The sequence below is a fragment of the Lepidochelys kempii genome, chromosome 7, assembly GCF_965140265.1.
Source record: "Lepidochelys kempii isolate rLepKem1 chromosome 7, rLepKem1.hap2, whole genome shotgun sequence".
Taxonomy (NCBI): domain Eukaryota; kingdom Metazoa; phylum Chordata; order Testudines; family Cheloniidae; genus Lepidochelys; species Lepidochelys kempii.
Window position 1 is genome coordinate 48565572 of NC_133262.1, and position 141054 is coordinate 48706625.

At 54.6% G+C, this 141054-nt stretch overlaps 1 protein-coding gene and 1 long non-coding RNA gene across 4 annotated transcripts in view; one reads left to right on the forward strand and one right to left on the reverse strand.

Moving 5' to 3' along the window:
• The window catches only part of LOC140914552 (uncharacterized), an 18362-nt gene extending 9497 nt beyond the window's left edge, over positions 1–8865 (reverse strand). Inside the window, exon 1 of the long non-coding RNA XR_012159892.1 lies at positions 8713–8865. This is a non-coding gene — a long non-coding RNA (uncharacterized lncRNA). The remainder of the gene's footprint in view (positions 1–8712) is intronic.
• A 28887-nt stretch (positions 8866–37752) lies between these two features.
• Positions 37753–112359, forward strand: SLC38A3 (solute carrier family 38 member 3). 3 transcript variants are annotated; one of them, XM_073352598.1, is made up of 16 exons: positions 37753–37874; positions 80867–81018; positions 82160–82244; positions 84830–84945; positions 93279–93352; positions 94175–94267; positions 94551–94632; positions 98152–98234; positions 99031–99089; positions 100765–100941; positions 101547–101626; positions 102563–102663; positions 103209–103333; positions 103925–104069; positions 105269–105372; positions 108990–112359. In XM_073352598.1, the coding sequence occupies exons 2-16, from the start codon at positions 80915–80917 to the stop codon at positions 109092–109094; spliced, it is 1533 nt and encodes a 510-aa protein (XP_073208699.1). In that variant the 5' UTR covers positions 37753–37874; positions 80867–80914; the 3' UTR covers positions 109095–112359. The 3 variants fall into 3 exon arrangements, 2 of the variants coding, with proteins under 2 accessions (XP_073208699.1, XP_073208701.1); XR_012159893.1 differs by lacking the exons at positions 105269–105372; positions 108990–112359 and having other exon boundaries at positions 102411–102663; positions 103925–104014; XM_073352600.1 differs by lacking the exons at positions 37753–37874; positions 84830–84945 and having other exon boundaries at positions 80928–81018.
• Positions 112360–141054: the final 28695 nt, after the last annotated feature.

A 141054-nucleotide genomic window follows, 5' to 3' on the forward strand; every position in this document is an offset into this window, starting at 1 on the left:
GAGTAACTCCAACACAGTCAGTGGAAAGCTTTCAGTTTGACATGGGTGTAGCTGGGACCCGAATCTTGTCGCAGGCATGGACCTGTCATGTTTCAGTCCAGACTATTTTCCTCCTTTTAGCTGTTGATTATATTTTAAAATATCTATTTACTTAACACGATGAGATGAACAGCCCGTCTGGATCAAGGACAGTGTCCCCTGCTAGCGGATTGGTAGCCAATTGCTACCAAGTTCTTAGGGGAGGGAAGGGGGCAGAGTCCTGCAGCTTCCCATTGGTCAGTTACCAATGACGGGGGGTTTTCACAATGTATGGTGGCAGAGTAGGGGACACTCATTCTGATAAGGGGAAACTGGGATGTGGCTGGCCACTGCTCTATTCTTTCGCCCACTTGCCTGCTCGGAATGTGTATGCGTGTGTGTCCCAGCTCGAGGGCCGGATGTCAGAGCAGACCCTCGTGACGCGCTGTGTTCCCAGGTATAATAGTTTGCTGGATCACAGTTGTTTCTCTCTAGTGCAAAGTGTGTTGCCAAATCAGATGACAAAGGACATTCTGACTGGGCCCCCCACGGCTTTGCTTGCACAACTGCTTGGAAAGGGTCCTAGAAAGGAAGACAAGTCTGGCCCATGTTGATACACACTGCGAGGACTGAGTCGGGCAGGAAAGATCACCCCCCGCCCCCCATCAGTTCAGTCCTGGCCCCAGGGTGCACTGTAGGGTCTAGCAGATGGCCCCAAAGGGACCCCCACCCCACCATTGGCTGCAGCAGGAAACATGCTGAGCTTTTATAGTTTCACAGCCCAAAAGGGACCATCAGATCATCTCATCTGACCTCCTGTCACTAAGTTTCACCCAGACACTTGTATGCACCCAACTTGAGTGAGACTAAGTACTCGGAAGCAAGGTTTACAGAAACCTCTGCTAGCGTTGGGCAGGAGACACTAACATTGCCTGGCTAAGGAAAACAGATCACCTCCCTTGGGGGACTGGGTGGCTTCAGTGGACTGGCAAGCCCAGCCTCCCACTTCCATTGGAGGTCACTGGTTTGACTCCGACCCAGCAACACTAGCTACCTCAAGCATCCCCGCCCCGACTGGTTGTTTGGTGGCAAGCGTGGGCTGAGATGGTGACCTTGCCATGTCGGTCTCCATATCACAAAAGCTGCTGGTGTGGCTCTTGGTAAGTAGCCCCAGGCCTGGCTGGGCTGCGGATCCTGAGTGTCCGCTCCTGCTCAGAGGCAAATTGGTGACAGGGATGGTTGCCCTGCAACTGCCCGAGGTGTATGCGTCCTCAGAGTGCAGATGCCTCCCTTCTCCCGGGATGGCATTCTGGCCCTTCTCCGCCTCATGCCAGTCACTCACTTCCTTTTGTGTCCTTCCTGTTTAATTCATTTGACTTGGGAGGCATAATAGATGCTTTGTCCGTCCTCCACCCTGTGACTGGATCCCGACAGCTCGGTTTCTATGCCCCGTTCTGCTCCCAGGACTGCCAGTCACCCCAGCTGGAGGATGCGGCATGTGAAGGCAGATCACAGGACTCGTAGTACCACCATGGGCTGGAGCTGAGCTGTTACCACAGGGAGGTGATGCCACCGTGTAATTCTGGCCATAAAGCAAACCAGAGCCCAACCCTGGAGAGGCAGATTGAACAGCGTGGGTACAATGGCTCTTACTCACAAAGCGTGAGCGAGAGAGCCCTGACACTCTGATCTAGACCTGAATCTCCCCAAAATCTGGGTCAGAGCTGGGAGTTTGATCAGGGACCTTCTCTAGTATAGCTAGACTATAAGAAAGTCAGTCATGTGGCTACAGAACGGAGCTAGACAGTAGCAAGCTCTGCACACACATTGCAGAAGCTCTATGGCATGCAGGATGCCCAGATGAACAGTGTACTGCAGAGAGGAGCACAGTATAGATGCGTTGGAGGGGTGGGTGGGTGGATGGATGTGGTAGCTACTGATCTAGTTCAGATCCATAAATTCTATAGGTTTGAAAGGATCCGATTTTTATTAATAAACATCAGTAAACTTCAATGTCATGGTACACACACACAAACAATCAAAAAATATTTCCATTGATAATAACAGAAATTTACCAATAGGCAAAGTAAGAAAAACACTGCTTAAGAATGATTTGTGTTTTAATGGTTAAATAGCTTTATCTTTCTGAATCTCAGAATCTATTGTCAGTAACTAATTATTGTCTGACTCCGCTGTCGTCTGACCCCCATAATTTCCTGCCGCTGAAAATTTAAATTGATGAAAATAAAATTAAAAAATGCTTAAAACCTGTAATTTTGAGCAACTGTGAAAACGGAAGTAGATACAAATCTGAAAAAAATGTTTACAAATAAACACTGATATTATCAAGTGAAATTTTTTTAAAAAACTGAATTCTTCCAAGCCTATGTGTAATGTAGTATGATGGGGAAGTCTACCTCGCTAAAGATAGTGGAGCCTACCGGACAGCTCACCCTAGTCACATGGCATGGCCCTTTAAGATTTTGGGAGGTTTTGATATAGGCAAAAAAGTTAGGCAATATTGGTGGAGAGGAAGCAGTCCAGGGAATAAGTTGTGCTTGGGAGAAAGTCTGTTACTGTTTTTTCAAAGGTTTGGGACTGGGAGATTTGTAGAGTGGGCGGGGCAAGGCTCCCCCCTCACCCAACTAATTGGGAATGAGCTAGGAGAAGAGGCCTGTATATATTCTGCAGCTTCCCTCAGATCAGAGAGACATCAGCTGGAGAAGGCTGCCTGCTGAGGTTGGAGGATGGTTGGAGACAAGGAGCAGGTGAAGAAGGATCTGGCTGGAAGCTGCAGCTGGTCTGGGGTAGCGAGCACAGCCCAGCAAGGGGAGCTGTGGGCCTCAGGCCCCAAGGCGGGAGACCCAAACCCCAAGGAGGGTGTTAGGACCCCTGGGCCTAAAGAGGAGCCTTTTGGGGAAGCTGTATGAACTCAGTGAATTAGTGAATTAGGCCTCTAGAGAAGGGAAATAGTGGTTAGAGTCTCTGAACCCCAGTAGAAGGTGTGGAGGGAAGTGTGCCTGCAGGGCCTTTCCTGGTCAGCAGACGGTGCTACTGGCAGGCATGGCTGATGACATTGAGCTAGGCAGATGAAAGGACAGCTGTCCCTATAGTCAGGCCCCTCCATGGGATTGGCATTATCTAACAGAGAGACGCTGCCCCCTCTGCAGCCATAGGTCTCCGGATGGCTACATTCAACCTGGGTGAGGAGATTGCCAGCCACTAGGGCAGGTTGACAACGACAGAACTTTCACAGGAGCTGGACCCAGACTGTGAAACTCACTGCAACAAGAGAGAAGAGCTCATGGGCCTCACAGTGCTCAGAACTAAATGCAAAGCTCATTTCCTTCACAGCCCTGATTGAGGTCCCCTGCTGGAGACTCATCAGGCTGCTGTTTGGATGGGTGTGAAGAGTAACAAGAAGGGTTTCTACAGGGAAAGTGTGGGCCCCTTACTGAATGGGGGTGGTAACCTATTGACAGAGGTTGTGGAAAAAGCCAAAGTATTCAAGTCTTTTTTTGCCTCGGTCTTTACAGACAAGGTCAGCTCCCAGACTGCTGCACAGGGCAGCACAGTGTGGGGAGGAGGTGAGCAGCCCTCAGCGGTGAAAGAACAGGTTAAGGACTATTTAGAAAAGCTGGACATGCACAAGTGACTGGGGCTGGATCTAATGCATCTGAGGGTGCTGAGGAAGTTAGCTGATGTGACTGCAGAGCCATTGGCCATTATCTTTGAAAACTCGTGACAATTGGGGGAGGTCCCGAACGATTGGAAAAAGGCAAATATAGTGCCCACATTTAAAAAAGGGAAGAAGGAAAATCTGGGGAACTACAGACCGGTCAGCCTCACCTCAGTCCCTGGAAAAATCATGGAGCAGGTCCTCAAGGAAACCTGCTTTTGAAGTGCTTTTGAAGCACTTGGAGGAGCGGAAGGTGATCAGGAACAGTCAACATGGATTCACCAAGGGCAAGTCATGCCTGACCAACCTGATTGCCTTCTATGAGGAGATAAGTGGCTTTGTGGATATGGGGAAAGCAGTGGACAGGATATATCTTGACTTTAGGGAAGCTTTTGGTACTGTCTCCCGCGGTATTCTTGCCAGCAAGTTAAAAAAGTATGGATTAGATGTATGGACTATAAGGTGGATAGAAAGCTGCCAGATTGTCGGGCTCAGTGGGTAGTGATCTTGGCTTGATGTCTAGCTGGTATCATGCGGAGTGCCCCAAGGGTCGGTCCTGAGGCCAGTCTTGTTCAACATCTTCATTAATGATCTGGATGATGGGATAGTCTTGCACCCTCAGCAACTTTGCATATGACACTAAGCTGTGGGGAGAGGTAGATACACTGGAGGATAGGGAGAGGGTCCAGAGTGACCTAGACAAATTGGATGATTGGGCTAAAAGAAATCTGATGAGGGTCAACAAGGACAAGTGCAGACTCCTGCACTTAGGACGGAAGAATCCCATGCACCGCTACAGGCTGGGGACCGACGGGCTAAGCGGCAGTTCTGCAGAAAAGGACCTGGGGATTACAGTGGACGAGAAGCTTGATATGAGTCAACAGTGTGTCCTCATTGCCAAGAAGGCTAAGAGCATATTGGGCTGCATTAGTAGGAGCATTGCCAGCAGATCGAGGAATGTGATTATTCACCTCTATTCGGCACTGGTGAGGCCACATCTGGAGTATTGCATCCAGTTTAGGGCCCCCTCTACAGAAAGAATGTGGACAAATTGGAGACAGTCCAGTGAAGGGCAACGAAGATGTTTAGGGGGTTGGGGTACATGACTTATGAGGAGAGGCTGAGGGAACTGGGCTTATTTAGTCTGCAGAAGAGAAGAGCAGAGTGAGGGGGGATTTGATAGCAGCCTTCAGCTACCTGAAGGAGGGTTCCAAAGAGGATGGAGCATGGCTGTTTTCAGTGGTGGCAGATGACAGAACAAGGAGCAATGGTCTCAAGTTGCAGTGGGGGAGGTCTAGGTTGGATATAAGGAAACACTATTTCACCAGGAGGGTGGCGAAGCACTGGAACGGGTTACCTAGGGAGGTGGTGGAATCTCCTTCCTTAGAGGTTTTTAAGGTCAGGCTTGACAAAGCCCTGGCTGGGATGATTTAGTTGGGGATTGGTCCTGCTTTGGTTTGGACTAGATGACCTCCTGAGGTCTCTTCCAACAGTCATCTTCTATGATTCTATGATGCCGACATTGAATCTATGTGATTTTAGCTCCTCTTCTAGGTAAGCTCTAGGCACACTCTTTCTTTGGCCTTTAGGCTTACTCCCTGGGGATGGATTCTCTGGTACCCCTTTCAAAAGTGGGACCCTCAGTCCAGCTGCACAGGACCAGTGCTGAGCCCCCAGTAGTTTAAGCATGTCTGTTCACTGAGCTTTATCCAGGTGACCAGTCAGCTTATAGCTTAAATTTTCAGGGACACGTGACAGTTGAAGAAAATAATGTACAGACTTTGCAAAGGGATTTCTAAAACAATTGCTCTTTACTTTAAACTGCACAAGAGATCTACAGATCTAGGCAAAACAGTAAGCATCTATGTATGCCATCCCTGCCTCAGTTTCCTCACCACTCGTGAGCCTTCTTTGGGATTTGGATCAAGGTCCATTCAGGGTTCCAAGAACTGCTGTTACCCCAAACAGTTAGAGGTTTCCTTTAGCTCAGAGAGGCCTGTGTTGTAGGAGCCAAGCACCATGGTTCTGGTCCTGACCCCCATGTGCATGCAATTGCTATAATAACTGCATCTGCGCATGGAGTCACTACAAAGTGCAGCAGGGTTCTTAGCTGCCCCGGCCTTCTCTTCCCTTCCCTGCTGGTGCTCAGAGAAGCCTCTTGAATCTCAAAGGAAACTTTTAAAGCCTCTCAACTGACCAGAGCGATTCCCCACTCTCACCAGGAGGAAAACATTGCCACCGTGGGAATGCTGAGCATTACTCATCAGCTGAGATCAGGGTCCCATTGTACCAGGGGCTGAAAATGTGTGTGGAAAGAGTCAAAGGGCTTAACATTGAACACTACAGGACAGATGAAGGACAAGATTATTAGCCCCATTTTACAGATGGGAATTGAGGTGCAGGGACTGGCCTGAAGGGAGGCTGTGAAAGGGAGTGAACCCACATTCCCAGTCCAATGCCTTAGCCACTAGACCATCCTTCTCCTCTGCCATTGCATTTAGTGGAAAGGTTAATGTCTGCATATTCCCGTAAATCACCTCCCTGCCCCCAGGCATCAACCCAGCAGAACTGTCTATGAGCAGACCCTTCAGGAGGTTTTGCTTGGGATCAAGCCCCCCTCTCTCTGGCCCCGTTCTGCCATCTCTCTGTGAAGACAACCCCCACCGGGCACATGTATGATGCACAGTCTATTGGCTTGGGCATGCAGCGCCAGCCTGCAGATTGCACGGGGGCAGCGAGCACATGGCATGGGCTCTGACGTTTTTCCCCTCTGGTGCACACACAGCCCCAGCTCCCCCAGCCATCTGCAACCCCCTGGCAGACTGCCCTCCAGCTGGCGTTTGTCCTCCCCACCCCCTAGCACCTGGCCTGGGAGAATCTGGAAAAATTACACAGCCAAGGCTCTTGCGCAGGGGCAGCTTGTTCAGTCACAAGGTCTCCTCCTTTCCTGCACTCCCTGTCTGCCCATGCTCCAGCTCCATTGTCTAAACATTAACTATCTGTGTCTGTGGGTCATATCTGGGACCTGGCATCCCGGCCAGGCATTTGGCTGCAGGTCCAGTTTGGTGCATGACCTGTCCTGGCGAGGATCCTATCTTCATTGGGGGCCCTCCAAGGGCTCGCATTGCTCCCTCTCCCTATGTGTTTCAGAGGCAGTCATGCAGTGTCTCTGCATGGGGAGGCCATCTGATTGCATCACACTGGGAGGACAGGATGGCATCACCAGGCCCTATGGGTCACATGCAAATAGCACAGGCGGGAACATGTGTCCTCTTTCACCCTTCCTAGAGCCAGCTCCTGGCTTATGACTCTGCAGAGCCCCTCCCCTATCTCCAGACAACACCCATCAGTGTCCTAAAAGGAAGCAGACACAGCGGTTGCAAGGGTAGCTCCTCCAGTGCGGGTCTTTTCTCCTGCTCTAGAGGCTGGTCCATGGAAGATGATAAGAGTCTACTACAGCTGCCAGCTAACGGAGCTGCTCCTGTCGCTCATGCTTTTAGGGGTGTGGGTCTGGGGTTCAAACCCTATTCTCAGTGCCCAGGGGCGGCGAGTTATATCTCCACATGGTGCCTTAGCACCAGCAATATTCAGAGCCCAGGAGCCCAGCTCCACCAATATTTGGGGCCGGGTGTCCCCACCTGCTGCCCCCCCTCCCGCACCTCCCCCGGTCCCCTCTTGCTGCACCTGGCCTCCCATGCGCTTCCCCGGGCCCTGGAGCAGAGCGTCTCTGCCTCTTCCGTGCAGCAACTGCTGCCGCAGGGTCCAAGCACTCCCCCATCTCCACTGTCAGGGCACACTGACTGAGCCTGCTCTTCCACCTCAGACCCTTCCCTTTTCCGGCGGGACCCTCTACCATCACAGGGAGCCCCCCCACCCACAGTCACTGCTCCTGCCCCATGCTGGCCAAGGAGGCAGCCCCATCCCTCACCCTCAGTGAGGCTACAGTCAGGGGCAACAGCAGGGGAAGAGGCACACGCAGCACCCCCCGGCACCCACCACAGGGGAGGCGAGGGAGATTCCTGGACCTGAGAGGGCCCCAAGGAGCACATGCAGTGACAGTGGTGGGGGTGAGTGTGCTGCTGGGGGTGCGGGAAAGGGGGGCTCCTCCCCCAGAGCTTGCTGCTGCCGGCAGAGAAAGGGCTGGGGGGAGTCCTCTTCTCTGGCCCCTGTTTCGGAGCAGCCTGCCTGCACCCCAAATTCAGCCCCAGCTCTGCCCCACCCCAGAGCCCACACCCCCAGCCAGATCTTTCACCCCCCCACCACACCCTCAACCCTCTGCCCTAGCCCTGAGCCCCTCCAACACCCCAAACACCTTATCTCCAGTTCCAGCCAGAGCCCTCACCCCTCACACCCCAACCCTCTGCCCTAGCCCTGAGCCCCTCCAACATCACAAACCCCTCATCTCCAGCCCCAGCCAGAGCCCTCACCCCTCACACCCCAACCCTCTGCCCTAGCCCTGAGCCCCTCCAACATCACAAACCCCTCATCTCCAGCCCCAGCCAGAGCTCTCATCCCCCCACACCCCAACTCTCTGCCCCAGCCCTGAGCCTCTCTAACCCTGCAAGCCCCCCAGCCAGAGCCCTCACCCCTCACACTCCTAATCTCACCCTGAGCCCCTCCCACACCCCCAAACCCCACATTCCCAGCCCAAGACAGAGCCCTCACCCCCTACACCCCTACTCTTGTCCTGAGCCCCTCCCATATCCCAAACACCTCATCTGCAGCCACACCCCGCAGCCCTCACCCCTGCACCCCCTCCCTCTGCACCCCCTCCAATCCCCAAACTCCCTCCCATAACCTGCACCCCCTCCCACCGCACCCCTTCCCATCCCCAAACTCCCTCCCAGAGCCTGTACCCTGCACCCCAATCCCCTGCCCCAGCCTAGGACCTGCACCCCAGACTTCCTCCCCCACCCAAACTCCCTCCCAGAGCCTTGGGCAGGTAGGGGGTGGAGCTTGGGGAGGCGGAATTTGGACAGGGGCGGGTTCTGTGCACCACCAAAATTTCTACAAACCTGCCACCCCTGTCAGTGCCAGCTGGCTAAGTTGTCCAAAGCCAAGAGAAGCAGAATATTAGGGGAGATCAAGCTGGGATGAAATGCTGATGCTCCCTTCCAGTCCAGCATGTTGCAGATCTGCCCCCTGAGCAGCTCTCCTGTTTCAGTGGCTTTGCCTGTGGCTTTGCGGGGCAAGGGTCAGAGGAGTCAGTTTTCAGTTCCTGGAATCCTGCCTGTGTTATTTGCATGTGACCCATGGAGCCTGGTGATGCCACCCCCCCACACCGCCACCAGCGTGATGCAATCAGATGGGCTCCCCCTGCAGAGACACTGCATGGATGCCTCTGACACACACCGGGGGTGGGGGGGAGGGGGATAGGAGAGGCACTAGCCCTCCCTGGAGGGGCCCCCGGGGGCTTGCCAGACACCCCCATGAAGATGGGATCCTCGCCAGGACAGGCCATGCACCAAACTGGACAAAATGGGAGAAGACACAAGCTCTTTGGGGAGGGGGCCCAGCTGTGGGGTGTCTGTCATCCCACATTTCTCACACAGCCCTAGTCCCTTAGAAGCTCTACCCCAGTAACAAGCAGACTGATCCCACGCCCCGCAGGACAAAACCTGTCTCCCCTCCCCATCCCCCAGGGGTAACTAGCACCAGCTGCCTCCCCCAAGCTGCTGCTCCGCCCCCTCTTTAATACACTATGCCCCTCCCTGTTTCACCCTGCCTGGCCTGCACCATGAGAGAGCACAGAGTCTACAAGCAGAACTGTCCATTGGCTTGACAATCAGGCGTTTATCCTTGCATACACCAGGCCAGCACTGTAGCCACTAGTTTCAGAGTAACAGCTGTGTTAGTCTGTATTCGCAAAAAGAAAAGGAGTACCTGTGGCACCTTAGAGACTAACCAATTTATTTGAGCATAAGCTTTCGTGAGCTACAGCTCACTTCATCGGATGCATCCGAAGTGATGTGATCCGAAGCTGTAGCTCAAGAAAGCTTATGCTCAAATAAACCAACAGTATGACTGCTCGGAGCTCCGGTATGAAACTGCAGAAAAACCTGAGAGTCTCTGGATTAAGTTTAGAAGCGTGAGCAACAAGGGTGATGTCGTGGTGGGAGTCTGCTATAGACCACCGGACCAGGGGGATGAGGTGGACGAGGCTTTCTTCCGGCAACTAATGGAAGTTACTAGATCGCAGGCCCTGGTTCTCGTGGGGGACTTCAATCACCCTGATATCTGCTGGGAGAGCAATACAGCGGTGAACAGACAATCCAGGAAGTTTTTGAAAAGTGTAGGGGACAATTTCCTGGTGCAAGTTCCGTTGAAACCAACTAGGGGCAGAGCTCTTCTTGACCTGCTGCTCACAAACAGGGAAGAATTAGTAGGGGAAGCAAAAGTGGATGGGAACCTGGGAGGCAGTGACCATGAGATGGTCGAGTTCAGGATCCTGACACAGGGAAGAAAGGAGAGTAGCAGAATACGGACACTGGACTTCGGAAAAGCAGACTTTGACTCCCTCAGGGAGCTGATGGGCAGGATCCCCAACGAGAATAACATGAGGGGGAAAGGAGTCCAGGGGAGCTGGCTGTATTTTAAAGAATCCTTATTGAGGTTACAGGGACAAATCATCCCGATGTGTAGAAAGGATAGTAAATATGGACATTGTAGGGAGAGTGGTCACTTTGGATGAGCTATTACCAGCAGGATAGTGAGTTTGTGTGTGTGGTTTTTGGGAGGGGGGTGAGGGGGTGAGAGAACCTGGATTTGTGCAGGAAATGGCCCAACTTGATTATCATGCACATTGTGTAAAGAGTTGTCACTTTGGATGGGCTATCACCAGCAGGAGAGTGAATTTGTGTGGGGGGGTGGAGGGTGAGAAAACCTGGATTTGTGCTGGAAATGGCCCAACCTGATGATCACTTTAGATAAGCTATTACCAGCAGGACAGTGGGGTGGGAGGAGGTATTGTTTCATATTCTCTGTGTGTATATAAAGTCTGCTGCAGTTTCCACGGTATGCATCCGATGAAGTGAGCTGTAGCTCATGAAAGCTCATGCTCAAATAAATTGGTTAGTCTCTAAGGTGCCACAAGTACGCCTTTTCTTTTTGCGAATACAGACTAACACGGCTGCTACTCTGAAACCTGGAAAAATCATGGAGCAGGTCCTCAAGGAATCAATTCTGAAGCACTTAGAGGAGAGGAAAGTGATCAGGAACAGTCAGCATAGATTCACCAAGGGCAAGTCATGCCTGACTAATCTAATTGCCTTCTATGACGAGATAACTGGCTCTGTGGATGAGGGGAAAGCTGTGGACATGTTGTTCCTTGACTTTAGCAAAGCTTTTGACACGGTCTCCCACAGTATTCTTGCCAGCAAGTTAAAGAAGTATGGGCTGGATGAATGGACTATAAGGTGGATAGAAAGTTGGCTAGATTGTCGGGCTCAATAAGTAGTGATCAACGGCTCCATGTCTAGTTGGCAGCCAGTATCAAGTGGAGTGCCCCAAAGGTCAGTTCTCAGGCCAGTTTTGTTCAGTATCTTCATTAATGATCTGGAGGATGGTGTGGATTGCACCCTCAGCAAGTTTGCAGATGACACTAAACTGGGAGGAGAGGTAGATACGCTGAAGGGTAGGGATAGGAAATAGAGGGCCCTAGACAGATTATAGGATTGGGCCAAAAGAAATCTGGTGAGGTTCAACAAGGACCAGTGCAGAGTCCTGCACTTAGGACGGAAGAATCCCATGCACCGCTACAGACTAGGGACCGAAAGGCTAGGCAGCAGTTCTGCAGAAAAGGACCTAGGGGTTACAGTGGCCAAGAAGCTGGATATGAGTCAACAGTGTGCCGTTGTTGTCAAGAAGGGCAATGATATTTTGGGATGTATAAGTAGGGGCATTGCCAGTAGATCGAGGGAAGTGATTGTTCCCCTCCATTCGAGATTGGTGAGGCCTCATCTGGAGTACCGTGTCCAGTTTTGGGCCCCACACTACAAGAAGGATGTGGATAAATTGGAGAGAGTCCAGCGGAGGGCAACAAAAATGCTTAGGGGACTGGAACACATGACTTATGAGGAGAGGCTGAGGGAATTGGGATTGTTTAGTCTGCGGAAGAGAAGAATGAGGGGGGATTTGATAGCTGCTTTCAACTACCTGAAAGGGGGTTCCAAAGGGGATGGATCTAGACTGTTCTCAGTGGTAGCAGATGACAGAATGAGGAGTAATGATCTCAAGTGGCAGTGGGGGAGGTTTAGGTTGGATATTAGGAAAAACTTTTCCACAAGGAGGGTGGTGAAAAACTGGAATGCGTTACCTAGGGAGGTGGTGGAATCTCCTTCCTTTGAGATTTTTAAGGTCAGGCTTGACAAAGCCCTGGCTGGGATGATTTAGTTGGGGATTGGTCCTGCTTTGAGCAGGGAGTTGGACTAGATGACCTCCTGAGGTCCCTTCCAACCCTGATATTCTATGCTTCTAAATCCATCTATCCCAGCTTGGGATCTGGTCCCATGCGGCCAATCTCCTGAGGTGAAGATTTGGCCCTTCGATGCTGGATGCTGTAGATACAGGTGGATAGCTGATCCAAGCTGATTGCTCCGTTTTTTTATTAGCAGTATGGGTTATTTTTTGTTTTCCCCTCCCTAGGCGACTGTGACATGTCTCTGGAGAGAAAGCTGCAAAAAGCCAATTAACTCAGCCTTCCCTAGCTCCCCATCAGTTAACGATGCACCCTTGTTTAAGAGGCATGGGCTGGTAACCACTAGTAGAGGGGAGGAGTGGCTCTTCCCTATAACACTAGCTGAGACAGTGAAAGGGTGAAACCACCCCTATTAAGCAGGGAAAGAAGGGCTGGATTGACTGGTCGGAGCTGAGGGAGGGCTTCATGCTGCGGGGCTACAGACTGTGAGGCAACAGGACAGACTGGTAGGAAGGGCTGTGCCCAGCCAAAACCTGCAGTGGATGAGTGGACTTTGATTTAATGCTGGGGACTTTGATTTAAACCTGGAAGGGAGGAATTTTGTGGCTTAGCCAGAGGGTGATGACCCCTCCTATGAGACCTAGAGCTGCCTACAAGCCTGTGAACCCTGGCTCAGAGGAGAAACAGAGGCCCCACTGTAACGATGCTGCCTTTGGTTGGACACTTCTGAGAGTATCAATTCAGGACAAATTGCTTAGAGCAGGGCAGTTACAGCCCAAGGTTTATTTGTAAAAAGAAAGAAATATAGATGAGAGCTAGAATTGGTTAAATGGAATCAATTACATACAGTAATGGCAAAGTTCTTGGTTCAGGCTTGTAGCAGGATTGAAATAAACTGCAGGTTCAAATCACGTCTCTGGAGCATATTCACAGCTGGGATGGGTCATTCAGTCCTTTGTTCAGAACTTCAGTTTGTAGCAAGGTTCCTCCAGAGGACAGAAGCAGGATTGAAGACAAGATGGAGACTAGAGTAGCTGCTAGATCAACTGGAAGTAGCAGCTTTCCAAAGTAGCCAGGTGAGTCCTTAACAGGACGGCCTTCTCTTGGCTGCAGTGTGAAATCAAGGTATAACTTGAGTTTTGCCCGTAACCCAGCTTCTGTCCACACATGAAACCTCTAGTCTGAGTTAAATGGTGTTTTAAACTCAGGCTTGCTAGGCTTTCGGGGAGTGGGTTGAACTCATGTGCTGCTATACTAAAGCTCGTAATGCAGCGAAGCTGCAGCTACAGGCTACGGCTGGACTCACACAGCTCGTCAGTCCCTGATCCCACAGATGCTGACTTCTGGTTTTGCCTGTGGGTGCTTTTGAAGAGGTGGGGGGGCACACTCTGCCAGTTTGGGGGGAGGCTATTTTCAGCCTGTTTATAATTTTTCATATTCTAGTTTTTGAATATGTATCTGACATTGGTATCTTAATTTAATCATTATTCAAATAATAACAAATGACATAATTACATGATCATGAATTACAGTTTATTACAATCATTGCACTCACCCAAAAGCTGTCTTCACTAATGTCCCCGTTGAAAGATATTATATCTCACTGTGGCTTACTGGATGAAACTGTCAGCCATATTACTTACATCTAGTTCCCTGGTCTGGTCTTGATACACATTAAGGACAGCTACATAACTCAGTCGCATCTGTTCCGATGGTGGTATAAAGAAAAGGAGGACTTGTGGCACCTTAGAGACTGACAAATTTATTTGTTATAGTAGTCTAATAATTCCACCTTCCGGTTTCACTGTGCGCCATGTATGTGCTCTTGCCCCCTACTGGTGCCATTGTAAAATGTCCATTGGAAGTTACTTTGCCTTAAACCGACATCTTTAACAACACTTACCACATAAAAAAACCCACTGTGGCTTGTGGGTGCTGAGCACCCCTTATTTTTTTTCAGTGGATGGTTGAGCCCCACAGCACCCATGGAGTCAGCACCTACGGATCCCATCACTGTGTAGCTTCACAGTTGTGTCACTCTCGCTCGAGCCAGGCTAACTCGAGGGGTGTAACTCCGGCTGGCTGTTGGCAGAAGGAGATGTTGGCAAATGAGTCAGTTCTTGAATTTCCAGGGCAAAACTACCCTGTGTAAAGGCTGCCATGGCCACAGAGGGTCACCAACCCTCCGGGATTGTCCTGGAGTCTCCAGGAATTAAAGACTGTATCATGAAAAAACTTGCAGGAATACGTCCAACTGAAATTGGCAACCCTATTGTCACATGGCAGTTGGAGATGCTATTTCTGGTAAGTCAGATACCCTCTCCCAGGAGAATCTCCCTCTGATAAATTTGTCAGTTTCATGTTTTCTCTGACAAGCTTCTACTGTGCTGTACATACAGGGAATGTGGTGGTATTTTCCGTACCTTGGCCTTTAGGACCAGCCTCCTAATCCTTTCTGTAGTGTCGATCTAGACATCATGTTCTAGATGTCTCTTATTTTATGCTTTTCTCTGTGTTCTGTAAAATTGTCAATAAAATCTATTTGCTTTAAGTCCCTGGTTCTCATCCTTTCCCATAATGGGCCCCTGCCATTCCCATCAAGACAGAACCTCCCTTTCCCTGAGCAGTATGGGACAAACTGGCCGGTCATGGCCCAGACATGTCCTCCAACTCTGGACAAGCTCTACAGTGGCAGAGTTACTTTGTTTTTGCCTTTTGCCACTCTGGCACTTTTCTGAAGTTGAGGTGTTTTAAAAATCTACAGAGCTCAGAAGAAGGAAAGGAAGACAGGGATTAACAGATTCCTAGGTTCCAAGGCCAGGAGGGACCATTGTGATCATCTAGTTTGATCTCCTGGTGAACACAGGCCAGAGAAGAGCCTCCTCCCCCAGTACTTTAAAAAAAAATCTTGATTTTAAAAGTTGCCAGTGATGGAGAATCCACCACAAACCTTGGTAAAAGGTTCCAAGGGTTAATTACGCTTCCTGCTAAAAATTTACACCTTATTTCCAGTCTGAATTTGTCTAGCTTCAACTTCCAGCCATTGGATTGCGTTAGACTTTCCTCCACTCGACTGACAAGTTCATTATCCAATATTTGTTTTCCATGGGGGTGCTATAAACTGTGATCAAGTCACCCCTTAGCCTTCTCTTTGTTAAGCTAAATAGACTCAGGGAGCTCAGTCTATCACTATAAAACAGGTTTGCTGAATCCTTTAATCATTCTCATGGCTCTTCTCTGAACCCCCATCCAATTTATCAACATCCTTCTTGAATTGTGGGCACCAGAACTAGACACAGGATTTCAGCAGAGGACACACCCATGCCAAACACAGAGGTAACATAATCTCTCTGCTCCTACCTGAGATTCCCTTGTTAATGCGGCCCAGGATCACATTAGCTCTCTTGGCCATAGTGTCGCACTGGGAGCTCATGTGCAGCTGATTATCCTCCACAACCTCCAAGTCTTTTTCAGAGTCCCCTATCATGTAAGTATGGCCCACGTTCTTTGTTCTTAAATATATACATTTTACATTTTGCCGTATTAAAGCGCACACTGTTTGCTTGCACCCAGTTTACCACACAATCCAGATCACTCTGTATCTGATGACCTGTTCTCATCATTATTTTTGAGTCATCTGCAAACTTTAACAGTGATTCTAAGTTGAACACCTTATAGAAGCCTAAGTATTTTATGCCAACACTATTATCTTTATCAACCAAACTTGTACTCGGATTGAAAAAAGATAGTTAGTTTGACAGGATCTATTTTCCATAAACCCATGTTGATTGGCATTAATTATATTGCCCTCTTTTAATTCTTTGTCAATCAAGTCTCATATCAGCTGTTCCATTATCTTTCCTGGGAACAATGTCAGACTGACAGGCCTATAATTACCTGGGTCATCCTGTTTACTCTTTAACTATTGGCACAATTTTGTTCTTCCCACCTTCTGGACCTTCCCCAGTGTTCCAAGACTTACTGAAAATCAACATTAAAGGTCCAGTGAGCTCCTCTGGCAGCTATTTTAAAACTCTTGGTTGCAAAGTATTTGGAGCTGCTGATTTAAATGCTGATTAAAAATGTCTAACTTTAGTAGCAGCTGTTTTACATCCTCCTGATATCCTAGTGAAATGGAAAGAGTGTTATCCTATTATATGATTGCATCATCTGTTTTCCCCCAAATACAGAACAGAAATATTTATTGAAGACTTCTGTCTCTTCTGCATTATAATTTGATAATTCTACCATTGCTCAAGGTTAGGATTCTTTTTGCTCCTAATATATAGTGGCAGAGCTCTGACCTTGTCCCCTGGGTCCCGTGCTTCTAGGCAGTTTATGCTAGCCTCAGTGGCTCACTGCAACCCTCCACGTAGCCCTTCTCTCTCTAGGGCCAGGGTTACAGTCTACTGAGCCCTTTTCATCATAAGCCAGCAAGGAGCCTGCAGTTTATTCTATCATTGCTACAAGCCTGAACCAAGAACTTTGCCATTACTATATGTAATTGAATTCATTTAACCAATTCTAGTTCTCATCTATATCTTTTCCTTTTATGAATAAACCTTTAGATTTTAGATTCTAGAGGATTGGCAACAGCATAATTTGTGGGTAAGATCTAACTTGTATATTGACCTGGGTCTGGGGCTTGGTCCTTTGGGGTATTTTTTTCTTTTACTGGGGTATTGGTTTTCATTACCATTCGTCCCCATAACCAGTGGCACTGGTGGTGATACTAGGAAACTGGAGTATCTAAGGGAATTGCTTGTGTGACTTGTGGTTAGCCAGTGGGGTAAAACCAAAGTCTTTTCTGTTTGGTTGGTTTGGTTTGCCTTGGTGTGCAAAAGAACCCCAGCCTTAGGTGTAACTGCTCAGGTTTAAGCAATTTGTCCTGAATTGGCACTCTCAATTGGCTCCCACCAAAGCCAGCATCGTTACAGTAGCAGACATCAACTAATAGCCCATCTTCTGCTTTATCTGTAAAGACATTGATCCATAAGCATTCAAGATCATTTTCTGCTAAGTGATCAGCGACTCAGAAACAGGTCATGCCATTTTTGACATAATTCTGCTCTCTCACCCCTTTTGCCCACTTGATCCTTCCTAAATAGGCTGTAACCATGAATTGTAAAATTCCAGTCATGGGAATCATCCCACCAGGTTCCAATAATACCAACAAAAGCGAATTTATGCTCATAAATTCCAGTTCCTCTTGTTTGTCACCCAGGCTCCTACCATTCGTGTCTAAGCAACTAAAGAATTTCTTCTTTGCATGTCCTTTGGTGTCTCTATTTATTCTCAACATCACGATTTTGTGCTAAGTGTTCTTATCTTCCCTCTTTTTTTTTTACCCGTCCCCCTTTTGTTATTAGTTTAATGCCCTCCTGTCCCTAAGAAAATGGGTCCCCCTTCTACTGAGGTGGAGGCTGTCATAAATATAAAGGGAAGGGTAACCACCTTTCTATAAAAATCCCTATAAAATAGTACTATAAAATCCCTCCTGGCTGGAGGCAAAACCCTTTCACCTGTAAAGGGTTAAGAAGCTACGGTAACCTTGTTGGCACCTGACCCAAAATGACCAATGAGGGGACAAGATACTTTCAAATCTGGAGAGGGGTGGGGAACAAAGCGTCTGTCTGTCTGTGTGATGCTTTTGCCGGGAACAGATCAGAAATGCAAGCCTTCCAACTCCTGTTAAGTTAGTAAGTAATCTAGGTAGAAAATGCATTAATCTTATTTTGTTTAATGGCTGGTAAAATAAGCTGTTCTGGAGGGAATATATATTCCTGTTTTTGTGTCTTTTGGTAACTTAAAGTTTTGCCTAGAGGGATTCTCTATGTTTTGAATCTGATTACCCTGTAAGGTATTTACCATCCTGATTTTACAGAGGTGATTCTTTTACCTTTTCTTTAATTAAAATTTCTTCTTTTAAGAACCTGATTGATTTTTCATTGTTCTTACGATCCAAGGGTTTGGGTCTGTGTTCACCTGTACAAACTGTTGAGGATTATTATCAAGCCTTCCCCAGGAAAGGGGGTGTACGGCTTGGGGGGATATTTTGGTGGAAGACGTCTCCAAGTGTGCTCTTTCCCTGTTCTTTGTTTAAAATGCTTGGTGGTGGCAGTATACTGTTCAAGGACAAGGCAAAGTTTGTACCTTGTGGAAGTTTTTAACCTAAGCTGGTAAGAATAAGCTTAGGGGGTCTTTCATGCAGGTCCCCACATCTGTACTCTAGAGTTCAGAGTGGGGAAGGAAACTTGACAGAGGCCATTCAAACTATATGGCCCTCCCTCCCCACAGAAGTTGGACCAATGTTGTGCAAAACATAGGGTTACCGCCCGGGTCTCCTGGACAGAGCCTCTGAGCTTCCTTTCCCTGTCTGGGTGGATTTCTCAAATAACAGGCAACGTCTGGGGTTTTTACAGAGCAGACAAGCTGCAGCTCAGAAAGAGCCCCAATTGGTCCCTCTCCTGCACCCGCAGCTGATTGGTGCAATCCCCTGCAAACCACAGCTGCCTGATCGCACCCACCCCATGCCCCAGCTCTGAGCCCTGGGATGGGAGTCTCTCAGGGAGGCACTGACTGACGATGGTCGCTGTGTCCTGGGCTTTCACCAGCCACCCTGCCACCATGAGAGCGACACGGCCTCCCACCTCCAATTAGTACACCCTCTAGTTCCCCCAACTGTACCCTCCTTCCCTGCCCCCTCTAGCTCTCCCCTCCCCCACAATGTCCTCTTTTTGGAAATCTGAAATATGGTAAACCTCCACCTAGCCAGCGGTTCGCTTCCGAAATCTGCTGCATTCTGTCTTCCTTTGTTTAACCTGCTCTTTAACACCTCTGATGCTGGGGATTGCACCTCATTCATTGTATGCAGTGAACCTGCAGTGAATACTGCATTGTATTGCAGTGAAGAGAGGAACCAAAAATCCACTATTAAAAAAAATCTTTTTTCAATAACCGACATGAACATTTCAATTAGAACTGAAAATGTTCATTTTGTTTTGAAATTCCCCATTGATCAATTCAATCGCACTTGACACTGTCCCTGTGAAAATTTCCGTTTCTGATTAAATCTTTTTTTTTTTAAGGGAACACTTTTCAGACAACAAATTTGGAGCAGTTCTAGTGTGTTCCCTGGGGAAGGCTTCCAGATCTGTTTGAGGCCTGATTTATTTATTTATTTTTAATCAATTTCCTTTTGCTAACCTTCATGCCCTGTTACTCTGATTGCCTACAGATGAGGGGGAATTGCATGTGCCAAATGACCAGCTATGCGTCCAACTACTTGCATGTGATGTATCTGATATCTGAATGCAGTCACAGTAATTCCACATACACATTCACAACGGCATTGCTCTGTTGTTGCACTTGGGTAATACTAGAGCAATGTGGGAGTGGATCAGAACCTAGTTGTGCAATTGCATGGACATTTCTTTACACGCAATACAGAAAAACAGGTGCTCGGGGTCTAATCCTGCCCCCACCCAGGGGTCAAATTAGCAGTGAGGTCACAATTAGACTCCTTGTGTTACAGAAATACAGGAATCCTCATTGCAAAGAGACCGGTCTCCTTCCCTTTCCTTCCTCAAACTAGGAAGTGTTTCAAAATAGGGGGGAAATGCCAACATTAGGCCATTTTTTCCCCTTGTTCCTCAGATCCTACCTTCCCTGACCCCAAACCGGCCTCATTACCACTGCCCATGACATATGTGGGAGGTTAGTGATTTAGTGAAGAGATAAACCCAGAGCCTCCAGGGCCAGCGATCAGTGTTTGTTTCTGCCTTGTGTAAAGTTAATTGGTTTAGATTTTCCAGGAACAAATGAGAGAAACCCATTCCCAGCGTGCAAAGCTCATGGCTGCTTTCTGATTAATTATAATTGGAAATAACGTTTTGAAATTGCATTAACCAATTATTCATTGTTGTTGTTGAGCTTGCCCCATCATAGGATAGCTGGGAGCACACACAATGATATAAACAATACTCTAGGGCAAACAACATGGCTATAAAATAAACTGGTTTCTCACCCCCTCATGGCAGCCATTTCTGAAAGTAAATATCCTGTTGGCTTGAAAAACGCATGTCCTAGGATTTGACTATGAGTGAAGAGCTAAAGTGATCAAATACATCATCCACTAGGCAGTAAAGGCTGCCAGAGTTGGGATGTGGCAGATCTGAGCCATTGCAATGTATCCTAATGGAAAGGGCAGCGGACTAGACCTCGGGAGATCCAGGTTCACATCTTACCTTTGCCACTGGACTCCTGCATAACCTTGGGCAAGTCATTTCCCTTGCATTGTGCCTCAGTTTCCCCATCTGTAACATGGGGGTAACAATACTGACCTCCTTATGAAGTGTTTTGAGATTGACTGATGGTAAAAATTAGGTGTTATTGTTAACAATGAATCCCATAAAGAGAAACAATCTCACCGATTGTGCAAGCCTTTGACTTTTTTCCACCCCTAATTCAACCAGAACTTTCCACAACCCTTGTCCCATGATCCTTTCTGCAAGGACCATGAAATTAGAGTTGCAGCAAGCAAATGGAGCTGGTGTTTGGGTGGTGGGCAGGGAAGGCTGCCGATTCTCGGCTGGACAGTTGGATAACGTGAATCAGCATTAAACGGCATTTCCAAGACTCTACAACTGTGGGTCTCATGTCAGGAAAATGAAACTGATCATGTCCTTCGCAGCCTGGCCTCGTGGTGGTCATGCTTAATTCCAAATAAGCACTCACTCCACATGCGTGTAGATCTTCCAGACAGCAATAGATGATACTCGTAACACTCCCAAAAGTGACACAAGAGTGTGCGTGACAGCCTAGGACAGACTGTCAAAAACCAGGGCACAACCCCCAAATCAGCTGTGAGCTCTAAACGTAGATTTCACAAACAATGTGCAAACTCCTCAGGCACTTGAACAGCCTTAACATGGAGTCACCGCCAGCCCCTAGGGTTCTCTGGTCTGTCTTGCTGCCCAGGTGAATGTACCTCTCTGCTCAATGGCTCCCTACACCAAGAATCACAGCAATATTCATGGTACTTCTGATCCCAAAGGACCAGTCACTTACCCCAGATCAATTGCCCTTTAGGTCTCACACCGAAGATAACACTTGTAGCCAATCCTATAGTAAAGTACATGAAGATTTATTAAATAGGAAAAGGGAATATGAGCTTCTATAATCAGAAAGCTCTATTTGTCCTTTAGTGCTAACCCAGACTAGACATCCTGGGATTTCTTGCTCAAGCCTAGAAACACCTGGCCCTTCACTACACCCAAGTCCAAGCAGCATAGAGATACCTAGTACTTTTGTTTGGGGTTTTTATCCCACTCCTGCCTTGTGCTCTGAGCTGCAAACTCAGCTGATGGGAGTCCACTTTCATGACACATCTTCATGGGGAGCAGAACACAACAACAATAACAGGCTTTAGTCCTTTTATTGACAATTCCTAATCCCACAGTGGGGCGTTTCCCGTTGTAAGAACAGACGATGGCCCATCTGGTATCAGTGGGTCTCCTCTTTTTGGAAGGGGTAAATCAATGTTTGTAGAAGAACAGCTCTTCACACTAATTAATGTCGCTTTCCGGTATGATGATACAGAAGTTCACAATACAACCGCTCTGGTATTTGATTACAGTGTGAAGCACAGATATTACCAGCAAGATTAACACAAGCAGTAACTGAAAAGCATCCAACAGAGTCTAACCATAAAACACTTTCTTAGAATTCTTACACTTGCAGGTTGATGTTGATAAAATAACTAAATCTGTCCGTGAGACACGGGAACCTTGACACAAGCTGGCACTGGTCTGCCAGTGTCACTGTACTTTTCCTCCTTTTGAACATGTTTTGGTGGGCAGCAGAGCTGGTGGAAAGTTTTTCATCCAAACATAGCTATCGGTGGTCCAATGGCTCTTTGATCACAATGAACACGCTCTCTGCAAATTTTCACTTGGTCAAAAATGTCATTTTTGGTTACAAACAGAGAATTAAAGGGGGGCATTAATAAAAATTAATCAGAGGGCATTTGAGTTCCAGCAGAGCCAGGTCCCTCACTGCTATAGAAGGGATCTCTGGGCAGATCAAACAATCTAGTGTGTGTGGGGGGGACGGACGGACAGTTGTTTCTTTGTCACAATATGAATTTATTCCTGCATTGTAGCAATAAAAACTTTGTTTCTTTCACACACAGGGCTCCTGATTAAGTGATTTCCTGTCCCTGATGTGAGAGCGATTAGATTGTTGTGAGAACAAGGACACACACACACATACCCCACTCCTGTGGAAAGCCCCTGCGCATGCAGTTTGTGCAGGGGAAACAGAACCTGCCCCACCAACTGATGGACAGCCTGCCCATTCTGCTCTCAGCTGAAATAGGAGATCTTGGTTTGTCCCTGTACTGGGGCATGTCACCCTTTGCTCCGTGTGGGTGTGAATGCACCCCTGCACACGACTGTAATAATCTTTGTACAAAACATGTCTTGTAAAAACTAAGAACTCGCTGGTCAATCCTATCAAAGGATAAAAGGTGTGTAGCAACATTCTATGTAAAGTTATGAGCACAAGCTGAAATCCTGACTGAAGTATGTTTACCAGACAAGTGTGGGGGGAGGGGAGAGTAAATCTGTTTCTTGGGTGTCATCAAGTGGCCATTCTTTGGGAGGGAAGTGGGGCAGGAACAAACAGAGCTGCAGTTTAGGAAACAGCATGGAATCTCTTTCACCTAGAGATGCCTTGTCTCTGTCCTCCATGCTGCAATGAACTTTGTCTAGGGCTAACCCTCAGGAAACTTCATTGCAAAGGGTGACTGGACTACAAAAGTGAGGGGCAAAACACCCCAAGGTGTCTCTCCCTCTCCCTCTTTTACCTAAGACGACAAAAGAAACAGGTTTTGGACTTTGGGAGCAGATCCTGGCCTGAGAATGTTCCTGGGAACATGGGGTAAGGGATTCCACCTTGAACCAAGGCTAGCTTGTCAAGTTTTAGCACTAGGATGCTAAAACTTGCCCGTTCAAGGGTCCCTTCCCCAAAGCTGTGTTCACCAAGTCTTGCTCCAGCCCATTCCTGACTGCTTCCTACACTCCCCTGCAGCTTCAACTGGGTCCAGGCTTCTCCTTCCCTTTGCTGATCACTGCAAACTAGCTGACTGTTCACTGCCCAGAGGTGGCTGCATTTCAATGCTGGGTCGGCAATCCTGGTCTCCAGGAGCTATGGGCTCTTTGGCATGTGCCATGCCAGGCAGGTACTAGAGAAATGCAAGAGATAATCCTCACTGGCTGGTTCTATCCATAGCTAGGGCTCAGATGTCCCCCACAAAGCCCCTAATCCTGGATCTTGCCTGTAACCCAGCGGTGAGCCCAAGCCTTGCTCCTACCTCTGGTGTAGTCAATGGAAGTCTTCCTGTTGCTCTGGGGACAGCTGGCCCAAGCTCTGGTTCAGGCAAAGTCCAACTGGGCAGTATTATAAAGACTGATCATTGCCTTTGCTCTGTAAGGTTGTTCTCTGGACTGGGGGGAGTCACTGCTACCACAATCTCTGAGATTGGTTTAAACACCAGGAGATTTAAAGATATCATAGAATCATAGAATATCAGGGTTGAAAGGGACCTCAGCAGGACCAATCCCCAACTAAATCACCCCAGCCAGGGCTTTGTCAAGCCTGACCTTAAAAATCTTAAAGGAAGGAGAGTCCACCACCTCCCTAGGTAACCCATTCCAATGCTTCACCACCCTCCTTGTGGAAAAGTTTTTCCTAATATCCAACCTAAACCTCCCCCACTGCAACTTGAGACCATTAGTCCTTGTCCTTGTTTGCTACCACTGAGAACAGTCTAGATTCATCCTCTTTGGAACCCCCTTTCAGGTAGTTAAAAGCAGCTATCAATCCTCCCCCCTCATTTAATCCATTTTGGGTCCTTTCCAATCCCCCCCGCCCTTTAGGCGTCACGTTCTCTAGCTCATTTCCACAGCCATGAGGGCCAGAAGTTTATAAAAACACCAACTGAGATTGTGACCTAATCCCAGGACTCCAGGAGCTGGAGCTTTGAGAAAAATACCAAATATTGCAAGACACACCATAAAAATCATGGTCATATATGCTGTGAATTTGCCTGCTTGGACCCAACAAACACATTGATTCTGAGTTTGCTCCGGTCTGTGTCAGGAGTCACTGCAATGAAAGTCTTGTGGTGTAAACCAGTGCAAGATCAGGACAGAATCAGCAAGCTCCTACCTCAGGAGTTTCTCTGAGGAGAGTCAGAAAATCATTAGCTTTTGAGCCCATAGAAATTACCTCACCACAGATAGGGACTGAGCCCCCGTAGATTTGGGGACTGGCCCAAGGTCACCCAGGCAACCTGTGGAAGAACTGGGGACAGAACTCAGATCTCCTGAGTCCCTGTCCAGAGACCTGAGGAACAGGGTGTTCCTGGCATTCCTGGAGTGACTCCCTGCCTTTCCTCCATGGGCTGTCAGCAGTTCCTCATTAGCTTCTCCATCTACTCTAGATTGAATGCTCCGGGGCAGGGATCCTGGCCTTAATGGTTTTCACAGCAGAAGCAAAGACCCAGGAATGCCACCATCCCCAGGGGCCTCGGTTGGTTTAGATTCCAGAGTGAGTGTCCACAGAGTCAAATGTGCTGTCACATGCTGGGGCTGATGCTCCAACGTGCTTCCTGCAGCTGGGATGGTCCTGCGGTGTTTGCATTGAGCTCTGTTGCATGGCGTGGAGCTGACCGCCAGCCACTCACTGCTGCTCCAGACTCTGCCCTCTACTCATGCTGGACGGCTAGAAATACCACACTGCTCCCAGCCCTCAGTGATTGATTGCTGGGGGGTGAAGGGGCTCTGTCCTAATAGCAGGTGTGTAAGAAGCACAGCTGGCCTGATGCTGCCAGGACTGGGATGGGGGACCTGTTCCAGTTGCAAACAGCTGTTCAGTTCAGCCACGTTTGGGCCCCTGACTATTCATGGTAGGTGCAACTAGAGCTGGGCAAAATGTTTTGCCTGAAACCTATTTGGTGACGCCAAAACCACTTGCAGCTCTGGGTCAAATTGTTTATTTAGTGGGGGAAATCTGAATAAATTGAAATGTTTGGATTTCAGTTAGAAACGAGTTTTCCTTTCAAAATGTCCTTGCATTTTTTGCTTTAAATCCAAGAATGTTTAAAAAGTGGTGGAAATGGAAACAAAACACTACACGCGCCCCACAATGAAACTAGCAATTTTGAAACGTCAGAAACGAACCAGCTAGAATCACATGAGTCATAAAACCAACTCTCGCTCTCTGCAAAGGTCGTGTCCTGATGGCAGTTCAGAATAAACCATGGCACCTGCCCGCTCTTGGCTGGGCTTAAAGATTGTGTGCCTGCCCCGTGCAAGCGTGAGCATGAGTGTGTGTGTGTGTGTGTGTGTGAAAGGAAATAGAATACATGCAGGAAATTGTTCTGGACCATGTGCAGGACAAATTGCATTTCCAAGGGCAGATTTTTTCTTACCTTCCACTTAATTCCCCCCCCCCCCATTTTTTAACTTCTCTAAAAGATTAATGTTTCTTCCAACTCCCCTCCGAGATTTACTGGAAGGGGCGACGGTCCTGTGATACCAGAAACACTCTACTTTCTTTCCTCATTATGAAAAAGACCACTGCAGCTATATTTATATGTATTTATATCTGCCACATGCTCTACTTAATATGCAGACCCTGAATCTGCCCCCCCTTTTAACTTGTCGGTGCTGTGAAATACACAGACCCTGCAGGGAGATGGGAACTGGAACCAGATCTTACCCTGTCCCTGAAGTCAGATATCAATGGGAAACTCCCGCTGTGGGTACTGATCAACCTCCATGTGTCAGTGTCATTGATCTGCTTCCAGATGTTTCTGTCTTGATGGGAAGATGTAGAACTGCAGGTGCCTATGCACGCACTGTGCACCTCTCTGCAGGGAAGAACCTGTCAAACTGGGGAAATCCTCTGCTGACTAACTGCCCCTCTCCAATTTCCCACCTCCTGAGGAAGGGCAGTCAGTGAGTGCTGATGCATGCACTAAGGGGCAGTAGCTTCTCTCAGCACATGGAGCAGGCTCCTCTTCCCATTTTGCTCTGCAGCAAAGGGCAGGGAATGGGGCTAGGTAAATCGTGGGAAAACAATCTAGTGAAAATTTTTTGAGGTTTCCATTGTCAAATGGGACAACTTTTTGTGAAATATATTTTTCAAAAATTCCAATTTTGGGAAATGTCAGATTTGTATTTTTGAGATTGCAACTTTTCACTTCTTTCCTACTTTCCCTCTTTTTTACCAGAGTGCACCAGAATGCATGACAAAAAGGTGTCTTTTCCTTTTTCCAATCTCACTTCCCAAAACTGCCTCACCTTTGAGTCTGTTTCACGTTGGCTGTCCTATAACTCTTCCAACGTTGAGGAAGTTTTGGAAAGGGAGAGTGGCAAAGGGGGAAAGCATAAAACAAAACCCTTGACATCTTCTATTGTGTTCTGTGTCAAAAGAGCAAAAAGGGAAAGAAGAAAAGGGAAAAAATCAATTTCAAAATTAAATTTTGAATTTTTCATTTTGACCCCAAAAGGACAGTTTTGCAAACAGAGTATTTTGCAAAAGATGAAGGGTTTTTTAAAAAAGTTTCCAACTAAAAATGTTAACCAGCTCTAGGTGGATGTGATACATTAATACACAGCCCCTCAAATATATTGTAGGGGGTTGATATATCTGTAACTCACTGCCCTGGGGTTACTCTCAGAGCCAGCTGAGGTGCAGAGTTACTTTAGGGAGAAGCTAATGCTAATTAATTAACAATCAGGGACAATGTTCCCTCTAATTTTTGACAGGCCATGTGCGCAAAAAATTTCTTCTGTGCAAATTGTTGTGCGTGCGGTGTTTTGTTGTGTGCGCGGGGTTTAGGATCTGTGTGCACATGCACCCACGCACAGCTTAGAGGGAACAGTGATCAGGGAGTATTTATGCAACTTCCATGAAGGGGGCAGTGTTGCAGGATGTTGTCAAGACTGCTGCTCCTTAGCCCCTGGACTGCCCCCCAGAGACTCCCTCCTAGCCAAGCTAGCTAGCTGATCGCTCCTCTGTCTCTTCGTGTTTTGGCAGCTGCCACTCAAAAGGATTTACTTGTGTGACTCGGGCTCGCAGTGACACATAGACATGCATGGCTGTGCTGACTGTGCATGGCCATGGCTTGTAGCACAGCACTGGATGCGACTGCTGTCTTATTAAATGTCCCATGCTTCAGTGTGTTTGCTGGGAGGATTTGCTGATTGGGTGGCTGTTTTCAGGCCTCTCTCTTTTTTTAACCCCTTCCCTATGTCAGAATACATGGATTGCTGTATTCTCCTGACTCATGCACTGTTGATTTGTGCAACCCGGGTCCGGGCTGTGCTTGGAATTGTGGCATCAGAGGGGTTCAAAACCCTGGACTGGAGTCTTATCTCTTTCAAACTGGAACTTCCCACAAATGGCGCTTGTGGGGTGGCTCAGATCTGCCTTTGTAACCTGCCTTGAACTTCCAAAAGCTCAGGCAGGCCTGGCCTTTAGTCCTTCAGGGTATCAGCAGTTCAGGAGTTACCTCCACGTGCTGCTGTTAGGAATTAACAGTCAGTGTGGCTCTTCTGCCAAAAAGCAGCAAAACAAGGCCAGCAGGAACAGGAGAAGTGCTATTGTGGGGCACAAGGGCAGCTCATGTGACAGCAACTTACTGAATATTTAACATCTTACTATTTGGGTGTATTAGGAACAGGCCGGCTCAGTTGAGCTCAGCAACAGAGTAAAAAGGGATGCAGCAGGTGGCTGCTATTTGTAGGATCCCTGGGTTGGGACCCAGAGCAGTGGGTGGGCCTGGGTCCCCCCCACTAGACACTAGGGAAGTGGCTTAAGCCCTGAGCAAGGAAGTAGCTCTGGGAAGGGGCTGAAGACCCAGAAGAGGGTCAGCATTTGTTGGATACCCCACCGGAAAGGGAGTGAACTGAACTATAAAGAGTGACTCAGCTGGAGAGCTGGGGTCAGCTAAGGCTTGCCAGGAGGCGAAGAGTCTCCAGTCAGGAAGCCCTAGGGGCACTGCTCCTTCCAGAGCAGGGACCCTTTGAGAGCTAGCAGAGAAGGGGCTGAGGACTAAGCCTAGGAAGGGCTACAGGAAGAGACCAAGCGAAGGTACTTGTTTATTCACATACAGACTGTATGTGACTTGGCCAGCGGGCTGAGTTGCAAAGATCCACTTGACGAGGCTGGTAGCTGACGGGTGGCACTGAGAGCAACGCTAAACTGAAAAAGATCAGGTGCGTGTGTAAGGGGACTGTTGCCCCCTTATTAACATTCAGCGGGGGTGTTTTAGTTGCTAGCTCCCAGTACTCAAAGAGGAAGGGTCGATGGGGAATCAGGACCCTGAGTCTTACAGCCCCCAGGAACAATAGGGAGAGGCCAATGCTCCAGGTCAACCTGAATGACAGGGCGGGCAGGCTAATCAGGGAGTCAGGAGGCCAAGGAGGTCCTGTCCTCCGTGTGAGCTGGAATTGCCTGAGTCAGACAGAGTGGGGCCAAGCTAAGGAGAAAGCAGGGGCCCGAGCTAAGCTGGGGAGCAGAGCCGTGCCAGATCCAGAGGGGCCAGAAAAGCAGCCCAGAGAGAGCAGACCCTGTCCTGGGAGCAGAGCTGCAGCCCCAAAGCCAGAGGCACAGCCCAAAGAGAGCAGACTTGCCCTGGGAGGAGAGCTGCAGCAGCCAGAGCCAGAGGGGCCAGAAAAGCAGCCCAGGAAGCAGGTCAGTGCTGGGAGCAGAGTCACAGAAGCAGCCTGCAGAGCAGACCTGTCCTGGGAGCAGAGCTGCAGCAACCAGAGGCAGAGGGGCCAGAGAAGCAGCCCAGGGAGCTGGAGGCAGAGCAGCAGCAGCAGTGCAGAGACCGAGGGGTGGAGCTGGGGCTGGAGCAGTCTGGAGCTGGGTGCGGTGAGCAGCTGGGGAGAGCGAGGGGGACCCTGGGCAGCGGGCCCAGCACCGGGAGACGCCTCAGCCAAGAGGCTCTGCAGGCCAGGCTTGGATCATAATCCTGACAGGGCGGGGGCGACACTGGGAAGAAGGGTCCCACCATTAGAGCCTGAGAGCGTGTGGCCACCACCAGAGCAAGTGTCCAACCCACAGCATCCCTGCAGCACAGCCAGGGCCTGAGACGAAGGCCTGGGACTTACAAGGAACAGACTGTGAACGGCCCTGACATTCCAGAGAATATCCCTGACATCACTGTTTGTGATGTTCCCTGCCACAGAGCGGGGTGATGTGTTTTCTTTAACCTTTCCCATTTGCCCCTTATTCTTTTTAAAATTAATTGTTGATTAAACAACTTGCATTTGCTTTAACTTGTATGTAATGGTCAATGGGTCAGAGAAGTGCCCAGTGCAGAGAGAGTACCCTGGAGTGGGGACACTCTAGCCCCTGTCCTAGGTGACCACAGCAGGGTTGGGGGTCGAGCCCCCCAGGAATCCTGGGCCCAGCCTTGTTGGGGTTACGAGGACTCTGCCAGACAGGAGAGTGCAAGGGCAGTCCTCAAGGGCAGGGAGGACACTGGGTAAAGGAAGTGGGAGCGAGGACTCAGATCCTTTCGCTAGCCCACTTCACTGGGGTAGTACAGAAGCCAGGAAGGTTCCCCACAATAGCGGGACTATTCCCCCGCTTACACATGCACATATCCAATAGAGGTTTCAGCATAGCAGCCGTGTTAGTCTGTATTCGCAAAAAGAAAAGGAGTACTTGTGGCACTTTAGAGACTTACAAATTTATTTGAGCATAAGCTTTTGTGAGCTACAGGTCACTTCATTGGATGCATTCAATAGAGGGCACTCGTGAGAGGCAAGTGGGCCCAGCAGAGGGAGGAGGAAAATAAAAACAAATACATCTTTAAAAGGTCTAGAAATAGCATCTCTAATACGTAAGTGTAAGCAGAGTCAGGATGAGATCCACCCTTGACATCTGGTGGTGAGGTGTGACAAGTTGTGGAAAAGAACTTCAGGGGCCGATCTCATTTGCATAGGCACACCGACCCCACCTAGAATGAGGCCATAGCTGCCCAAATGGTCACTTTGGCTGCTGTGGGATCCCCAGTGTCTCTGTTATTGGGGCAGGAAGAATAAATTGTTATTACCCTGATTATGGGAATCAAGGACAGTGGAACTGTACTTGGCCTTTTGTTATGATGGAGGGACTCGCCATCAACTAAGTAGCAGTCGCTAGGAAAGGGACATGGGTTCCAAAACTCTGTGAATTGAGAGAGGTTGGGGATAGGTATTAATACTTGGTGGCATGGGCTTCCTGGTGAGGGCCTTACATGCTAATTGTACTTCCTCCTCTCTCCACTGTGGAATATCAGAGCTAATTTTGATTCTATTAGGAGTCTAGTTACAGGCTGCTGAGCTGGATTCACTTTGGGCCAATGGTGCACCAGCACTAAGGCTCCCCTACTACAAGCTGAAATCACAAAAGAGCTGAAATCACTGGGTGTTGTGTTAAGTAGTGGGGGAGCCTGAAGCTGTATGGTGGGGCAGTTTGCGGGACGGCGAGCGGAGCGGCTGCAGAGCATTGTAGTTTGCGGGATGGTGAGCAGAGCGGCTGGTGGAGCAGTGCATTGCAGATTCCGGGACAGCGAGCGGAGCGGAGCGGCTGGTGGAGCAGAGCAGTTTCTCAGATGCCTAAAGCAGCTCATGGGGCGGCTGGCAGAGCGGAGCCCCATGGAGAGGTGGGGCCAGCAGCTTTGGACCATGTAAAGCCCCCCCCCATCTTCACCCAGGTTGGGAGGTAAAACTCTGCAGATAAATTTTCGAACTCTGGGGCTGCCCTGACCAAGGACAGAGACTTTTGGGGCATTGGACTTTTGGGACTTTGGGTGATTTTTGGGTTGCTGGACTCAAGAACCAAAGGGAAAGGACATGCCCCAATTTGCTTGGGGTGGGTTTTGCTCATGGGCTGTGTTAGGAATCCTGTTGGTGGTGTTTCCCCAACATAATGCCACATTGTTTCTCTCTGTTATTAAAAGGCTTTTTTGCTTCACTCAGACTCTGTGCTTGCGAGAGGGGAAGTATTGCCTCTTGGAGGCGCCCAGCGGGGGTGGTGTATATTTGTCCCAGGTCACTGGGTGGGGGCTCGAGCTGGTTTGCATTGTGTAATTGGAATGGATCCCCTAGATATTGGACCCGGCCCTTGTTGCTGCCAACTCTGACAGGCAGAAGAACATAAGAACATCCCAAATTTAAAGCCCAAAATCCCAGGACTAGAATCAAATGTTAGAAGCCAAAGATTTCAGACGTGAAATCAGTTGCCAGCCCAGGGCTGGTGCAATTCTGGGTAAAACTATCATATCTGGGAAGGAAGGAAACGTCTCTCTAACAGGGTGATTAAAAAAACAAACCAACAACCCTCCCCACCCCCCAGCTCCTTGGGGCTGATCAAGGTCTTGGAATGTTAGAATAAATGCAGGGGAGGTGGGCAGAGTACAGACAAGGCTGAGGAGTGTATGATCTATGCAACATCTTGCATGGTGTGGGTAGCACATGCCAAATAATGACATTAAGGTTGCAAGGAAAAACTTTTTCACTAAGAGGGTGGTGAAACACTGGAATGCGTTACCTAGGGAGGTGGTAGAATCTCCTTCCTTAGAGGTTTTTAAGGTCAGGCTTGACAAAGCCCTGGCTGGGATGATTTAACTGGGAATTGGTCCTGCTTCGAGCTTCTGGACCTTCTGGGGTCCCTTCCAACCCTGATATTCTGTGATTCTGTGAGTGGGCAAATAGTGATTTTCAGACACTTATGGGCAAATCTGGGTGAATTTCACCAAGACCTCTTTGACACCAAGACCATCCTGCTGCCAAATGTGGAATTCCTGCCCCAAAGCTTGGGGATGCTACATCTCTTCGAGTTGGGGGGAAAATCTGTTGGCAAAACAACTTCATTTTCCCCCATGGCATTCTCAGAAATGGCTGGGCCATTTTTGCTGAAACATAAAGAACCTCTATATTTTTTCAGCCAGAAAAAGAGACCCGGCATGGAACATTTCAGCTCAAATACATCATTCTGGCAAATCTATAAGCAACTGAAAACAGGATCTTGTAATGAAAAATGTCAAGCAACCTTAACTACAGGGCACTTTGCTGTTAGCGGCTGTGTCGGGGGGCGGCTGCCCCACTCCCGCAGAACAGGGGTTAAAAGCAGCCCTGGAGAGGGCTGCGGCTGGGAAAAGCTAGGCTGACTGGGGAAGCAGCCACAGCTGTGGCCAGCTCAATCAGGGCCCAGCTGGCCCTGAGAAGAGGGCTGGGGACTAGGAGCTGGAGGAGTCTCACTCTAGCCCTGGAGTGGGAAGGGCTCACTGCCTGGCAGCAGGGTACCCGAAGTGGAGCAGTGCTGGGGAAGGGCAAAGGGAACTGGGGAGCTCCAGCCTGGTAAACCCCCAGGCTGCAGGCTTTGTTTAAGGGCAAAAGGTAGTGGGGCTGCAGAGGGGCAGCCCAGGGATAGGCAAAGGCAGCAGGTCCTACCTCCTTGCCGGTGGTGAGTGGTTTACAGACTGCAAGCTGCCCGAGTGAGCAGGGGCTAGATGATGACTGGCAGTAGCCACTGCAGCAAGGTGGTGATAGAGGGTTGGGGGTTCCCCTGGGTGAGAAGACCCAGACTGTGGGTTACCGCTGGGGGCAGAACCCCGAGGTAAAGGGGCACCGGGGTCTGGGAGGGACACGGGGCCTGAGGTAGGCGAGACACCAGCCAGGAGGAGGCGCTCCATATGCTGGAGAGCTAATTCCTGAGATGACCAGTAGGAGGTGCCGCGCCAGTGAGCGTTCGCTTCGCTACAGGCTCTGCCTATAATTAATCATTCTGTGCACCCCTTCCAGCTTCTGCAACCAATGAGGCAGGGGTCCTACAGAAAACAGATGCCTTCACTATACTCCTAGGTTCTTCCTATGCACTGAGTGAGATAGAGGTTCTCTGGAAAATAATGCCATGTGATCATGTAAATAAACACTGTGTCATAATGCACACACAGGGGGAGGGGGTGAATTAAAGCTGGATGGGCCATCTTCATTCTGGCATTTCCTAACTTTGGGGTGCTTGACTCTGCAACCTTAACGTCCTGCTACTGCAGCTGTGTTGTATAGTGGGGTAGTCAATAGGCAGACCACAGGCCTAATCCAGACCCCCCAGACCTTTTGAATGCACCGCAAAGGTCAAATGGGTGAAGCTGTGCCAGCTCCCCAACGCAGGGCCCCCTGCCGCAGGGGGTGGGCGGCTGGGCTGAGCTGTGGGGCACAGTGTGTCCCCAGGTGGCTGCTTGTGCACCCTGCAGCTCCTTCAGCTCTGTCCTCCACTGGCCAGCAGCAGTGAAATCCTTGCTGGTCTTAAACACAAAAAAGCAGCTTACAAGAAGTGGAAGATTGGACAAATGACCAGGGAGGAGTATAAAAATATTGCTTGGGCATGCAGGAGTGAAATCAGGAAGGCCAAATCACACTTGGAGTTACAGCTAGCAAGGGATGTTAAAAGTAACAAGAAGGGTTTCTCAAGGTATGTTAGCAACAAGAAGAAAGTCAAGGGAAGTGTGGGCCCCTTACTGAATGGGGGAGGCAACCTGGTGAAAGAGGATGTGGAAAAAGCTAATGTACTCAATGCTTTTATTGCCTCTGTCTTCACGAACAAGGTCAGCTCCCAGACTACTGCACTGGGCAGCACAGCATGGGGAGGAGGTGACCAGACCTCTGTGGAGAAAGAAGTGGTTTGGGACTATTTAGAAAAGCTGGATGGGCACAAGTCCATGGGGCCGGTTGCGCTGCATCCGAGGGTGCTAAAGGAGTTGGTGGATGTGATTGCAGAGCCATTGGCCATTATCTTTGAAAACTCATGGCAATCGGGGGAGGTCCTGGATGAATGGAAAAAGGCTAATGTAGTGCCCATCTTTTAAAAAAGAGAAGGAGGAGGATCCAGGGAACTACAGGCTAGTCAGCCTCACCTCAGTCCCTGGACAATCATGGAGCAGGTGCTCAAGGAATCAATTTTGAAGCACTTAGAGGAGAGGAACGTGATCAGGAACAGTCAGCATGGATTCACCAAGGGCAAGGCATTCCTGACTAACCTAATTGCCTTCTACTGCCTTCTATGGCTCTGTGGATGTGGGGAAAACAGTGGATGTGTTATCCCTTGACTTTAGCAAAGCTTTTGATATGGTCTTCCACAGTATTCTTGCCGGCAAGTTAAAGAAGTGTGGGCTAGATGAATGGACTATAAGGTGGATAGAAAGCTGGCCAGATCGTCGGGCTCAAAGGGTAGTGATCAATGGCTCGTTGTCTAGTTGGCAGCCGGTATCAAGTGGAGTGCCCCAAGGGTCAGTCATGGGTATGGTTTTGTTCAATATCTTCATTAATGATCTGGAGGATATTGTGGATTACACCCTCAGCAGGTTTGCAGATGACACTAAACTGGGAGGAGAGATAGATAAACTGGAGGGTAGGGATAGGATACAGAGGGCCCTAGACAGATTAGAGGATTGGGCCAAAAGAAATCTGATGAGGTTCGACAAGGACAAGTGCAGAGTCCTGCACTTAGGATGGAAGAATCCCATGCACCGCTACAGACTAGGGACCGAGTGGCTCGGCAGCAGTTCTGCAGAAAAGGACCTAGGGGTTACAGTGGACAAGAAGCTGGATATGAGTCAACAGTGTGCCCTTGCTGCCAAGAAGGCTAACGGCATTTTGGGCTGTATACGTAGGGGCATTGGCAGCAGATCGAGGGACGTGATCGTTCCCGTCTATTCGGCATTGGTGAGGCCTCATCTGAAGTACTGTGTCCAGTTTTGGGCCCCACACTACAAGAAGGATGTGGAAAAATTGGAAAGAATCCAGCGAAGGGCAACAAAAATTATTATGTGGCTGGAGCACATGACTTATGAGGAGAGGCTGAGGGAACTGGGATTCTTTAGTCTGCAGAAGAGAAGAATGAGGGGGGATTTGATAGCTGCTTTCAACTACCTGAAAGGGGGTTCCAAAGAGGATGGCTCTAGACTGTTCTCAGTGGTAGCAGATGACAGAACAAGGACTAATGGTCTCAAGTTACAGTGGGGGAGGTTTAGGTTGGATATTAGGAAAAACTTTTTCACTAGGAGAGTGGTGAAGCACTGGAATGGGTTACCTAAGGAGGTGGTGGACTCTTCTTCCTTTGAGATTTTTAAGGTCAGGCTTGACAAAGCCTTGGCTGGGATGATTTAGTCGGGGATCGGTCCTGCTTCGAGCAGGGGGTTGGACTAGATGACCTCCTGAGGTCCCTTCCAACCTTGATATTCTGTGATTCTATGAGTACAAGGATGGGACAAGTGGGCCATGTGGGCGAACGAGCAGGCTCTGGCATCCAGGCTCAGTGAGTGGGGTGGCGGGAGCCTCTGCGGGCAGCCAGCTGGGTGGGAGGCAATTGGAAGCTTGGGGGAGCTGAGCTGCCTGGCCTACCAGTAAGCAAAGCTGCCATGCACCTCTTGGCTAGGCTGCCTGCCCTGCTATGGGGCCTCAGAGCTCAACAGGGAGGGGTGACAGGGCCAGACCCCGGCTCCCTGCCCTGGGGTGGGGGAGAGGCCTGCAGGGAGGCGCTGACTGATGGGCTGGCACTGCATTCCAGGCCTATGCCAGCTGCCCTGACACCATCACAGGGAGTCCAACACTGACCCCACCTTGAGAATGAGACCACAGGTACCACCGCCAGCACCCACAAATATCCCAGCCAGTACACACACTCCCCTCCAGCACCCCGCAAATACCTTCTCCAGTTCTCTCTGCCCTCCTGGCAGTGTTCTCTTGAAATACGGTAACCCTAAGATGTGGAGGGGGGCAATCGAGAGGTTTGGGGAGGGGAGGAAGGTGATGGGCAATTGGGGTATTACATGCCTATGATAATTTTATTTGACAAAACCAAAGATAATGCTCTTTGTAAACCCAAAACAAATTCAAAACGTAAACCAGTTGTCTAAAAGTGTTTTAATGCCAATATTTGCATCTATTTGACATTTTATCCATGTACTTTCTCTAAGTCTCAGATGTAATGTATTATACCTTTCTTGGAGGTTATTTTAGGTTATACGGTGTTTTGATTTTAGTTTTCATTTAATGTACCAAAACTATAAGCAGTAGGCCCTGGGTGTATTACACAGCATTGTATGTTTTTGAACAGGGGCACGTGCAGTGTGAAAAATGTTTCCCTGGAGTCTGTACCTTGACTAGACCTTGACCAAGAAATTTGGACATTGACAAAAAATAATTGACTATCCCTGTTGCATATAATGTGCACATGCAGTGGTTGCCATCTAAAAGTCAACATGTACTACAGGTCAGGTGCAACAGATTCTTCCTAAAAGTGGGGGCCTGCCCCCACCCCTCCATGGCTCCGCCCCTGCCCCTCCTTTTCCCCCCAAGACCCCGCTGCCTAGCCAAGCCAGAAGCTGGAGCTGGGCTGGGGATCCTGGGATCCTCCACCTGCCCAGCATGTGGGGGAGGTGAGAGTAGTGCCTGGCCCATTTCCCTGCCCCAGGGTTCCCTGCCAAGGGCAGGTAGAGGGTCTGCAGCTCCACACAGCTGCCTGCGCAGATCTTACCATGGCCCAGCTCCGGCTTCCGTCCTGGCCTGGGGGTGAGGCCTTGGGGGCCAAAGAGGCACAGCTGGGCCATGGTAAGAGCTGCACGGTCAGCTGTGGGGAACTGCCGACCCTCCATCTCCCTGGGTGGGAGGTCCAGGGGGTGCGGACACGAGCCCTGGGCAGGTGGAGGGTCTGTGGGAATGTACGGCAGCTGCTGGAAATGTTGACTTGTTAATAGCGATCCCTGGCTAGATTAATTTAACTACTGACACCCAGGGCAGCACTGGAGAGGAATTAAGGGAAAGTCAATGCCCAGATGATTTTACAGTCTAAAAACCTATTTCTGCACATCCTTGCTCACACAAATAGCCCCATTGATTTAACCAGGATTTATAGAATTAGCCCTTTTGTCCAATAGCACTATGCATTTCTCGAGATAGGCTTGTTTGCTGCCATCAAGGAGCCAAGCAAGTGAATTTGGTGCCCGCTATAGTTAGAGCTTCAGGGCTTAGATTAAAAGAACCAAAATAGATCTGGAGCATTTAATCCAGAGGTTATTCCTGGGGTTTTGGGTACGTGCCTATTTGGGATTAAAATCTGCAGAGGGGATCCTACAATCATCTGGATTTTAAAAATGGCTGAACTACCCCCATATAGCCAGGCCGAGGGAGAGGTTCTTAGGGAAGGGAAATGTCTGATCTTAGTGTGTGGCAGGAAAGCCCATGGCAAGTCATTCTGTAAAGCAGGGGAGAAAGAGGCAGCTTCATTCGTCGCTTGGGGAAAAAGCCAGCGGGACTCAGGAGTGAAATCAGAAGAGCTGGGCTGGTGGTGATGAGCAGAGCTCTACCCTTGCTATCCCTCTTGCTGTCCCTCTCTAATCCTGCTATGTGTGTGTGTGTGTGTGCGTGTACACATCCCTTCAAGCCCTGGAGAAAAAAGGGTCGGCTGTGACGCTGGCCCAGAAGCCACACAGATTGGAAGCTGCGATGGGGGCGGGTCTGGGCTGCTTTAATCCTGCCTCCACTGGGATTACTGGGTAACACGGTCCTGTAATCTGCACAGTAGCTCTGAGCGCGCAGAGCTATCTCCCAGCAGAGGAAATCGGCAAGTTGCGCCCGCTTTCCCCAGCGCAGAACAGAGCAGCCAGTGTTTGGGGGGCGTAGAGGGAAGAAGCAGGTAAGTGCCAGCAAACTTGTCTTCTGTTTTCTCACACTGGCTGTGTTTTTCTTTTTCTTTTCTCTTGAAATTGCTTCCTATAAACCTGCTTTACAAGTTTTTTTAAATGTGCAAAACTCTTCAATTTCCAAACCACCCTGAAACAGTGAGAACTCTTCCAGCCAAGCCAGGCTCATCTCTCCTGATCTATTCCGGCTGTTCTAATCTAACCTGTCCTGGTCTAAATACTGCTACTCTTTCTACTCTCAGTAATACCTGCGTGGGATGGGGTTAGAGCTTTTGACGTATGTGCAAGGGGGTTAGGAATAGTGTGTGTGTGCCGAACACTGATATTTGTGCACTATGTGGAGGGCGAATTGTAGGTCCAGGGAAGCTGTCTTTATCTTCCACTTCCCCCTCCCCCTCGCCCCCCATTCTTTATTTTTACCTCTTCTGTAGTCTCTCTCTGGCTTTCTCCTAAAACTCTTTTAAACTGCCCTGATGGTTTTATTGCCAGGGTCAACAGCCCCAAGATATTATAAACACTCACATTGCTTTCCTCACTTGCAAAAAGACAGCTGCAGGACTATATAATAGTATAATTCACCATGTGCTCATCTTAACATACAGATCCTAGCTCTCTTTCAATGTTGTGAACTATACAAGCCAATGCATGTGGGCCAAACCTGAAGCTACAGCAAAGTTTGCAGGTGACAAGAGCTGGAGTTCTAGTGTGGGTCTTGTTTGGGTTTTTTTCATTCTTAACTCCTTGTGATCTATAAAAATGTGTGAAGCATCAGAAAGGAGCCGGTGCTAAGCCAGGTTTGCTGCACTGGAACATAGTGCCCTGCCTTTGGGCAAAATCTTGGAAAGTGCCTTATGCTGTGTGAGCTGGGTGGGCCAGCTGTTGCCAGTGATCGCTGGGTTGCACGCATTTAAAAAAACCACACCTTTTTTCCGCTTTAATTTTTAATTGGGCATGGGAGTTACATGTCTCCTAGCTCTGGGAACTGTTGCAGCATAGATCAGGTGTCATTGCTCTGGACTGAGACAGGAGGTTCCCGGTCAGCACACTATTTGAGAACACCAGGTTCTTGCACATTGCACTGGGAGACAGAGAGAGTCTTTGGCATTCGATTTCACCAGCAGCAGCAGCATGTGTGTCCTTGCTGCATGTCACTTGGTGGGCTCTCTGCAATCGGGGTATTGAGGTGTGGCTGTCAGGACTCTGGGCAGGCTCAGAGGGGGTCACTGAGTGCAGCAGGCTGGATGTAATTTGACTGTCGGAGCTGGCTCAGTGTAGGTGCTGTGGCCCAGGCTGTCTGTGGGGAGCAGGTGGGATGTGCCTGGATTTGCCTTGCCCTGAGCAGGGTATTTATAGAGCCTGGTTGCTCAAGGAGCCATCAGATGGCTAGGGGGAGGCAGGGGTGGCACATTGCATTCCCCTTCTGCCCACATGCTCCAACTGCCAACCAAGCACTTTTCATCACTGTGTCCACTTCTAACTCCACCCTTCACCCAGCCAGTGATTTGCATAGCCATGCCCATTAGCCTTGATTATAGAGGGGCACCAGGGAGAGCTTGCCCCATCCCCACTTTTAGCCAGCCAGGGGAAGGGGGTGCCTAGTACAGGAGAGGCCGGGTGGAGCCAAGCGGGAGCAGTGCTAAGTGTGCTTGGATTGCTGGAGCTGGGATCTCCCATCCCCAGTGACCAAGCCAGGCCCGTTCGATGATCATTCACATTTGCCAGCTGACCCCCCGATATGCAGCCAGCTCTGGGGTAAAGCAGCAGCCAACAGCTGAGGAAGAAGGGGTGATTTTGACTCCAGGCACCAAGGCAAGTGCCTGCTCTTCAGGGAAGGGCTGGGGGATCCCACACTGATCGGAGAGGGCCTTGTTTGGTCTAAAATCCTTCCCCAGGTGTGGGGAACAGCGCAGTGGGGCTGGTCCCCCGTTGCCTTCCCCCTTGGGCCGACGTGGGTGTGAGAGACTCCCACGCTGCTCTGGAGGTGCGGCGCAGCACTCGCGTCACACTGCATGCCAGCAGATCAACATGGCAGCATCTCACACTTGCATCCCACGGTTGAGAATGGCTGCATCAGGGGAGGCCAACCCAGGACCGGGGCATAGGGGTGGTGGTGGGGGGGGGGTCAGCAGTCAGTTCCACTGACTTCAGAGAGCTCCGGCTCAGGGCCAGATGGCTGAGTCTGATCAGCCGGGACTCAGGCCTCTGGCTCCAGGGTGTGTGTGTGTTTCACAGCCAGGGGAGCAGCCCCCTTTGGGTAGGGGGCTATCAGATCTGCTCTGCAGCCAGGGTCACCTCCCCTCTCACCGCTCAGAAGAGGGTCGGGCTGGCCACACTACAGAGACAGGTGTCTGTTGTCCTGCTGGGCCAGGGGCTACCACAACCACAGGTCCTGTAAGGGGACCCTGCGCCGGAGCAAGCCGGAGCTAGGGCTAGTGCACAGGCCATGCGTTCACATGCTCAGCCCCAAACAAGGACCCCTTGTTTCCAGCTGGAGACAATTAAAGGGCCATGGCCGGGGCAGGGGGTGTCTAACTACTTTACTCGGCTCTTCCCATGCCACCCTTCATCTGAGTCTCTCGGGGCCTCCTGGTGCTCATGTGTGACCACACATCCACCTTCACACTCGGGGTGGGCAGCCCCATCTCAGAGGTGAGAGGAGTCCCTGCGAGGTGCCAGAGCCAAGCCTGCTCCCATCCCAGACCAAGAAAGGAACCCAGGAATCCGGGCCCCCAAGGCTTGCTTCTAACCACCAGACCCAGCTTGCCTCCTGTAGCTGGGACTAGCACCCAGACTCCCAGTCTCTTGTGCTGGTCACTAAACCCCACTCCCCTGTGACAGCTGGGATTTTCTAGACCAGGAATCAAGCTGCTCTATCCCCTGCTTTAACCGCCTGACCACAACCAATTGCCCTGTGACTCTGCCCCCCGGCCTGCTCTGGTACAGAGCCTGGGGCGGGTGGGGACACCTTTGATCAGCTCTGCCCTTCCCTTTCCCTGCTCCATCCCAGAGCTGCCGCAGCAGCTGCTGGCCAGCCTGGCTGAAGGCAACGATTTGGGGCCCAGAGCTGGGAGTTCAGAGCTGCTGGGGTTTCAGCTGTATCTACACCCACTGGCTGCGGCTGTATCAAATAAACATGCTACACCAGGGCCTTTCTTTGGTGGATTTGTCGGGAGTGAAGCGCTGGGGTCCCACAAAGTTTGTTTTCTCAGTAAACCATTCTCCAGGCTGAGTAATAGCCAGCATGGTGGGGAGCTGGGGACCCGGCGCCCGCTCACCTAGGCTGGCCCTGGCATGCTGGGGGCATGTGAGGTTTGGCTGCCACTCATGCGCCCCCTGCCGCGCAGTGCTGCTGACACAGAGATTTGCTAACAGTCGGGTCCTTCGTGTTCACCCTCAGGTCCCCTTCACATTCCACCAGGGGAATGTCAGTCGGGCCCCGGTTCCAGGGGTAATGCCTAAACCAAACAGTGTTCTAACCCCCATCTCCCCTCGTTTGTTATCACTTCCCTGAAAGGGCCGCATGTCTGCATCTGTCACCTGCATTCCGGTCGCCTCTGGGATACTGGAATGAGGCCCACGCCCCACTGTGCAGGTGCTGTGTGTATACACACACACACACACCCCCCCCCCTAGCCCCACCCAACGTAGGCTAGCTAGGCAAAGGGTGGGAGGGGAAACAGAGGCACAGCAGGGAGCATTCACCCAGTAGGGCAAGGGGAGAACCCACATGTCTAGGATCAGTCATCCAAGGCAGAAGGCTGACCTAGTGGTTAGGACAGGTTCCGTTCTGGGCTTGGCTCCAAACTTGGGCCTGGCCTATGTTAGATCTAAGGTAGGGTGTTAGCTAACACATGCTACCAAGTCTAGCCTAGACAGTGGCAGTGGGCCGTTAGTGTGTGTTCAACTGGTTTGATTAAAATCCAGGCCTCCCCCAGGAATGGACAGGACTGGCTGAGATCACATCCAGGGGCTGATGTCTCTCCTAGCTTCCTCCAATGTACAGCCTGTCTGAGGGAAAATGGCCTGGAGACCCCAATGGCTGGGGCGGATCCAGTCCCGTGACACCCCTGAGGGGTGGTGCCCTGGTCCAGTCCTGCTGGCGTCCACAGTGGGCTCATTTCTCCAAACCCCGACGGGGAAGTTTGCATCTAACCTTGAACCCAGCAAAGAGCCTGATCCGAGTGGTGGGTCTCAGGCTCAGCCCCTGCTGGCCTAGCCTTTTATTATTGTAGCCCCAGACATGGCCCAGGCCCCCACTGGGCCAGGCTCTGTACAGACACAGCACAAAGAGCTGGCAGCGTCAGTGCTAAGCTGGGCCACTTGCCTGAGACCAATCATCTGAGTTAAAGGGTTAGACGCCTAAATCCATATGTCCCGGGCATGTTACACACCCCGGTCTGCAGAAGCGGGGTCTGCACCAGCCCCAGCTCCGGAGCATGGCTTCTCTAGTGCAGGATCCAGAGGGCCCCAGTCCGAACTCCACTACGCTGGCCAGCAGCTGTCACACAGGCACCTACGGGAGTCGCTTGTGGCTCAGGAGTTGAGCACCCACTGCTAGCAATGGCAAAACTCCCTCTAAGTGCAGGCCCAAGCGAGGTCAGATCTCACCCCTTTCCCCGAGGCAGCAAGTGAGCTCCCTGCTGGCCATTTGCATCCCCTGCAGCAGGCTCCATCCCTACCCACTCTGCAGCGGGTTACCTACCCGCCTGGCCTGGCCCTGGCTGGTCAAGGCTGCCTGTGATATTGGCAGCTGATGCAGGCTCCTTCCTCCTGCTCAGTCACATTCAGGGGAAGGAGCTAATGTTGCTGGAGCATGTGTCTGGGTCTTGGGGGCAGCTCCCGCCTGCGGGAGGTTTCCCAGGACAGCATCTGACAGCTGGTGGCTCCTGCTTTGCAAGTATCCCATGGGTTCGTGTCACCCCGGCTGAGGTTACTGGGAGGTGGCTTCAGGGGTAGGCACCACATAGCCCCCCAGAGTCCCCTGGGCATGGGGAGGAGGTGCTGGGGTGGCCCCAGCTGTCCCAGGTGCTGGAACGCCATGGCTGTCTTTGCTGTTCTCCTAAGAAGGCAGTTGCCATCAGTCCATGTTCTCCCAGGCCCTCCTTCCCTCGTCCTCGCACGTCCGAGTCCCCCTCAGAGCCAGGCTGCGTCATCGACTAACACAGCTTCCTGCCCTGTTGGGTGGGTTTAGTGCCACGGGGAGGAGTGACGCTAGGTTAGCGGGGGCTGGCGCTTAGAGCAGGGGGATCTGGGGCCCACGCTGCCAGGGTTCAATTTCCCACTCTGCCACTGACTCACCATGTGATCGTAGACCAGTTGCATAGAATCATAAATTATCAGGGTTGGAAGGGACCTCAGGAGGTCATCTAGTCCAAACGCCTGCTCAAAGCAGGACCAATCCCCAATTTTTGCCCCAGATCCCTAAATGGCCCCCTCAAGAATTGAACTCACAACCCTGGGTTTAGCAGGCCAATGCTCAAACCACTGAGCTATCCCTCCTCTCCTCCTCTTCCCTGCTGTGCCTCAGTTTCCCTATCTATAACATGGGGTCATGGCTTCTCCTGCCTTTACCAGTGGTCCAGGGCAAGTCCTGCAGAGAAATACAGAAGAACCCCGCCCACAGCCTACCTTGCTGGTACTGCGATCCTGGGCATGAGCTGGAGGGAGCGTTCCTGTCGGATCCCTGCCTGGGTGGGCTCAGGCACGGACAGCAGGTTACCCCTCTCCTAGCCTGTGGCAGCCCCTCTCTTGTATCCCTGCAGAGCTGGGAGGATCTCGGAGGGCTCTTCTTCCCTGGGAGATTGGGGCATGGCCCAGGGCTGGTTCTGGATGCCAGCTCCAGTGAATCCCATTGCTGGGATGGGTAGGGTTAGGACCTGCACCCATGGCAGTGTCTGGCTGGAGTGTGACACATGCCATGGAATGGGGGGGCTCTGCCCTGCTTCTAAATAGGCCAGTGTGGCAAGGTGCCAAGGGAGCTCCAGTGGCTGGGAGACCCAGTGGCTGGGAGACCCGGCTCGTCGGCTGGAACGGGTGTGGGGATGCACGGGAGCACCATGGCCTGGCTGGGCACTGAGGGTTTGAATCCACCCCCAACACGCCTGTTCCGCTTTCAGGCTTTCCGCGATGCTGGGAGCAAAGCTTTGGTGGGTTTGCCCATGCAGGTGTTTTGCGGCTCACTGCACTACGTACGAACCCCGTGCGCTGGGCTGGCCTCGTCTCTTGTTCAGTGGCTGCAGCCATGAGTGCACGTCCCTGCTCATCAGCGTGCCCTCGCTGATTATCCAGAGCAGCTGTGAGCTCTTTTGCGGCTCCCCCTCGCTAGGATTAGATTTCCTCTCCAAGGGCAGCTCAGGACATGGGGAGTGAGGCTGTGCATCCAGCCCTTCCCCAGGCGGGGGGACAGTCCTTGGCCAATCAGGGGAAAGGTTGGGATGCTGGCCCCGAACGAAACTCAGTGGCTGTGAATGGGTTGGCTATTAATCCCCTGGTGGGGAAGCTGACAGAGACATCCAGTGCCATGGCAGGATGATAGGGGCTAGGAGCCAGGACTCCTGGGTTCTCTCCCCAGCTCTGGGAGGGGAGTTAGTGGTGGGGGGGGGCTGGGAGCCAGGACTCCTGGGTTCTCTCCCAGCTCTGCTACTGGCTCCCTATGAGACTGGACGTTGCACACTCCAGTGGAGGTGAATGGGCTGAGCCCTTTGGTCAGGCAAAGCTCGGCAGCGTTCTCTGCATCAGGGCTTGGGGCCCGTAGCTGTGGAAGCTGCTTGGGGCAGGGACTATATCTTGGTGTGTGTCTTGCACAGTGCTGAGTGCACAGTAGCGGTAAAAGCCCCTCCCTGCTGCACGATTCAGTGGAACAGCTCCACTGGATGGGGAGGCATGGGTAGTGGGCGCTTGGGGGAAGCGCGGTGCACCCTTCTGGGGACGGGCCTGTTGGTTCAAGTGGCGCCTGTGGTCCGTGTCCCCCTCCGTGCCCAGCCCCCAGAGGAGATGGAGCTGTCACAGCTCATGCTGTAGCAGCTCCTCCTTTGCGCTCTGGAGCTCCCAGGGTGCTGGCCAGGTGGGTGGCTGTCGCCCAGAGGAAGGGTGGCGGCTGATCAGGGAATGAGGTGAGCTGGTTCTGCCACCGACTCCATTACACCTTGGGCAAGAAACACACAGGCTCAGCTCCCTGTCTGGGCAAGGGGGTGCAGAGCACTGCCTGGCTCCCAGGGATGCGAGGCAGACAGGGTGCTAAGAGATACTGCGGTGCTGAGAGAGAAACACGCCCAAGGTAGAGGAGGGGGGAGTTCCACCCACAGTGGATAAGGGGGACGAATTTTGTCTGCACCGAACAGCTGTTTGCAATTGGAGAAACCATTCCCCAACCCAGCTTTGGGTCACCGTGCTTCTTACATGCCTAGTTTTGAGACCAAAGGTCCGCCCCTCCGTCCCCTCCGGATCCGTCACCAAGGGCCGGGAGCAGCAGAATCTTCCCAGCCCCATCGGCCTAGTGGAGGGCAGAGAGCCTGGCCCAGAGTGGCAGTGACTGGCTCGGGGCTGGCTCCAGGCCACTCAACCACAGAGAACAACCCACATGTGGGCAGGATGATCCAGTGGCAGGGAACGCATGAGACCGTCAGACCCAGCGCGTGTGGCAGTCATGTCCGACTCTGTGTCCTCACTGACTGGAGACCAACTCAGGCACAGCGGCTGGGGAAGGGCTGAGATGGGGGCGTTCCTGGGTCTTCGTTTCTGCTCTGAGGATGTATTGCAACCTACTCAAGCCAGGATTCCAGCCCCGGGCGTTCAGTCTAGATTAGCTGGAGAAGTTAATGGGGGACTGCTGACAGCCCCTGGAGGAAAGGTGCCAGGAACCCCATGTGCTCATAGCTCTGGACAGGGACTCTGCAGACCTAGGTTCTGGCCCCAGCTCTGCCACAGGCTCCCTGTGTGATGTTGGGCCATGTACTGGCATCAGTGCCCATCTATGCATGTGGTTATAGCCCCTCTGGTCTCCCAGCCTTCGGAGCACGGTGCAGCATCCATGGTGCAGCATCATGGCGCGGGGGCAGCTGGATGCTGATGGGGGCCTGTAATGCTACTGTAATGAAATAGTGATCAAGGGCCCCGGGGGGAAGGGAGCTCTGCATGATTTATAGAGGAGTTGGGCTTGACTGGCGTTGACAGGGCTGGCTCTGATTCCCGCACGGCAGCTGCTGCGCCACCCTGGCTCTGCAGCCTGCATGTGCTGCCAAGCTAGAGACCAGATTCCACCGGCAAAGCAGCATTTACCTTCTCCCTCCTGCAGGGGGCACGGGTATCTCACCTCCCACCATGCCTGAGGGCCCGTGGGTGCCAAGGGGTGAGGGGGAGCTCCGTCCCATGGGCCAGCAGGGGGCGGGATGTCGGTGGGAAGAGGGGGACACTTTGCTGGAGAAAGCGTGTTGGGGACAGGGGCTGCAATTTGCCCTGGAGCAGTGGGACGAGGGCAAAGTTCATGCCCCAGCTAGACCCCACTGAAGCCCTAGTTTGAGGAGAAAGGTGGGGGCCAGGCCTCAGCTGGTCCCTCTGCCCGGACTAGATTGCACCCGAGCATGTGGGCGAGGGCAGAGGGAGTGACCCGAGCAGCTGACAAACAGATTCAAGTCTTGGAAGACAAGAGAAAACCAGCGGGGGACGGCAGAGTCACTGGGGAGCCAGGAACGCAGGCAAAGGGATGAGTGTCCCAGTACCTGCTGGAATGCGGAAGCGGATCTCTGAGCTGGATCCCCAGCAGGGGGAGGCATTAGGATGTATAGATGCCAGGCAGGCTGCCTGGTGGATTGTGGCCCCAGGAGCAGAAGAGGCCTAAGATACCAGTGTCGGCCAGCTGAGCCGTGGTCCCAGTGCTATTTATCAAGGGCTCTGCTAACACTGGACTCTAACCAGAGCAGAGCAGAGCCACTCACGAAGGCCTGGAGTGCCCTGGGCCCAGCCTCTGAGCAGCTTCCCCTGTGGGGTTGGCCCCAGCGCCAGGGAGCTGGCAGCACTAGGCTTCTCCATGGGGAGCTGTGGTCTCTTCCAGGCAAAGGCTCGAGCTGTCTGTGTGCACTGAGTGCCGGGGAACCCTGCTGCTCCAGCATGCCACAAGGAGGCTTTCTGCATGAACCGGGCCATAGCGGGGCTCTAATTACTACAGCCTGAATGCTGAGAGTTCCCTCTCTCTTCTCACCTAAGAAGCTCCTGTGGGAGGTGTGAAGGGTTTCCCTCAGGGTGTCACTTGGAACTGGGATACCACTGAGCCCTCTGACCCACCAGCCTGGGCTCCCTCTCACACTGTGCTGTTATGACAAGCTGCAGAGCCGCTCCCGGTCCTACACTTCCACCAGCATTCACACAGGTAGGGACACACCCAGCTGCAGTTACATGCTGGGTCTCTGACCAGCCCCTGCATGAAGCAACAATAGAAAGGCTACAGCCAAGATAACTCCCAGCTCCCCAGGCACACCCCCACTCCCCCCCCGGAGCATAAACCCAAAATTATATCATCTCTTAGAGTTCACCTCACCCTCAATGTGGAGGGGAATATGCAGCAGCCCCCAGAGCTAAGATTCCCAGGGACTTCACTGCAAATTTATTGGTTTAGATTAAAGCATAAAATAAGTTTATTAACTACAAAAGATAGATTTTAGGTGATTATAAGTGATAGCAAACAGATCAAAGCAGATTACCTAGTGAATAAACAAAACACAAACTAAGATTAACATACTAGAAAGATAGGATGTGAATTATGTTTCTCACCCTGAGAGATGGTACAAGCAGGTTTCAGATTCTTAAGTGACAAGCTGCACTTGCTTTACAGCTTGGAATCCCCACGTCTTTCAAACACAGGCTAGAAATCCCTTTAGCCTGGGTCCAGCACTTCTCCCAGTTCAGTCTTTGTTCCTCAGGTGTTTCCAGGAGTCCTCATGTGGGGAGTGAAGAACAACAGATGATGTGACTCCCTGCCTTATATAGCTTTAGCATATGGCAGGAACCCTTTGTCCCAAAAAGTCAATTTGTGGAAAAACACTGACATCCCAAGATGGAGTCCAGAGTCATGTGGTCTCATCACATGTCCTTGCTGAGTCATAGCAGCCATTACTTACAGACTGGAGCATTCTCAGGAAGGTTCACCAGGCCAGGGATAAGTTTCTTCTAAGGCCTATTGTTTTTCCTAATGGCCCATTACCCTGAATAGGCCCTTCGCCACCATCTATCTAGACTGGAAGTTCCTGCCTAGTGGGCGTTACCCAGGCGTAACTACATGTGAAAGACAGATACATAGTCAATATTCATAACTTCAGATACAAATAATACATGCATACAAATAGGATAATTATATTCAGTAAATCATAACTTTTCCAATGACATCTTACATGACCCATCTTGCATAAAATGCATCATAATTATGCCATAATCATATCATAATAATATTGCTATGAAGAATATGGGGTGCGGTGTCACAGCAGTGAGCAAAACAGCCTTGCTGATTCAGTGTCCTCCATCCTCATCTTGTGCTAATTTCACACCATGGCTGTCATGGCGCTGACTCCTGATTCACACCAGAGTGCTTGGAATCGGCCTATTTGTTGGCTGGGGTCTAAGCTGGTAAAGCAGCTGCCTAACTCCCCTGATTTTATGGCACATCTTGTGATATTTGGTGTTTCTTTTCCTCAAAGCCCCAGCTCCTGGAGTCCTGGGATTAGGTCAGACTCTCAGCTGGTGTTTTTATAAGTCAATAAGAATCTGGCCCTCGTGGAGAAGAGCTAGAGAACGTGACCCCTAAAGGATCAAAACTGGAAGGAGAATGGAAAGGACCCATAATGGATTAAAATCTTTAAATTTATTTGCATTTAAGCCAATCTCGTGACTGTGGGAACAGAGATTCCCCCTCTTCTCCCATCCAGATAACAGCCTTTCAGAGCAAAGGCACTGATCAGTGTTTATGCTACTGCCCAGCTGGACTTTGCCTGAATCAGAGCCCAGCCCAGCTGCCCCCAGAGCGATGGGAAGACTCCCATTGACTGCACCAGAGGTGGGAGCAGGACTTTGGCTCCTGCTGGGTTACAGGCAAAACCCAGGATTAGGGGCTTTGTGGGGGCCAGCTGAGCCCTAGCTATGGACAGAACCAGCTAGTGAGGATAATCTCTTGCATTTCTCTAGCACCTGCCTGGCACAGCACATCTCAAAGAGCCCATAGCTCCTGGAGACCAGGATTGCTGACCCAGCATTGAAATGCAGCCACCTCTGGGCAGTGACCTGTCAGCTGGTTTGCAGCACTCAGCAACACAGCTTGGCAGTCTCGGAAGAGAAGGAGAAGCATGGTCCCACTTGAAGCTGCAGGGAGTGTAGGAGGCAGACAGGAATGTCCGAATGGGCAGGGCAAGCCAATGGGGCTGCAGCCACACAGAACTGGGGTTACAAATCCCAGTTCAGGGGGAACACATAGATTCCATCTCCTGTGTCTGCCAGGGGCTGAATGAGCTGGGGAAGAGGGGCTGCCCAGCAGTTGGAAGGTGCGGGTTTTGCATTTACACCGGCTTCCTGCAGCAGGTATGTGTGTCTGGGGGAGGGAGGGAGTGCAGCTCTCCCCCTCTGTTCTGTCACGCCGATCTAATTCCTGGCACATCAGACAGGAAATCACTTGATTTGGAGCTTTGGTTGTAGATGAGACAACATTTATTGCTACCACTTAGGAAAATTCTTCTCACATTCCACCAAAGATGCGAGACCACCACCTCACTTGTCTGGTCCACGCCAAGGTTACCATTGAAACTCAGATTAGGTCAGACTCTCAGCTGGTGTTTTTATAAGTCAATAAGAATCTGGCCCTCGTGGAGAAGAGCTAGAGAACGTGACCCCTAAAGGATCAAAACTGGAAGGAGAATGGAAAGGACCCAAAATGGATTAAATCTTTAAATTTATTTGCATTTAAGCCAATCTCGTGACGGTGGGAACAGAGATTCCCCCTCTTCTCCCATCCAGATAACAGATTGCCCTGCGATCAATTTTTATTCACGTTTTCCTTTTCGTTCCCGTTCTGTTTCTGTGGCCTTCAGGTGCCCGCGGATCATTAATAAGCACTGGAGTTTTTCAGCACAGATCTCAGAGTGCTTCTTGCAGGTGGCCAGGCCCATTATCTCCATTTTACAGATGGAGAAACTGAGGCACATAGGGGAAATTATTTGCCCAGGGTCACCCACCTGGCCAGTGCAGAACCAGGAAGAGAACACAGCTTTCTGAGCCTCTGGCCACTCTGCCACGCTCCCTTTGGCTGACTTGTCTCTAACCCTAACACATCTGCTCAGGGGACTAAGGATCCCCTCCCCCTTGTGCAATCACATTAGGGTGGCAGCACTAGGGGAAAGCAGGGCTGTGACCGCTACTCCCCTGCTGCCAGCCATTGTCCCAGGATTGGGCCAGTAGTGCCCTGGTTCCACCCCCTCTAATTAGCCCCCCAGGGCCACAAGGGGGAGCCCACGGTAGATGGGTGTCTCAGAAGTACAGCGCCTCCTAGTGGGCTGACTGCGAGCACTGCACCTGCACTCTGCCACTAACGGCACAATGTAACGGCCTTCAGGAGCAATAAGGTGCATGCGGCAGGTGTTAGAGCCTCGAGGTTAAACGGCTGGGCTGTCTAGGCTATGAGGTCAGATGCTCCCAAAGCTTATCTCTTGGCTTTTCCACATCCATGTAGCTGGCGATTCATTCTCAGGCCACTCTGATGGGAAAAGAAGAAATGGAATATTAGCAAAGAAGCCAAGGTAGAAAACTGACCACTAGGAACATGGGGCTCTCTAGAGCGGCTCAGAGCCCAGACTGGTCTAGGACACTGACACTCTGTCCTGTCTCCAATGGGGGCCAGCACCAGCTGCTGCAGAGGAAGGTGCAAGAGACCCCCTTGTGACAGCTATGGAAGAATCAGTTTCTTCCTGACTCCATTAAGTTGGCCTGAAGCATGAAGCTCTGCTTGTGATCTGCAGGTGCAACTCCAGTGCCTGGAGCCAGCCGGCTGAGGGGCCTCAGTTGTTTCTTGTAGAAATGACTTAAGTGCCTGCCTAACTCCAGGTGAGGCGAACGATCCCTTTAGGGCACTCAGGTGGGCACTCCAGTTCAGTTCGCCCCTCTGCCGACTGAGAAGGGATTTGACCAGGGACCTCTGCCTTCAATTCTCTAGATTTTGGGCTATGGAGTGAGTCTAGGGTTGCTAGTGTCCGGTTTTCAACTGGAACACCCAGTCAAAAAGAGACCCTGGTGGCTCCGGTCAGCACTGCTGACTAGGCTGTTAAAAGTCCAGTTGGCAGCTCAGTGGGGAGCGGCCAGCATGTCCCTCTGGCTCCAAGGCGGAGGGGCGGCCGGGGGGCTCCATGCTCTGCCCCCGCCTGCCCCCGCTCTGCCTGCCCATGCTCTGCCCCCTGGCTGCCTCTCCGCTAGGAGCCAGAAAGACATGTCGCTGCTTCCCGGGAGCTGCCTGAGGCCAGTGCCACCTGGAGCCCACACTGCAATTATCCCTCTGGCTCCAATGTGGACAGACCTTCAGCCTCTCTCTCTTTCTGTCATCTCCTCTTGGTTCTTAGCAGCTTAGCTCTAACCTGGCCACCATGGGATCTCCGGCCTGTTCCCCAATCCCTCTCCCTAGCCAGCCCGCTACCTCCCCATCCCATGGGCGCCTGCCCCGTGCTCCACCAATCTGATGCTGCTTCCTCCATGATGTTTCTCAGACCCTGTCTTCTCTTTGGGTCCCAATGCCTGCTCTCCCACCTGGATGCCGCCCCTCCTCCCCTCATGCCCATCTTCCCGTGGTCTGTCCACATCACCCGCTCCATGCCACCACTGGCTCCCACCATCTCATCTTGCCCTGCTGGCCCCTTGCCTCTGCCCATGCTGCTAGCCTCACCCCCTGCCTGCTGTCTCACCAGTGTCTCCAGGCTCCCTCTCCCACTTGGAGCTTTGAAAAGGTCCCCTGGAGTGCGGTCACTGAACTGATCCATAAAGCTCCAACCCTCGCCTCCTCCGGCCCCCTTGTCAGGACCCACCGCTGCCACCCCACTCACAAGAACTCAGATGGAGGTGAGGCTGCAAGGCAGCTGAGCAGGAGATCAGCGGGCAGCCGGCCACAGATTTATGGTAACTAAGTGTTTTGTTTGGGAGTTGGAAAACATGATCACAATATTTGGGGTCAGGAAGGAATTCTCCCCCGGGTCAGATTGGCAGAGATCCTTGGGGTTTTCGCCTTCCTCTTCAACATGGGTCACTTGCAGGTTTAAACTAGAGTAAGTGGTAGATTCTCTGTCACTTGAAGTCTTTAAATCATGACTTGAGGACTTCAGTAACTCAGCCAGAGGTTAGGGGTCTGTTATAGGAGTGGGTGGGTGAGATTCTGTGGCCCGCAACGTGCAGGAGGTCAGACTAGATGATCATGATGGTCCCATCTGGCCTGAAAGTCTCTGAGTCTCTGAGAAACACTGGGTCTTTTATTTGGAGGTAAAAACTCAGCTGGGGATATGAGATTATTTTGGTTTGGTTTTGACTGTAATAGTTCCAGTTAGCACTCTTCAGCAGTAAATCTCAAAACACTTTACAAAGGAGGTTGGTGTTGTTATCCCCATTTTACAGATGTGGAAACTGAGGTATGGGGTGGGGACATGACTTGCCCAAGGTCAGCCAGCAGGCCCTTGGCAGAGCCAGGGACGAGAACCTGGTCTCCTGAGTCCCAGTCCAGTGCTCTGTCCACGAGGGCATGCTGCCTCCCTGCTGTAGACCACTTTTTTGCCCAAGGTCAGCCAGCAGGCCCTTGGCAGAGCCAGGGACGAGAACCTGGTCTCCTGAGTCCCATTCTAGTGCTCTGTCCACGAGGGCATGCTGCCTCCCTGCTGTAGACCACTTTTCTGCCATGTGAAATCAACTCTCTGCTCAATTTCTGACACACAAACTCATCCTATTTGATTGGGACTGATTTGGCATCTCTGTGAGTTCTTCATTGTGGGGCTCGTGCAGTGGTGCTGGAATACTTTTAATAGTGGGGGTGCTGAAAGCCACCCCCTTACCCCTGTCTGTGCCCCCCAGCCCCTCCCCAGCTGGGGCCAGGAGCAGGGCTATGTCTCCAGGATTGGGGTACCCGGACAGGAGTAAGGGGGCTGAGGCTGGGGCAACAGCTAGGGGCGGCAATAGGGCCGGCAGCCTGGACCCTGCGTGCCAGGACACTGCATAAAAACCTGGGAGTGCTGCAGCACCCCCCACGCCCCTAGTTCCCATGCCTATGGGCTCGTGGTGTTTACCCAGTCGGCTAAGAGGCTTGTAGAACAAGTAATCATCCCGAGTAATCATCCCGAGTCACGCTGTCTGAGCTCATGACATTCGCAAGCCAGTCTACCTGTGGTAGGCGGGATCGGCAACCTGCAGCCACCTGACAAAACACGAGATTGGTGGAAAATCATGAGACTTTTCAAAATCATGTTTTTACATTCTTAGTTTTCCCTTTTGGTTCTGGGCCCTTCAGGGGCAGGGGTCACGACTTTGCACTTTTGCTCTGTAGCTGTGAAGGCTAGAAATATTTCCAACAAAGAAAACGGAGATTTCCTCAGAACGAGAATAACAAGAAGTAATGGGCTTGATCTGCAGCAAGGGCAATTTAGGTTTGATATTAGGAAAAACTTTCTAACTTTCAGGGCCGTTCAGCTGTGGAACAGGCATCCGAGGGCGGTTGTGGAATCCCCGTCACTGAAGGTTTTTAAGAACAGTCGGACAAGCCCCTGCCTGGGCTGGGCTGGGGTGACTTGGTCCTGCCTCAGCGCGGGCGGCTGGACTTGACACCGTTCTAGGATTCTTTAATTGCATGACTCTGGGAGCTGGGGCTTTAAGAAAACCATACCAAGTAGCATGACTTGGGATCAAATCCTGAGAGTTTGCAGAACTGAGTGGGCCAAGATTTCCAAACTGGGGTCCCTAAACTTCAACCCTGAGGGGGTGAATATTTCAAAACTCTGTAAGTCCCACTGAAGGGCAAAATAATTAGGCATGTGAAGGCTTTTTGCTCTAGATCCAAAGGTAGGCACCTCAATGTCTTGCTTTTCAGAAGCCCTGAAAGTTAGAAAGTTTTTCCTAATATCAAACCTAAATTGCCCTTGCTGCAGATCAAGCCCATTGCTTCTTGTTATTCTCGTTCTGAGGAAATCTCCGTTTTCTTTTTTGGAAATATTTCTAGCCAAGAGCCTCAGAGGTATTTCGGCCCCCACCTCACTAACTGTGCCCGTTTAATTCAGTGTCCGTTTAGCATGGTTGAAAATTGGGCCTCTTGCCTGGGTGTCTAAACCTGGATTTTGGACGTTACCCAACTTTCGGAAGTCAACAATCAGCCATATTTTTTCCACCTGTCAGAAGCATGGTCTAGTGGTTAGAGCACTGGGCGAGTCTGAACTCCTGGGTTCTTCCTGGCTCTGGGTGGGGACTGCGGCCCATGGGTGAGAGTGCAGGACTGAGAGTCAGGGCTCTTGGGTCCTAGTGCAGGCTCTGGGAGGGAGTGTCAGCTAGTGGTTAGAGTGGGGGGGCTGGGAGCCAGAACTCCTGGGTTCTATTCCTTGCTGCTTGCATGACCTCAGGCAAGTTCTGTTCAGCTCTCTGGGCCTTGCTGAGCTTCCGCCCAGCCACCTTCTTATGCCAGCGACAAGTAGGCACAATGCAGCCTCCCAGCCTGCCCGTTTCGGGACACTGAGGCAGGCAGCAATAACTCCCAAGCGAAGCAGTGGCAGAGACGAGAATAGAACCCAGGCGTCTTGGCTGCTAATGTCCTGGGCTCACCACGTGCCCACACTGCCTGCCTGGGTTATAGATCTGCAGCATGCCATGGTCAAGCCAGGGCAGGTAATGAGAAGCCTGTTGTGGGCATTTCCTGGACTCCACTGACCATGTAAGCCAGCGCATGGGTACCTGGCCAGCCGCACGCAGCCCCAGCAGCTGGGCAAGTGCCTGGTGCTAAAGCCGGATTACTGCCATTATGTTTCTGCTTCCCGGGACCCAGGGCAGGCGGATTATCAGGGATTCAGCTGTGATGAGAAGGGAGATGAGTGAGTGGTTCTCCCTCCGCAAAGCTGCCCCTCCCCCTGAGCTCTGCCAGCCTCCAGGCAAGGGACCAGCCAGGGGCAATAGCATGGCTTGGCCAGCAGCAGCTACCACCGGGGCCAAACACTCCATCAGCTGCTTCTCTGCACCCTCCTGGTCCAGGTAGAGAGGCTGAGGGGCACTGTCACCAAAAGTCAGATGCCGCCTGTACCCCGTGCCGCCTGTACCCTGTGCCGTCCTCCCTCGCCCATGCTCCCGCAAGGTAAAAACTATACCACCTTGTCTTCTCTAGGCTTTCCTAGCTTCCACAGTGTAAAAACAGCCCTGGACTGGGCAGCAAGGAGGTGGCCTGTGTGTGTGTTATATCTTGTGTACATGCCACAGGCTGCATGGGTTTAGCTTAAATCAGTTCTCAAAGTAGTGCAACTCTCCCTTCCTCCCTCCCTCCCCATGTACATGCTCTTGTTTCAGGTGAGCTGAAACCAGTTCCTGGCCAATTGCAGCTAAACTGCGATCAGCCTGGTTTAAACTGAAATCAGAGGCTGCACCCAGCTCTTTGCACGGACCAAAAACCACCCCTGAAGCCAAGGCGCTGTGTGTGTAGACAAAGCCCGGGTGGGTGCGTCTCTGTCTGTCTGCGCAGGGCTGGAGGCGACTATCCTGTGCTACTTACTGGCTGAGTAACCAAAAGCTGCTCTCTGGGATCCAGCGACTCCTGCTCCAGCTGACAGCCCTGCCGGGTTCCAAGGGATGGGAGCAAAGCCACAGCAGCCCAGCAAAGCTCCTCCGAGTTTTGTTGCTGCTCTCCGGCTGCTGAGGCAATGCCAGCGCCTGTGTTAGTGGGAGCAAGGCCCAGCCCAGGCGGCCCAGCACTGCAGTGGTTCTTGGGAGTTGCCCGTGCCCAGCTGCTCGCTGGCGGTGAAAGAGCAGGGAAGGTGCTGAGCCAGTGGCCCAGAAGGCTGGGCTTGTATAGAAAGCCGGGGGTTAATAAACACAGCCCTGATTAGCTTTGGGGTCCTTCTTCCTTGCCACTTCCAGCGCACTTTACTGGGGGAGGGGCAGGTATCACCACCGGAGCTGTGGAGCAGGGCGGGGGCTTGGCCACAGGCCTCAGCACAGCCAGGAAGAACCCAGGTGTCCTGGCTAGCCGCTTGGTGCCCTAGCCCCTGGCCCCTGCTCCTCCACAGCAAGGAGCCCAGGCTGAGCATCATATCAGAATCAAGGGTTCTTTTAAAGCCAGCGACGAGGGTGGGATTTAAATATTCCAGCCGCACTCTTGCCCCCCTTTCGATGATAGAGCACCTTCCCAAGGTGGGCCAGTGCCATCACCCCCATTTCATAGAAGGGGAAACTGAGACACAGAGGGGGCCACGATTCTCACACGGTCCTCTGATTCCTAGCTTGGTGCTCTCTCCGCTAGGCCACAGCCTCCCCTCTGCTGGAAGTGGAGGTTACTTTGATAGCCTGAGGGAAAGACAGGGTGGTCTGGCACTGGCCTGGCACTGCTGTGCCCAGTGAGGCTGCTGTCATCCCAGCCTGGCCTGGGCACCCTGGCAAGACCCACTGCCTGCAAGAGCCAGAGCCCTGAGCCTCGGGCTCCGCTCCCCCTTTGCTCCCACTGCCTCCCAGCTGAGGCAGGTCCCATTGAAGCATGAGGCAGTCACACCTGGGGGGAGATTTAGGCAACACCTCCTCATCCCAAATGACCCTTTCCGATGAGATCCCCAATCAACCCCCTTGTCCTGGCTCCTGGGCTGAGGCTATCTCTGCCCATCAGATGGTGCAGCGCTGCCAAGCGGATCACTGAGCCCTGCCAGGGCTTAGGGCAATTCATGGCTTTGTTTGTGGAGTCTCCCCTGCCAGAAGCCACGCAGCCTTTGCCAACAGTGGTCTGGGAATCAGGGCTGCCCAGAGCAGGGCCTCTCCCTTCGGGGGTGTGACTGGTGAGTAACAGCTCAAGTGATGTACTCTTAGGGGGCCGGGAACCCTGGGGAGATGGGGAGCAACGAGGGATCCATCTACCCACAGGTGTGTAAGGACTAACGGCCACCCCAGCTCAGACTCATGGTCTTTCTAGCCTGGTGTTCTATCTCTGGCAAGTGGCTGGTGCTGGGTGCTTCAGAGGGAATGAACAGAACAGAGTGATTATCCAGTGATCCATCCCCTGTTTTTCAGTCCCAGGTTCTGGCAGTCAGAGGCTCAGGGACACCCAGAGCATGGGATTGCTTTCCTGACTACCTTGGCTAATAGCCATTGATGGACCTATCCTCCAGGAACTTATCTCATTCTTTCTGAACCTACAGGTTTCAGAGTAGCAGCCGTGTCAGTCTGTTTCTGCAAAAAGAAAAGGAGTACTTGTGGCACCTTAGAGACTAACCAATTTATTTGAGCATAAGCTTTTGTGAGCTACAGCTCATTTCATTGGATCCATGCAGTGGAAAATACAGTGGGGAGATTTTATATACATCAGCCACACTATCAGAGGCTCGTTCACCTGCACATCTACCAATGTGATATATGCCATCATGTGCCAGCAATGCCCCTCTGCCATGTACATTGGCCAAACTGGACAGTCTCTACGTAAAAGAATAAATGGACACAAATCAAACGTCAAGAATTATAACATTCAAAAACCAGTCGGAGAACACTTCAATCTCTTTGGTCACTCGATTACAGACCTAAAAGTGGCAATTCTTCAACAAAAAAACTTCAAAAACAGACTCCAAAGAGACTGCTGAATTGGAATTAATTTGCAAACTGGACACAATTAACTTAGGCTTGAATAGAGACTGGGAGTGGATGGGTCATTACACAAAGTAAAACTATTCCCCCATGTTTATTCACCCCCCACCCCCCACTATTCCTCACATGTTCTTGTCAACTGCTGGAAACGGCCCACCTTGATTATCACTACAAAAGGTTTCTTTCTCTCCCCACTTCCCCCCCCCCCCGCCCCGCTCTCCTCCTGGTAATAGCTCACCTTACCTGATCACTCTTGTTACAGTGTGTATGGTAACACCCATTGTTTCATGTTCTCTGTGTATATAAAATCTCCCCACTGTATTTTCCACTGCATGCATCCGATGAAGTGAGCTGTAGCTCACGAAAGCTTTATGCTCAATTAAATTTGTTAGTCTCTAAGGTACCACAAGTACTCCTTTTCTTTTTTCTGAACCTAGTTATAGTTTTGGCCTTCACACCATCCCCTGGCAAGGAGTTCCACAAGTGACTGTGTGGTGTGAAGAAGTCCTTGCTTCTGTTTGTTTCAAACCTGCTGCTTGTTAATTTCATTGAGCAACCCCTGGTTGTGTGGGGAGGGTCTAATTTAAGGCATTCCAGAGCCCTAGTTGCCCCCTGAAGCCCCTGTCTCAGGTCATATCCCCACATTCTTTAGGTTAAGATGAGAGGGGCAGTTCAGCCCCCTGGGAGCTATTGTTTCAGGCTCTCTGCAGACTCAGGCCTTGTCTACACCTAAAGTTTTGCCACTTTACCAGCCTTCCCATGGGAGTAGTGGGGGAAAGGAAACTACCTGGGGTGAAGGTGGAGCATGATAAGTTTCTGAATGGGGTGATAGGGCGGGGTGGCCTGTGACACCAGCGGCTGGACTTGATCCCAGCTGCCCTGGAAGCAGTGGGTCTGCCTTCACTGCAGTTAGCCTGGGCTCTTACCTAACTACACAGCCTCTCTGACCCAAGTAGGGTGACCAAACAGCAAATGTGAAAAATTGGGACGGGGGGTGGGAGGTAATAGGAGTCTATGTAAGAAAAAGACCCCAAAATTGGGGCTGTCCCTATGAAATCGGGACATCTGGTCACCCTAGACCCAAACCTGGTAGTGTTTTGAACCCAGGCTAGCTGGTCTGGCTGGAGGTGGGTTAGAGCCCAGGGGCTGCTTGAACTGGGGCAGTGAGGATGCAGGCTAGATCATTCCCATGCTGCTAGTCCGCCAGCGCCTTCCCCCCGTGTGCCGAGAGGAAGACAAGCTCTCCCGCACGTCACTGGGAACGAACCCCAGAGTGGCTCAGCTCCCTGCAGCCCAGTGGTGCAGACAACAGCCCCCAGAAATCCTTGCAACCCCCCCACCCCCCACAGGGAGCGCAGCACTGTGAGGGTGCAGGGCTTTTCTGGGGGGCTGCTCACACCCAGACTGGGTTGAGCCAGGGTCTCAGATCTGTGCTAGGCTCAGAACCAGGCACTGATCAGCTAACTCTGCAGGGAAAACATCTCCCCTAGGAGCGCACTGAGCAGCTGGCCGGGCCATACCCGCACTCAGCAGTGGAGTAGAGAGGGGAAGAATTATCCGGCACCAGGAGCTAGAACATCAGAGAACCACTGAGAGCCTGGCCGGTGTGCAGAGAACCCAAGGACTGGTCACCTTTAGTTCATTGGCTTAAATCCACTGGGCCCTCACAGAGGAGCTGAGGCAGAAAGCAGGAGCTTTCCAGAGGTGCTAGGGGACAACACCCAAGCCCAGTTCAGCAGGGACAATGAAATGGGGGAGCCGGTACCACCTGGGAACAAAGTGACAGCATGTGAAGTGTGAGTGAAGGGCAAGTGAGGCAGGGCTAATGAGTTCAAACAACAAGCTTTGTGCGGGATTATCTCCCTGCTACACACCGAAACAAACTGTTTGGGCTATGGTGCGTGGTGTGAGTGTGGGTCCGGGAGCAGAAGCCAGGATGCCTGGGTTATATTCCTGGCTCAAACTCCCCGTGTGACTTTGCTTGCTCTATGCCTCAGTTCCCCCTCTCTGAATGGGACCCAAACATTGCCCTGTTTCACAGTGGAGTTGTGAGAGTTAATGAAGCACTTTTCCCCAAAGATGCATTCATTTTAATGCTATGAGGAATCATTAAATCATCTAGTCAGACCTGTATCTCACTGACCTGAGAGTTTCACCAATTACTCTTACGCTGAAGCCAATAACTGGTGTTTTGCTAATGGGTGCCTTCTACAAAACGATCTAGCCTTGATCTGGCAACACAAAGAGATGGAGAATGCATCATTTCTCATGGGATTAGTTCCACTGCTCAGCCACCCCCACTGTGAAACAATTGTGCCTTATTTCTAAATTGAACTTATCTAGCGTTAACTTCCCAGCGTCGGTTCTTGTTCTATCTGTCTCCACTCAAGTGGAGAGCCCGTGAGTTTCTGGTATTTGCTCTTTGAGATCCTTGGGTGAGAAGTGCTAGGAAACAGGCAAAGCTTCCGAATTAGAACACGGTGAAGAATGCTCCTGTGAACGTTTTATTTGGCTGAAAAGTGGGGGCTTGGACCAAAAGGAAAAATTTCTCAAAAAATAAAAGAATCATTTTGGTAAAAAAAAAAAAAATTCAGCTGTAATATGTTTGATCCCATAGGCCAGAAATTCCCCCCTCCCCCAAACACACAGTCTCTCACTTTTTTGTCTTTTCCTCCCAGTGTGAAAAAAAAGTGAGAAAATATGTGGGGTGTTTTATTCTCCATCAAAACTTTTAAAAATTCTTTGACGAGTGCAGAATAGTTTCATTTAAAGTTAGTTCACTGAAAAATGAAAACAAAATCCCACCGCCCCCAGCAATGCATTTTCCAGGGTTTTTTCCTACAAAACAATTACCATTTTTCTTCAACTTCCAGTTGAAATGAATGGTCAGGGGAGGGGGGCGTGTGCGTCACCACCCTCTCATGGATGGGAAAAGAACCGTTCCACCGTGCAACCTGGGTGCAGTGTCTGTTGGTGTCTGTCTATGAGGATGGGGTGTGGATAGTGTAGGCTACAAAGATAAAAGCTCTTTTGCCACTGGGGAAAGTCCCACATGTAGGGAGCCAGAAAACTTCTGAAAACCTGGCCCCAGCTGTGGGGTTTGAGTTCTTAGAGTTGGGCCGGCTCTCAGGGACCCTACAGATATTCAGTATAAATGTGGTGGTAAAAGGAACCTCTGCACAGGGCAGGATACAACTTGTTGCATCTGCTTATACATGTGCCTAATGGGCCCAAATCTATGGGTACAGAGGTAGCCATAGGCCAGTGAATGGTGGGGAAGAGACAGCATTGTGGAAACATGCAACTGAGGCCAGGCAAAACTTCCGAATTAGAACACGGTGAAGAATGTTCATGTGAACGTTTTATTTGGACTGGCAGGGAGTGGTAACCCATCCCTGTTCTGTCCCTGACTCCGTGGCCTTTAGTAAGTCACACTTCCTGCTCTGTGCCTCAGTTTCCCCATCTGAGGGGACATGATTTTTCCCTGCACTGGCATGAGAAACACTCACTGTCAGCCCTGACAACTTGAAATAAATGAAGCCAAAAGCAGGGGTGGGGGTGAGCTGTGTCCAAGGGTTGGCAACTCACCAGGGCCTCCCAGCCAGCACCTGAAGCCACGGTTGTTACCTGCAGTGATGCAAAGCAAACCCTGAGGCTTTGTCCAGACTCGGATTTAAGGGTTGACATTCACTCACGCCAGCTGCCATGTGGCTAGCACATGGGGGGCGTGGATCACCTGCTGTGCTCCTCTGGGCATCTCTCAGCCGGTCCACAGGCATTTCAGCCACCACCTTTGCTAAGGGTCCACTGAGCTGCGGCCTCAGCTCTACCATGTACTGGTCTGTAGGGATGCTGTACCCAAGGCAGGCCCTTTCGAAATTTTCTAAGAAGGCCTCAGTATCATCGCCTGCCTTGTAGGTGGGAAACTTTCTGGGATGGGAAGCAGTACCTAGAGAAGGATTGCTAGGGTTGGTTGGTATATTCTGCTGAGCCCTTGCCTTCTCCATCTCCAATGCATGCTTCCTCTCTTTTTCTTTCTCCTCCATAGCTCTTCATAGTGGTCTCACCTCTGGCACAGCATAGTCCCCCGAGCACTGAAATGTTTGGTCTCACTGACATCCCTGGGCTCAGGAGCCGGTGGGGTCAGTGGCCCAGGCTATACGGAAGGTCAGACGGGCCAGTCTGATGGGCCCCTCCACCCTGAAACTCTATGAAACTGACAACAGCCCAGCTGTGCCAGGCAGGAGGGAAGCGGTTCAGCACTTGCTAAGGGCTAGGTGGGAGGTTCCAGGTGTGTTAGTTAGTATGTGTTAACCTCCCTCCTTAGGTTCCAGGCCCTGGGGGAAGCCAGGCCTTGCCCTGCACCATTGACCCTAGTCTGAAACTGGGCAGCGACACCAATGGCTTAAACCCTTCTGGAGACTAGGTGTCACTTGGAGCTGTCTTCATCCTGGCCTGGCCAAGTCCAGGCAATGCATGCTGGGGCCTGCTGGCTCGGCCCTCTGGCTTAGGGGAGAACTCGGCTTCTCTCTTAGCCTCTCCCCCAATCAGCAAACAATCCAAATATGCTGGGGCGGGGAGCAGGTGCTGGGAGGCAAGGCCAGAGGCATTAGGGCTTGTTCCAGGGAACGGCAGCTGTGGGAATCCCTCAGGGACTGTGCTGTGCAGGGAACAAACAGATCAATAATGTGCAGGGACTCATGGGCTTTCCGCCACCCCTCTCCCGCCCGCTGGTGACGAGGGGGAATGGGCGCTGCACGGGGGCTGGCGATGCCACTCACACCTGGGGCAAGCCCAGGGGAAACCAGGGGGCAAGGCCCAAATTCCTGCTGTGGCCCATGGGAGTTAGGCACCTGAATGCCTGTGAGGATCTGGGCCAATGTCAGCCTCTTGTTCAGTCCTGATGGGCCATATCCAAAGAGCCGCTGAGCCCCTCCTGGCGCTTCCATAAGACCTAGGAGCGTGCTCCAGGCTGGTTCCAAGGATCCCACATGGCCGCTGTGCTGGGAGCTGGGGGAAAGGGGTTTGTGGGGGGCCTCCCTGTTATGGGAGAGGTACTGGGCTGCCCTTCCCAGCAGGGGCTGACAGCAGGGTTTATTGCAGAGCTGGGGTGGGAGCCCAGGGCTGGGCTAGCAGGGGCTGCGGGTCGGGAGTGAGGGGCACCGGCAGAGCTGGGGGGAGCCCAGGGTGGGAAAAGCAATGGGGGGGTGCTGCCAGCTGGGGCTGAGGATCAGCAGTGGAACTGTGCTGTCTTTGGTCACTTCAGGGAGAACGAGGCAGGATAAGATTCTAATCCACATTCAGAAAGTCGACTTTGGGGAGCAGTGCTGCATACTGGGGGTGTCTGGACAGAGCTGGCCCAGGGCTCCCACCGCAGGTCAACAGCACCAGCCTTGAGGATGAAGGCTTCAGAGCTAAAAGTTAATTATTTACCGGTGCCCCACAGCTCCCTGCTGAGATCTGGCCCCATGGCACTGGGCATGGCCCAGGCACCGGGAGAAAAGAACCCAGTGCCGAGCGCTGACAGACACACAGCATACAATGATTATCCCATTGCACCGAGACCCAGGCCTGCAGTGGGGTTTAGGCTCCTAACTGCCACAAATTTCCAGTGGAGTTAGGAGCCTCAGGATCTGGGCAAGGTCCCAGAGGGAAGCTGGGAACTGAGCCCCCAGCCCTGCCGCCACCCCAGGGCCGGCCTTTCTCTGACAGCCTTGGGTGCTGGGCAACGGGGGCTCGCACTCCCAGCAGGAACAGAGGAGAAGGAGGAGGTCAGGGGCTGGGGATGAGCTCAGCGCAAATGCCTGAATGGCTGGGGAGATGAAAATAGCGGGGCACCATTACGAGCAGTGGCACGTGGACCAGAGCGATTGTCTGGGGAGCGTTTTCCTCTCAGAGCCATGGGCCATGGAGGGCAATTAACTTTGCCAGAAGTTCCCACCATGTCCTCGCATGCAGCACATAGAATGGTCACCTGAGGCAGGGCCCTGGGGGTTTGAAACCTCCCTTGCTCTGTGACACACAGCCTGGAGTCTCCCACCTACACATGCCACAGCTTGGCTGCCCACCTGGCGTCACATTGTGAGGAGCGAGTAGAGACACATGACGGCTCAGATGGACACAGATACACCCAGGACTTCATAAGCCATCCAAACACAAACTAGCTGTCTCCCATGCATGCCACACGCTCACCCCGCTGCACCATTTCATATGCCACATCAATGCAAAGGCAGCCACATCTGTCCCGGATGCCCTGCCCAGGGAAACAAACTTCCCCACACCCAGGTGTGTGCCACACCCAGAAATTCAATTCCACACACGCTCCCGAACATAGCTACACCCCCTTCCCAAATACAAACACGGACCTGAAGCCTTTTGTGCGTGCAAAGCACATGTATACGGCTCCAGCTCCACACACCGAGCTAGATTCATCGGCTGTCCCACAGCCTCTTATCTCAAGGCAAAGCAAACAGGTTTCCTCTGGTTCTGTTCCATCAATTTATTGATTTTCCTCCTTTCCCTCTCTCCCCTCGTGACAAACTGTTTTTAGTCACCATTTAAGACCCATCAGCCTCTCAGGTGACATTCTCTTTTCCACGTTCACATCGCCAACCAAACGCCTGCATGAATTGCATTCTGGGAAGGCTGCCAGCGAGGGAACAAAACTCCCCTCTCATAAGGCCCGGCTGGCGAATTTCACAGACCTGGGATGTGGGGGGAATCGGTCTGTGCGCATCACATTCACTCTGGTGCGTTTGAAATAGGTTTCGCTGCCCCACACTCGCTACTCAGAGAGGCATGTGGGGGAGAGGCTGGTATTTCCTGAACTGCTGGGATAAAAAATCATTGTAACCTGGGAGAAGGAGCTTTTACTCAGACACTAAAAAGGAGCATTTGAGCAGTGAGTGCTGTGGAAAGGGAGTGGCAATGAGAGTTCAATCCGCACCTAATAAAACACTCTACTACCACATGCCCAGGGACGAATGGGGGACAGAGTTTGGCATAAGGTGCCCAAGGAAAATAATATGGGGGGAGGGTGTCACGGAGTCCCTGGGCGATGCTCTGGAACTGCTCCCCATGAAGCCAGTCAGGACTCTGGGGTAGTCGCCTTTCTGTGAGCAGCCTGTCTTCAGGACACACAGCTCACCCGGCTCCACCTTCCTGGGTCTGACCTCGGAGCATTCAGCATCCTCTGCCCCTCCGTGTGCTTCCCCCCAGCGAGTCCGCTCAGGCGGGGCTCCTGAGGAAGCCAGAGGGTCCTGCACCCCAACTTCGCAGTCAGACGTGACTCTCAGCCAGCCAGTAAAACAGAAGGTTTATTAGACGACAGGAACATGGTCTAAAACAGAGCTTGCAGGTGCAGAGAACGGGACCCCTCAGCTGGGTCCATTTTGGGGGGCAGTGAGCCAGACAACCACGTCTGCACTTCACTCCATGTCCCAGCCAGCCCCAAACTGAAACTCCCTCCAGCCCCTCCTCCTCTGGGCTTTGTTCCTTTCCTGGGCCAGGAGGTCACCTGATTCCTTTGTTCTCCAACCCTTCAGCTCTCACCTTGCAGGGGGGGAAGGGCCCAGGCCATCAGTTGCCAGGAAACAGGGTGTCGGCCATTCTCTGTGTCCAGACTCCTGCACACACCGGCCCTCTAGGGCTCTGCAATGATCATACACCCTTACCCCACCCCCTAGATACTTAAGAACTGCATAGGGGAAACTGAGGCACCCCCACACTATTCGGAGGAAACATTAAGAACAGTCCCACTTCGTCACATCTCTCCCCCCTTCGAGATCGAACTGAGCGGGGTCACTTTACCCGGTGACCTGGGGAAGTTCGTAGCCACCAATGTTCCCATGGATGCCCCAGCATCTCTCCCATTCCTTGGTAGGAGTTACACCAGGCCCTTCCAGTTTCACGCCCTCCCTTAGGTCGGGGGTGGTCGATAGCACTAGCAGGCTGCATGTGGGAAGGTTTCTGCAGCCCATGCCCTTTGGCCACCCCAAAACCCCAGGGGGTCAAACTGGGATTGGGTTTTCTCCGAGTGCTCCAGTCTGGAGGGCTGCAATTCGGGCTCTCTTGGTTAAGGGCCCCCATCTTGACCTGGGCCACATACTGTTCACTTACAGAACTAGCATGGAGACATCCCTTTCTCCACAACCTTGTCTCCCAACAAGCTGGCCAAACACAGCCACTTGGTTATAGGACGGTATACCTTTCTTAACAGCTTTCACTGCATCTGAGACCTTCTCAAAGCTCTCCACACTGGATCTTTCAACAGGAAAGTCAGTGGATCCATTCACAACAGAACATTTCTGGCTGTTAGGAACTGAAACTTTCTTGATTAAATCCTTTTCACACCCTTCAGTTGCAGTAAACTGCTTGCAAAGACTCCATGAGGATTCCTTTCCCTAGGGCTTTTCTATGCAACAATTCACCCCTCCCAGAAATTCTGCTCTTACCCTCTTTACCTAGGGCTTGCTCTAGGGGAACACTTTCCTGAGCAACAACAGACTCTTTCTGGGTCTCCCTTACATCCAGAATCACCTCTGGCCCATCAGGCGGATTCCTACATAATCCCCTTTGAGGCGAACTTACAGACTTCCTAGATAAAAGGTTAGAAGCATTCTCCTTCCCTTTGCCACACACAAGTTCAGGAATCTTTTCCTTCTTGCTACAGGTTTCCACACCCTCAGTAGGTAACACAATCACACACCTTCATGCTCTCCTTGTGCCCTGGCTAGGATCTCACCCTGATTAGACAGAGTTGCTCCACCCTTTCCAACAACACACTAGCAACAGGCAAAATACAAGCACCAGAATTGTCTGGTCTCGGGGATTTTACATAGACCCTAACTGGATGCGACCTAGTTACAGGGCCATTCTCCCGAGCAGACAGAAACTTAGGACCCTTCCCTTCCTGGGCTTTAGCTGAGTCCAGAACCAGCTCTGAGACAACTGCACGACCCTCAACCATCATAGGCTGAAAGGTCCCTTCTGTCTGCTCCACAGACCAAGAAGAGCCGGACACACTTTCTCCTTTACCAGACACACAGGTTGGGATCTCTTTCCCTTTGTCCCAGCACACAAGGCTGGTCACAGACAACTGCTTGGAGATCAGGGTAGCTCCCTCCATAGGCAAGTCAATACCCCTGACAGACAGAGACCCATTTCCTTCACTGTCCCAATTCTCCACCCAGCTAACAGGTAAGGTCCAGGGACTCTCATCTTCCGCTCTCCTCGCCTTCCCACCCTGCTGACTGGACACAGCCATCAGATCGCAAGGCTGCCTAGGCTCATCCAAACTTTCCTAACCAAGCACCTTGCCACTCCCCACAGATCCCCTGCCCTGCCTGTGTCTCCCCCCACTCTGCTGGGGTCTCAGCTCCCACTGTGCTCAGCGCTGCCCTGGCTGTCCCAGTGGGGCAGGCCACTGCTTTCCTCAATGCATCAGAGCCAGGGAGAGTCCCCACTCTTGTGTGCAAGGGGGCAGGGAGCATCTCTCTGTCCCACCCAGCCCCAGGGGTCTGGTTACAGGCAGGCAGGTATCCTGAGCCTAGCGGCTCCTCCCTGCTGCCAGCCAGGTCATCTGCATTTTCACTGACCATTTCCCTCTCCGCTGATTGGTTCCCTGGATTCAAATTCAAACCCTTGGCAGTTACAGGAACAGGGCCTGGATCCTGTCCCAAAGAGACACAGTCACCCCACAACAGGGTCTCGCAGCTGGTGTCCTGGGGCACCCCAACGACCAGTCAGCCCCACTCCTCCTGGGTCTGCACAGGGATCTGGGCCATAGGCAGGGCGAGGGGCTTCGTCCCTGGGACCCTCACCCAGCTCACACAGACCCTCAGCATCTGAGGTTGCACCACCCAGGGCCTGACACCAGTTCTCTCTGTCCCAGGATCTTGCCACCCCAGGAATGTCTCCCCACTGACCATCACCTTCCGCTCCCACTGGGGGTCCGAGGGGCCTGGCCCCAGGAAACTCCACACAGACATATAGGTTGGGGTCAGGAGTGGGAGCGTGTCCACCTCCCCACCCATCTGGCTGACGGAGTCTGTGGCCTTGGGACCCAGCAAGGGAGCTAGACACCGGGGCTTTTCCGCAGGGTCCCCTTGGTTCAAATCGCCAGCCTGCTCAAAGGCAGTGAGGTGGGCATCCACACCCCCCCCCTCCTTAACTAGGGGCAGCAATTTAGTCTCGAGGTTCCCTGTGGAACTGGCCCCCCGGGGTCTATCCCCACTCACCCCGGGGAGGTCCCCTAGGCCTCTCCGCTCCCCCACCGCCAGTTTATGCTGCTGCTGCTTCTGCAGCTCTTTCTCGGGCTCTCGCTGTCTCCCACGATCCTCTTGCTCCCTCGGACTCAGCTCCAATCCCGTCCGTCTCCGATCCCCCGATGGGGAACCCGATCGTGAAGACCCCCATCTGGTCGGGGACAGGAGTCTTGGCGGTGCCTGGCTCCCACTCCAGCTGCTCCCAGATCCTGCTATAGCCCCATTGGGGGTCAGGAATCTGTTCCTTACAGCGGTCATCCTCCTCCAGCTGCACGATTAACTCTGCTTTGGTGAACTTTCCAACGCTCAACCCTCTCTTTCTGCACAGGGTTACAATGTCCTTCTTAAGGAGACGGGGACAAACCATCACTCCGCTCCTCCCAAGGTGTTGTGGACTCACAGGCCCGTGTGTTCTCAGCTCCCCACGGTTTCCAGGGAGAACCCCTAGTGTGCCAGCCCTTCTCGAGGTCACCACCTCTTTGCCAGGGTCGAGCTGCAGACTCCTCTGCCCCTTGGACTGCTCGCTGCAATCCCCAGGGGAACCCTGTTACTGCACAGTCCTTCTCGCTGGTCACACACTCCCAGGGGTTAACCGCCCCCCAAAACCGCTCCTCTCCGAGCCTTCAGCAGGCCTGGTCCTCGGCAATCCCCCTTCGTGTTACTGCTCCCCAGTCACTTACTGCAGGAAGCACCATGCACGGGGTGCAGTACATCCCACCGCTGCCACCAGTTGTCACGGAGTCCCTGGGCGATGCTCTGGAACTGCTCCCCATGAAGCCAGTCAGGACTCTGGGGTAGTCGCCTTTCTGTGAGCAGCCTGTCTTCAGGACACACAGCTCACCCGGCTCCACCTTCCTGGGTCTGACCTCGGAGCATTCAGCATCCTCTGCCCCTCCGTGTGCTTCCCCCCAGCGAGTCCGCTCAGGCGGGGCTCCTGGGGAAGCCAGAGGGTCCTGCACCCCAACTTCGCAGTCAGACGTGACTCTCAGCCAGCCAGTAAAACAGAAGGTTTATTAGACGACAGGAACATGGTCTAAAACAGAGCTTGCAGGTGCAGAGAACGGGACCCCTCAGCTGGGTCCATTTTGGGGGGCAGTGAGCCAGACAACCACGTCTGCACTTCACTCCATGTCCCAGCCAGCCCCAAACTGAAACTCCCTCCAGCCCCTCCTCCTCTGGGCTTTGTTCCTTTCCTGGGCCAGGAGGTCACCTGATTCCTTTGTTCTCCAACCCTTCAGCTCTCACCTTGCAGGGGGGGAAGGGCCCAGGCCATCAGTTGCCAGGAAACAGGGTGTCGGCCATTCTCTGTGTCCAGACTCCTGCACACACCGGCCCTCTAGGGCTCTGCAATGATCATACACCCTTACCCCACCCCCTAGATACTTAAGAACTGCATAGGGGAAACTGAGGCACCCCCACACTATTCGGAGGAAACATTAAGAACAGTCCCACTTCGTCACAGAGGGGACTGGGACAAACAGGCCGAAGAGCGAGAAGGGGAAATGCGAGGCAAAGATTGGAGGAACGGCCAGTGAGGTGAGCTAGGATGCGGAAGAGTGGGGAAATTGAAGCACTGGCTCTGTGTCATGAGCTCTGGGGAAGGCACCCGGCTGTGACTGGGATGGGAGACGAATAAAACCTGGTTGGGGGAAGCCCCATTGCTCAGGTCACATGAAGCTAGACTGGACAAAAAGCCAGGTGAGCATTCCTAGGTGGTGCTGTTCCATGCAGCCTTGTGCATTGTTTAGGCACTGGTTGAATGGTGGGTTATTGCCAGTTGTGTGACACGCGTTTGTCCCAGGGGAGCTGTTGCAAGCAGAAGGGTAGTTTTGCTCTGTGCTTTGATCTCTGTAAGCAGAGTCAATTTCTAGGGCCAGTTGCTTCCAGAGCCATGGGCAGGGGTGCTTGGGTTGGGCTTCCTTCACAAGGGCCTTGCCTGCCTGCCATTTGGGCCCACCACTGTCCCAAGCCTGGCGTATGGAGCGGAAATAAACAGCAGCACTAAGAAAAATCCCAGACTGCAACAGTGATGCCAGGAAATCCCACCTGCAAGGCCTCAGCCTTGGCAGAGGGCAGCGATGTAACAGGGCACAGCCTTGCAGTGGCAGGGGGATGGTCTGGCACTTTTCTGCTCCCTTCTAACTACCCTGGGCCTGATCTTCTGGAGCAGAATCCACAGAGCGCCCCCCTTTCGCACCAGCGAGAGACCCAACCCTTTGACTGCAGAGAGCAGGGGCTTCAGAGAACCTCTAGGACCTGGCCTCAGGGGTTGTGTGGTCGCGTGGCAGACAGCTGCCAGGGAGGGGATGAGAGGTCTGGGCAGGGCAGCTGAAGACATGGTTAGGTGGGGACGAGGAGTAGTGGGAAGGTGGCACCGTGGCCCGGTGGGGAAGGGAATGGGGTTGGTTTCACTGCCTGGTTCTGCTGGTCTGAGAGCAGTTTTGGTGCATTCATAACCTCCCCGGGCCTAACACATGTTCTGCAGGGAGGTGATTACCCATGGGAAAGGCTGCCCTCGACACGCGGTGGGTTCTCCATCCGATGGCATTTTTCAATCCAGCAGCTGATGTCTTTTTGTTGAGCCAGGCATCACGCACGTGGGGCAGGAACCTCTGGGTGAAATTCGCTGGCCTGTGGTGGGCAGGTCAGGGTAGATGATAGTTATGGTCCCCTCTGGCCTTCAAAATTTCTGATGTTCTCAGCAGAGCTGCAGTTTGCCAGGCTTTGTCTGCTGCTGAGGCTGAGGTCCGGTGCTCTGGAAGCCTCAGGTGGACAGTGCTATATGCACACTGAGCTTTGTCATCCCCTTCATATCAGCAGCCCCCCGTCTCTTTACACCTTTCATCCCCCCTCTGCAAACCACTGTGGCTATTGCCATGGACCCTCTGCTGGATTCAGCCTGGACCGAAGAGCCCTTCCCAGGCTGCCTGCCACCAAGCCGAGAGCTTGGGGCCGGACCAACCGGTTGGGCTGAGGGACCCTCCCTCCCCTTACGCCCCCTCTGCGGCATCACCTGCCTTATCTGTCTCACACGCGGAGTGGCCCAAGGTGGAATAGTGCATGTTGGGACTTGTAGTCCCCAGGAGCCACGCCAGCATGTTCACCAGGAGAGCGGTGCAACAGACTCCAGTTTATACCGAATAGGTGCAGGGCTTGTGCTCCGGGCATGATGCCAGGCAAGCACCATGGTGAGCAAAGCGTGGGCAGCTCCCTGGTCAGTGCCCCTCACTTGGGAATGGACAAAGCACCTGGTCTCCTGTGCAGATGAGATTAGGGCTGAGTCCTCAGTGAAGATGGCTTAGCTGGCAGGCGCTGCTGCATCCCCCCAGAGGGGCTGGGCTGTCAACTGACAGACGCCGCTTTCCTGGAATACGGCTTCTGTTTGTAAGCTCAGATGCCCCAAGCATGCCTTACCCGGCTCTTACTGAGAGATTTCCTGGACAGAGCAATCTTTGTGGCCTCGCTTCCTGCCCTGGCAGCCTGGAGTCAGTCTCCTCTCAGACCCTGCGTTCACGTGGGCCGGGGAAGGTGGGAGATGGAACAGATCAGATTCCAAAGTGGGGGAATGGTCCCGCTATTGTGGGGAACTTTCCTGCCTTCTGCACTACCCCGGTGAGGTGGGTTAGCAAAAGGATCTGAGTCCTCGCTCCCACTTCCTTTACACAGTGGCCTCCCTGCCCTTGAGGACTCCCCTTCCACTCTCCTGTCTGGCAGAGTCCTCGTAACCCCAACAAGGCTGGGCCCAGGATTCCTGAAGGGCTCGACCCCCAACCCTGCTGAGTCACCTAGGACAGGGGCTAGGGTGTCCCCACTCCAGGGTACTCTCTCTGCACTGGGCACTTCTCTGACCCACTGACCATTACATACAATTTAAAGCAAATGCAAGTTATTTAATCAACAATTACTTTAAAAAAGAATAAGGAAAAATGGGAAAGGTTAAAGGAAACACATCACCCCGCTCTGTGACAGGGAACATCACAAGCAGTGTCTCTGGAATGTCAGGGCCGTTCACAGTCTGTTACTTGTAAGTCCCAGGCCTTCGTCTCAGGCCCTGGCTGTGCTGCAGGGATGCTGTGGGTTGGACACTTGCTCTGGTGGTGGCCACACGCCTCTGGGCTTTGGGTGGTGGAGCCCTTCTTCCCAGCATCAGCCCCCCATCGGGTTAAGATCCCCCTCCCAGTCTGGCCTGCAAGGACCCTTGGCTGGGGGTGTCTTTCTGCGCTGGGCCCTTTGCCCAGGGTCCCCCCTTGGCTGGCCCCAGTTGCTCACCACACCTGGCTCCAGCCCCAGCTCCACTCTGCCTTAGCACTGACGCTGCTGCTCTGCCTCCAGCCCCTTGGGCTGCTTCTCTGGCCCCTCTGGCTCTGTGGCTGCAGCTCTGCTCCCATCACAGGATCTGCACTATGGGCTGCTTCTGTGACTCTGCTCCCAGCTCTGATCCTGCTTCCTGGTCTGCTTTTCTGGACCCTCTGACTGGCAGGGCTCTGGGTGCTCCCCAGCTCAGCTCGGGCCCCTGCTTTCTCCTTAGCTCGGCCCCACTCTGTCTGACCCAGGCAATTCCAGCTCACACAGAGGACGGGACCCACCCTGGCCTCCTGACTCCCTGATTAGGCTGCCTGCCCTGTCATTCAGGCTGACCTGGAGCATTGGCCTCCCCCCTGGGGGACTGTCAGTCTCAGGGACCTGATTTCACATCAACCCTTCCCCTTTTAGTACTGGGAGCTAGCCAATCAAAACACCCCCACTGAATGTTAGTAAGGGGGCAACAGTCCCCTTACAGCAGGGGTGGGCAAACTTTTTGGCCCTAGCCACATCGGGTACAGAAATTCTATGGAAGGCCAGGTAGGGAAGGCTGGGGGCCCCCAAACTCCCCCTGGCCGCGCCACCCTGGAGCACCGGTTCTGGCCTCGCTACAGCCGTGCCGCCCGGCCAGAGCTGAGCCAGGCTGCCCAGGTGCTGGGGGAACTGTGACTGCAAGGGAGGGAGGGGAGCAGAAGGTGAGGGGCCAGGGTCTAGCCTCCGCCCCACTCATCACGCTGCCGCTGCCGGGGAGTTGCTCTGGCAGGAGCTCAGGGGCCAGAGGGAAGGATCCTGTGGGACAGATGTGGCCCACAGGTCGTAATTTGCCCCCCTCTGCCTTACACAGACTACTGAGGCAGCAAGCTGTGAAGTGTTTTGTGAACAGTCCAGAATAGAAGCCAGATCTCCCCACCCATCTGTGGCTCATTCCCATGGGACCCCTTGCCAGAAGTAGAGCCTCTAATGGTAACTACTTATTCTCCCTTGGTTTGAACTTGGATTTGGGGGTGAACTTGGGTCCTCCTCAGGTGACTTTCCCTGGCTGGCACGTGTAACGGACTGCCCAGCGTGCCCCAGCGCAGTGACACCTGAGGTGGTTTTAACAGCAGGGTTATTGCAAGTTGGTTTGAAATCATTGCTGCGCTCTGCAGACCCAGCCACCAACACCCTGATGCTCCTCCTCAACCTTTAGTATGACAGAGGCAGCCTTGTCCAGTGTTAGAGCAGGGGCCTTGGGAGCCAGGGCTCCTGGGCTCCAGTCCCAGGTCGAGGAGGGCCAAATGGGAGTGAGTGGCATTGGGAGTTGGCACTGAGTGCCACTCAGATTTGGCGGCGGGGTGGCCGGGCCAAACTGGAGCGGCACTGTGACCATGTGGGACAATCACAAAGTCCGGAGGGGAGCGCTGGGCCCACCTTGCGGGAGGGGAGCTGCCACTGGAGATGAGTGTGGCATGGGCTCGCCCTTCCCTCCATCCCGTGCTGGGATTAGGGAGGGAGTGCCAGGGCGTTGCTGTGGGTGGTCAGTACCCCCTTAGCAGGGCAAGGAGTCTGGGAGTACCCATTGCCTTGGCAGGCTGCAGCCACCCCTGCCTATGTCAATTTCTCCCTCTGGAAAATGGGATGAAGTAAGCAGTACCTCTGGGGAGACGGGGGGTCCTTGTCCGACGCTCTTCGGGATCCTTGCAATTACAGCCGATGGCAGGGACTATAAACCCCAGAGCTAAAAGAACAAGACGAAAGCTGAGAAACAGTTGGAGAATATTAGCTAGACCCCAGGGTACGTTCCCTTCTCTCCCATGTCTGCCTTTTCCAGCCCTTTCCCCACTGATTAATGGGCTTGTTTGAATCCTTCCTCAAGTGGCTTTTTAATCTCCAGAAGCCTGAGCTGCAGGTACCAGCCGATCAGCCAGGGCAGGTCCTTGGCAGCTGCTCTGCGTGAGTGCAGACTAGCTGAGCGGGGTGTCACTGGCCAGGAGGTGGGGGTGGCCAGGTGGTCTGGCTGGAGCAGACGCAGCTTGGGTGGGCCCTGGATGGCTCAGGGGCTGGAAGCAGGGAGCTGGGGCATTGTGTCTTCGGGGTGCTGGCTCCGATGGGGGTGACTGGAAGCTCTTAGCAGCTGGTGGCTGCTTGGTGATGTTCACAAAGTGAAGGGGCTGTCCCAGCTCCTGATAGACAGGGGTCCCCCTGGCCATGCCCGCCACCCATGCTGGCACTAATTGCCCCTTGGTGGAAGTGTTAGCCGAGGACTGAACAGACCATGGGGGTATCTCAGGGAGGGATGAAGTGCAGGGGCCGTGTGCCTGGGGATAAAGATGGGCCCCTCCAGCTGCTGCCCAGCGGCTTTGTTCCACCCCAGAGGCAGGTGCATTTCAGTGGCGACTAATGCAGTCTCAGCAAGTTGCTTGTGTTATCTCCTCGTTACATTCCTAGAGTGCTTTGGGATCCTTTATTTATTTGTATGACAGCAGCATCCAGGCACTGCAACATGAGCCAGCCCCTGCCCCAGAGAGTTTGCCAGCTGACTAGCCGGGACAAGCCAAGGAAGGATTATTATCCTTGTTTACCAGATGGAGAAACTGAGGCACGGGGCATGAAGGTCCCACAGGGCATCTATGGCAAAGCCAGGAATGACCCCAGATCTCCTGCCCTCCCCCCGTCTATGGCCGTCACCCCAAGACCCCTCTTCGCTGGACTGAAAGGCCCCAGGGCAGCCGCAAAGTTATTTTAATAATAACCATATTTTCCAAAGATGTTTGGCAGAAACGAACCCACAACACCCCCTCAGCCCGAGGCAGGGGACAGGGCAGGGGCTCCCCCTTGCCGGCAGCCAGCAGCCCATAAAGACGCACTGTCCATGTCAGCCATTTCCCAGCGATTGGCGGGGAGGGGCACACGGTCCCACAGAGGGAGCATTGTGCTGCCTGCCAAGGCGTCCTGTGCTCACTGCCCTGGAGCCCGGCGAGCTGCCTCTGCCAAGGCCTTGTTTCCAGTTCGTCTCCCTTCCTGCCCCCACTGGCTAGCCTGGAGCTCCCCCTCACTCTTTGGCTGGCACCGAGGCCGGCTGCTGCCAGCCCCATTGGAGAGACTTTATTAATCCTCTGTCTCTCGCTAGTGCTGAACCATTTCCATACCAGCTGGGGCACAATGGGCACTGCTGAAGTGGGGACTGGCAGCTCGGCCCCTCTGCCATGACCCACCCCCCCTCTCTAGAGTCAAACCCTGAGCCAGGCCAGCAGCTAACATAGGGCCCAGCCTGGCAGCCAGAACCGTCTGTCTCCAGCTCATGCCGGTAGCTCTCACGCTTGCCCTACGCTGCCCGTGAACGGTCAACGGCAAAGAGCCGATGGGAAACTAATTGCTGGGGGCTGAAATTGCTTCCCACTCGTCCTGCCTGGGGAGACCCTCTCACGAAGCGTGCTGGGCCGTGCAAAGCGGTGTTGTTGTTTACACACTGTGACGAAGCAGGACTGTTCTTAATGTTTCCTCTGAATAGTGTGGGGGTGCCTCCTTTTCCCCTATGCAGTTTTTAAGTATCTAGGGAGTGGGATAAGGGTGTATGATCATTGCAGAGCCGTAGAGGGCAGGTGTGTGCAGGGGTCTGGACACAGAGAATGGCCAACACCCTGTTTCCTGGCAGCTGATGGCCTGGGCCCTTCCCCCCTGCAAGGTGAGAGCTGAAAGGTTGGAGAACAAAGGAATCAGGTGGCCTCCTGCCCCGGGAAAGGGACAAAGCCCAGAGGAGGAGGGGCTGGAGAGAATTTCAGTTTGGGGCTGGCTGGGGACGAGGAGTGAAGTGCAGACGTGGTTGTCTGGCTCGCTGCCCCCCAAAATGGACCCAGCTGAGGGGTCCTGTTCTCTGCACCTACAAGCTCAGTGTTAGACCATGTTCCTGTCATCTAATAAACCTTCTGTTTTACTGGCTGGCTGAGAGTCACATCTGACTGCGGAGTTGGGGGACAGGACCCTCTGGCTTCCCCAAAACCCCGCCTGGGCGGACTCGCTGTGGGAAGCACACGGAGGGGCAGAGGATGCTGAGTGCTCCGAGGTCAGACCCAGGAAGGTGGAAGCTGTGTGAGCTGTGTGTCCTGCAAACAGGGTGCTCACAGAGAGGAGACTTCCCCAGAGTCCTGCCTGGCTTCGTAGGGAGCAGTTCCAGAGCATCACGCGGGGACTCCGGGACACACGCCCAGTGCTTTGCAGGCTGTTGGGGTCTCTTGCCCACTGCTGAAATGCGGGCACCTCTGGGGTGGACCATGGCAGCTGTTTAGCAGCGCGCAGCAACACCACATGAGTAGTTGGGGGCCAGGAAGCGCGGCAGGAACCTGTATCCAGCTGAAAGTGCAGGGGAAACTAGAAATCCAGCTGGCAGCTCCCCAGACACTGCAGATCCCCACATACAGGGCAGCCAGTGGAGCAAGACACAGCGTTGCCTGCTGGGCACCGGCATCCCCTGGAGCTGCACCAGAGAGGAGGGATGCCGAAGTCCCTGGCCAGAGCTTGGTCTTTAGGGCAGGGTTGGGAGGTGGATTTGCATCTGGACCCAAAGCTCTGGGGTGTGGGGATGCCCAGGGCTGATGCCCCAGTTTATCAGCAAAGGAGAGGCTGCCCTGGACATAACTGCCATCTCGGCTGGGGTGCTGGTCATGCTGCCATTGGATCCGATGCCCCCTTGCCCTGCCCGTTGTGCTGTCATGCACCTCAGCCCTGCTGATTGCCCCGAACCAGCCCGGCACTTTTCAATGGGCAAGTGCACCCTGTGGTATCGGGGGCTGGGCCTTTAAGGGCTGAGCTTCCCAGACAGAGTGCACGTGGGGCGCTGAGACGCTCCGCCTTTTAAAGGCCCAGTCCCCACGGCACGCTGACCGGGGGCAGCCCCTTTGCACAACTATTATAGCTAAAGGGGCTACTGACTGTGTGGCTTGGTGGAAGCACAGTCCTTGTTGATTAATAATCACTGCCCCCATGACAGCAGGAGACCTCCAAGGGCAGCCACGCTCCATAGACTGACCCTGCCCATGGGTCACCCCCAGGGTTTGCACCCAGAAACTTTACCATCGTAGCACTGGTTGCTCGTGCTGGAAATAAAGGGGTGGCTCTATTAGGTGGTAGCTGTAGTAGGCTTTTATCTTTCAGCAGCCCAGTCGTGACAAAGGACTGCGACGTGCCCTTTGCCAAGGTGCTGGAACCGTTGCTTTCCACCCAGCTAGCTGGCAGGATGGGATCAGCGGGGAGGCCAGGGCAGAGCCATAAGCATGGCTAGGCTGGGTCCGATCAATCATAGAATCATAGAATCATAGAATATCAGGGTTGGAAGGGACCTCAGAAGGTCATCTAGTCCAACCCCCTGCTCAAAGCAGGACCGATCCCCGACTAAATCATCCCAGCCAGGGCTTTGTCAAGCCTGACCTTAAAAATCTCAAAGGAAGAAGAGTCCACCACCTCCCTAGGTAACCCATTCCAGTGCTTCACCACTCTCCTAGTGAAAAAGTTTTTCCTAATATCCAACCTAAACCGCCCCCACTGCAACTTGAGACCATTGCTCCTTGTTCTGTCATCAGCTACCACTGAGACCAGCCAAGCTCCATCCTCTTTGGAACCCCCCTTCAGGTAGTTGAAGGCTGCTATCAAATCCCCCCCTCACTCTTCTTTTCTGCAGACTAAGCAAGCCCAGTTCCCTCAGCCTCTCCTCATAAGTCATGTGCTCCAGTCCCCTAATCATTTTTGTTGCTCTCCACTGGACTCTCTCCAATTTGTCCACATCCTTTCTGTAGTGGGGGGCCCAAAACTGGACACAATACTCCAGATGTGGCCTCATCGGTGCTGAATGGAGGGGAATAATCACTTCCCCATATCTGCTGGCAATGCTCCTACTAATACAGCCTAATACGCTGTTAGCCTTCTTGGCAACAAGGGCACACTGCTGACTCATATCCAGCTTCTTGTCCACTGTAATCCCCAGGTCCTTTTCTGCAGAACAGTCGGTCCCCAGCCTGTAGCGGTGCATGGGATTCTTCCATTCTAAGTGCAGGACTCTGCACTTGTCGAACCTCATCAGATTTCTTTTGGCCCAGTCGTCCAATTTGTCTAGGTCACTCTGGACCCTATCCCTACCCTCCAGTGTATCTACCTCTCCCCACAGCTTAGTGTCGTCTGGGAACATGCTGAGGGTGCAATTCATCCCATCATCCAGATCATTAATAAAGATGTTGAATAAAACTGGCCCCAGGACCGTCCCCTGGGGCACTCCGCTTGATACCGGCTGCCAATTAAACATCGAGCCGTTGATCACTACCTGTTGAGCCTGACAATCTAGCCAGCTTTCTATCCACCTTATAGTCCATTCATCCAATCCATACTTTTTCAACTTGCTGGCAAGAATATTGTGGGAGACCATATCAAAAGCTTTGCTAGCCAAGGTATATCACATCCACCACTTTCCCCATATCCACAGAGCCAGTTATTTCATCGTAGAAGGCAATCAGGTTGGTCAGGCTTGACTTGCCCTTGGTGAATCCATGTTGACTGTTCCTGATCACCTTCCTCTCCTCCAAGTGCTTCAAAATGGTTTCCTTGAGGACCTGCTCCATGATTTTTCCAGGGACTGAGGTGAAGCTGACCGGTCTGTAGTTCCCCGGGTTCTCCTTCTTCCCTTTTTTAAAGATGGGCACTATATTTGCCTTTTTCCAATCATCTGGGACCTTCCCTGACAATTGGAAAAAGTCCCCCCATGAGTTTTCAAAGATAATGGCCAATGGCTCTGCAATCACATCACTCAATTCCCTCAGCACCCTCGGATGCATTAGACCCATGGACTTGTGCATGTCCATCTTTTCTAAATAGTCCTTAACTTGTTCTTTCACCACTGAGGGCTGCTCACCTCCTCCCCATACTGTGTTGCCCAAAACAGCAGTGTGGGAGCTGACCTTGTCTGTGAATGGTTCGTCTTAACAGTATCATGTCTCTGAGCTTCCGGGGGAGTGGTCCCCTCCTGGCTTCTGGCAGTCAGAGGTTTAGGGTCACCCCAAGTGTGGGGTGGCATCCTTGGCCATCTTAACCAATGGCCACTCATGGACCTATCTTCCATGGACTTACCAAGATCTTTTTTGAACCCTGTTATACTTTTGACCATCACAACATCCCCTGGCAATGAGTTCCGCAGGTTAATTGTGTGTTGTGTGAAGAAGTCCTTCCTCTTGGTTGTGTAAAACATACTGCTTGTTCATTTCACTGGGCGACCCTTGGTTCTTGTATCATGGGACAGGGTGAATAACGCTTTTCTACTCACCTTCTCTTAATTGGTCATGATTTCATCAACCTTTCTCACATCCCCTGTCAGTCATCTCTTGTCTAACCTGAACAGCCCTGCTTTGTCCGGCCTCTCCTCACATGGAAGCTGTTCCATACCCTGGCTCATCCTTGGTGCTTTTCTCTGAACCTTTCCCAACTCTGTTCTCCCCTGGGACTGCCAGACCTGGGCACAGAATTCCAGGGGTTAGACAGCGTTGTGATGGCAGGGGTGCTGCTGGCAGCTGGAAAGGGGCCAGCTCGGTGCTTGAGCTCACTCCATAGACATGCTGGCCTTCCGGGTGGGTGCTGGCATGACAGGTGTGGGTGGTAATAATGCCATCCCGGCAGCAGCCTGGGCTTGGAGTGCTCGAGGCTCCCTATAGGCTATCCAGAGCTTGCCTGGCAGCCAGCACAGAGCGCGGGTCTTACGGCCTCAGCTGGGGGCTGGGCGAGCTGCCGCTCCCAGGTGTTTTTCACAGCTGTACCCAGGCGGGGCCCATCAGGGTGACCCAACGGAGACAGCATGAACGAGGGACTGGCCATCTAGGGCAGTCTCTGAGTGCCTCTCACAGCAGAGCAGCATCCTCCCTCCACCTGGCTGCCACTGGACCCAACCTGTGGTACCGAGCAGGTTGTCCTCTCTCCCTGCTGTCCCCGTAGAGCTGTGCCCATCACAGGACAGGTGGGGACAGTGCCATGCTGTGCACTGCCTGGGGAGGGGAGTGTGTCTCCAAGTGATGGGCTTGTTGGTTGGTGCCTCCAGGGGCTGCTGGCTCTGCCCCTTTGAGGCTGGCGGAGGGGCGATTGCAGGGATCCGGCTGACACCCATCTGTGGGGGGCGGGGGGGAGATGCCAGCCTTCACATAGCAGACAGCTCGTCAGCTCTCACCAGTCCCCAGCGAGATTTCCTTCTAGCACCCATGGGGAAGCCCCTGGGTGTGTCAGCTTCGAGCTGGTGGCCCCTTAGCAGCAGGCCCAGGACGGGTCAATGCGGAGGCCCCCGTGCCATAGCCCTGGGCAGATGCGGGACCCTGTGGCTAGCCTGGCTCTGTGGCTGCTGGCTGGGAAGGGAGGGCAGCTGGATGGCAGCAGGCTGGTGGGTGACCCCACTGGCATTTCGGTGTGCCCAGGGGGAGACTGATTTAGACCTGGAGGCCATCCCAAGATGGGATTTCGGGCAGGTCAAGCTCCAAGCCCGTGACCCGGACACATGTTATTCTGTTTGTGTTCCCAGCCCCACTGAGCCCCAGTCTGTGCTCTGCCGCCTGGCCCAGCCCCACGGGGAGACGCCATTCTCTAGGGCGACTGACTATTCTTCTTTCCCACAGCCAGTGCCGTCGCCCCAGTGAGCCCGGCATCCCCACCTGCTGGCAGAGATGGACCCCGGGGAGATCCCCATCCAGACAGAGCTGGTGGAGCTGGTGCCCAATGGGAAATACGCTGTGAACGCCTCGGCCATCCCCTTGGTGGGGAATGACAGGTAACTCCAGCGCATGGGCAGAGGGCTGGGGCTTGCCTGCCCAGAGCCAGCTGAGAGACAGGGTCATTCTGTCTTCCTGAACTTGGCAGGGGATGGGTTAGGAACCCTCGCCAGGTCCAGGCACAGTGAAGGCAGGTGCCATGCAAGTGTCCCCTTCGCAGCTCTGCCAGGGCTTCTCACTCCCGACCTGCAGCCCCCTGCTAGCCCAGCCCTGGGCTCCCCCACACACATCCCAGCTCTGCCAATGCCCCCCACTCCTGCCCCATGCCCCCCCAGGCTCTGCAACAGGCAGCCAAGAAAACAAAGTGAGCTGGGGGCTGATCCCTGTCTAGGGGCTCAGTGGAGCAGCCCCTTGGATCCCACGTGCTGTTCTGGCACCTCCATATGAGAAGGCCCCATTGCCGGGCTGAGAAGAGCCAGAAGCCCAAAAGGATTGAGTGGCTGGTGAGGCGGATTGATGGGGAGCCTGGCTGAGCGACAGCGCAGGGGGATGCAAGCAGGCACGGGGGGGGGGGGCAGGGGGGAGTGGGTAGCGCTAAGCTGCATGGGCAGGTCCTGCTCCAAGCAGCATGGTGCAGTCTGACCTCAAAGGGCCAGCTCCAGACTGAACCTGGGGAAGAATTTGCTTCCAAGAGGAGAATGACAGGACCACACACCCCAGTTCAGCCAGGAGCAGTAGTAGTCTATTAAGACTGGACACAGGAGAGCTGGGATCTGCTGCCTTGCAGGGTGATGCTGAGCAAGTCCCAGCCCCTCTCTGCCTCAGTTTCCCCAGGGGATCCTGGTGCTCACCCCGCCTGGAGGGGATCCTGTTTCTCGAGCACTTTGAGCCCCTTGGAGTATTGGTACTGGAGGAGGGTGAGGGATCCGTGCCAGTCATTCAGGGACCCTCTGCTTTACCATCCAGTCCCCCCCAGGGTGCCATCAGAGATAAGGCTCCCCAGGGGCAGGCTGGAACCTCCTGGCCAGTGGAGCGCCCTGGAGCGGGAGCCAAGGGAGGTGGAGGAGATGGAGTGGCATGGTCCTGTTCTGCCTTGTAGCCCGGGAGGTGGCAAGGGCAGCCCAGGTGGTGCTAGGGGGAGGGAGCACCCCACTGCGGTGGGTGGTTTATGGCTCTTCTCTCCCCCCTGCCTTGCTCTAGATTTGAAGAGCCCCAGCCCACCATGGCAGAGATGGAGGAGTTCCTGCCCCAGGGCCCTGACAAGAAGCAGACCCACTTCACGGATGTAAGTCCGGGCAGGAGAGTGGCTGGTGGGGTGACTGCAGCCTGGGCACCTCTTCACGCTGCTTGCCAAGAACCTGACCCTCAGGCAGGGCACAGACCCACTGCCCTTCACTGCAGAGTGGGGGCAGGACAGAGCAGGGGAGTGGGAGTCGGGAAATCCAGGTCCAGCACCCTGCCACCATGGGCTGTCCCCTGAGCTCATTCCCTGGGTCATAGAGAAAGCTGGAGAGATCGCCCGGGTTCTTTGGTTTCACCATAAACATCCAGTTTAGCGTGTGTGACCCATTTGCCCTCTGGTGGCTGGTCCTTCTAGAGGATAAAAGCCTACTACTGCTGCTCACAGCTTATGGAATTGTTCCCCTAGCCCAAGTGATCAGAGCTCTTGCATTTAGTGCTGGTGACCCCTGTGGGTGCGCGAGTGGACTTGTTACATGGACTTGATGGCTGCCCTCTTGGCCTGCTCCCCAGGTATTGAGCCAGGTGCCAGGCTGCCCTGCAGGGGCACAAGAGCAGGGCACCAACCCTAACCGGCTGTGAGTTCTACACTTAGATTTCACCAAGTGTGAATTCCTCAGGCACTAGAACAGGCTAACTCTGGAGTCACCAACCATCCCCTTGTGTCTATCCTGCCACCCAGGCAAGTCTGCCTTTGTGACAGAGGGTCCCTCGTGCCAAGGATCACAGCAATAGTCAGGTTGCTCCCAGTCCCAAGGGGCCCCTCACTAAGCCCAGGTCAATTGCACCTTAGACCATAGGCACCGACTGGAGCACCCACGGAAAAAAAATGGTGGGTGCTGAGCAGCCCCCCAGCAGCGCCTCCCGCCCACCAGTGGGCCCTGCCCATCAGCACCTCCCCCTGCCCTGCAGTGCCTCCCACCCGCTGCAATCAGCTGTTCCGTGGTGTACGGGAGGGATGGGGGAGAGGGGAGGAGCGAGGGTGGAGCATGCTCAGTGCAGGGGATGGGGAGGGGAGGGGCAGGAAGAGGCAGGGTGGGGGTGGGGGCAGGGGTGGAGCAAGGGGGTGCACCCCCTAGGACATTAGAAAGTTGGCGCCTGTGCCTTGGATCTCACCCATAGACAGCACTCATAGCCAGTCCTGAAATAAACTCTCCAGCGCAGTGATACTCCGAGTGAGGTTCGGGAGCCGCAAGTGGCTCTTTAACGTGGCTCTGTGGCTGTTCATAGCACATGATGTTAAAGCCCCGTGTGATTTCATTATTAACCAATCCAAGTTAGTAACCAATCCGGATGCTTGTACTGTGTTATTAACCGACTGTGGAATAGTTGGCCGTTCGTGCTGTGAGAATAGTGTGTTAGTCAATGAAACAAGGAATTCACGTGACTGGAGCTCTTTTGGGTCATGTTGCTCGCTAATTTGGCTTCTGAACGGCTGAGCTCGCAGTATCACGGCTCTATAGATGTATTGACTAGGAAAAGGAGAGAGGAGAGCTCTTTGGGAGGTTAAAGCGGCTAAACACAGACACACCCAAATGAATTCCAGTCTCATGTTTCACAAAGTAATAGAAGCTTCTCTGATAAGCAGGCTCTATCTGTCCTTTGCAGCTAACCCAGGCTAAGCACTGTGAATCTCTTGCTTATGCCCAGTAATCCTTGCCCCTCAGAGTCCAAGCAACATAAAAGATCCAGTTCCTCCTTGTCAGGGTTTTTTATTCCTCTCCCCCTCCCCACTTTCTGCTTCAAGATGCAAATTCAGCTGCTGGGAGGAATTCAGGAGTATGGCTCCTCTTGGGGGAGGGGGCAGCAATCAGAAATCTTTCCTCCTCTGATGCTCCACAAGGGTTCAGCTGGTGTCACTGGGCCTCCTTGGTTGGGCCAGAGCTGAGACCTCCCGTTCACACCCCATTCGCACTGGTTAATGCTTCTCTCCTGTCTGGTGGTTGCCAGTTTCAGAGCAAAGACTTCACTGTTACCCCCTAGCATGGGACAAAGGTATTATAAACCAGATTAATGACCACAGCGACACACAGCATTCCATCACGTCCAACCCCCTAAGCTCATTTGTATAACGCTAATACCAAGGTTAATAAGGCTAACGCCCAGGGAGTCAGGCTGGCTCCAGCTGTGTGCTTGTCATGGGTCAGTCGACACCTAGGGGCCTTGGCATGAGCTGGCCCCTGATGTGCCAGAATCGCAGCGGGGCCTTCTAGATCTAAGAGCAGGAGCGACTACAGCTGGAGTTGAAGAGCCAGGCTGTGGAAGTGGGGCTCTCTCGGAGGGGGACCCCTAAGGCCTGCTGCCCAGAGGGGTGCGGCAGCTTAGGGCAAGGAGGCAGGATATTGCGGAAGAGGGATTACAAGGGAAATAACAGCCCTTAGGAAGGAGGAATGTACCCTGGGCAGTGACGGAGGCGCTGGTACCAGTAACATGGTAGTAGCCCAGAGGATCTGCCAATGGGCCCAGTCCCCACATTTCCGCAGCCAGAGGGTTAGCTGGGGTGCTCGAAAGGCATTGCCCTGTGTGAGTGGCAGGTACTGGGGGACAGGGGACAGGTGGGTATTTCCAGCTGGGGACACGGGGGGCTTTGCCCAGCAGCAGCGTGTGACCCACTGTGTCCCATCTGTGCAGTTCGAAGGGAAGACCTCCTTTGGCATGTCCGTGTTCAACCTCAGCAACGCCATCATGGGCAGCGGCATTCTGGGGCTAGCCTACGCCATGGCCAACACTGGCATCCTCCTCTTCCTGTGAGTGAAGCTCTCCACATGCCTCGCGCTGGGGGGTCGGGTGCGGCTGGGGCCAGGGCGGGAGGGGCCTTGGCCCACACTTGGGGACTGAATCTGCTGTTAGGCCTGTGTGGGTGGGTACAGACCCAATGATGAGAATGGGGAAGTCTGGGGATGGATGGATGGAGGGAGGCTGGTGTGTGGGGATGGATGAATAGATAGAGGCGTGTGAGGGGCATGCGCACACTCAGCATTCGCACGCTGCGGGTGTTACACGTGCTGTTGGGGGGCCGACCCTGCCTGCGCTGTCCCGCAGCTTTGCGGCCGCGCTGGCTGACAGGAGCAGGGATGGGCAGAGGGCCCGTGGGTGGCTGGGCCCAGCTGGGATCCCAATGCCGCCAGTGATCCTGCTGGCACAATGGCTCTGGCTGCCCCGGAGCAATCAGCCAGACACGGGGGATTCCCCCTGGAGACAGACTCGGCAGGGGCCAGACATGTCTCTGCCTTAGGAGCTGCATTTGACACCCCTTGGCACGGCACAACTCAGCACGCTGTCTGCTCCACCACCCACTCTCGCCCCCCCACCCCCGGCAGGCCCCAGTTCCCCTCTCCCACATAGATCCGCCAAGGGCCAGTGATATGCAGCAACCCCCAGCTTGACCCATCCGACACCACATCTGACCTCGCCAGAGCCCCCAGGGTGGCCCGGGCGAGACCAGCTCATGGGTGAAGAGCAGCTGGTAGAGGCCGAAGCCGAGCGATGGTGCTGGTGAGCAGAGGAATCATGCTGGAGACTCTGGGCCACAAGGGAGTCTCCCCCCAGCGCTGAGCGAGGAGCAATCAGAGGGCCGGCCCAGCACCCTGGGGTGCCCAGATAGCCGCTAAGGGCTGTGTAGCTCTGCTGGCTGCTCTGCCCAGCTGCCCCAGCTGCACAGGTCGCCCAATCAGCAGCCGCCTGGTTCTCTGTGGGGCTGAGGAGCTGCTTGGCGGCTGGCAGTGGTGGGTGAAGGGGGCTACTGCCTGACATCCTCTGCTTCCCACTTCCTTGTTAGGCTGCGGCCTTAATGAGGAGCTGGTGGATCCGCCCTCCCATTCCCCACTGGTGGGAGCAGCGGGGCCGCCGGCAGCTGTGGACTTTCCCCCAGGTCGTTGCTTGTTGTGGCACTGCTCACAACTATTCAAACAAAGCAGCGAGGGCAGCCAAGGCCGGGCTTCCAAGAAGCCGATTTTCCATTGACCGAGAGAGGCGGGAGGTCCCTGCATCCAGGGAGGGGAAATGACCCCGGAGGGCAGCTTTCCAGGGCGCCTCCTGCCATTCCGCGGGGCTGCAGGGCACTCCCTGAGACCCAACCCCCTTGCGCCAGGCGCTGTACACACCGATAGCCAGAATCGGCATCGGCCCCAAGGAGCAGGCCACCTAAATGGACAAGGGCCTTAGCTCCGTTGTGCGGATGGGGAACTGAGACCCCAATCCACATCCTTCCACTGCTCGGTGCCTCCAAGCACCACCTGCCCCCAGTGTCCCAGCCCCCCGCAACCCAGTGGGCAGTGGCCAGTGGGCCCCAGAAGCCTTTCAGCAGCTGGCGTCGCTCTGTGAGGCCCCTCAGAAGAATCCCCCGATGCCGGCCCCGGGGCAGCTGTCACCCACAGGGTCACGTACCAGGCAGAGGAGGAAGGCCTGCCTAGCTCAGCTCCTGGCATGGTAATAAAACTCCGGACTGTGTGACCGGAGAGATTAGCGCTGCTGCTTGCCTTGGATGGCACTGGGAACAAATAGCAACGAGGCCACCCAACCAGCCGGGCACTGGGCCACTGTGCGCTAGGCAACGGGGTGACCTGGGCTCACCACCCCGCCAGCTTCCGGCAGGGGTGGTGTCTGTGGGTCACGAGGAGCTGGTGCTCATCTTGGTCACGTGTCCCTGAAAGCAGCACCCTGTCCATCCCGTGCCCTCCGCATGGACGCAGCATCATCTTCCTTGTGGCCAGTGCCAGGCTCCAGTACAGGGGGAGGAGAAGAGTGGAAGTGAGTGCCAGCTGGGCAGGATGGGAACAAATGGCTGGGGGTGATGGGGATGCAGGGCCGCCCAGAGGATTCAGGGGGTCTGGGATCTTCGGCGGCGGGGGTCCTTCTGCTCCGGGTCTTCAGGGCAGACATGGAGCGGAAGGACCCCCCACGGTCGAATTGCTGTCAAAGACCCGGAATAGAAGAAGCGGTGGCGGGTCCTTCACTCCGGGTGTGTTCAGCGGCACTGAAGGACCCGCCACCGAAAACTCTCGTGGGGGCCCCTGAAAACTCTTGAGGGGGCCACTGCGGGGCCCGGGGCCCGGGGCAAATTGCCCCACTTGCCCCCCCGGGTGGCTCTGTGGGGATGGAGACCTGGGGGGCACCGATTGGGCAGGATGCGTATGGGTGGTGGGGGGCACTGGCTGGGCATGGCTGGGTGGGGACCACTGGCTGGGCCGGATGGATATGGGCAGTGGGGGAAGGGTACCATCTAGCTAGCTATCATGTGCCTGTCACGATGGTATCTGGTCTGCAGCAAGCTCTCCTGTCCTGTCTGTGGGGTTGGCGCTGTGGAGGGAGTTCCTTTGCAGGCGGGATGACACCCGAGGTCGGCTGCTTTCATGGGCTCCGGTGCTGGGGTGGGTTAGTGCGGACACACCAAACCACAGTCCTGAACGCCCTGGCTGGGTGGCTGAGCCTTGAACCAACTCAGCCCTGAGGACAGCCCGCTCCAGAGCCCAGCAGGCACCTACTCCTAGGACAATTCTGCTGCTTCCTCACACACTCAGGTAGGACTCGGGTGAGGCCCAGCTCCACAGCGGTTGGCCCTTCCCAGAGCCCCCAGCCTGAGCCCCCGCCAAAGCCTCCTGGGTTTGCGCTTAGAACAACCACAGATGCTCCGTTGCTCACGAAACCTTCGGAGGCGCCTTGGGAGACAAGTCCTGCTTTGCCCTCCTCTTCCGCATGTGCCTCAGTGCTTGCAGCACAGCAGAGTTGATCGGCCCCCGGATTCCTCCACCTGTGAAAACAAGCAAAATTTCAGGGGAGATTCCAAAACCACTGGAAATTTTCCAAGAAATGAAATTCTGGAAACCCTGGTTCGGGGGCCATCTGTCACGGAGTCCCCGGGCGATGCTCTGGAACTGCTCCCTACGAAGCCAGGCAGGACTCTGGGGAAGTCGCCTTTCTGTGAGCAGCCTGTCTGCAGGACACACAGCTCACACGGCTTCCACCTTCCTGGGTCTGACCACCGAGCACTCAGCATCCTCTGCCCCTCCGTGCGCTTCCCACAGCAAGTCCGCCCAGGCAGGCTCTTGGGGAACCCGGAGGGTCCTGCACCCTAACTTCGCAGTCAGACTCTCAGCCAGTGAGTAAAACAGAGGTTTATTAGATGACAGGAACATGGTCTAACACAGAGCTTGTAGGTGCAGAGAACAGGACCCCTCAGCTGGGTCCATTTTGGGGGGCAGTGAGCCAGACAACCACGTCTGCACTTCACTCCATGTCCCAGCCAGAGGCAAACTGAAACCCCCCTCCAGCCCCTCCTCCTCTGGGCTTTGTTCCTTTCCTGGGCCAGGAGGTCACCTGATCCCTTTGTTCTCCAACCCTTTAGCTCTCACCTTGCAGGGGAGAAGGGCCCAGGCCATCAGTTGCCAGGAAACAGGGTGTTGGCCATTCTCTGTGTCCAGGCCCCTGCACACACCTGCCCTCTAGGGCTCTGCAATGATCAAACACCCTTATCCCACTCCCTAGATACTTAAGAACTGCATAGGGAAACAGATGCACCCCCACACTATTCAGAGGAAATATTAAGAACAGTCCCACTTCGTCACACCATCGAAATGTTCCAATCTCCATTGCAACCTTTGAGAAATGGGGTTCGTTCTAGTTTTGCTAGAAAATGAAGTATAGTTCCAAACAAAGTGGTGTTTCACAATGAAAAATCAACAGTCCCATTCAGAGCTTTTTAACTGTTTTTTTTTTTAAACCAGTTTTTTTCTAAGTGAAATTTCATCCAAACCGCTATGATTTCACAGGAAATGTCAGTTTATCAAAACGGTATTTCCCCCAAGGAAAAATGTTTTGATGGAAGTTTTCCAGCAGGCTCATCCCACAAGCTCTGGGGAGTGGTGCAGTGCCATAATCTCCCCTTGAGATATGGGGAAACTGAGGCACAGAGCAGGCCAGAGACTCAACTACAGTGGCCCAGCCAGTTGATGCGAGAGCTGGGAATAGACCCAAAATCTTTGCTACGCGCACTGATCCGCACCTGTTCCCAGTTGCTTTTATCCAGTAATGGTGCAGCCTAGTGGATTGAGCCTTGAGCTGGGAGCCTAGACACCTAGATCCCAGCTGCACCAATGACCTTCGGTGAGTCACTTTCCCTCCATGTGCCTCACTTTACATGAAGTTAATGCTCATGGCTTTCTCTTTGGGGTGAGGACCATGCCTGCATGTGCTTGTACAGTGCCTGGCGCAGCGGGGTCTTAGCCCTGATTGGGCCACTATAGAAAGGAGCTGCAGGGGGTTGGAGTGGATCCATGACTGTTTGCATCCCGCTCAGCCAAAAGAATAGAATTTGCGCGCTCGGTTTCACTTCCTGGTTCCCATTCACAAGTTCCAGGCTGCTACAGTGGGGAAAATCCATCTCCTAAAACACATGGGGGCAACTTGCCTGACCCCGCAGCCCATTTCTGCTGGCTTCAGAGGGGTCACGCCTGATTTATCCTGGGGTATGTATGCAAGACACAAACCTGTTTCTAGCCCCATGAGTTTTCTAGCCACCACACTTTAACAAAACCAGCATTCAGGACTCCCTGGTGGTGATCTGTGCTGTGAAACGACTGAGGCCGTGTCCGGGTTGCTGATTAGCTACGCAACATGGCAAGACACGTGCCCTCAGCTCTCCGCATCACAGCAGAACTCAGGTGGATGTTGGAGAGCCGGGGGGGCGGGGGTTCCCTTTACTGATAGGAAAGTGTTTTTACACCTGAGTAAAACCAGGACAAACAAATCCAGAGACAAACCTCCAGCTGATGGCACTGATCCGCACTGCCTGGTTCCCCCCAGCTGTGAACCCGCCCTGAGATTCTGGGGGTAGCAGGAGAGAAAAGAAAATCTTCTTCCCTAAGAGACAGCTGGGGAAAAGCCCATTCAAATGCAAGCAACGCTGGCAGGCGCCTTGTTACCTAGCGGGACTAATGACAATGGATCTGAGCGGAAAGTAAAAGGGCATTAATTAGCCAGGACCCGATCCTGTTCTTGGAGCCACACACCAGGCTGGGTGAGAAGCTGTGAAAAGGTGGTCAGGAGGATCGGCTTATGACATTGTATGTAAGTCACTCAGGTGCTGTGCCTTGGTTTCCCCATTTGTACGGGGGGGGGGGAATGGCACTGCCCTACTCCAGGCAGGGAGGCTGCGAGGCTGAATACCCAACAGAGCATGAGGGTCTCAGATGCTGTGGCTGTGGAGGGTCAATCAGAACCAAAAACCCAGAGCTGTATTTCGGGCCCCAGTCCTATGATGTCTGGCTGCAGTTGAAATGCCCCATCCCACTACCAGGCTGCCCTGGTTCCTGTTACACGTGTCAGCGTGTCCATGCTGCAGACAGGGAAACAGAGGCAGACAGGGGTGGGTGACTCGCCTGCCATCACACAATAGGCCAGAACCAGGAATAGGACCCTGGTGTCCTGTCCCTCCGCCCACTGTCTCCTGTTTTAAACTCAACCTGTCCTGTGCTTTGGGGCCAGACCAGGTGAGAGCTGCCTGGTGTCCTGGGTCTGGAGTGCAGATGAGCGCTCCACTCTGGCTCTTCCTTCCGCGCGGGGAGCAGCTCTCTCAGGCATCGGCGCATCAGACGGCGCCTTGTTTTCAGTGCGCCCTGGCCGGAGGCTGGTTTGCTAGCTCCATTCTCAGACACAGCTGCCAGCAGCCCCCAGGCACGTGGGACACCATCGAACTCCTACGACACAAGGCAGAGCCAGAGCCAGCCTTCTGCATCGCCTCTGCGACATCCTCTGCTCAGCGGGTTCCAGCCAATTACAGCGTAGGGGCTTTGCTCAGTCCCCACGGCCTGAACGATCTCACTTTGGAAGCCAGAGCCAGCCCTGGTCCTCGCCGCTCTCCCACCACCAAGTATGCAGAGCCCCAAGGGGAGGCTGACGCCATGTGGCATGACATGGCAAAGTGACACTTTGTCCAGGGTGATCTCGGGGGTTCCTGGGCATCACGATGCCCTCGTCCTGGCGCAGGTGTGGATGGTTTGGGTCCCTTTTGTCCAGTGCACCCAGGTGACACAGCTGTACCGAGAGCTGGGCAAGTCCTCGTGTGGATAGGACAGCAGGATTCTTTGGGCGTGGATCCATCCAGCTCGGGGTGTCCTAACCTCCCCGTGGCTCCAATCTCATTCCAGAACAGCTGTGTCCAGCAATGGCTCTGTGGCAGTGGGGGATCCATGGCCCCCTCTGGCTCCTCTGGAAAAGCTCCAGGTCCCTGGCTGGCCAGAGGGAACCAAAGGCCCTTCCAAAGCAAACACGGCAGGCTGCGATTTGAAATGACCATAAACAGGAGGAGAGGGGCTGGGCAGGCCACATGCCTGGGAACATGTAAATAGCTCTGGGGGTAATGACATCTCCAAGAACAGTGCCGAGGAACAGGGCCCCCAGGCCGTCCCAAACCCCGGAGCGCCCCCAGACAGTCATGTCTATCTTCTGCCGCCAAGCATCAGAGTGCCTGGGTGCCTTCCCTGTACCCCTGACGGGGTCAGAGCTCTGCTCGTGGGTGGGCTGTAGGCTTGATTGGGGGAGGTTAGATTGTTACGAATTCACTGCAATGGGGTTGTCTTAGTTGATTTGTTTCCGGCTGATTTTAATTGTTGTTTTCCTAGGTGGGTGGCTGATTGGTTGTTTGAGGAACTGTGTGAGTGGGTGAGCTGTTGGTTGAGTAGGTGGGTGGGTGTTTGTTTGGGTAGGTGGGTGGTTGATTGGCTGGGTGAGTGAGCGGCTGGGTGGCTGATTCTTTGAGTGGGTGAATGATTGATTGGTTGGCTGGATGGGTAGTCGGTTGGTTGTTTGGCTGGGTGAGTGTTTGGCTAGGTGGCTGGCTGGGGTTTGTTGTGGAGCAAAGTTGTGAGTGTAGCTCCTATGGTGGAAGGGCCTTTTCAAAGAGGTTGGAGATGTTTCCTAAAGCCAGTTCGGCTCTGGGCTCGCTCTGGAAGTTTGCCCAGCAGCTGGACACTCCCCCTCCGCCACGATCCGGGGGGAGGGATAGGGATGCGAGGGGAGGGATAGCTCAGTGGTTTGAGCATTGGCCTGCTAAACCCAGGGTTGTGAGTTCAATCCTTGAGGGAGCCATTTGGGATCTGGGGCAAAAATTGGGGATTGGTCCTGCTTTGAGCAGGGGATTGGACTAGATGACCTCCTGAGGTCCCCTCCAACCCTGATATTCTATGATTCTATGATCCAGGACGCTTCGCCTATCCTCTCCACGCTTCACCCTCCTCCCCTCCCCTGGGCTCTGTCGCCTCGAGGAGCCCAGCTGACCCCAGGGCTCACAGATGGAGATTTGGCCTTTGGGTTGGCTGGGGCTCACTCTGCTCCTTGCTGGGAAGGTGTGGCCCAAGGCCACAGACTGGCATCAGAAGTGACTGGCAGCCAGTGGCAGGCGGGGGTGCAACAGCACCCACTGCCCTCTGGCCTCCAGATACACCCCAGGACGGGCATCAGGAGAGCGGGGAGCGGGGGCCCGTGGGATGAGCTAGAGGTGTGTTTCATTGACTGGGGAGAGACCGCTCCTAACAAACACCCAGCCCTTAACTCTTGGCTGGGTTCCACAAGGTTAATGGGTTTTCTAAGCCCCCACCCCCCATTATGCCACGGCAGCTGACAGGCAGCAGCTCCTCCGCTCTCCGCCCAGCACCACAAGCAGGGGGGACCCCGAGACGCGGATCGCACAGGTTGCGGTGCAGCTGGAGCCCTGCCGTGGGGCGGAGAGAGGGGCCAGGTGGAGCCTGCACTGAACCCAGTGGGTTTTCCCCGGGGGCCAGCAGGGCCCTTTGGCTGGTGAATCCTCCCAGTTCCCCTGTATCAGTAACACGCTCACAATCTCTGCTGCAGAAGGGTAAACAGGGGCACAGAGGGGCTTGGGATCCAAAGGTAATGGGAGTGCCAGGACTCCACTCCTTGGAGAATCTGGCCCTCAGAGACACTCCCGGGCCACGCGGTACGTCAGCGCCTGTGACCCCTGGGGCTCTGGCCTGCCAGCCCTGAGCTTTCCGTCCCAGTAGCTCCCAGCCCGATGCAACCTCCTAGGGCTCTGCTCTCGACTCACTCATCTCCCGTCTCATTCCAGCTTCCTCCTGACCACAGTGGCCTTGCTGTCCAGCTACTCCATCCACCTGCTGCTGAAGTCCTCTGGGATTGTGGGTAAGACCCCAGCCAGGGAGGATGGGGGGGTCATCTCCAGGCCCAGCTTTCCCATTTGTGCCAGGTTCCCAATCCCCACACTTGTCACTTTGCACCCCCAGCTCAGGGTGGACTGAGGCTGACTGACCGCCTGCAGCCGGAGGGGAATGGCCTTTGCATGGCCAGGTAACCACACTGCCGTATGCTCCCTGTGTGCTAGGTGCCAGGCGGGGGCAGTGCGGGCAGGTGTTTGCCCCACTTGTGGGGTTTTGCTTTAAGCCTGGAGGTTGCAGACGGATTGTCCCCGCAGCAAGTCCCAGCACCCTGTCACTGCAGCCCACGTCAATGGGGCTGTGCGTCGGGCGAGATTACGCCCTGGGGGCCAGGGGCCAATACACCAGATGGGGGTGCTCAGCTCTCAGCCTAGGGGGCCAAGGGGCTAGAGCATCGTGCGGGGGATGCAGTCGTCTCCCAGTCCCCTAGTGCAGCAGCTATGGGGGCTCCATTCAGGGGAGGGGTCGTGTCGCAGGACTGGGTGGCCTGGGGTACTATGAGGGGGACGGTTCATATCTTGAGGCTGAGTGTACCTGGATGCCGAGGGGGGAGAGGTCGTGTAGTGAAGCTGGGGGAGGGGTCATGTGTCAGGGCCGGGAAACCTGGGGTGCTCTGGGGGGGAGGGGTTGTGTCTCGGGGCTGGCAGAGCTCCCTGCCCCCACCCCACTGCTAGCCCAGGGCTGAGGGCACCATGCTGGGGCTGGCATTCCTGGGTGCTGCTCCCTGCTGGTGTTGCCCTGGTGCGTGGCCCCTGTGGCTGCTCTCACCCTCTGATCATCCCCCCTGCAGGGATACGTGCGTATGAGCAGCTGGGCTACAGGGCCTTCGGCACGCCAGGGAAGCTGGCCGCGGCCACCGCTATCACGCTGCAGAACATCGGAGGTAGGAGGGAAATGGGCAGATTCCCTGTCCCATACAGCTTGGAGCCACAGCTGGCACCCTGGGGCACCCACAGTGGGCTCACCTAGCTGGGGCACCCACAGGTGCTCACCCAGCCAGGGCACCATCTGGCACCCCCAGGCCCAGCTAGGGGGTCGCCTAGGCTTCCCCACTGGGGTAGCTGTGGGGAGTGCCTGGCAGGGTTGCAGCTGGGAGGGCGACGTCTGCTGGGCACCAGTAATGTGGCCATGCTGGGGCTGCCCTGCGGCCCCTCTGCTCTCTACAGCCATGTCCAGCTACCTGTACATTGTGAAGTCCGAGGTGCCGCTGGTGATCCAGACCTTCCTCAACCTGGAGGAGAAGAGCACGTGAGTCCCTGTGTGCCTGTCTCCCCTCTCCCCCAGCCGGCCACAGACCCCTGGCCCCATGCTGGTGCCCAAAACAGCTGGGCCCTGTGTGTGGCCACACGTTGGCCATGCTCCAGCCAGCACTGGGGGTCAATGTCATGTCTAGAGGCCCCTCGGAGAGCTCGAGAGGGGAGCAGGGGCCCAGTGTGGGTGACCATAAGCCCCCCAGCTCCAGTGGGTGGAAGGGGGATGGGCCCAGTGGGAGGAGGGGGAAGGGGCAGCCAAATCCGCAGCACCCAAGCCCCCCAGCCAGGGATCCCCAACCAGGGCGTCTCCCCAGTGCAGAGAGCCCAGGCACCACATGGCCCGGGGGGGCATCAAGTGCCTCTGCCAGCCCCTGCTCCCTGGCTCCAAATAGAAGGGGATCCCTAGCAGGGCTGGGCCCAGTACCCACCCCTCGTTCCCAGGGCCAGGTTCAGTGCCCCAGCCAGCGGTAGAAGGGACGTCCTGAGGGCCCCTCGGAGAGCTCAGGTGGTAAGAAGGGGCCCAGCAGGGGCAGGAGTGACCCGAGGCCAGCGGCTTGAGCCAGCTGGGGGTGCAGGGAAGGGACACTGCTTAGGGGAAGACCGCAGTGTGGGGGGGTTGAGTTGCAGATGCTAGTCACCACTTGCAGCCAACCCCAGCTGGGCTGGACCCAGCCCCACTTCACGGGAGCCAGAGAGGGGCTTTTGCATGGGGAAACAGCCAGCCCAGGACACAGCATGACTCCTGCTATCCCAGTCCTGGGCTCTCCCCACAGCTCTGGGTGCCCCTCACTCCCGACCCGCAGCCCCTGCTAGCCCTGCTCCCGGGTGGTGCTTGTCTGGGGACTGGTGCACTTTAGGGGTCAGATGGAGCGAAAGCTGATCTGCCCCGTGATCTGCGCTAAATCTGACACACGACCTCTGAGGGAGAATGTTCCATGTGACTCCAGCCGCCTCCTCTTATCCGTTGGTCTGTCTCCTGCCCCCGGCCCTGCCCTTCTGCCTCCCCGGGCTGATCTCCTCCCCACCGTGAGGCAGGCCAGCGCTATTAGCCCCCTTTCCCGGTTGGAGAAACTGAGGCACGGCATGACACCCCTCTGCAAAACCAGCTTGCCCAGGGGATCCCAGCTTGGGACTTTCACCCAGAGGACACCTGAGCCTCCTGGTGATTGGTTTGTACCAGGCTGTGTCTGCGCCCTCCTGTCACGCTCGCAGCTCCCTTCTCTCTGCCCTGCTAGCCTGGCTCTGTCTCTCACACTCCTTCTTCGGTGCATTTCCTCTCTCCCTACTTCCTGCCTGTACCTCTCTCCTCTAGGCCTCTGCCCCCTGTCTGATCTCCGGCTTCCCCCAGGCTCAGCTGTGCCTCACGTCCTGTGGCGGCCGGGCAGATCTGGCCTCCAGCCTGTCACAGGGATTTAGCCGTATTTAGTAACTTCTATTTTAGCTTGATGCCAGAGCTGAATAAGCCTTTGGTGTCGGATTAAACCAGTGGGAATGTCCAATCCCTGCTTCCTCTTCCTGTGGGCAGAGCCAGCCCCCTGCTGGGCACACGCCTTCCCCGGGGTGTGACTCTCCATGTGGCACCGGGCCGGGGCAGCTGGCACTTCCGGGCACCAAGGGGTTAACGCGGCAGCTGGCGAGGTCGTTGCGCGTGTCACTACCACTCCAACATCCATGTCGGGTGCCAGAGCCTGTCTCCCAGTGCCTCTATCGGTTCATCCGGCTTCCCACAGGCCGGCAGAGGCACTCCATGCCCGGCACCCACGAGGCCAAAGGATGGGTCACTCCTGGCACCCTGAGCCCATCTCTCCCCTGGAAGTTAAGTGGAGACCGGCCGAACCGGAGCCGCCCAGGCCCTGAACTCTGGGTGTTTGGATCTAGATTCTTGCACAGGCACAGCATAGCGAGCGCACTGTTGGGCCTGGCAGCCACTTGCAGGCCCGATCCTGGCACTAGTCAATGCTCAGACTCCGTTCCAAACAGCTCCACGTGCGCCCAAGGACCATGCCCCACCGTCCCGCATTAGCACAAATCCCAGCATCACAGTGCTGCTTGCTCAGGGAAGGAATGGACCTGGGGGTTCTAGCCAGGGATCACTGGCTGGGGAACTCCCCACTATTTGATGTGAATGGTATCAGAGCCTGGCACTGTGAGCTCGGCTCACTGCAGTGACGAAATGCTGGATTCTGCTCTGAGCCTGGGGTGGGGCATGAGTGGCACGTCTCCTGGTGCACCAAGGGAGAGGAGAGATGAGATCCAGGCCCATGAGTCAAACTACCCACGGTGGGCGCTGCAAACCGTTCCCATGGCAACGCTGTCCCCACAACCATCGCTAGCCCTGCAAGTGGACCCAGCACTGCACTACAGTCCCCCCAGCATGGGTGCCCATCACCACAGGCCTCAGGCCTAGTTTTCAGCCCGTGGGAGAAGCCATGGGCGAGGACAACAGGAGGTTGCTCGTTCCCCACACATTCCTAGGGATCTTCTTCTGGTTTCCCCAGTGGGGCCCTGACCCAATTCCCAGGGACCGTCCTGAGCTGGAGGACCCCGAGCCAGAGACAGTCAGGTCCCATGGAGGAGCCTGGAGCCCCATCGGGGTGGGGATTAGCTGCCCATGGGGGTGAGCAAGGGGGAGCCGCAGGACAGGTCATCTAGTCCAGGCCAGGTGGATGCCCGGAGCCACAGTGGTCACTGGCACAGTCTCCGCAGAGCTGGCTCAGTGCGGCCAGGCTGAGCGCCAGGGCACGTTAAAGGTCCCAGTGTTCCCTGCACAGAATGAGCTCTGTCTCTGGCCCAGCCGGGCTCTGGCCACATCCGAGCGGGGTGGGGGAGGCAGATGTGGCTTGAGGCAGAGTACTCCCATGTGGCCACGCAGGGTTTGGCCATGTGTCTGGGCAGGGGCAGGCAGCCAGGGGCATTGCAGTTCCGGCGGGCAGCCCAGCACTCCTTCCAGAGGGCAGGGAGATGGGATAGCAGGGGGCTGCGGGTTGGGATTGAGTGGCACTGGCAGAGCTGGGGGGACCTTACACCACATTGACTTGCTCAGTTTTCCCATTCCTGGATATTAAATTGCTTAACACATGCGTTAGCTGCCCACCCCATGTGCCCATTGTGGGGGATGCTCAGGAGCAGGCAGGGTTAACCCATAACTGCCCCCCACATGGGCTCTGCTGATGCCAGGGCCTCTTGGGGAGACTTGGGACCCATGAGTTGCACTCTTAGAGTGAGTGGGTGGGAGGAGAGGGGCAGAGGGAGACTCTCCAGGCAGCAGGGCTGCAGCAGGCCCCCCAGCTGGTGCAGGGGAGGGGGCAGCTGATGGGCACAGAGAAGGAGCCAGCTGGGGTGGGGGTTGGCACAGCACGGCGGGGTCGGGCATCCAGAATCAGTCCCGGCTAGTCCTTCCCACTGAGGCAGAGGGGTTGCTAGCCCAGGCTGGGGGTGGGTATTGACCGAGGCGCCGGTGTCAGCCCCAGGGCCCCCGGCGCTGCAGGGCCTGACCCGGCCTCTTGTCTCGCAGGGACTGGTACCTGAACGGGAACTACCTGGTGATCCTCATCTCCATCACCATCATCCTGCCCCTGGCCCTGATGAAGCAGCTCGGTGAGTCACCTGCTCAGGGCCAGGTCGGGGCTGGCAGCTGTGGGGAAAAGCGTGGGGGGGGTGGGGTGCGGGGTACCCGAGAGAGGGGCCCGTCGTGCATTGTAGGTGCCCGCCCCACCCCCAGCTCTGCTGCATGGACGGATGGGCAGCACATCCCCACCCACCCCTGGCACAGCGGGACAGGCAAACGCCATGTGGGGCGAGCGGGTGGGGAGTTGAGGGGAGCTGGGATCAGAGCTGGGATGCAGCGAGGGCTGGGAGCCAGGCTGCTTCGGGCTGAGGGCGGGGCAGGAAGCGGGGAAGCGAATCTTAGGGGGGAAGGAAGGGAGATAGCAGGGAGGGGAAGTGTTTGGAGGGCAGGACCAGCCTGTGACTGGAGGAGGGAAGCGACAAGGGGCCAGTGGGGTCTGTCTCTCGCTGGGGTTGGGTGGGCGCCAGGTATCTGTGCCACCGCCCTCCATGCCGCCCCTTGCCCCACCAGGGCTCATGCCCCCACCCCACACATACACCATGCGCCTCACCCCTTGGAGCCCCATCCCCATATGCGTCTGGGCCAAGGGCAGAGTCCAGCTAGGGGACTGGAGGCAGCAGCTCGGGAAGAGTCTGATGCCCATGGCTGGTAAGTGGGGTAGCTGGTGCCCATAGCTGGATCTCTGCCCATCGCTCCCAAAGCAGACTGAGCCCTGAGGCTCCGCGCCCCAGACCTCTTGGTGCCAACCCCATGAGGGCCAAAGATGATGAGCTGGGACACACCCAGCTCTGCTCGCGCCCACCCCCTGCTCTCCTCTCTCCCCAGGCTACCTGGGCTACGCCAGCGGGTTCTCCCTCAGCTGCATGGTCTTCTTCCTCATCTCGGTGAGTCTGCCAGGGCCCTGGGGAGCACCAGTTCCCCCGAGAAGGGCCAGCAGGCCGGACGTGCCTAGCCCCTGCCGTGCTGCGGGAACAGCAGCGCCTGCTCTCTCGAGGGGCACACGCCCTGACCTGGGCATGGCTGGAGCTTCCCCTGCGTATCTCATGCGGCCACTGAGCTGCTCCGGATTCCAGCTCCCTGGGACTCCCTGGAGGTTCGGGGGGAAGCCCCACGATTGCCCCCCCCCACGGGGTTATCCCTCTGTACAAGGACCTGGGATGTGGGGACTGGCCCTGACTGACGGGGGGGCACTTTTTCCTGAGCCATTCGGGCTGGCTCACACCTTGCTCCTCATCCTGGGTGGCCTGGCCGGAGCTCGGGATGCTGCTGCTGCTGGGGAGGGATCGGGAGCACAGGGGCCACACGAAGGGCCTGACTCTGAGTGATGGGCTCTGCAGGCTGAGGTGGGAGATAGGGGGCTCAGTGCATGAGGAGCCTGGTGTGATCTCAGCCCTGGCATGAGGAGCTGCACACCTGTCATGCGGGCGCTGAGTGCCACGCCTCTGTCTGGTGGGGGGGGGGCCGGCTGCGGCTACACGTGGGCAGAGAGCAGCCGCTCTCCCCTCACCAGGGTCCCTGGGGCAGCTGCACGGCCTGCCAGCTCTGGGGAGCTGGGTTTAAAGCTGGCGTAGCTCCCTGGTGAAATGTGCCTTTTCTAGCGGCCAAATGGCTCCATTCTGCAATAGCTGAAACACTGCAAACTCCACTTTGGAGGGGCCCTGGCCTGGCGTAGGAGGGGGCTGCGGGTCAGGAGTGAGGAGGACAAGCAGAGCTTGGAGGAGCCCAGGGCTGGGAGCCCAGAACCCTCTGTTCCCGTTGGCCCTGTGCTGGGGGTTGCTAGTGACTCCAGCAGAGGTAGGACAGGGCCTGGTGGCTCAGCGCTCGCTCCCGCGGCTGCCCAGGGCTCCAGACACCAGCTGGGGACTCTAGGTCTCTGCTCTGGGCTGCGGAGAAGGGATGGGACCTGCTGGGCTTGTCATGGCTGCTCGTGGCCCCAGACAGGGACCCTGGCCTGGCAAGGGACTGGTTTATTTCTGGTTGAAGAAGCCTAGGCCCGGGTGGAGGGGTGGGCGAGCGGCTGCCGGAGAGCGCTGAGCTTTCAGGGACAGCAGAACACACGGAGAGGTTCATGCCCGCGCACAAAGGCCCACACACCCATGGCCGCGCACAAAGGCACACGGAGAGGCACACACAACGCGCCAGATATGAGAATTCTCTGCCCATCACCAAACCCTGCTGTGACGTCAGGCCCTGGAAGGGCCGAGCGGTTACAAAGACTTTGTGGGGTTTCCGTTGCTCGTCTCGCAGGCAGGTGGGTTTGGCTCCAGTGCCCACAATCTGAGACCGGTGCCCCCAGTTCAAGGCGGGAGCAGGGGTTTCCGGCAGGGCAGAGAAGGACCCTGAGGGTTGGACCAGGAAGGCCTGGCTGGGTCAGTCAGTGATGCAGGGGGATGGGCCGCTCTCCCCTGCCCCTTTATTTCCCCCTCATGCTTGGGCAGCACCCGTCTCCTTCGCAGCCTTTCCTCCCAGGTTCAGAGTTGGGGCTGAGCCACTGTGGGGCCGTGGGCGACACTGGCAGGGCCGGGCCCTGACCAGGTTTTCCGCCCCATCCCTGCCCAGGTCATCTACAAGAAGTTCCAGATCCCCTGCCCCCTCCCTGAGCAGGATGGCAATGGCACACGCAACCTCAGCAACGCCCAGGGCAGCACCAGCGACTATCAGAATGGCTACCCGGTCCTCCAGCCAGCTGCTGCCGGGGCCGCCTGCTCTGCCAGCCTCTTCACACTCAACTCCCAGGTACCACCCGCGCCAGGTCACACCGCAGGCCAGCCAGGATCCCATTGGAGCCCTGCTCTGGGTGCGGGTGTGTCCCGGGAATGCTATGGCCATGCCCCAGCCCTGCCACTGACCCTGCTGCCATCTGGCCAAGCCCAAGGACCACTAACCATGCCTCAAGCCCCCAAAATGGCAGGACTGGCTCCCAAGCCGTGAGACTTCACAAAATCCCCTGGCTTTTCCCTTCGCCTCGGGGCATCTGTGCCATCAGGTTGTGCTTGGGCCACTTTTCCTCTGGACCCAGAGATGCTCTTTATTTAAAATGCGCACTGAGCTTCTCCCCGGCTCATGTTCCTCCAGGAGCTGGGGCTTGGTGGGACCCAAACTCAACTGGTGGGAGCCGGCAGTTCTGCACTGGAGGTTGTGAGCCCGGCACCCTCCCCTGGGCCCTCTTGGCCACTCCACTCCCATCCTCCCCATTCATTCCACCACTGGGTCATGCCCAGCTGCAGGGACCCAGGCCAGGGGCGCTGGGCATCTGGGGTGCTCTGGGTAGCTCTTTGTAGCCGGTGCCCTGCACCGTTATCCATCAGCCCTGCCCCACTGACCCTTGGTGTGTCCTGCAGACAGCCTACACCATCCCCATCATGGCGTTTGCCTTCGTGTGCCACCCCGAGGTGCTGCCCATCTACACGGAGCTGAAGGAGTGAGTCCTGGGGGGCCGGGATGTGGTGGGGCAAAGGCGGAGAAGGAGGCGGCCCCGGGACCCTGCCCCATTGCTCCCTAGAGGAGCCTGAGCTAGTGTCGCTCAGCCCTGGGGGGGTAGCTCCGTGGTAAGCACAGGGGCGACTCCAGGTATATGTCAACGTGGCAAGGATCCATGCCCAGATGGGCCCCCACCCCTTATGGCTGGACCATTTACCCCAGCCAGGGGCCCCATTGCTGCCCTGGGACTCCCAGATCTGGGTTCTGCTCCAGCGGGTTCTGGTGCCACCCCTGCCTCATTGCCCAGAGCGACTTGCCCTCTGACTTGTGGCACCTGGAGCCCAGGCACGGGGCCACGTGGGGCACTCCCAGACGTTCTGGGGACCCTTGATCCATGCCAGCTCTGCAGCTCACGCCCTCACCTTGCCGGCCTCATGGCTGACAGGCCCACGTGGGGCAGGGACCACCCACCATTCGCCTGCCCCTTTCTACAGCAGGGCCAGTAGTGGGAGTAGCTCCTGCCTCCCGTCCTGTCTCTGTGTCAGGCTGGCACCCTCTCCTGGCACCGGAGAGCCCTGCTTTCAATGAGGGTGGCTACTCGGACAGCTGAGATGCCCGCAGGACACAGCCTGCAAGGAGCCCTCTGACGCTTGGTACTCCAGGGGTAGGGAGGGCGATGGGGTGCTGCTCCCCAGCCAAGCCTGCTGGGGCCCATCCGTTCTGGGCTGCCAGGCACCAGCTGGCGCCACGGGGTTTGCCCCAGAAACGTGCCTCTCCCTCGCCAGTGCCAAGCAAGAGGGACCCAGCTTAGCAGCCTGGAAAGGCCTCAGGACTGAGAGCTTGGCTCCGCGGCCGGAGCAGGGTGAGCCCAGCCCACGCGGGTGGCGGCTGCTGGCAGCCGGCGAGTCTAACCCTGCCTGCTGTGGGCATCCCGCAGCCCCTCCAAGAAGAAGATGCAGGGCATCTCGAACATCTCCATCGCCGTCATGTATGTCATGTACTTCCTGGCTGCCCTCTTTGGCTACCTCACATTCTACGGTGAGTGCCCACCACCACCCCACCCCCCCGGCAAGACGATCCCCGCTCCCCCCCCCCCATCACTAGCCCCAGAGGGACCCAGCCGGCACCTGCCAAAACTGGGTTACTGGCTCCATTGGCTGCCTGGGAGCCATGTGGCTCATGCAATGGGGAAGCCCTCTCCTGCCAAGGTTCTCCCAGACCCAGCCATGGCAGGAGCCATGGGACTCATGGCTATGGGGCTGCCCTCTCCCGCCCAGGTACCACCAGACCCAGCCATGGCAGGAGCCATGGGGCTCATGGTATGGGGCAGCCGTCTCCTGCCCAGGTACCTCCAGACCCAGCTGTGGCGGGGCCCCTCCAGTGCAATCCACCCAGCGAAGTCATGTTGCTGGGCTCCAAGTCTCTAGGGCTGACCGGTGCCGCTGTCACGCACCAACCCAATGCCTCTCCAGGCCATTGCAGAGCCATGTTGGCTGGTTTCCCCATGGGACAAGTCTCCCCGTGGGCCAGCGGGATGAGCGGGGCTCGCCCTGGGTGAGACTGAAACAGGTTGTGTCCTGCAGGCCGGGTGGAGTCGGAGCTGCTGCACACCTACAGCTACGTGGACCCCTTCGACGTGCTGATTCTGTGCGTGCGTGTGGCAGTGCTGACCGCCGTGACGCTGACCGTGCCCATCGTCCTATTCCCAGTAGGTGATGCCACCCGCCAGCCGCAGGGGTGGGTGAGGGGACAGGGCCTTTCCCCCACCATCAGAGGTTCTGGCTCCCTGTGCAGTGCCCCACACTGGGGAACACTGGCGCCATGGTCTCAGGCCCCTCACGGCTTCAGTTGGCACAGGCTGGCCGCTTGTGGGTAGTGCCAGCAGAGGCTGGATGGGCCTTGGCAACTGAGGGCAGCCCAGTGTGGAGCCCTGGCACCGCGTGGTCCTTGTCGGGCCTGGGGTTTCTCTGGCTGGGCCTGGCCCTGCATGGGCCGTGGTGAGCACGGGAGGGACACGACAGCAGCAGGAAATGGATGTTTATACAAACTGCAGGAAGGGAGTTATGGGGGCCAGCCAGGGACTGGGGCGAGAGGGGCCCAGGGACCACAGTGATGGGCACCATACCACAGGTTGGCCCTCGCGGGTGTGGGGCAAGTGGGGCCCAGAGGCCATGGTGATGGGCACCATACTACAGGGAGTCCATGGCGGGTGTGGTGGGCCCAGAGCAGACTGGGCTCTGGAAAGGGAACTGGCTGTGGGCCCAACGCTGGGAATGCAATCTGACCCTCTCCCCACTAGGTGCGCCGCGCCATCCAGCAGATGCTCTTCCAAGGCAAGGACTTCAGTTGGGTCCGTCACACGGCGATCGCTGTGGTCCTGCTGAGCACCATCAACCTGCTGGTCATCTTTGCCCCCTCCATCCTCGGCATCTTCGGCCTGATTGGTGAGTCCTGGCGCGTACTGCCTGAGCCACCCCCACGGCGCTGCAGGGAGCCCGGCACTGCAGGGAGCCCAGCACTCCCCACACTGGCACCCTGTAGGCTGGGAAATAGTGTCTGGTCTGTCGTACCAGATTCCCAGCCCCCCGGCCCGTGAAATCCACTGCTCCTCCCCAGCAGAAGGGTAGTCTCCCATGCACACTGCCCCCTGCTGGCCTGCCTCAGCCCTGGGCTGCAGGGACCTGTACAAACACGGCTCGGCCACACAAGGGAAGGAGTGCCGGTGGGGAAACTGAGGCACTGAGCGTCCTTTGCCTAAGGCCACAGAGTGAGTCAGTAGCAGTTCTGGGATCGGACCCCAGTGGTGAGGGAGTTCAGTCTCCACAGCCTGCTACAGGGGAGGCAGCATTGCCTACTGGTTAGGGCTGGCCTAGCAATCTGGGCAACCTCAGCTAGGTCATATCCCCTCTCTGTGCTTCAGTGTCCCCTCCCAGCCTGGGGCTGTCTGCTCCATTCCCTGCTCAGCCCACGATCTCTGCCCCACAGTACTATCAGTACAGCATTGGTCCCTGCTTCAACTGAGCTCCCCCAACTCCTCTCAGGAGTGGCCCAGACAGACAAAAGGCCCCCCTCCCTTTGCTACTCCCCTCTGATCATTGTAACCACAGGATTTAAATGCGGCACCAGCTGCTCTCTCTTGTCCCTGGACTCTGGAGTCCCGGCTTGTCCACTGTGTTAGCTCAAAGCCCAGGGCTCAAGGCTGAAGCCTGGGGGCTTCTCTTTGTTTGCAGTTTGGGTGTTTTTTTAATTCCTGTTCTGCCTCTGCACTCATCATGCCAGATCTGTTCCTAGTATCGGGGGTAGCCGTGTTAGTCTGTATCCACAAAACCGATGAGGAGTCCGGTGGCACCTTAAAAACTAACAGATTTATTTGGGCATAAGCTTTCATGGGTAAAAAACCCACTTCTTTGGACTCCTCATTAGATCTGTTCCTGGGATCCCTGGCTGGCCACAGGGCAAGGCTGGCACCTGGGGATTGTGCCAGGGTGGCTAGTCCCACTGTTTCCAAGGATGCCAATAGAGGGGGGAGGTTTGGATCTAGCCAGGTGTGGGGCTTGGCTTGGGGTCAGGTGGTTGTGGGGGGCTGGGAGCTGCTGGCTGCTCCCCCGCGCCTCAGTACCCATTCTCTCCTGATGTTCTCCAGGTGCCACGTCAGCCCCCTGCCTCATCTTCATCTTCCCGGCCATCTTCTACATTCGCATCGTACCCAAGGACAAGGAGCCCCCGAAGTCCACCCCCAAGATCCTGGTACATCCTCTTCAGCCAAGCTGACTGTTGGGGGGAATCGTGCCGCTAATGGGCACTGCATGGGGATGATTTAGTTGGGGATTGGTCCTGCTTTGAGCAGGGGGTTGGACTAGATGACCTCCTGAGGTCCCTTCCAGCCCTGATATTCTAGGATTCTATGCAGAGGGTGGCCCTGGGCCAGCATTGACTCTGCTTTTGGGGCCCCCTCCAGAGGTCTCCCGCCCAACTCTCAGGGGTGCTTGGTGCTGACCCCCACACTGAGAGGCCATAGGACCAGCAGGGCAATCGGCACAGCTGAGGTCATGCCTCCCTGCCAGTGTGTTTCAAATCAGTCACCTAACATTAATAGCTATCAATATTCTGAAAACAATGGCCTTAATTTCCAGAGTCCTCCCCTCTGTGTGTATGGGGGGGCACAATTTTAGGGGGAACCACAAATCCCTTGCACTTTGCAGAGGGTTGGCTCTCACTTTAGAAGCAAGGAGGCGCATTTATAGCATGGGAGGCTCCTCAGATGTCACGAGGATACAACCCACGAGTCCTGAATCTGAGACCATCACCACTAACCACTAGATCCCACTCCCCTCCCACAGCCAGGGATAGAACCTAAGTTCCCTCTAAGCTGCACAGCTGTGCATCAGGCTATTAAGGGCCACGCAGGCACGCAGCGGGGAGAGGCACCTCTCATCTGGCCCCGGACTGCTGTGGCAAGAGAGGGCTGGGGGGAGTCGAGTCCTCTCTCCCCAGGGCAGCCTGCACCCCAACCTCCTCATCCCCAGCCCCATCCCAGAGCCCGCACCCCCAGCCGGAGCCCTCACGCCCCCACACATACCAACCCTCTGCCCCAACTCTGAGCCCCATCCCAAACCCCTCATGCCCAGCCCCACCCCAGAGCCTGCACCCCCAGCCAGAGCCCTCACCCCCTGCAATCCAACCCCCTGCCCCAGCGCTGAGCCCCCTCCCACACTCTGAACCCCTCTGCCCCAACCCGCCACACATCACCTCCAAATATGCACATAACAACATTCATTCCACACATGGACGTAAAAAACATAGAGGGACCATTGGATAGAACACAGGAGTCCTGAATCTCAGCCACACCACCACCACTAAGCCACACTCCCTCCCAGAGCTGGGGATAGAACCTAGGAATCCTGGCGCCTAACCCCGGCTCTAACCACTGGACCTCGGGAGGAAAGGGCCTGCAGAAGAAAGGGAGATAGTTATAACAATTAAGTTTGGGCCGGGGGGGAGGGGATGAGCTGTGTGTCTGAGGGGCATGGGTGGGTGTGGTCAGGTGCAGAGCTGTGTGTCTGAAGGTTACAGGGGGCGATGTCAGGGGTGGAGCTGTGTGTTTGGGGATGCAGGTGGGTGGTGTCGAGGGTGGAGCTGTGCATCTGAGGGGCATGGTTGGGGCGGAGTTGTGTTTCTGAGGGGCACAGTCGGGTGGGGTTGAGGTCAGAGCTGTGTGTCTGGGGAGAGTGGGTGGGTGAGCTTGGGGGCAGAGCTGTGTGTCTGGGGAGCGCGGGTGGGCAGGGTTGGGGCGGAGCTGTGTGTCTGAGGGGCACGGGTGGGTGAGGTTGGGGGCGGAGCTGTGTGTCTGGGGAGAGCGGGTGGGTGAGCTTGGGGGCGGAGCTGTGTGTCTGGTGAGAGCGGGTGGGTGAGGTTGGGGCGGAGCTGTGGGTCTGGGGAGAGCGGGTGGGTGATGTTGGGGGTGGAGCTGTGTGTCTGGAGAGCGCGGGTGGGTGATGTTGGGGCGGAGCTGTGGGTCTGGGGAGAGCGGGTGGGTGATGTTGGGGGCGGAGCTGTGGGTCTGGGGAGCGCGTGTGGGTGAGGTTGGGGGTGGAGCTGTGTGTCTGGGGAGCGCGGGTGGGTGAGTTTAGGGGCAGAGCTGTGTGTCTGGTGAGAGCGGGTGGGTGAGGTGGGGGTGGAGCTGTGTGTCTGGGGAGCGCGGGTGGGTGAGCTTGGGGGCAGAGCTGTGTGTCTGGGGAGCGCGGGTGGGTGATGTTGGGGCGGAGCTGTGTGTCTGGGGAGAGCGGGTGGGTGAGGTTGGGGGTGGAGCTGTGTGTCTGGGGAGCGCGGGTGGGTGATGTTGGGGCGGAGCTGTGTGTCTGGGGAGAGCGGGTGGGTGAGGTTGGGGTGGAGCTGTGTGTCTGGGAAGCACAGGTGGGTGAGGTTGGGGGTGGAGCTGTGTATCTGGGGAGAGCGGGTGGGTGAGGTTGGGGGCGGAGCTGTGTGTCTGGGGAGCGCGGGTGGGTGACATTGGGGCGGAGCTGTGTGTCTGGGGAGAGCGGGTGGGTGAGGTTGGGGGCGGAGCTGTGTGTCTGAGGGGCACGGGTGGGTGAGGTTGGGGGTGGAGCTGTGTGTCTGGGGAGCGCGGGTGGGTGACATTGGGGCGGAGCTGTGTGTCTGGAGAGCGCGGGTGGGTGATGTTGGGGCGGAGCTGTGGGTCTGGGGAGCGCGGGTGGGTGAGGTTGGGGCAGAGCTGTGTGTCTGGAGAGCGCGGGTGGGTGATGTTGGGGCGGAGCTGTGGGTCTGGGGAGCGCGGGTGGGTGAGGTTGGGGGCGGAGCTGTGTGTCTGAGGGGCACGGGTGGGTGAGGTTGGGGGTGGAGCTGTGTGTCTGAGGGGCACGGGTGGGTGAGGTTGGGGGTGGAGCTGTGTGTCTGGGGAGAGCGGGTGGGTGAGGTTGGGGGCGGAGCTGTGTGTCTGAGGGGCACGGGTGGGTGAGGTTGGGGGTGGAGCTGTGTGTCTGGGGAGCGCGGGTGGGTGACATTGGGGCGGAGCTGTGTGTCTGGAGAGCGCGGGTGGGTGATGTTGGGGCGGAGCTGTGGGTCTGGGGAGCGCGGGTGGGTGAGGTTGGGGGCGGAGCTGTGTGTCTGGTGAGAGCGGGTGGGTGAGGTTGGGGCGGAGCTGTGTGTCTGGGGAGAGCGGGTGGGTGAGTTTAGGGGCAGAGCTGTGTGTCTGGGGAGCGCGGGTGGGTGATGTTGGGGCGGAGCTGTGTGTCTGGGAAGAGTGGGTGGGTGAGCTTGGGGGTGGAGCTGTGTGTCTGGGGAGCGCGGGTGGGTGATGTTGGGGCGGAGCTGTGGGTCTGGGGAGAGCGGGTGGGTGTGCTTGGGGGTGGAGCTGTGTGTCTGGGGAGAGCGGGTGGGTGAGGTTGGGTCGGAGCTGTGGGTCTGGGGAGCGCGGGTGGGTGAGGTTGGGGGCGGAGCTGTGTGTCTGGGGAGCGCGGGTGGGTGATGTTGGGGCGGAGCTGTGTGTCTGGGGAGAGCGGGTGGGTGAGTTTAGGGGCAGAGCTGTGTGTCTGGGGAGCGCGGGTGGGTGACATTGGGGCGGAGCTGTGTGTCTGGGGAGAGCGGGTGGGTGAGGTTGGGGGTGGAGCTGTGTGTCAGAGGGGCAGAGGTGGGCTGGGTTGAGGTCAGAGCTCTGTGTCTGAGGGGCAGAGGTGGGCAAGGTTGAGGGTTGAGCTGTGTCTGAGGGGCTCTGGGTAGGTGAGGTTGGGGGTGGAGTTCTGTGTCTGAGGGGTGGAGTGGGCGGGGTCAGATGTCTGGACCTGTGCCCGGTGGGCCGAGCCCGCCCTGGGGCTGATGTCTCCTGCCTGCTGTCTCCTCCCTTGCAGGCTGCCGGCTTCGCGGGCCTTGGCGTGCTCTTCATGGTCATGAGTCTCAGCTTCATCATCAGCGACTGGGCGATGGGTGGCGGCAAGAGCGGGGGCAGCCACTAAGAGGGCAACAGGAGGCACCCTCCTGCCCCCGCCCCACACCCTGGGAGATGGGGCTGACTGAGCCATGCTCCCCTGCCCCTGTCCTGCTGCTAGTACTGTCCAGCGACCCGGACCTCACCACTGCCGAACCAGGGATGCACCCGCAGCCCTGTGGCACTACTGGGATTTTCCCAGCGCAGGCGAGCCAGCCCTTCGCAGCCAATGAATGTAGCATGGGGGGGGGCGAGCAATCCGTGGGCCTGGCTGGGCTGGGCCAGTCCGGCCGGGGAGCTTCAAGTGCCAGAAGGAGGAGAAGCAGGTCTAATGGTTGTAGCATGGGAGTGGGCTCTATTCCCAGCTCTGCCCTTGTCCGGCTAGGTGAGCTTGCCTCAGTTTTCCCATCTGTAAAATGGGGCTGCTACTTCCCTACCTCACTGGGGGCTGGCGGCGAGACGGAGCCGCTCCATGCACATGTGGAGCAGCCAGAAGCCCCCCGATGGCGGTGCCAGCGAGGCAGTCAGAGGATTGTTCCAGGGGGGCAGGAAACAGGAAGCGAGTGCTGCCAAGTGGGAAGTGACGCAGACAGAGGGCACGTCCTGTCAGGGAGCAGCTTGGCAGCGAAAAAGAAACGAAATGGGGCAGGGTGTAGTGCTGTCCCGTCCTGTGCCTCAGTTTCTTTTTCCCTGCCGGGACACAGGGCCAAACACGCCCTTCCGAAGCCCCTTTTCCTGTTGAGTGTGTGGGGGGGGTCCCACGCTCTGTGAGGCAGCGGCAGAGTTGTGCTAAGCCCGCAGCCATGATCTCACACCTGCCAAGGAGGGTGGCATTTGGGGTGAACTGAAGGGCAGGGACACCCTGCACTGGAGGGAGCAGGGCCTTGGCATATCTAACCTTGGCCCGTGTGGGTGGAGGGTCCAATGCCAGCCCTGGTATGCCCCCCCCCATCTGCTATCACAAAGGGGGCCTTGCCCGCTGCCTGGATCAGCTCCCTGCCCCACAGCACTGAGAGACATGGCCCAACCGTGCCCCCTTCTCAGGAGGGCCTTCCCCACTGGCTGGCAGAGGGTGCCCCACTGAGAGTTGGCAGTGTGTGCTGGGAATTGTGGCCCTGCCATTGAGCCTGTATAGAAACTAAACAATCCCTAAAAATTGATTTGCTGCTAATGGAAATAGTTTAGGAGAACCTACATTAATTTATATTGTATATGTGTACACACACACATACACACACACACACGCGCGCGTACACACATACTGTTGTTATTGTGTTACTGACCTTGCGGTTAGTGATTTCCATAGGGTGCCCATCCCATGCAGACCGTGTCAGTGCTGGGAGGGTCCAGTGAAATTGTGTTTGGTTGGCTGCTGTCTTCAATTTGGGATGCCCCCTCGTTACTGCTTGTGGTGGGCATGAGGAGAATCAGTTCACCATGGGCCTCTCGTTTTGTCTTCCCACCCGGCCAGTTCGCTGGGGTGAAGCCAAACCTGGGGGCGCCGGCAGCGTGCACCTGTTTAATATCTTCTGCCCCCCCTTTGGACAGGTCTTGTCCACCTCTCTGACCTGTGGTCCCATCAGACTTCAGCCCAAACCAAAGATGGCTCCCAGCCCTCTCCACATGCTATGGTCATGGGTCCCTCTTCCTCAGGGTCTGGCTGGCTGAGGGGCAGGACATGGGCAGAAGAAGCCACCCTGGATGTGGCCTCCTCCCAGACCCACAGCAGGGGCTGTTCTTGGTGCCTTGGAGTGGGGAGACCTGCAGAGCTCCCTAGCTAGCTGTGGGTGGGGGTCCCCAGGCAGTGAGGGGGCCTCCTGGCCTAGCTGCTAGTGAGAGTTTGACCGCGCGAGCCCTAACGCCGTGGGAACCACGTGATGGCTTTGATTTCCCCAAAGGGAGAGGCCGCGTCACTCTGAACTTTTCCTGTGTGAACCTGAGTAGTCCCGGCAGCAGGGTCCTGGTTATACTGGCTGTTGCTGGGCTGGACTGGAAAGTGAGCTGGTAGAGGTGCCTAGATTGTAGTTAGAGGAAAAACCCATGCAGAGTCACAGCTCACCACCCAGCTACTGAGGGGCTGGGCCTGTGTTCGCCCTCGATCCTGGCCTAAGGGGGCAGGCTGCCTGGGTATGTGAGGGTCACTCATGGAGGGGTGAAGGCAGCAGCGTTGTGTCTGTGTTGGCTGGCAGGGAACCCAGGTGGGGCTCCAGAATGGGCACCCCTCTGAGAGGAGTTTCTGGAGGCTGGGGTTCAGCTAGGAGAACTGAGGCAGGTTTTTCTGGACTCCCCCAGGTGCCTGGGCTTCTTTGACAATGCTCTTCAGACCTCCCCAGGGGTGGGGTGCTTCCCCAAGGGCCTCTCCTGCTGTCCTGCCCGCCCAGTTGGCTCCCCCAGCCCTGAAGCCAGAGCTAGGGGTCCAGCAGGGTGAACCAGCTGCCTTCTTGGGTATACAGCCTCTGCGGTGCTGATGCTGTGGGGCGCATGGGGTTCCTGCCTGAGGCCTCCCCGGGCCCGGCTGCAGTGTCACACCCTCAGTGGTCAGGGCACCCATGGACACAGGGGGCTGTTTGTGGCCGCTGTGACTCAGGGACGTCCCAAACCAAGGCACAGCCGCTCCCCCAGGGCCCAGCCAGGGCTCTCTCCCGGGTTTGGCCAAGCAGAGGAGGGTCCCTGGGCTGGAGCGAGACCCATTCATGTCCTGTGGGGGGGCAGCCCTAATGGCTGGGGGCAGACGAGGGTGATCAGTGAGGAGGAAGGGTCAGGGTGGGTGTGTATGTAACCCATATGCCTCCTGGGTGTTGTGCTCTGTCCCCTCTCGTGGTACAGAGACCACTTAGAGATTAGTGAGTCTGCTACAGCTGTAGCTCAGAGGCACGTGGCTTTTAGCTGACACAGTAGAGGCTCATACACTAAGCTCCAGAGGTCCCAGGTTCCATCCCGCCTGCCAATGACTGGGGTCTTGTACATGTACACGAGGGGGGGCAGGGCCCATGGGGGGAGCTGGTGATGTGCTGGCAGGTTCCATTCTGAAGGACAGGGAACACCCTGGGCAGCAGAGGAACGTGGGGCTTGATCTCCCGAACAGAGAACACCGGTGGCTCAGCCCACGGCAACGTAGGGCCCAGACACCAAGGTGACGGGCACCAAATACCTATGCAGTGTAATGAGTCATGGTCTACGGGATGATGCTGCCCCCTGCAGCCCAGGGTCGTCATTGCCTTCAATGCATCCAATGAAGTGACCTGTAGCTCACGAAAGCTTATGCTCAAATAAATTTGTTAGTCTCTAAGGTGCCACAAGTCCTCCTTTTCTTTTTGCGAATACAGACTAACACGGCTGCTACTCTGAAACTTGCCTTCAGGCAGGCTCTAGCTCCCAGCATGACTGGGTGGTTTGGGTGTGTCAATTGCCCCTCGGTGAGCCGAGGGAGGTCCTGGGGGCGACCCCCCGCACCTGTGCCCTGGGAGATACCTGCCCTGTAAGCCAAAGAGCAATTGGAGAGCAGGTCGGGAGCGCCCCACACGAGCTGGGGGACATGGGGAGAACAGGCCTATGTTGATGTGCAAAAAGGCGATGCTGGGGGTGCACTAATGTATTCGGATGGCAGAGGACATGGGGGTTGAGGGCTGGGGAAGGAACAGCACCCCTCCCTCTGTGCCCTCCCCCTCATGCCCCAGTTATCGGGGGGTGGGTGGGCACGTGTAGGGCACCCGGCCCACAGCTGCCAGCAGGATGGCCCTTCTACCCCACGAGTGCAACCCCTGCTCTCCCACTAATGCAGGGCCAATGGCAGGCCTGTAGAGGGTGCTCTGCCCATGCACTGCAGCCTCTACCCAGCACCCACCCGGCACAATGGAAAGATGCCCACAGACGTCAGGGACGCAGGATCGGGCCTGAAGCCGGTGCATTATGCGCCACCACGTCCCCTCCACAAGGGGTGAGCAGAGCATCTCCCCACCCTCCCCCCACCCCTGCCCCTGCCATCCACCGCTGGGGAAGTGGGCCAGGGTGCAGATTCCCACCCTGTGCTAAACCCTCCCTGCAGCCTTGTGCTAACACTGTCTGACTACCTGCCAGCCCGCTGCTCCAGCCCGCAGCACCCCCCAGCCACCCGCCTGCCCCCATCATTCCTCTGGGCGCCACATGCCCAGGAACCTCTAGGGCACGCCAAAAAACGAGCGGTCGCCTCCCAGGCTCCATCTGCTGCGTGACAGGCACCCTATGAATTCGGTGGGCTGCGGGTAGGGGATGTGCTGGGACACACACGGCGAGGGGTATTTTTGACAACCCTCTGATTGCAAGCGAAATTAAGCAACGCACCATTTCTTGGGGTTGACTAAGTGCAAATGAAGTAACTCAGAGATGTATTTTTGTATTGGGGTGCAGGAAGCTGGACAGCTTTGTGTCAATACTGTATATAAAAGTTGGGGTTTCTAAGGTGCGCTGTGTGGCTCTTAGTAGCTCTGTATAGTGGATTATATACGTAGTCAGTGGAGAGGGACCACTCTACCAGATGACCTGCCTACGCCGCAGAGAACTGACCACGAGATTGGGCCATTCCACAGGCCGGTGGCCACTGTGACATTGGCTAGGGGGACGTCTCCAGATGTCGCTGTGCCGATGTTAAACTGTCTCCCAGTAGCCCGTAGAGGCTCTCCATCAGATCAGGGCCCTAGTGAAGAGTGGGGAGGGCTAGGCAGTTGCAAAGCTAAAGGGTGTTTTAAGTCAGCTTTATAAGGGCCCGATCCTGCGAGGTGCTGAGCGCCAGCCCGGCAGGGGCAGGCGTTGCAATCAGTGGGTGCTACTTGCCTCCCGGGAAGGGCTCAGCACCAGCAGCACTCCCACGATTGAGCCACAGTCTTGGTTACCTGGAGGCTCTGTGGTATTGGAGAGCTCAAGTTGCTGTGCCCTGCTGGCGTGGCAAGGGAGGTGCGGGGTGGCTTGTAACCACAACCAGGGCTCTCTGCTTCTCCCATCTTGGCCGTGCTCAGTGGGTCGTTGCGCTAGGGCGCGTGTGCCCCTGCCTGCCCATTAAGAGGTGGCGGGGCCCGGGTCAGGTTAGCCAGGTAGTGGCAGGTTGGTCCGGCCATCCCTCTCCATCGCTCTGTCCATGAGGCAGCTCAGCAGGCTCCAGCGTAAGGGGTAAAGGGGATTTCAGTCTCACTCTGCATTCGGGACCCTCCTGCAGGGGTCGGGCTGAGCCTCCAGTGCCAGCCCTGGCCTCCGATGCCCTGTTTCTTCCCTAGCGCATTCCCAGCCTGTGAAGGGGGCGCGAGGCGCTGGCCAAGGAGCCGCGTAGCTGTAGTGTGTGACAGGGCTAGCGGTCGGTTTTAAATTATATGGTTAAATTAGATTTTTATTTGAAAAGGAAACAACCCCCCCTTTTTAAATAACAATAAAGGAAAAGCAAAACCTCCTTGGATCCGTGTGTTCTTGATGCTGGGAGCCAATGAGACGGACCCAGCGTGCAGAGAGCTGAGGTCCTGCAGAACTACATGCGTGCTGACTGCAGTGCACATGCCAGACCCATACTAAAGACCCGTGGCTCAGGCACAGAACAGGACGTACAGCACACATGGATCAGTGGGGAGCCGCCCCCACTGTAAGTCACTCGCTTGTGAATTACTGCATGGCATGGTGACTGCCTCTATACAAACCAATGAGCTCAGCCTCTTCCCATGCGGCCAAAAGCAGATGTTTATCCCCTTCTGGGGTTGAGATGAGCGTAAGGTAGGCCTTTCATCTGGGCAGACTGAAAATGGACACAAGGAAATCATTATTGGTGCAGCATGCAAAATTAACACATGGAACTCACTGCTACAATGTATCACTTTGGCCACCAGCAAAGTAGCTTTCTGTTGTTCGTTCTTGTTGTTTTTTAAGGATGAGGCATTTATATAGAGAATGAAAACACCCAGTGTTATCATGGAGAGACTCAAACATCTAGAAAGGTTTTAAAGCCACATGCTTCAGGGCATAAACCAACTCGGACTTAATGCAGGTCAGGAAGGAACTGCCCCTATGGACAGGTTGTTTGGTCATTGCCCACTAGGGGCTTTCTTTCACTTTCCTCTGAACCAGCTGCTGCTGGGTTGCCGTGCTCCGCCAGTGCCTGTGTCCCATGCAGGTACGTGAGCGGGTTGGCAGTGCAGCAGGCACAGCTCTCTGTGGCACAGCGGGCGCACAGCAGCAGAAGCCCCGTCCGCGATCGCTGCAGAGCGACTGTGCACAGTGCAGTAAGTGCAATGAAGACGTTGGTCCCCAGGTCACAGGGGAGACACATCGGTGTCAGCCCAGCCTGCAAGTGTCTGTTCTAAGGTCCCTGATGCACGGGGAGGTGGGTCAGGCCTCCTCTGCTTGGGGAGCCCAGGGCAATTGCTGCCTGGGCCCGGCCCCATCAGCGCTCATTTGCTGTCACCGTGTGGGTGGACCCGAGGCAATGGAGAGCACAGTCAGGCAAGCTCCAGCGATGCTGCCGTTCAGTGAGCTTCACACACAGCCCCGATTTGAGGTAACTCTGCTCCAGGCAAAAAAACGTGGGGCTACTGTTTTGTCCAGCATCATGAATGAAACACGCCAGGGTTAGGCCAGGCTTCGGATCGGAGACCACCCCACAGCGCTCCAGGAGCCAGTGTGCGGATGAGTTGGGGCTCTTGCATAGTGCTAGGGGCGCTGGGCAGCAGGGAATGGGGGGGTGTCACCTCTTCTCTCCGGGTCACTGCCCCAGGCCCATGCTAGGGGTGTTGGGCAGCAGGTAAGAGCCAGCCCTGGCCCTGCAGAACTTAACTAGACATGTTGTGGGGGAGACGCACCCAGCAGCCCAGTGGCAGAAGCAGGCGTAGAAGCCAGGTCTCCCAAGCCCCAATGCTCTACTTTGCCCACTGGTCCATGCTGCCCCAGCTGGACAGTTTGGCAGATGGCGTGCTCATCTCCCCGCTGGCCGAGGGGGCTCTGGGCAAGCCCAGCAGCACAGAGAGCAGTCAGGACTGTGTCGCAGCAACCAGCTATTTCTTGAGCCAGGCTCTGACCACGCAGGAGATATGGGGCTGCAGGGTTGAGGGGAAGTGCCCCCCCCCGACCCCTGGCAACACGCCAACAGCCTGGCAATGGCAGGATGGGAACAGGGAGTCCCAGGTAGAGGGCAGCTCCTAGGCCTGCACGGCGTGCCATGAGGTTAGCTGCATGGCAAGTCATCCCCTGGCCTTCGTCTGGTGCTTTGCTCACAGGCAGGTGGCTGGGTGGCACTGCTGTGGGTTGTGAGGGCAGCGAAGCAGGGGAGATGGGGGCTGGCGAAGAGGGTGAAACCAGTGGCTGGATGGGGGCCTGATCCTGCTGCCATATCAATTGTCCCCTCACATCAGGGCCTGTCACAGGGTAACTGGCCCTTTAAGGGCGCTGGACTCAACCCCTGCCCGTTACCAGGCTGGCAGGTGATGGATGTGAGGCTGGGGCTCGCCCTGCAGATAAGCTGATTTAGAGACCAAGCAATGCCCCGAAAGGCAGAGATAGGCAGGGGCAGGAGCCCCAGAGCTGAGCCGGTCTCCCCATGGGCGGGATGGAAAGGTCTGGCTGGGCAAGACCTGAGACAGGGGCTTGCCAGGCAGCTGAACGGGGCAGGCTCGTGCAGAGGGCTCAGAGAGCCTAGGGGACCATTCCCTCCTCCAGCCTGAGCATCCATCTGCTGCCGGCCATTGGCTTCCACACCGCTACCCCATCCTGAGCCCAGTGACTCTAGCCAGCCCAAAGCATGCCAGGCCTCGGGAGCCCACTGGGACCAGGCGGGACCGAGAGGCCTTCAGTGCCTGAGGGAATGGCTTAGGTGAGCCTTGCCCAGGTGAACCCCAGCAGGTATCCATGTCCCATGCTGCAGAGGAAGGAAAAAACACCTAAGATGCCAGCTGGGGGGGGGTTCCCGTCTGTTACCCAGCCAGAAGAAGTTCAGGTCTAGGGCAGAGGTGGGCAAACTACGGCCCGCGGGCCACATTCAGTCCATGGGACCATCCTGCCCAGCTCTTGAGCTTCCGGCCAGGGAGGCTAGTCCCTGGCCCCTTCCCTGCTGTCCCCACTCCACTGCAGCCTCTGCTTGCTGTGCCACCAGCGCTCTGAGCGGCATGGTAAGGGAGCGGGGAGCGGGTAGGTTGGATAAGGGGCAGGAGGTCCCGGGGGGGGCAGTCAGGGGACAGGGAGCAGGGGCGGTTAGATAGGGGGTGGGGTCCCGGGTGGCAGTTAGGGGTGGGGGTCCTGGGAGGGGGCAGTCAGGGGACAAGGAGCAGGGGGGGTTGGATGGGTGGAGGGTTCTGAGGGGGGTAGTCAGGGGGCGGGAAGTGGAAGGGGGCATATAGGGGGCAGGAGCCAGGCTGTTTGGGGAAGCCCTCCATACTGTTTCCGAACTCCGATGTGGCCCTCAGGCCAAAAAGTTTGCCCACCCCTCGTCTAGCGGGTGTTTGGCGCCACCTTGTGGCCAGGACTGTACTGCATGCAGCTCACTGCTGGAAGCCACAATACACTGCTGCTGAGCTCGGGGCCTGGGTCACCACCTGGCCTCAGCCAGGGCCCAGCTCCCTCCCTCACAGCCAAACGCCCGGCTGCCAGCAGAGAGAGAGAGGTAGACGCTGCGGAGGGGGACTGCCTTCCGTCTGGGGGCCATGCCCTCCTCCGTCCCCCCACCACACCCCACCCCCACTGCAGAATCCCAGCACAACCAGGCAACGTGGGCAGCTGGGGCTGGGCAACGCACAACACCACGGCTGAGACTGCCCGGGTGGGCCCGGGGGTGGGAGAGCATGTCAGTGCCCCCTCTGCCTCTTCTTGTGCCCCTCTAGAAGAGGGAAAGGAGCCATGGCCCCAGGTTAGCCAGTCTGGCCAGGTGCAGGTGGGTCCCTATGCTGCAGTCTTTGAGGGGTGGGGGACTGCTGCAGGGGCTGGGCTGTCTACACACACACACACACCCTGTGGGGGTGCAAGCCCTCTGCTGAGTCACCCCCCCATTCCCTGCAGCACCCCATAGTACTGCACTGGGATCAGTAGCAACTCAGAGGGGAGAGCACCCCCCACTGAGTCAATCATAGCACTCCCTGCAGCACAGTGCCCCCTAGTACCGCAGTGTGGCGGGGGGGGACATCCTCCCCACCAGTCTCTGCAGCAAAGCACCTCCAAACATGCACTGGCTTGAAGTGAACCCCCCTTCCCACCCTCTTTGCTGATTCTGAGCAGAGCTGGGAGCATGCAGCAGAATTCAGCGCCCACTCTGGATTCGACCCCCCCAGGGCCAGGAGCAAGGCTCCTGCCCCCTCTACCAAGGGATTGGACTTCCATGGCATGCAGAGGAGTGAGGGCATTCCTACGGTGTCTATCAGCAACTCCTTCGTGGCGCCGAGAGGTCAGCATGGCCTGCACCTCCCTGGCATGCAGCCTGCCTGGGCATTGGTCCACTGCCACAGCGACCAGCTCGGGTCCCACATAGCCCCCCCAAGGTGCGGGAGGGGGCCCAGCAGGCCCAGCAGCCCCCAAGCAGCACGTAGCAGTGGCTGGTCTGTGTGGGGAGGGGGACGGCCCGAGGAGCCCTGGGCAGGGCTGATGGCTGCGGGTCCCCAGGCTGTGTGGGCTGCCCAGCAGTTACTGTGCTGTAACAGGTTTTGGGATTCCCCCAGCTGGCCACTGGGTGGCCCCATCGCCCTGCCCGCCCAGAGGACTGCGCCCAGGGGTTATTGCCCAGAGATGCCGTGCAGGGCCAGGCAGTGCCTTGGGGGAAGGTGGCTGGGTGGGGAGGGGGCAGGTAGGCAGGATCGGGCCCGCTGTGACTCCCTGTCTGAAATGTTTGACTAGATGCCATTTAATGCCCCTAGCAGGACTGGAACTGTGCCAGGGTCCACCACTCAGTGCTCCTGAGCCTCTCGTGCCCTCCGCTTAGGACGCCCCAGAAAAGGGCAACCCCTGCAGCTCGGATCTAGTGGGCACTGGGGTGCAAAGCACATGGGGGCTACAAGTAGCACCCCAAGCTCCAAAGCCCCTGCCCTCCCTTGGGCTGGAGCAGCAGGGCAGTATGTGCTCCCCGAGGACACTGGGCTCTGACGTTTTCACGCCCAGGCCCTGCAGAGGTTGCTGTGAGTGGGAGGAGCCTGGGATCTATATAAGTCAGTCCTAGACCCAGGCGGAGAGGTGTTATGGGGTGCTGCAGGAAACAGCCCCAGATCAGGGCAGGGGGAGCAGTGCCGTGCCGTGCCGGAGAAGAAGGTACTGAACGTAGAGGGGGTTGGACATAGACCAGGGCCTCTGCGTAAAGACTGCATGTGCAGTATGGAGAGCTTAAGGGGAAAGAGACTAAAAGGGGGTACGTGGGGGGGGGACTTGAAATACTGATTGATAAGAACTGCCTTTTTCTCTGGCTTCCTACCGCCCCCCCCCTTTCTGGGGTGGCCAGGTCATCCCAGCCCCCCAGGCAATCCCCTGGGGATATTGGGGGTGAGCAGTGGGGCATTCCTCCTGTTCCCTGCCTGTAGCACAGAATCGTCTAGAGTTTGGGCTTGTTCTGGTTGCTTGGTTTAACATGTGGGTGCTGGGTGGGGTGCTGGCCTGTGAGAGATCAGACTGAGTGAGCTGGTGAGCCCGTTGAGCAGAGTCAGAGCTCAAGGCTGCTTTAGGTCGCAGACCCCCAGCCATCACCTGTCTGGATTGCAGTCACCCTGAGACTCGCCGACTATTCCAGCAGGTCGGACCATAGAAGAGCTGGCCAGCCATTTTCAGTCTATTACTCAATTCCCTACAAAATGCAGCTCTTCAGAGAACAAACTGTGACGAAGTTGGGATTTTTGTAGTGTTTTATATGAATAGCTTGTGTGTGTGCCTCAGTTTCCCTGTGTGCTGCATGTTTAACAAGGTGGTGGGAGAGGGTTTGTTGTTGCAAAGGCCCAGGTGTGACCTCGCCTAGTGGCCGGGACCCCTGGACGGACAACGGCCTGGAGATGGGGAACCCTAACAACTGGTGACCTAGTGACTAAGAGGCTCACCCCAGCTTGGCAGTCTGGCCAGGGGGAGGATAAACGACTGAGGAGAGAGGACCCTGGTGACCTGACCAACCACTTCCAGCCAGAGGGGAACAAAGGACAGAAGAGAGAGGGCCCCAGCAACCTGTTTACCTGGAACGGAAGGCAAAGGACAGGGGAGGAGCTGATGGAGCCCTTGCTCTCAGATGCCCAGCTGGAAAGCGCAGGGTCTTGGGACTGGAGAGAGAGAGAGCAGGCAGAGCCCACCTGGATGCAGGGGAGACTGAGATGTGCTGTGCTGAGGGCAGCCAGGCCTGAGGGCCCAGAGAGTTTCCTATGCAGTGTTCAGACGCTCAATAAACCCTCCTGTTTTACGCTGACTGAGAGTTGCTCTGGTCTAGAGATCAGGGTTGCATTATTCCCTCTGGGAGTGGAGGCTCTGGGGGTCCAGAGGGAGTGGACTCCCTGAGGGGGGTGAACAGCTAGAGACAGGCATGCTAAGGCTCAGAGAGGTGCAGTTCCAGGAGGCAGCGGGACTTAACCCCTGAGAGAGAGTGGACCCCCGAGAAGGGCTGTCACACTGAAGGGGGTTCCCACCAGGGACCATACAGGGCCAAGAGTGGGCAAGACCTGTGAGTCCGTGATACAAACTATGTGTGAATTCAGGTCGAATTCAGCTAATCCTTTTGGCCAAATAAAAAAAACAGGAAACTATTTTTTTTCTCCAAAAATGTCAAAACTTCATTCAAGTGTCCAAAAAAAGAAAAAAAAAGTCTCTATGCTTTGTTTCAGAACCAGCCCCACAAGTGGAAATGCTGTGTAGATTTGACCCAAATGGCTTTTTATTTTTTCATTTTTCGCTGAGGGGGGAAAAAATGCCCGGGGGGAAAAATGTTTATTTCAAATGAATCACAGTGTTCAGTTTGACCCCGAGCCAAAAAAAAAAATCATTAAGTCCCTGGGTTCTTGACATGAGTCCATACCTGCAGTTATGAAGAGTTTATCTGTGCTTGATTTGTAACGAGAGAGGGCCAGGGCTCAAGCTGTTTTTTTTTTCCTTTCATAACAGACGCGCCGGGCCCGGGGATGCTGGGGTTCCTAACCGCCAGGCCTGGAGATGCCGGGGCTCTGAACTGCCTGGCCCAAGGGCGCCAGGGCTCTGAACTGCCGGGCCCGGAGGTGCTGGCTCAACCTTTGCACAAATTAAGCACTGGGTTGACTAGTGACTCCGCAGCTTTCCCTGCGCACAGGATAGTTTATTTAGGATACAGGCATCACAGAGAAAACATATAATCAAACAGCGAACAATCAACTCGTCTCCATGCTTGCTAAACTTACCAGGTGTCTCCATCTTTCCCCGCGTTCCAGTCCTCCCAGCAGGGTTTCCCCCGGTTACAAGCTGGTGTGAGGTTTTGGCTCACATGGGGGCACGACTCTGCTCAGGCTGGCTGTTTGTACCACACGCTCTTTCTTTGTCTCCTGGCCCCTTGAACCTGGGCTGACTCAGGCTGTGATTTTTTTGTCTTGCCCCTTCCCTCCCCCACCCTGCTGCCTCCTGGGGTGGCTCTTCTCTGCCTGTTCTGGTGTCTGCACTAATAACTTCCCACTGACTCTGGGCCAGCTTGGGGGGGCGGGGGAGGTTTCAGAGCAGGAGGCGCAGTGGCTGTGGTGATCCCGTGTCCCCACAATTCTGCGGCACCGCCATGGCCCTGAAGAGATGGGGCGCAGGGATTCGGCAGGTCTCCAGGCAGTGTCTCCGGGCCACATGTGAAGTGAGGATGCTCAGGGTGTAAGGCCCGGTGCACTGGGGCCTTCCTGTCTGTCTCCTCACCAGTGCCGCAGGGGTGGGGACTGGGGGCTGTGTAACCATCACTGAGCGGCCAGGCTGAGCCTGCTGCAAGGACAGCAGCGAACAAGCTGCAGAAGGAGCAATTCCAGGAAAAGAGGGAGTGATCCCCGGGGAATGATGCCAGCAGGGAGATGAACCAGGGTTACCTACCGCCTGCAGCCCTGCCCTAGGAGTGACTGGGGGCATCCCATACCCTGGGCATTGCTTCAGAGCACCTCCATGGCCTGAGGGCTGTGCCAGGGCACGCCCTACCCTGTGTGCCATTCTGGAGCACCCCCAGTGCTGTACCCCACCCCTGGACTAAACCCACCTTCCAGACACATACCCCAAGGCACTGCACCCCTCCCCCACATGCTTCCTACTGTGTGTGCTTCCCTGGAGACTTCCCTTCTGCTGCCCCCTCCTAGCCTGGCACACGCAGTCCATCAGCATCAGCGCCACTGCTCTCTGTCCTCAATAAATCCCTGGCACCGGGGCGTGGGGACAAGTCTCTCTGCCTCGTTAGGGTGGCAGCAGAGAGCCTGAACTCACCAATAAGGAGGAAGCCCTTAGTCCTAGTTTGAGCTGCACACAGCTGCAGACCCCATTACGGATCTGGAGCCCCTGACCGGGGCTGGGCCAACATTCAGACTGGCCATGAGGAAGAGGGGACATGCAGGAGCCAGAGGGATCAGAGATGGGGGAGCTTCCTTCAATACCCCAACCCCCACGACTCTTGACTCCCCTGGGCCACCATCAGAACTAGCCATATGGGAAGAGAGCCTTGGGCTGCTGAGATCTCAGTGAAGAGACCCATTAGGGTAGCTGATGCCCAGCTAGAGGGTTTGCTAACTAGTCCTACCTGTGCCTTGGGGATGGACCAGAAGGAAAAGGATCCTCCTTCTATCCTCCCGGTGGAGTCATGAGCTGGGCGTTCCCTTCGAGTCTCACCTTGGCACTTCATTCCTAGCTGGCTTCTGGGAAGCCCTTCCTTCGGCACCTCTTTGTACAACATCTGGTGACCCTGGCACCCAGCATGGGATGGAGGAGTGCTCTGGGCAGCAGTTGAGCATTGCAGCGCTACGCGTGGCCGGGCCTAGGTCCCTGTGTGGCTCTAGCTCTGGGAAACTTTCCGTTGAGTGCAGTGGCCTGTGGATCAGACCCTGAGTGAGCAGCCCCACCCGCTGCTCTGATGGAGATGCCGATGGTCTCATAAAGTGATAACTTCTCAGGGAATGTGATAGGGACTGGGCACCCAGAGAAGGAGCTCTCCGTCTGCTTCCTCCCCAGCCTGGAGGTACCACATGCCCTCCAAAGCCTTGATTCTCCATCACTCACAAGAGGCCAGATCCAGTGTAATGAAATCAGTGGAGTTGCATCGTGACAAACATCAGTATGGCCCAGTGGGCAGCTCTTTCATTGCCTCAGGGGCCGAGGTTAAGGGCATAGACTCCTAGCAATGTTGGACTGGAAGGGACCTCGAGTGGCTGTCAAGTCCATCCCCCTGCTCTGAGGCAGGGCCAGGTAACCCTAGACCAGCCCTGATGTGGCTCTTTATTCAGGAAGCGTTTGCCTCTGTGTGTATTCTGTATCAGCTGTGCTGCTGCTTTCCACTTTGTTAGCTGTAGGGATGGATTGAGGGGAGTGTGAGGGGCTGGCTGGACTGAGAGGTGGATCTGTACGGGAATGGGCGGCTGGGAAGACAGATCTTGGGGGATTCTTTATGGGGCCTGCTGGACGCCTGTGCTTCTCTGCCACGCTCCTGTCCCCAGCTTGTTCAGCCTGTTGTCACCACTAGCAGCATGTCTCACGGGGACTAGGGTGACCAGATGTCCCGATTTTATAGGGACAGTCCCGATATTTGGGGTTTTTCTTATATAGGCTCCAATTACCCCCCACCTCCCGTCCCAATTTTTCACACTTGCTGTCTGGTCACCCTAATCGGGGACATCCAGGAAAATTAATCCGAATTAACTAAAGGTATGTCTACACTACGAAATTAGGTCGAATTTATAGAAGTTGTTTTTTTACAAATCTTTTTTATATAGTCGATTGTGTGTGTCCCACACAAAATTCTCTAAGTGCATTAACTCGGTGGAGTGCTTCCACAGTACCGAGGCTAGTGTCGACTTCCGGAGCGTTGCACTGTGGGTAGCTATCCCACAGTTCCCGCAGTCTCCGCTGCCCATTGGAATTCTAGGTTGAGATCCCAATGCCTGATGGGGCAAAAACATTGTCGAGAGTTCTGACATGTAGTCAGGCCCTCCCTCCCTCCCTTTCTCCATGAAAGCAATAGCAGACAATCGTTTCGTGCCTTTTTTCCTGAGTTACCTGTGCAGACACCATACCACAGCAAGCATGGAACCCGCTCAGCTCACTGTCACCGTACGTCTTCTGGGTGCTGGCAGACGCGGTACTGCATTGCTACACAACAGTAGCTCATTGCCTTGTGGCAGCAGTCAGTGCAATAGGCCTGATAACCATCATCATCATGTCTGAGGTGCTCCTGGCCGCCTCGGTAAGGTCAGTCAGGAGCGCTTGGGCAGACATGGGCGCAGGGACTAAAATAGGAGTGACTCGACCAGGCCATTCTCTTTAGTCCTGCCGGCAGTCGTATTGCACCGTCTTCTGCCAAGCAGGCAGGAGATGAGGATGGCTAGCAGTCCTACTGCACCGTCTGCTGCCAGCCAAAGATGTAAAAGATAGCTGGAGCGGATCAAAACAAGAAATAGACCAGATTTGTTTTGTATTCATTTGCTCCCCCTCCCTCCCTCTGTGAAATCAACGGCCGACAATTGTTTTGGTGAGGTCTGTCCGGGGCACCTTGAAAAGTTTAATGGAGATTCAGTCCTGCCTGGAATAGTGGGAGGAGGGATAGCTCAGTGGGTTGAGCATTGGCCTGCTAAACCTAGGGTTTTGAGTTCAATCCTTGAGGGGGCCATTCTGTGTGACAGTTGTTTTTGTTTCTCCTTGAGGTAAAGCCACCCCCTTTGTTGATTTTAATTCCGTGTAAGCCAACCCTGTAAGCCATGTCGTCAGTCGTCCCTCTCTCCATCAGAGCAATGGCAGACAATCGTTCCGTGCCTTTTTTCTGTGCAGACGCCATACCACAGCAAGCATGGAGCCCGCTCAGATCACTTTGGCAATTAGGAGCACATTAAACACGACACACATTATCCAGCAGTATATGCAGCACCAGAACCTGCCAAAGCGAAACCGGGCGAGTAGGCGATGTCAGCGTGGTGATGAGAGTGATGAGGACATGGACACAAACTTCTCTCAAAGCACGGGTCCTGGCATTGTGGGCATCGTGGTGCTAATGGGGCAGATTCATGCGGTGGAATGCCGATTCTGGGCCCGGGAAACAAGCACAGACTGGTGGGACCATATAGTGTTGCAGGTCTGGGACAATTCCCAGTGGCTGCGAAACTTTTGCATGCATAAGGGCACTTTCACGGAACTTTGTGAGTTGCTTTCCCCTGCCCTGAAGCACCAGAATACTAAGATGAAAGCAGCCCTCACAGTTGAGAAGCGAATGGCAATAGCCCTGTGGAAGCTTGCAACGCCAGACAGCTACTGGTCAGTCGGGAATCAATTTGGAGTGGGCAAATCTACTGTGGAGGCTGCTGTGATGCAAGTAGCCAACTCAATCAAAGATCTGCTGATATCAAGGGTAGTGAGTCTGGGAAATGTGCAGGTCATAGTGGATGGCTTTGCTGCAATGGGATTCCCTAACTGTGGTGGGGCCATAGACAGAACCCATATCCCTATCTTGGCACCGGAGCACCAAGCTGGCGAGTACATAAACCGCAAGGGGTACTTTTCAATATTGCTGCAAGCACAGGTGGATCACAAGGGACGTTTCACCAACATCAACGTAGGATGGCCGGGAAAGGTACATGACGCTCGCATCTTCAGGAACTCTGGTCTGTTTCAAAAGCTGCAGGAAGGGACTTTCTTCCCAGACCAGAAAATAACTGTTGGGGATGTTGAAATGCCTATAGTTATCCTTGGGGATCCAGCCTACCCCTTAATGCCATGGCTCATGAAGCCATACACAGGCAGCCTGGACAGTAGTCAGGAGCTGTTCAACTACAGGCTGAACAAGTGCAGAATGGTGGTAGAATGTGCATTTTGATGTTTAAAAGTGCGCTGGCGCAGTTTACTGTCTCACTTAGACCTCAGCGAAACCAATATTCAGTATGCTTGCTGTGTGCTTCCACAATATCTGTGAGAGAAAGGGGGAGATGTTTATGGCAGAGTGGGAGGTTGAGGCAAATCGCCTGGCCGCTGGTTACACACAGCCAGACACCAGGGCGGTTAGAAGAGCACAGGAGGGTGCAGTGCGCATCAGAGAAGCTTTAAAAACCAGTTTCATGACTGTCCAGGCTATGGTGTGAAAGTTCTGTTTGTTTCTCCTTGATGAAACCCCAACCCCCGGCTTGGTTCACTCTACTTCCCTGTAAGCTAACCACCCTCCCCTCTCCCCTTCGGTCACTGCTTGCAGAGGCAATAAAGTCATTGTTGTTTCACATTCCTGCATTCTTTATTAATTCATCACACAAATAGGGGGATAACTGCCAAGGTAACCTGGGAAGGTTGGTGGAGGAGGGAAGCACCTGGTGGGGTGGTGGAGGAGGGAAGGACAAGGCCACACAGCACTTTAAAACTTTAAAACTTATTGAATGCCAGCCTTCTGTTGCTTGGGCAATCTTCTGGGGTGGAGTGGCTGGGTGGCCAGAGGCCCGCCCACCGCGTTCTTGGGCATCTGGGTGAGGAGGCTATGGAACTTGGGGAGGAGGGCAGTTGGTTACACAGGGGCTGTAGCGGCGGTCTGTGCTCCAGCTGCTTTTCCTGCAGCTCAACCATACACTGGAGCATATTAGTTTGATCCTCCAGCAGCCTCAACATTGAATCCTGCCTCCTCTCATCACGCTGCCACCACCTTTCAGCTTCAGCCCTCTCTTCAGCCCACCACTTACTCTCTTCAGCCCGCCACCTCTCCTCCCGGTCATTTTGTGCTTTCCTGCAGTCTGACATTGTCTGCCTCCATGCATTCGTCTGTGCTCTGTCAGTGTGGGAGGACAGCATAAGCTCAGAGAACATTTTATCGCGAGTGTGGTTTTTTTCGCCTTCTAATCTTCACTAGCCTCTGGGAAGGAGAAGATCCTGTGATCCTTGAAACACATGCAGCTGGTGGAGGAAAAAAAGGGACAGTGGTATTTAAAAAGACACATTTTATAGAACAATGGGTACACTCTCTTTCATGGTAAACCTTGCTGTTAACATTACATACATAGCACATGTGCTTTCATTACAAGGTCGCATTTTGCCTCCCGCCACCATGTGGCTAACCCCTCCCCCCTCTCCATGGCTAACAGCAGGGAACATTTCTGTTCAGCGACAGGCAAACAACCCAGCAGGAACGGCCACCTCTGAACGTCCGCTTAAGAAAAGCACCCTATTTCAACTAGGTGACTATGAATGATATCACTCTCCTGAGGATAACACAGAGAGATAAAGAATGGATGTTGTTTGAACGCTAGCAAACATACACTGCAATGCTTTGTTCTGCAATGATTCCTGACTACATGCTACTGGCCTGGCATGGTAAAGTGTCCTACCATGGTGGACGGAATAAGGCTGCCCTCCCCAGAAACCTTTTGCAAAGCCTTTGGGAGTACATCCAGGAGAGCTTTATGGAGATGTCCCTGGAGGACTTCCGCTCCAGCCCCAGACACGTTAACAGACTTTTCCAGTAGCTGTACTGGCTGCAAATGCCAGGGCAAATTAATCATTAAACACGCTTGCTTTTAAACCATGTATAGTATTTTAAAAGGTACACTCACCAGAGGTCCCTTCTCTGCCTGGCGGGTCCGGGAGGCAGCCTTGGGTGGGTTCGGGAGGTACTGGCTCCAGGTCCAGGGTGAGAAACAGTTCCTGGCTGTTGGGAAAACCGGTTTCTCTGCTTGCTTGCTATGAGCTACCTACAACCTCCTCCTCTTCATCTTCCTCGTCCCCAAAACCTGCTTCCGTGTTGCCTCCCTCTCCATTGACGGAGTCAAAGCACACGGTTGGGGTAGTGGTGGCTGAACCCCCTAAAATGGCATACAGCTCATCATAGAAGCGGCATGTTTGGGGCTCTGACCCGGAGTGGCCGTTTGCATCTCTGGTTTTCTGGTAGGCTTGCCTCAGCTCCTTAAGTTTCATGCGGCACTGCTTTGGGTCACTGTTATGGCTCTGTCCTTCATGCCCTGGGAGATTTTGACAAATGTTTTGGCATTTCGAAAACTGGAACAGAGTTCTGATAGCACAGATTCCTCTCCCCATACAGCGATCAGATCCCGTACCTCCTGTTCGGTCCATGCTGGAGCTCTTTTGCGATTCTGGGACTACATCATGGTCACCTCTGCTGATGAGCTCTGCATGGTCACCTCTGCTGATGGGCTCTGCACTCACCTGCAGCTTGCCACGCTGGCCAAACAGAAAATTGAAATTCAAAAGTTCGTGGACCTTTTCCTGTCTACCTGGCCAGTGCATCTGAGTTGAGAGTGCTGTCCAGAGTGGTCACAATGGAGCATTCTGGGATAGTTCCCGGAGGCCAATACAGTCAAATTGTGTCCACACTACCCCAAATTCGACCCGGCAAGGCCGATTTCAGTGCTAATCCCCTTGTCGGGGGTGGAGTAAAGAAATCAATTTTAAGAGCCTTTTAAGTCGGAAAAAAAGAGCTTCGTTGTGTGGATGGGTGCAGGGTTAAATCGATTTAATGCTGCTAAATTCGACCTCAACTCCTAGTGTAGACCAGGGCTAAATGGGTGAATTTGAAGTAGATTTGTTAAACTGCATTAAATTCCTGTGTGGCTGCTGTAATTCAGAATTATAATAGCCTTAATTCAGTTTATTTCAATTCACTTTCAAAGTGAATTAAACTAAACCGAATTAAGGCCACTTTAATTCTAATAAATGAAGGTGTTCACACAAGGGTTTAATGCAGTTTGACTAATCTGCTTCAAATTCACCTATTTAGTTAGTTCAAGGCTTGTCTACATTAAAACGCAAAAGCAGCGCAGCTATGCCAACAGGAGGACTGCTCCTGTTGGTGGTGTTAATCCACTTCCTCAAGGGGCAGTAGCTAGGTTGGTGGAAGAATTCTTCTGTTGACCTACCGCTGTCTACACCAGGGGTTAGGTTGGCTTACCTACGCCTCTTAAGGATGTGGATTTTTCGCATCCATGAGCAATGTAGCTGGGTTGAGCTAACTTTTTAGTGTAGACCAGGCCTCAGGTTAATTTTCCTGGCTGTGCCTATGTAGACAATCCCTAGGTATCTGCTGACTCCAGGCTGGGGCACAGGGAGATCCAGAAGGGACAGACAGTCCCTGCAAGCTGTAGCATAGCTATCCCACTCAGGGATGCCTTGTCTGAGGCTCTGCACCTGGGTATGGCAGTGGGAGCTGGAGCCCAGCCACAGGTTGCTGAGGGGAGGGGGCCCTTGGGTGCAGGAATGGCATTCCCACCCTACCCCCTTTCCCTGTTTCCCTTGGATGTCAGGGGCTGGGAGTTGGATCACTTCTTCTCTCCCCTGTGGGAACCTGTCCTCCAGCATGATCAATGACCTCAGATTTATGATATTGGTTTTAATGTGTCACTTATTTCTTCTGCTGGGACCCTGCCAGCCCTTTCAGCCCTATTGATACTGACTGGATTCAACTGCTTTTAGTTTACTCCAACGGGGCGGTGCCACAAACCGGGATTGTGCCCTGCCCAGGGCAGGGAGCTGCTCTTCATGCAGCTCAAAGACGGGTGACAGATGTGAGTATCCGTGGCTCCGGGCATGTCTGGAAGACGCTCCGATGTTGCAGGGATGATGGTGCGATGAGGACAGGCTGGAATGTGGTTCTGGATCTATACAGCAAAGGCAAGTGAAACTGGCATACAGACAGTGCAAACTGGCAGGGTTGCTCCACACTTGGGAAGGAGGGGCCTTTTATCAATCCCCTGATGCGATTGGCAGGCAATGTCCTGATCTGGGTTCAGAAAGTGGGTGTGTGTGATCTACCTCAGTGGGAGTTTTGCCACTGACTTCAGCCAGGCCAAGATGGAGCTCTCTGGAGGACAGCAATGCATAGAACTCCTTGCTGTGTCTGTCTTTAGGGGCCAGGGCTGAAATTTCCCTTGCCTTGGAACCCAGGTCAGCTTGACCCTGCTTCCACGGAAAACTACAATCAAGCTCCCCCTGAACAGGGTGAGGCCCAGTGTCTTTAGCGGACAGCCTAGGTTGCTGAGGGACGAGGTCACAGGTCACTGCTATGTAATTCCCTATCCCCTGGGAGAGAAATGCACAAGTGATTTCAAAATGATTCCTCCAGGTATTCTCCATCCACATCTGGACCTTAGGCAAGAGCGGACAAGGCTCTGAGCAGAACAATATCCCAAGGAGTTAGAAAGTCTGGGTCCGGTGTATTGAGCCATTTGGATGCTGCCCCAGGACACTGTATCAGTCATTAACCCCTGGCCAACGACTAGTGAGCATTGGGGGCAGCGCCTCCGGCTGGTGAAAGTGAGGGAGTAACAGATGTGTAGTATCCTGAATGCAACAGCAGGCACAGGACACCTTTCCTTCAGGCCCTGATTCCTTTGAGCTCTTAAGCACATGCTTCAAATTAAGCAAGTTCCAATGAAATCCAAGCTTAAAGTTAAGCACGTGCTTCAGAACTCTGCTGAACTGGGTCTCGTGGCCTGAAATGTTTTTGTCCCCCTTTATCTTCGCCCCATCCCGGTCCCATTTACTCCCCTCCCACAGTGACTTGGCTGCCGGGTTGAGAATCTGTGTCCTGCTGATCCATGGGCAGGGAACGTCTGCTGCTGCGGCACTCCACGGCCAGGCATGGCACTGCACTGCCCTGATGATCAGCAAGGAGGCAGCTGATGCAGAAGGAGCAGGGAAGCGGCGGCACCTTGGGAACAGAGGAAGCAGGGGGGGAAGTAGCCTGAGTGGGCAGACATCACACAGGGGGGCTGGAACTAGGGGTGCTGGGGATGTGGCAGCACCTGCTGGCTTGAATTGGTTTCCATCCGACACAGGGTTTCCAATTTGGTTCTATGGCTCCCAGCCCCACCACTACACAAATTGTTCCAACGCCCCTGGCATCACAGGGTTTTTATTGGAACCGAGGCTGTAGGACTGTCCCTCAACTGGAATAACCTGAGCAGACAAGGACCCGGGGTTGCGCTAATGATTAGTGGTGTGGCAGATAGAACACCGGGCTGGGATTCAGGAGACCTGCGTTATAGTCACGGCTCTGGCCCGCGGGGTGATCTTGGCCAAGTCACTGCCCCTGCCACAGTTCCCCCATCTGTAAAATGGGGGTAATGAGAATGACCTCCTTGTGAAGTGCTTTGAGAGCTATGGATGAAAAAGCACTAGAGAAGAGCTCTTATTAAAATGCAGAGGTGGCCTATAGCAACTAGCAGCCCTGAGGCCTGACCTCTCAGATCTAGGGTTGCCAGGTGTCCAGTTTTCGACTGGAATGTCTGGTCGAAAAGGGACCCTGGTGGCTCCAGTCGGCCCATTCAAAGTCTGGTTGGCAACGCAGCGGGGGCCCAGGGCTAAAGCAGACCTCCCTGCCTGCACTGGCTCCGCGTGGCTCCTGGAAGCAATCTCCAGGTCCCTGAGGCCCCTAGATGCATGGGCAGCAAGGGAGACTCTGCACGCTGTCCCCGCCCCGAGGGCTGGCTCCACAGGGGAAAGAGACCCAAGGATAAGGAGAGCCTGGCTTCCTTCAGCTCTCCATGAGGCCAAGAACAGGCCCTGCTGGGGGAAGGGGATTCCCCACAGATCCCGCCCCCCAGGGCTGGGCAAGGGGGAATGGACCCACATGATCATAGCAGAGCATTCTTCTCTCTCCCAAGAGAAAAGCGTTGGTTACAGACCAGTGTCAGGCTGTCTGGACACCCCGACCGTGGATGCCAGCCTCAGGGCAAGCTGTTAGGAACCAGGGCACAAACACCAAACTGGTTGTGTGTTCTACACTTAGGGCATGTCTACACTACAATTTTATGGAAGTCGATCTTTAGAAAGAGATTTTATACAGTCAATTGTGTGTCCCCCCACTAAGTGCAGTAGGTCAGCGGAGTGCATCCTCAATACCGTGGCTAGCATCGACTTATGGAGTGGTGCACTGTGGGTAGCTATCCTACAGTCTCTGCTGCCCATTGGAGTTCTGGGTTAAGCTCCCAATGCCTGATGGGGAAAAAACATTGTTGCGGGTGGTTTTGGGTACATGTCGTTAGTCTCCCCTCCCTCCCTCCTTGAAAGCAATGGCAAACAATCATTTCACACCTTTTTTCCTGGGTTATCCATGCAGACTCCATAGCATGACAAGCATGGAGCCCACTCTGCTGCACACTGATGTTGCGAGCATTGTAAACACCTCGCGCATTATCCTGCAGTATGTGCAGAGCCTGGCTAGGAGCCGCCAGCACGAAGATGATTGTGAGAAGGACATTGACACAGACATTCCTGAAAGCATGGGATATGGCAATTGGGACATCATGGCGGCAGTGAGGCAGGTTGATACAGTGGAACACCGATTCTGGGCCTAGGAAACAAGCACAGACTCGTGGGACCACATAGTGTTGCAGGTATGGGATGATTCCCAGTGGCTGTGAAACTTTTGCATGCATAAGGCCACTTTCATGGAACTTTGTGAGTTGCTTTCCCCCTCCCTGAAGCGCAGGAATACCAAGATGAGACCTGCCCTGACAGCTGAGAAGTGAGTGGCAATAGCCCTGTGGAAGCTTGCAATGCCTGACAGCTACCGGTCAGTCGGGAGTCAATTCGGAGGGCAAATCTACAGTATGGGCTGCTGTGATCCAAGTAGCCAAGGCAATCAATAATCTTCTGCTAACAAGGGTAGTGAGTCTGGGAAATGTGCAGGTCATAGTAGATGGCTTTGCTGCAATGGGGTTCCCTGACTGTGGTGGGGCAATAGATTGAACGCATATCCCTATCTTGGCACCAGACCACTTTACCAAACAGTACATAAACCACAATGGGTACTTCTCAATGGTGCTGCAATCACTGGTGGATCACAAGGCACATTTCACCGACATCAGCGTGGGATGATCAGGAAAGGTGCATGATGCTCACATCTTTCAGAATTCCGAAAGAAGGGACTTTCTTCCCAGACCAGAAAATTACCATTGGGGATGTTGAAATGCCAATAGTTATCCTGGGGGACCTAGTCTTGCTCCCATGGATCATGAAGCCGTACACAGGAAGCCTGGACAGTAGTAAGGAGCAGTTCAACTATAGGCTGAGCAAGTGCAGAATGGTGGTAGAATGTGCCTTTGGACGTTTAAAAAGGCGTTGGCGCTGTTTGCTGAGTAGGTTAGACCTCAGTGCAACCAATATTTCCATTGTTATTGTGTGCTCCATAATATCTGTGAGAGTAAGGGGGAGACGTTTATGGCGGGGTGGGAGGTGGAAGCAAATCTCCTGGCAGCCAGTTTTGAACAGCCAGATACCAGGGCGATTAGAAGAGCACAGCTAGGTGCGCTGCACATCAGAGAGGCTTTGAAAAACAGTTTCATGACTGACCAGGCTACGGTGTGACAGTTGTGTGTTTGTTCTTGATGCAAAACCTCCCCCTTTGTTGAATGTACTTCCCTGTAACCCAGTCCCCCTCCCCTCTTCGACCACAGCTGGCAAAAGAAATAAAATCCCTATTGTTTTGAATCCATTCATTCATTCTTTATTAAAAAAAAGAAGAAAAAAAAGTGAGGTCACTAACAAGGTAGCCCGGGTGGAGTAGGAGGAAAGGACAAGGCCACATTGCTTATTGTAGCCACACTACAAATCAAAGCTGTTTGAAAGACAGCCTTCTGTTGCTTGGGTCATCCTCTGGAGTTGAGTGGCTGGATGCCCGGAGCCTCCCCGCTGCGTTCTTGGGCATCTGGGTGAGGAGGATATGGAACTTGGCAAGGAGGGCAGGCGGTTATACAATGGATGCAGCGGGGGTCTGTGCTCTAGTTATCTTTCCTGCAGCTCCACCAGAGGCCTGATCATGTCTGTTTGCTCCCCCATTAGCCTCAGCATCTCCTCCTGCGTGTTTTGATCATGCTCACTGTATGCTTTCCTGGCCTCTGCCACCGAATACCGCCATACATTCAGCTGTGCTCTATCAGTGCGGGAGGACTGCATGAGCTCGGAAAACATGTCATCGTGAGTGCATTTTTTTTTCGCCTTCTAATCTGCGATAACCTCAGGGATGGAATTGATACAGGGAGCATGGAAACATTTGCACCTGCAGGGGAGCTAAAAAGGGAGAGTACAATTTAAGAAGATACGTTTCTGAAAACAAAAGGGAGATTCTTTCACAGTGAACCAAGCAATTCATAGCAGACAGCACATGTGGTTTAGGTACAAGATCACATTTTGCCTTTTATATTGAGCGCCTGCCAGTATGGTGACACATCACACATGGCTGGGCAACAGAATTCAGTTTTCAGGCAGCCATGGTAAGCCAAAGGGTATGCAAGGTTGGCTTCTTCCGCCTTCATAACATGTGGGAATGCTTTCAAACTGCAGCGCCCTCCTTTCCCATAGCAAGCAATGCTGGTTGGGTTTGCCATTTAAAAGGAGGTGCTGTGGTTTTGGGGTAGATGTACAGCACACCCTTCCCCACACCGTGTGGCTATTTTCTGGGATGATTTGTCTTAGCCAAGCGCAAACAGCCCAGCATGAAGGGGGTCCTTTACTGTTCCCTTACAAAAATTCCCCTGTTTCAACCAGGTGACCATGAAAGATATCATTCTCCTGAGGCTGACACAGAAAGATAGAGACCAAATGTTGCATGAATGTGACCAAAACCCAGGACCATTCGCTGCCATGCTTTGTGGTGCAACGATTCCAGACTACTTGCTACTGGCTTGGAGTGGTAAAGTGTCCTACCGTGGAGGACGAAATAAGGCAGCCCTCCCCAGAAACCTTCTGCAAAGGCTTTCAGCGTACCTCCAGGAGAGCTTCATGGAGATGTCCCTGGAGGATTCCCGCTCCATCCCCAAACACGTAAACAGATTTTTCCAGTAGCTGTACTGGCCGCGAATGCATCCCAATTCTTCACGGCAAATCAAACATTCAACACAATTGCTTTTAACCCCTGTAGAGTAGTTACAAATGTGTACTCACCAGAGGTGCCTTCTCTGCCTTCAGGGTCCGGGAACCTGCCTTGGGAGGGTATTGGCTCCAGGGTGATGAAAAGGTCCTGGCTACTGGGGAGAATGGATTCTCCGCTTGCCTGCTTTGCATTCTCCTCTTCCTCCTCTTCCTCATCCACAAAATCCTCCTCCGTGTTGCATGAGACTCCCCCCTTGCAGGTGTCCACGGACAGTGGTGTGGTACTGGTAGGGTCCCCCACTAGAATGCCATGCAGCTGATCATAGAAGTGGCATGTATGGGGCTCTTACCTGGAACAACTGTTTTCCTCCTTTGTCTTTTGGTAGGCTTGCCTGAGCTCCTTGACTTTCACGCGGCATTGCTGTGTGTCCCTGGTGTAGCCTCTCTCCACCATGCCCTGTGCGATTTTGGCATATATATTAGCATTTCTTCTGCTGGTTTGGAGTTCTGCCTGCACAGATTCTTCTCCCCATACAGCATTCAGATACAGTGGCTCCCGTTCACTCCATGCTGGAGCTTCTTTCATAGAATCATAGACTATTAGGGTTGGAAGGGACCTCAGGAGGTCATCTAGTCCAACCCCCTGCTCAAAGCAGGACCAATCCCCAATTTTTGCCCCAGATCCCAAAATGGCCCCCTCAAGGATTGAACTCACAACCCTGGGTTTTAGCAGGCCAATGCTCAAACAAACCACTGAGCTATCCCTCCCCCCCAAATTCTGGGACTGTGCTGCTGAGCTCACCACACTGAACAAACAGGAAATGAAACTCAAAAGTTCCCAGGGCTTTTCCTGTGTACCTGGCTAGTGCATCAGAGTTGAAAGTGCTGTCCAGAGCTGTCACATTGGGGTACTCTGGGGTAGCTCCTGGCGGCCAAAACCATCGAATTGGACAGCGCTTTGTCTCACTTACCCCAAATTCGATCCAGGAAGGGTGATTCTAGCACTACTCCCCTCATCGGGGAGGATTACAGCAGTGGATTTACAGAACCCTTTAGGTCAGCAGAGCAGGGTTGGTTGCGTAGTCGCGTTGCTATAAAATCGACGTAACGACTAAATTCGACCTAACCTTGTAGTATAGACCAGACCTTAGATTTCACCAACCAAATAACCAGTGTAAACTCCTCAGGCACTACAACAGGTTTCCCCTGGAGTCACAGCCAGTCCCCTTGGGCACTCCGGTCTATCCTGCCACCCGGGTGATCCTGCCTTTATGACAGATAGTCTCTTACACCAAAAATCACAGCAATATTCAGGTCACTCCCACTCACTTACAGCAGGTCAGTTGCATTTTAGACCCTACACCAAAGACCACGCCTGTAGCCAATCCTATAATACATTGACTAATAATTTATTGGCTAAGAAAGGAGTTATTCACAAGGCTAAAGCAGGTAAGCGCACACACACATGAGTTACAGCCTTAGGTTCTGAAAGGTAATAGAAGCTTATATACTAAGGAAGCTGTATCTGTCCTTTAGGGCTAACCCAAGTCTCATGGCTTGGGGATCTCTTCTTTAGGCTTCGAAATCTTTGCTCTTCCGAGTTCAAACAACATAGAGATAAATTAGTCTTTTATTGAGTGATTTTATCATCTTCACAGAGTTCCCAACCGTTGAGCCATGAGTTATGCCACATATCTCTTGCTGGGGATGGGTAAGAAACCAATGGCCATCTTTATCCTTTGATGGAATGTGACGTTATCTGATTAAAATAAGACCGTGTAGATTAGTGTTGCTACCACTATTATATAATAGCAACAAATCTTGTATAAAGTATGTCAAGTAAGGTGTCTATGGAAAGGTTATGATTTGCTGAATATGATTAGGCTATTTGTGTGCATGAATCATTTTTGTATCTGAAATTATGAATATGAACTATGTACCTGTGCTTCAAATGTTTGCTCCTGTGAAACACCAACAAGGTATTTAGCCCACACCTTGAAGGGACAATTCAAGTTGACTGGCCCATCAAAGAACACTTAACTCATAATGGACCATGGAAGATGCCTATCCACACTTAATGGACTTTCCTGTGAACATTCTTACTGGAGTATGGGTAATGGCTTCTGCTATGCCTAAGTGAAATTATGCATGGACATGTGACTTGCCCATGTGACCCCAAACACCATCTTGTCACCTGTAATTTTCCACTGTGAGAACAATGGCAGAAGCTATAAAAGGCCTTGGAAACCCCTCCGTTTGGCCTCTTTCCTGCTCAGACCTCTGGACTGTGAATTTATACTAATTTATACTAATGAGAGCATTCTAACCAAAGGACTGAGGACCTTCTAATGATTTGGAAACAACCAGAGACTTAAGCCAGGAGTTTATTCTGTCACTGCTACAAGCCTGATACAAGAACTTCACAATTGTTGTATGTATTTGATTCATTTAACCAACTTTAACTCTCACCTTTCTTTTTATAAATAAACCTTTAGATTTTAGATACTAAAGGATTGACAACAGCCTGATTACTGGGTAAGATCTGAGTTATATATTGACCTAGGTATGCGGCTGGTCCTTTGGCATCAGAAGAACCCTTTTGTTTGATGAAATTGGTTTTAAAGAACCACTCATCTTTAAGTCTAGTGTCTGGGTTTTGAATCCAGGACTGGAATACCTAAGGAGGCTGCTTTTCTGAATTCTTGTTAGCCAGTGTGGTAAACAGAAGTTTACTTTTGTTGCTAGTTTGATATATCCTATGGGAGAATAACCACCAGTTTTGGGGTGTGTCTGGCCTATTTCTCAGCAGTTTATCCTGAATTTGGTATTCTCAGCTGTGACCCATGGAGGCATGGTGGCAGGGAACAATGGCTCATTTGGTTTCAATAGCTCTCCCTGATGGGCAGTGTGACATTATTAACATGAACTGTGACCCTATAGATCATTTTTGCAACCAAGGTCCTGTAGTTGCACCAAATGTTGTACAAAGGAGGTCCAATAAGGTATCTATGAAAACGTTGTAGTTTGCTGATTATAATTATGTTGTCTGTATGTGTGTATCATTTTTGTATTTGAAGTTATGAATATTGACTATGTACTTGTATCTCAATGTGTTTGATTCTAAGTAGCACAAGAGAAGCATTTGGCCAGTTTATTGTGAAGAGACTCTTCAGATCAAGTGCCCAATCAAGAAACACTTAATTGACAATGGACCTTGGGAGACTCCAATCCACATGAGAAGTCTTCCTGGGAATGTTCAAGGTAGCATGTGAGCAATGGCTGTTCTCCTTGTAAAGAACGGAGTTATGCATGGACATGTGATTTGCCCATGTGACTCCAAACGCCATCTTGCTGCTGTGATTTTCCACAGTAAGAACAAAGGGATGTCCTTCCACATGGCAGAGGATATAAAAGGCCCTGGAAACCCTCCATTTTGTCTTCAGCCCTGCTTCTTACCTCTGGAGGAACTTTGCTACAAACTGAAGCTCTGAACAAAGGACTGAATGACCCATCCAAGCTGTGGATGTGCTCCAGAGACTTGGTTTGAACCTGCAGTTTATTCCATCACTGCTACAAGCCTGAACCAAGAACTTTGCCATTACTGAATGTAATTGATTCCATTTAACCAGTTCTAGCTCTCATCTATATTTCTTTGTTTTATGAATAAACCTTTAGATTTTAGATTCTAAAGGACTGGCAACAGCGTGATTTGTGGGTAAGATCTGACTGGTATATTGACCTGGATCTGGGGCTTGGTCCTTTGGGATTGGGAGAACTTTTTTTCTTTTACTGGGGATTGGTTTTCATCACCATTCGTCCCCATAACGAGTGGCACTGGTGGTGAATCAGGGAAACTGGAGTGTCTGAGGGAATTGCTTGTATGACTTATGGTTAGCCAGTGGGGTGAGACCAAAGTCCTCTCTGTTTGGCTGGTTTGATGTGCCTTAATAGTAAAGGAAACCCAGCCATGGGCTGTAACTGCCTTGCTCTAAGCAATTTGTCCTGAATTGGTACTCTCAGTTGTGTCCCGCCAAAGGCAGTATCATTACAGGCTGTACTTGACACCTTCTGCTGGAAGCCACTATTTACACCAGCCAGTGTTTCTTTCCTGCTTGCTGGCCTGCACAACGAAAGACACGGACCATGCCAACACTTAGGCTGTGTCTACAATGGTGAGCTTACAGGAGCACAGCTGTCCTGATGCAGCCACACCGCTCTAAGAGCACTCGTAGCCGCCCTATGCTGATTGGGAGAGAGCTCTCCAGTCTACATAATAAAACCAGCTCAATGAGCGGCCGTAGCTCTGATAGTGGGAGAAGCTCTCCCGCCAACATAGTGCTGTGCACACTGCCACTATGTTGCTCAGAGGGGTGGTTTTTTTCACACTCCTGAGTGACAGAAGTTTTGCTGACATGAGTGGCAGTGTAGACATGGCCTTAGTATAACCTTTATAACATGGGTGCAGATGTCATAGGCAAGATTAATGCACTCAGCAATTTACAAGCCTTTCATAGAGTCTAAACATGTTCTTATAAACCTACTGCCTATGTTAACGGTGCCAGCACACAGGTGAGCCAGGCCAGGCTCTCTGTTTAACAGAGGTCAAGGGAGAAAAAGGGGCACATTGTCTGAGCTGGCACCGGACTGCCAGCGTCATAGCCAGGAACTCCCACAGTCTTCTTTCAGTCATGTCAATGTGTCTGGCTCTCGTGTCTGATCCAACAGCAGTTAGGGTTATAGCTTCCCCCAACTCCCAGCCCCCGTTTCCTCCCTCTCCAGTCTCCCACTCCACCCTGTTGCTTTGTATTAGTCTTCTCCCACTGGGTCTGGCTCTGGCTCTTGGTCCCCTCTGCATTCAGGTTAGGACTCAGGAGGATTCCTCCTCCATGCTGTACAGCTGGGGGACATTGGGAGCACAGGAAAGAGGGATGCTCTGCTCTGCTGCCTCGCCCCACGGGGGCCCAGAGCTGCAATCTCAGGGACCGTCCTGCTCAGCTCCCAAGCGTACTGAGGGGGAGAGAGCCTTTAGGGAACTTCTCTCTGATGCTCTAGCACAGTCTAGGGGGGCAAACTACGGCCCGCAGGCCACATCTGGCCCACAGGACCCTTCCCTCTGGCCCCCGAGCTCCTGCCAAGGAGTGGGGTCAGGACAGGCTTGAAGAGGAGCCAGCCCAACTCCCCAGCAGTGCGGTAAGCGGGGCGGAGGCTAGACCCTGGCCCCTCACCTTCTACTCCCCTCCCTCCCTTGCAGTCACAGTTCCCCCAGCACCTGGGCAGCATGGCTCAGCTCCAGGGCAACTTGGTCAGGGGGAGATCAGGGTGGGGGGAAGGCGAGGAGCTGGGGCGGCTGCGGGGGGGTGGTCAAGGGGCCTGGGTCCTGCTGCCCGGGACAGGGGCAGAGCAAGCCAAGGCTTCCCTCCACCCCCAGCATGCCTGGCCTCTATCCCCAGCAGCCAACCCCAGAGAGGGAGCGAGCCCTGTTCAACTGCCAGGGAGAGCAGCCAAATGAGCAGGGGAAATGCACAGGGAAAGGACTGAGCCCCTCTTTCCCCCACCCCACAAGAAACATGGGGTGGGGAGAGCAGGGAGGGTTGGATGGGGGTGGGGGGTGCCCAGGGGGGTGGTCAGGGGGTGGGGAGTAGGGAAGATTGGATAGGGGACGGGCATCCCCAGGGGATGGTCAGGGGGCAGAGAGCAGGGGTATTTGGATAGGATGCAGGAGTCCCAGGGGGCAGTTGGGGTGGGGAGCAGGGGGGGTTGGATGGAGGTGGGAGTTCCGGCGGGCTGGAATGGAGGTGGGGGCCAGGCCATGCCTCGCTGTTTTGGGAGACATAGCCTCCCCTAGCCTTCCCTACCTGGCCCTCCATACAATTTCTGTACCCGATGTGGCTCTAGGGCCAAAAAGTTTGCCCACCCCTGCTCTAGCACCCCGAGCTGCATACGACAATCTTCAGAAGTGCAAGAGCCAGGATGTGCCTGCCAGGGCCCGGGGCTTGAGCCCCACTCCTGCTTAAGCCCTGAGCCCTACCAGGTGCTTCTGGTGACGAAGTGGGAAT

Bases quoted from the DNA above. Each gene is read 5' to 3' on its own strand.
- SLC38A3 (XM_073352598.1), top strand. From the start codon at position 80,915: ATGGACCCCGGGGAGATCCCCATCCAGACAGAGCTGGTGGAGCTGGTG. The intron at 84,946-93,278 runs GTGAGTGAAGCT...GTCTCATTCCAG, and splicing joins ACTGGCATCCTCCTCTTCCT to CTTCCTCCTGACCACAGTGG. The intron at 93,353-94,174 runs GTAAGACCCCAG...TCCCCCCTGCAG, and splicing joins GAAGTCCTCTGGGATTGTGG to GGATACGTGCGTATGAGCAG.